General features: G+C 42.3%; 2 protein-coding genes across 2 annotated transcripts; both read right to left on the reverse strand.

Annotated features, from left to right (window-relative positions):
• Nucleotides 1-6,752: 6,752 nt before the first annotated feature.
• LOC124711901 (UDP-glycosyltransferase UGT5-like) lies at nt 6,753-46,904 on the reverse strand. Its single transcript, XM_047242151.1, has 4 exons — nt 46,745-46,904; nt 32,380-32,602; nt 20,730-20,949; nt 6,753-8,681 (listed from the first exon to the last, which is right to left on the reverse strand). Exons 1-4 carry the CDS (start codon nt 46,886-46,888, stop codon nt 8,375-8,377), a joined length of 894 nt encoding a protein of 297 aa, XP_047098107.1. The 5' UTR covers nt 46,889-46,904; the 3' UTR covers nt 6,753-8,374.
• LOC124712147 (UDP-glycosyltransferase UGT4-like) lies at nt 46,896-93,120 on the reverse strand. The gene is made up of 4 exons (XM_047242444.1): nt 93,079-93,120; nt 59,575-59,824; nt 46,957-47,337; nt 46,896-46,906 (listed from the first exon to the last, which is right to left on the reverse strand). The coding sequence occupies exons 1-4, from the start codon at nt 93,100-93,102 to the stop codon at nt 46,896-46,898; spliced, it is 666 nt and encodes a 221-aa protein (XP_047098400.1). The 5' UTR covers nt 93,103-93,120.
• Nucleotides 93,121-144,179: the final 51,059 nt, after the last annotated feature.

Below are 144,179 nucleotides of genomic sequence, written 5' to 3' on the forward strand. Positions count from 1 at the left end.
GTTTTACAAAGAGTACTCTACGTCATTGGCCCCTTACATAGTTTGCAATTATCGCGAATCTCTCTACCAGCGCAAACTGTCAAGCGACTGTAAAAAAGTGCAGGTAACTCCTGCATATAAGAAGGGTAAAAGAACGGGCCCGCAAAATTATCGGCCAGTATCCTTAACATCGATTTGCTGGAGAATACTAGAAAGTATTCTGAATTCCAGAAAAATAAATTTCCTTGAGTCCGATAATCTTATGTTCACTAATCAGTACGGTTTTAGAAACCATCGCTAGTGTGAAACCCAGCTTGCTCTTTTCTCACGTGACATACTATGTACTATGGATTAAGGACAACAGGCAGACTCCATATTTCTAGATTTCCCGAAACCGTTCGATGCGGTACCCCACTGCAGACTGTTAAGGAAGGTGCACACTGAATAGGCTCCCACATATCTGACTGGGTCGAAGACTCCTTACGTAATAGAACCCAGTATGTTGTCCTCGGTTTATTGGGAGAATTTCAGTGAAGTGTAGTCCATCTGTAAAGGAGGTCGCATATAGGACGCTAGTGCGACCTATTCTTGAGTACTGCTCTAGTTTTTGGGATATGGAATGGGTCTGATTAAAGGCAGACATCGAAGCAATTCAGAGACGAACTGTAGGATTTGTTGCTGGTAGGTTCGAACAATACGCAAGTGTTTCGGAAATGTTTTGGGAACTCAAAGGGGAATTCCGGGAGTGGAGGCGACGTTCTTTTCGAGAAACACTACTGACGAAATGTACAGGACCGGCATTTGAAACTGACTGCAGAAAGCTACTACCGCGGCTAACATACGTTTCGCTTAATGACCACGAAGATATGATAAAAGAAATTAGAGGTCATACGGAGGCAAACAGATAGTCGTCTTTCTCTTGCTCTATTTACGAGTGGAACAGCAAAGGATAGGACTAGTTGTAGTACAGTGTACATTTCGCCACCCACTGTACGGTGGCTTCCGGAGTATGTATGCAGATGTAAATGTAGAAGTAGATGTAGATAACACCTATTGTATTCAGATTAAGCTGTTAAGAAAGCTTGTAAAGAACAATTACTATAAATTTATGGATCAAAATAGATATATTTTATGCAAGTGTGAACTATATATATATTTCTTTTTTTTATTGGTATGGATAGTGCCCCCCGTCGGGCAGACCGTTCGCCGGGTGCCGGTCTTTCAATCTGACACCACTTCGCCGACCTGCAGCCGATGAGAATGATGATAGCACAACTCCCAGTCCCTGGGCGGAGAAAATTCCTCGACCCAGCCGGGAGTCGAACCCGGGCCCAGAGGTTTGACAATCCGTCATGCTAACCATTCAGCTACCGGGGCGGACATAAAGTATAATGAAGTTCCTTGATTACATTCCTATACCTAATGCATCAAATATTATTTTACTGGTAGTAAATGCACCAATTATATGCAGTTCTTTAGTTATTTTGTTTCATTGTAATTGGCTGCGTCTGATTGTATTATCTGCAATTAAGGAAAGTAATTAACGGAAACTAGTTCTCTGAACTGGGTCCAAGAAGAAAATGCATCATCAACCAATATAGTTTACCAAAGTGAAGCTAACAAAAGCCTCACTACAGAGTGCGGAGAGAAAAAACATGTGGTCATGAAACATACAGAAAACGGTTAGTGAAAATAAATAAAGCAGGAAAGAATGAACGTAGAGAAGACATCATAAGTGCAACAAATGCAAAGACGATAAAACATGGACAACTAATGAAGTATAAAACTGTAAAATCAAAGCGAATGAGAAATAAAAAGTAATATGTCCAAAATAAAAAAAATTATACGAGGTGTGGCTAGAAAAAAACCGGACTAGTACTGGTGAAACAATAAAACGAATGCAATAAGGCTGAAAGTCGCGTGGCCTGTCACGTGACTCTCGCTCCGCCTACTGCTCGAGTTTCATCTGCCTCCTGCACTCAGTCTGCCCGTGGCGTCTGTTTTAAGTAGTTGACGTTTTGTCTGTGCGTCGGAAAATGTTGAGTGTACAGAAAGAACAGCGTGTTAACATCAAATTTTGTTTCAAACTAGGAAAATCTGCAAATGAAACGGTTGTAATGTTACAACAAGTGTACGGCGATGATTGTTTATCGCGATCACAAGTGTCTGAGTGGTTTAAACGATTTAAAGATGGCCGCGAAGACACCAGTGATGACACTCGCACTGGCAGACCATTGTCAGCAAAAACTGATGCAAACATTGAAAAAATCGGTAAACTTGTTCGACAAGATCGCCGTTTAACAATCAGAGCAGTGTCTGAGTTAACAGGAGTTGACAAGGAAAGTGTTAGGCAGATTCTTCATGAAAGTTTCAACATGAACAAAGTGTGTTCAAAAATGGTTCCAAAGTGTCTCACAATTGAACAGAAGGAACGCCGAAGAATGATTTGTTCTGACATCCTGGAAAACATTGAAAGTGATCCCACCTTCTTACAAAATGTTATTACTTGCGATGAATCGTGGTTTTTTTACTTACGATCCCGAAACTAAACGCCAATCGATGCATTGGAAAACTCCTGGTTCTCCACGACAAAAAAAAGCACGAAAGTCAAAATCGAAATTCAAGGCAATGATGATTGTTTTTTTTTGACATCAGAGGGATTGTGCACATTGATTGGGTACCAGAGGGACAAACAGTGAATCAGCATTACTACATTAGCGTCCTGGCTACCCTACGTGAGCGAGTACGGAGAAAACGGAACGATTTGTGGAGAAAAAAGTCATGGATCCTTCACCAAGACAATGCCTCAGCTCACAGTGCGTTGTCAGTGAAGACGTTTTTGGCAAAACACAACATTCCCATCTTAGATCATCCACCCTACTCACCTGATTTGGCCCCCTGTGACTTTTTTCTTTTCCCTAAAGTCAAGTCAGCTTTGAAAGGAACTAGATTTGAGACTGTTGAAGCAGTAAAAGAAAAAGCGACGGAAGTAATGTATGGACTTACCGAAAATGATCTGCAGCATTGCTATGAACAGTGGAAAATTCGTGGAGCGGTGTAGAGATCGAGGAGGAGAGTACATTGAAGGAGATTACATGAAATTGTAAATAATTGTAAATAAATGTTTTTTCCAGCATCAGTCCGGTTTTTTTCTAGCCGCACCTCGTACAGTGCAAAGGATGAACTGCAATTTTAGGGGCATTATATGATACGGGTGACATAGTTCTCAAACATAAACGAATGGGCATGCAAAGTATTAGTCATAATGCTTTCACACAGTTTTTGTATGGCACACAAAATAAAAACATCTAACCATTCTCATATGCATCTGTATTAACAATAAAAGTTAGAAGTGAGGAATAGGATTATAGCGGAGAATAGTATGATTATTATTAATACTAGGGAACAATCAGAAGAACAATACTGCTGTCTAGGAAGAAACATTCAGCAGTATGTAGGAAATCAGGAACTGACCACCACAGGCGAAGAAATCTTTCTTTTCTTTTTTTTTTAGTAGATCGTGAGCTGTCCCGCACCACAACATTGTAAAAATACAAAATTAATTGTTGCGACGGTATCTTCCTAATCTTCTCATTGTACACTGAATTTAATAAAGAATATAGTTCTCTTGATCACATCTAAGTCCAAAACAACTATTTCTATAGCCCAGAACCAAGCGACTGAACCATTGTAAGATCCGTCGTTTGTCAGTTGTTTTATAAGCAATGACTTGCTAACGTTAATTACATTCTTCATTAATTTTAATAGTAACACTTGCATAATTGCAGTGATTTTTATATACTAATTGTAAGAAAACGGTATGAATAGTGTTTATTCAGTGTTGTGAGTGCCTCAAGTAAGCAGACTGACATTAGAAAACTCTTATAAATGTGTCAAAGACAAAGCATAACTGTGTAGTAACGCAGCAAAAAATATAAAGTGAAAGAAAAACATGAATGTGTCTTACGGTATCGAGGTAATAACGAAAGGTATCTCTCAAATGCTGAGCAAGGTTCTAATGAGTAAACAGAAGTCTGGCAGTTATAAAGGCTATGCCATGCCTCCTTTGCTTTACGTGGAATATAACTAAAATGCGACGTATTCAAAAGAGAAGACCAAGTATCCAGAAATGTTTAACAGTATTAAAAGCTAAAAACAAATTATTAAAAATTAGAGATTATGCTATGTTACTGGTATGACGTTGAGTAAGCATACGAAAACGCCACATTCGTACGTTACTTATATAGCATGCACAATCTAAAGCGGCCCTTAGACGGCCATATTACCATACAAAAGCAGTGTACAATATTACTGAACTTCCCCCTAAACTGCCCAATAAAAGCGTACATTAATATGGTACAGTTCTTAGTAAGGTACGAAATGTTGGCTGAGCAAAACGCTGCTGCTGTGGTAATAACTCGACTTCGTTGCAGGCAGAAGTAACACAGAAGATAAGTGGCATAAGGAGCGCCAAATATTCAGTCTCGACAAATATTACGGCTGTTGAAGCTGAATGAGATAAATGATTGCCAGAACTTATTACTCATTGGTGGTGCAACGTATGAAACATTACTGGAAATGGGATCATAAAGCAAAACCTTACGATGAGAGATGTAATTCCACTATGTCATCACTTATCTAGTACGCAAGATCTGAAATTTACAAGCTTATTTTCACTTTCAAGTATTGTAGCCATACTTATGAAAATTTATCATGCGGTAATAAGTGCTATAAACGATTATTTTTGACTAAATAATATGCATATACACGTACGGTATATAAATATTTATTTGAATACAAAAAAGGGTACATATGAAATTATAAGCTATAAACGCAACACTTTTTTAACGAAGTTGAATGCGTTTTACAAAAATTTTGCGAACTAATCCGCTGTATTCTGAGCGTGCAAACTAATTATCTCATGTGGACTTACAGAAAAAAATGGAAGTGCATGACAATGTACCGCACATAGGTGTTCTTGAGGCAAACAGATTTGTCTCCATACAATTTCGGCGCAAATTTCAGAACTGCTTCGTGCAGAATGATATTAATTGTCTTCTTCATGGGTACCTGTTGCTCTACAGACATGTTGTCAAGCTCCAGCGACAAAGCTCTGGTAATTTGCATGGAGTCTCCCATTTCCGTAGGCGCCGACGAGGTAAATAAAGAATGTCCTCTTGTGCTGATAGTTCTCTCTGCCTCTTGGCAGGAGTAATTAAATTCCCGCATTCTGAGTTTCGTTGTTTTCACTGACCTAATTAGAGATCCTTTACGTAATAACTTTTAACAAAAAAGGATAAAGTATCTTGGCAAGACAATGATTGTTAATATTGCTTGCATGGAGTTTGCTAACCTTGAGTATTTTATAGCTTGACATGTGTTGTCATTAACTAATGTGCGTTTTACGTTGCTATAATAAATCCACTGAAAAAATATTTACGCAAGTAAGTGATCTTCGTACTCTTTTAACGAATTCATTGCGCTGACTGAGCTGACCACATTCTTGCCCAGAAGGAAATTCATCTCCTCGAAACACCACATTGTTGGTTCCAATGTTCCTTTAGTGCCTGCACCCCTTTTCTGTGGATTCATTGAACTTCCGTCCTGATATTTGTTCTTCAAGAATTAAATTCTTTAAAAGCTATAGCATACTGTTTCCTACATTTCGTGAGCTACAGCTCTTGAGAAACATTCTTAGTTTTCCAGCTTTTGTATTATGTTTCTTAACATCTCACAGTGCTGCCCATGATTCTTACACTAACTAATATGATCTTTCTTCTCGTTTTGAGCACATTTTAAACACAACAACGAACAACGTACACAAAGGAACCCAGAGGCTATACTACAACAAAGCGTTTGAGAGACTGGTAAGGATATTGTCAATAGTACACATGGACTGGAAATATATCTCAGGTAGAGCGTAATATATTTCAATAGCTATTGATTTACTGAATGTTATTGCGCAACCTCTCAGCGTTGAACACACACATTCAGCATTGACGAATGTCAGGAAATGTTGAGTCACAGATATCCAGAATCTTGTATACTGGTCATCATGATGACGTCAGTCTAAAGTGGCCTAGGCAAGAAATTTTTGCTGTGTTGGCTTTGGTGAGAATGGACGCCATGGTTTCCACGGATATCGATAGCAGCTGTTTGAGTGGCGAGTACAACGTAAACTGATGCACAAATGTATAAAATGTTGTGTTGTGGTTACCACGGCAAAGTAATCAGCGGTAGTGTCAGCTAAACATCTTCCCTTTGCTGGTCTTAACAAGAATGAAAGCCAATCTCCAATGTGATGTGCATCGACGATAGCTGACTGAAGATGTCTTGAATGAACAGTGTAATTTCCATGGAGATGATTGTAGCTATTGCTAATCGTCGACACCCACGAATTAATTTTTCAGCTACCATGCATCTGATACGTATTCATTTGCTCCACTGATATGCGATCCTCAGACCGCTGGGTGCCACAAGCTTCCACTACGACTCTGTGACGCAGCCATTTTGATGTACTGTATTAATGTCTTCTATAAAAATGGTTCAAATGGCTCTGAGCACTATGGGACTTTACATCTATGGTCATCAGTCCCCTATAACTTAAAACTACTTAAACCTAACTAACCTAAGGACAGCACACTACACCCAGCCATCACGAGGCAGAGAAAATCCCTGACCCCGCCGGGAATCGAACCCGGGAACCCGGGCGTGGGATGCGAGAACGCTACCGCACGACCACGAGATGCGGGCTGTCTTTTATATTCCAACCATCATGGTGACATGAAGAACCTCATAAAAATGTTACAAAATGTGTATGTATGATCTACATACAAAACTGAATTCTATGATAGTCAAGTAGCTATAGCCGCGAGGGCAAAGGGGATGGACAATGAGCAAAACAGTAGTTTGGTATCAGCCCAAAACTGAAAATATTAATTTGAAAGTTGATCAGAAAATAAATCGTAAAAATGTTTTTCTCCCAAGTCTGTTTGTTTGTTATTCTTGCCATCACTGCAGATTTCTATTTCTTGTAAGGTATTCAGCAGTACACTTTTTGGAGCTGCATGTAAAGTTTCCTCAACATCAACAACGAAATGATAGTTATTGAGGACGTGTAAACGAAAAGTAGACTTGGCACATGCTGCCCGTGAGATACATTGTAAGAATCTTATGTTAAATTCGTAACCCCTTTGTCCCACACATTGTTTGTTGCAGCCTCCGCATTTAATGTTGTATGTCGCAGATATACAGTATTTATTTTGATATGAATCCGCTGTCATTTTAGTTTCTGTTGAAATTAGTTATTGGTAATACCGTAAAACTAATCTTTTTCTTCGTGACTTATCAGAAGAATCGAATAAATTTAGGACCAGTTTCACAGGGCTTTGTGACTTATTATTCTAACAGTTAACGAATTTCGCTGATCAATACATCAGTGGCTTGAGAATTTCATTGCTTCCCATCCATTTCTAATACCTTTCTGGTGAAGCACTAGAATGTAGAAATACCAACATTGTCGCTGCAGAATATCGATCAGAGATTAGCCCCGGAAAACGTTCGATGTGACTAGAGGCACCAGTAATGATCTTTTGCAATGCAATCCATGGTGAAGGGAAGGGCGTCAACGAACAGTTTTCGAACCTTCAGGGACAGCGCAGCTACCTTCTCACATCTTTTTCATTCCTTTGTCGTGATTTTCTTTTCGTCTGTTCGTGTGACGGAGAAATCTTCTGCCCTAACAGCCACTAATCGATTATAAGCACTAGAAGCGCTCCAGGAAACAGCAGGAGGAACTGATACCGAGACCGTGCGTCGCACTTTCCACTAAGAGCTCCAAATAAGAATCTAGCACTCTCTAATTAACTTGAGTAATGGCAGAAGGAGAAACCAATTTGACTGAAAGCATAAGACTCAAATATCAATGGAAACCCCAAAGCTTTACATCTGGTATTTTGGCATGATCACTTATCTTAACTACTATAATTTGTGGCACATTATGTATTCCACAGTGAAACGTTGCTACCTCTATATTTATGCTGTATTCACCGTTATCAAGCGGGGTCCTGTATCTTATTTATGCTACAGTTAATGACAGAATAAAGCAGTTAAACGCCCCATTGGCTGGAAAAGTCCATTGCTTCCCATCTGGTAATAGGCACCATTCTCAGGAATGACTAGTAAGTAGAGATATCAGCACTGTAGCTGCAGAATATCGTTCAGACTGTAATACAACTTGTCGGATAGGACAGGACAAAAATCGATGCGATCCGAGGCAACACTAATTATTATATGTCAGGCAATCCGTGGTGAACGTGATGCCATTGCACTGTCAATCACTTGGGTTCAGTTTCAAATCTTTCATGTACAGCGCAGCTAGCTTCTCATATCTTCTTCATTCTTTTTTCGTGGTCTTCTTTCTCTTTTGTTCATGTGGTGGAGACGTCTTTGCTGTGATTAGCCTGTAGAGTGTCCTGACTGCCACGACAGCGATTGTGAGAACTAGGAGCGCTCCAGACAGCAGCAGGGCAGCGACGTCCAGCAGGAGGTACTGGTACCAGCTGAGGTGGAGGGCGGCGCTGCGCAGGTGGGGGGCGCCCCGGTGCCTCAACACGTACTCTGTCCAGTGGACTGCCGTCTCCACAGGGCTCTCTGGGCGGTCCCAGAACAGGCGGGACCGCTGCTCCGCCTTCTCGCGGTATCTGCAAACAGAGACATGTTCTATGCAATAACTACGAAGGCTTACAAAATTTGTTAGGGAGAATCGACATTTACATCGATTCTACAGATTTTACCAAGTTCTATTAGGTATGAATTTTACGACTGATTTTAAACTAACTTCCCCATGTGCTGAACACTTGAAATTATAGACATAGTTCGGAACTGAGTGACAATGCAACGTTAACTCATTTTTTTGTCGGTGCAGGTGGTAGGGGTGGAGGTGGGGGCAAAAAAAAAAAAAAAAAAAAAAAAAAGATTGTAGTGCCTGACAACTTCGCTGTCCTACAGGCCCAGCGTGTTATGCAGGTAGTATAAGAACGCATCCCAGTTGGTATATGAGTGGAGGGTCATGGATGAGTTTACAGAGGGGGAAAGAGGAGATGGATATCATTTTATTTCTGCCTGTATTTTCCGAATAAATTTTGCTGTTGATTTTAAACTAACTTCCTGGTGAGCTGGAGATTTGAAATTTTAAAGACAGCGCCTAACTGGATGGAAATGCAGTATTAAATTCCTTTCTTGTTAGTGTGTTCGGTTATTGGTAGGGGTGAAAAAGTTTTCTTATGCCTGACATTTCGCATGCACCGCGAACTTGTCTATTGTGTTGGTAGTACACTACTGGCCATTAAATTTGCTACACAGAGAAAAAATGCAGATGATAAACAGGTGTTCATCGGACAAATATACTAGAAATGAACTATGATTACATTTTCACGCAATTTGGGTGCATAGATCCTTAGAAATCAGTACCCAGAACAAACACCTCTGGCCGTAATAACGACCTTGATACGCTTGGGCATTGAGTCACACAGAGCTTGGATGGCGTGTACAGGTACAGCTGCCCATGCAGCTTCAACACGATACCACAGTAGTAGCGACTGGCGTATTGTGACGAGCCAGTTGCTCGGCCACCATTGACCAAACGTTTTTAATTGGTGAGAGATCTGGAGAATGTGCTGGCCAGCGCAGCAGTCGAACATCTTCTGTATCCAGAAAGGCCCGTACAGGACCTGCAACATGCGGTCGTGCGTTATCCTGCTGAAATGTAGGGTTTCGCAGGGATTGAATGAAGGGTAACAATCTGAAATGTAACGTCCACTGTTCAAAGTGCCGTCAATGTCGAACAGGAGGTGACCGAGACGTGTAACTAAATGGCATCCCGTACCACCACGTCAGGTGATACGCCAGTATGGCGATGACGAACACACGCTTCCAATGTGCGTTCACCGCGATGTCGCCAAACACGGATGCGACCATCATGATGCTGTAAACAGAACCTGGATTCATCCGAAAAAATGACGTTTCGCCATTTGTGCACCTAGGTTCGTCGTTGAGTACACCATCACAGGCGCTCCTGTCTGTGATGCAGCGTCAAGGGTAACCGCAGCCATGGTCTCCGAGCTGATAGTCCATGCTGCTGTAAACGTCGTCGAACTGTTCTTGCAGATGGCTGTTGTCTTGCAAACGTCCTCATCTGTTGACTCAGGGATCGAGACGTGGCTGCACGATCCGTTACAGCAATGCGGATAAGATGCCTGTCATCTCGACCGCTAGTGATACGAGGCCGTTGGGATCCAGCACGGCGTTCCGTATTACCCTCCTGAATCCACCGATTCCATATTCTGCTAACAGTCATTGGATCTCGACCAACGCGAGCAGCAATGTCACGATACGATAAACCGCAATCGCGATAGGCTAGAATCCGACCTTTATGAAAGTCGGAAACGTGATGGTACGCATTTCTCCTCCTTACACGAGGCATCACAACGATGTTTCACCAGGCAACGCCGGTCAACTTCTGTTTGTATATGAGAAATCGGTTGGAAACTTTCCTCATGTCAGCATGTTGTAGGCGTCGCCACCGGCGCCAACCTTGTGTGAATGCTCTGAAAAGCTAATCATTTGCATATCACAGCATCTTCTTCCTGTCGGTTAAATTTCGCATCTGTAGCACGTCATCTTGGTGGTGTAGCAATTTTAATGGCCAGTAGCGTATTAGAATATGGTTTCGATCATATGAGAGCAGGCCTTCTCATTTGTCTGTCTGTTCGGTTCCAATATTGCAGCCAGTTAAAACTAACTTCCCAATGAGCTATACAATTGAAACTTTCAATATTGGCCAGAACACGATGATAATGGAATACATCCTCGCTTTCTTGTCTGGTGTATGACGGAGGGTACTTTGTGTACCACTGCCAGTCTCCGTTTCCCTGTTCCAGCCGTTAATGGTTCGTCGGAATAACGATTCCTGGTAAGCATCTGTGTCATCACAAATATTTCTAATATTTACCTTTACGACCTTTTCGCGAGCTATGCATAAAACAATAAATTGGTAGAGTCAGACGAAGAAAAACTGAAATAAGCCTTAAATTTACTCCATATCTCTGTCGCAGTCTCATCAAAATGTCTGAAAACGACTGAAAAACTTCATACACACAAGTGTACGACTGAGAAAATAATTATTTAAATAAAAAGCTTTCAAATCAGACTAAAATATTCAAAATATTTGCTCCTTGCCCCATATAGCATTCTAACTCAATATAGACAGTATTGAGAAGTTATGATCGTGAATTTTTAATAGCTTCGAAAATACTCGTAAGATTTAGAATAAAAAACATAGGGCACATGCAATACATAACTGGTGCGTAAGTAGTTCACGTCATTACTACTACATTATTGAATAACTATTGCTACCTCCTTCTGTTATTTATTGCATGCACTCCATGTCTTCCGTTTTAAATCTTCCAAGTGTTTTCATAGCTATTAAAATATCATAATCACCGTTTTTCAGAAGTGTCTGTAAGGGGTTAGAAATCTGTATGGGGCTAGGAGAAATTTTATACTTGTTAGAACGATTTAAATACGTGAACACATTTCTATTTACATAATTGTTTATGACACAGATTCCCATACAAGTAGTATTCAGAGTTGTCGTTTGGTGAAAAATTGGGAAACAAAATACGAACCATTGTTGTCAAAATAAATGTAAATGTGTTATATACTAAACATCTGTGATGACGGTCTGTTTGTTTAAAATTTCACCATCTCATGGACAGCAGTTGTTAGCTACCTACGCACAAGCATGGTGACTTCCATCCGCACTGTTTGCTCTGTTGTCTCATCAGTGCATACAGTCTCTCATATCTCCTCGATTTTAACACTCTTGTTTGAGCGAGACAGTAGAAACACTCCTTCCTACAGGAGCAAATTCCTTTCTATATCTTTTACGCTAGATCAGAGAAATGAATCAGATATTCAACTTCAAAAGACATCTACCAAAACATAATCCAACTGGAAGTTACTGTCTTTCAGTAGACAGAACAACTTTCCGCCTTTCTATTAACTGAGTACAACGTTGTGAAGAAACTGCTCGAAACAGTCCGGATCATAAAATATATAGATTTTTGAGTGCGGGACGATTTAAGGTGGATTGGCTGGATAATAGTTGTTGTAGGTGATGCAAACGTCAAACTGACATTCACTGTAAGAATAATTGAGATATGCAGTTGTTCGTCCAATAAAATTTTAGCTTCCAGAACTCTCACTCTACCGATGTTTAGCAGGTAAGTTAAGAGGGAGGAGTTTTAGGTCAACCTCGAGTTAAATGCAATCAGTAGGATGAAATAGTTAATATCTTTCTTCCTTTCAGCCGGAAAAAACCGTTTAATTGTTATACAGGAATCACACACACTCACAATATAATGTACGTGAAAACCAAAATAGCCTAAGAGCTGTAACGGGCATGTCAACAAAAGGTCACACTATCGATGATAAACTTCGGGTAATATTATTTTAATACACTTACAAAAAACATTCTCTATTCTTAATAGGAGGAAATCAACTACGTTCCTTTTGTGATTAAGCAAATTTGATTCAAATCCACGGTATACACAATATCATACTTCCGTTTCCCAAGAAACGACTGTTCGTTTTATTTGCGTAATGATGAACAAAGTTGACTGTTTTCACATATAACCTGTTCAACTTAGCTCAACATTCTGAAGTTCCATAGCACCATTAATCGGAAAACTGAATTTGAATTGAATGTTACAAAATCAACTGTATAGCTCTGATGTTGACGGTGTTCAAATGCTCAAATGTGTGTGAATTCCTAAGGGACCAAACTGCTTAGGTCATCGGTCCCTAGACTTACACACTACTTAAACTAACTTATGCTAACAACAACACACGCACACACACCCATACCCGAGGGAGGACTCGAACCTCCGGCGGGAGGGGCAGGTAGGTTTTTTAAATTAAAATACAGAACGTAGGTACGTTTGAACATTTTATTTCGGTTGTTCCAATGTGATACATGTACCTTTGTGAACTTATCATTTCTGAGAACGCATGCTGTTACAGCGTGATTACCTGTAAATACCACATTAATGCAATAAATGCTCTAAATGATGTCCGTCAACCTCAATGCATTTGGCATTACGTGTAGCGACATTCCTCTCAACAGCGAGTAGTTCGCCTTCCGTAATGTTCGCACATGGACTGACAATGCGCTGACGCATGTTGTCAGGCGTTGTCGGTGGATCACGATGGCAAATTTCCTTCAACTTTCCGCACAGAAAGAAATCCGAGAATGTCAGATCCGGTGAATGTGCGGGCCATGGTATGGTGCTTCGACGACCGATCCACCTATTATGAAACATGCTATTCAATACCGCTTCAACTGTACGCGAGCTATGTGTCGAACATCCATCTTGTTGGAAGTACATCGTCATTCTGTCATGCAGTGAAACATCTTGTAGTACCATCGGTAGAACATTACGAAGGGAATCAGCATACATTGCACCGTTTGGATTGCCATCGATAAAATGGGGGCCAATTATCCTTCCTCCCATAATGCCGCACCATACATTAACCCGCCAAGGTCGCTGATGTTCCACTTATCGCAGCCATCGTGGATTTTCCGTTGCCCAATAATGCATATTATGTCGGTTTACGTTAGCGCTGTTGGTGAGTGACGCTTCGTCGCTAAATAGAACGCGTGCAAAAACTGTCATCGTCTCGTAATTTCTCCTGCGCCCAGTTACAGAACTGTACACGACGTTCAAAATCGTCGCAATTCAATCCCTGGTGCACAGAAATACGGTACGGGTGCAATCGACGTTGATGTAGCATTCTCAACACCTACGTTTTTGAGATTCCCGATTCTCACGCAATTTGGCTGCAACTGGTGTAGGGATTAGCCGCGACAGCAGCTAAAACACCTACTTGGGCATCATCATTTGTTGCAGGTCGTGGTTGACGTTTCACATGTGGCTGAACACTTCCTGATTCCTTATTTAACGTAACTATCCGACGAACTGTCCGGACACTTGGATGATATCGTCCAGGATAACGAGCAGCATACATAGCACACGCCCGTTGGGCATTTTGATCACAACATCCATACATCAACACGATATCGACGTTTTCAGCAATTGGTAAACGGTCCATTTTAACATGGGTTACGTATCACGAAGCAAAACCGTCAGCACTAACGGGGTTGTTAACGTGATACGACGTACTAATTCGTTTGTGACTATTACAGCGCCGTCTGTCAAAAAGCGAACTACACTAATATGTAATAAAAATGGGGGTTCCTATTTAAAGAAACGCAGTTGATATCCGTTTGTCCTATGGCAGCTCCATCTAGCGGGCCAACCATAGTGCCATCTGGTTTCCCCCTTCAAGTTAGACGAGTTTCGTTCTTTGTAGTTTTTCGTTTGATGGTTATTTCGTGAGATATTTGGCCTGGTCACTATCAATGGACCACCCTGTATAATTGAAGTAAATTTATGAAGAACTTGGCAACATGAGCCCACTTATCAGTATGGCGTTGCACCCCTCTGACCTGGATACACGCACTGATTCAGTTGAGAAGGGTGTTTTAAAGCCGCTGTAACCTCTTCTGAGGCAAGTTTGCCCACAGCTGTTGTGACTACAACTTGATGTCTTGGATACTGGTAGTTGGGCAGAGTTGACGTCCGCGATGATGCCACACATGCTTTGTTGGGCGACGGATCTGGGGGCCCTGCTGGCTGCGGGAAAACCTCAACATTATGCAGACACTTTATAGAGACCCGTGCCATGTGTGGGACAGCATTACCCTGTTGAAAAATGGGACGACAATGCTTTCGCATGAGACGTAAGACATGAGGACGCACGATATTCGCGACGCACCATTGAGCCGTCAGAGTTCCGTAAGCGACTACCGAACGTGACCTAAATAACACAGCTGTGCCTCTCCAAAAACCTGGAAGAAAGCGACCTCACCACAGGTCACCGTCATTCTCGCCAACAGTGGTGATCAGGGGCAGTGCAGAACCACTATTCATCGTTGAATGCGATGCCATTCATCAGGGGTTCATGCTTGCCGGACACGGCTCCACGCCACTCGTAGCCGTTTGTGCTGAGGTTTTAATGGCAGCCCACGCACGAGATGGTAATTCCTTAGCTCAGGTGCTGCTACTTCTGACCAAAGGTACGGATGACAGAGCGGATTACTGCACTGGCTGCGGGCAGGGAGGGTGTGAGATTGCACTGGTAGGGGGGAGCGGATGCGGTGAAGGGCATTCGGTTCAAAACGGCTCTGAGCACTATGGGACTTAACATCTGAGGTCATCAGTTCCCTAGATCTTAGAACTACTTAAACCTAACTAACCTAAGGACATCACACACATCCGTGCCCGATGCAGGATTCGAACCTGCGACCGTAGCGGTCGCGCGGTTCCAGACTGAAGCGCCTAGAACCGCTCGGCCACTCCGGCCGGCGGGCATTCAGGATGCGTCTTGTATGCTGCGTCGGATTACCGCTAGTGAAGGATTGCGTGTCGCACTAATCTGGTATCCTTCGTTTGTAATGACCATATTCTGACGAATCCTTCTTTCTACGGATTCTTTTATGATGCCCACCGGTGGGAGAACGAGCAGCTGCCCGCAGCTAGGCGGAAGCCTTGTCTCCATCGGTTTCTGTCGGGACACCTAAGTGTTTAGGAGTTTGGAAATCAAATCAAATTCTCGGTGATATGAGGTTTCAACAAATCACTTTCTGTATTTCTAGCAAGTATCTATAATTTCAATTTCACTTCCCTAACCTAACATACCATGGCACGGTGTATTACGGAATGCGTTCACACTTTCTATTTCTCGACGCGTTCAAGCTCGAGATCTTCAGTAATACTTGAGCTGAAGTTGGTATTATTGAGTTGGATTTGCTCAGGGATAACCTTAATTATTTTAAATGTATTTTGTTGGCATGAGTATTGTCGGACTTTAGATGCACCAGTACTGAAGGTAGAAGGACAGCATGTTACAGTTTCAGAGGTTGGAGAAGCATTTCATGATTTAACAATGAATATGACATAAAAACGAAAAACCAGATTCATACCATACTTTATAAGAACTGTTATAAGAAGTGCTTTAAGCAAACTTGAATCTGAGGGTGATATAAATGTTATTAAGTTCAGTGAAACCATGTGTGAATTTCACGATAGCAGTGCACGAGATACCGAACAGTGGGCAGACCATTTAATGCCTTTTAAGACAAATGGTTTTTTTTTCTTGCACTCCGTACATTCACGAGATAAGTTATAAATATTCTACGAGTGTCTTAGAAATACGTTAAACTGCAAAATTAATCATAATGAGTTGTTATTTAATGCATGTCAGTTCTCGTGAACACTGCGGACGTTAATGATAGTTGGTGAATGACGCAACCAACCAAAAATACTCTTTCAGTGTTTTAATTTAGTGCCATAACAGGTTTCGGGCTGCTATGCCCATCTTCAGATAGATAATATTTTCAGTTACATCTCTGTCAAGTAGATAATCCTACTACTTGATTCGTACGGTCTTTCATAACGCTTTTCTTCGAATGGCATGTCGCAGGGTACGAGGTGTCCCCTGGCGATTACGTTCCTCTGACCACTTCTCGCCTACGTGGCATTTTGGCCATCACGCCAACAGAGGGCACTGATTGCTTTCTACAGTCTGTTTTCATTTATTAGGCTTCTTTCCCCATTTGTTTCATCATTTTTATATTATTCTGTCAACTCCGAAAGCTTGGTCGTAAGTATGTCAATTACATTTTTATTCAGAATTCGCCTCAGGAGCGCAACAGAATCGCGTCACTTACCTATTTCCTTTTTAACAATCTAACTTTGGCCGTGTTCTTAATTCATTGCATTTTATTACTGTAGTGAGTTAGACACCTGGTAAGCCTCCTACAGACTTACCAATAGTATTGCTCTTTTTATATGTGAGTTAACGAACATTTAGCTCGCATTTAACTATATGTCCGAAAGAGTCAGTCTTCAGGAATTGTGAAACGAACCCGGTCGTCGACGACTGTGTGCCACAAAGAGCACAGATTCGCCACGAGATGGGGAAATTCACAGGCTTCTATTGCGCTGCAGTGTGCGAGTGAGACAGACGGGAACCTACGTCATAGGGAAACCCCGTAGAAGCCGTTTGTGGCCAGGCACGTAGCAGTGTTAAATATGTTGGACCTAAGATTCGCCCTAAAGGGAAACATTTATGAAAACTATTTAATTCTGTAGTAATGCAGGGAATGAAACCACTGTTGAAGAGAAATTCAAAAGTTTTGTAACAAAGACCTGAAAGCTAAAATCTGAACGCTTTAATCGATCTTAATGATCGACATTTCATATAGAAGCGCATCATTGAAATGAGAAATGTTGTAAATATCAACTTTGTTACTTCGATTGTTTAAAATATATAATAAATTTAAATTATCAGTATTTTCAATTAAGCACCACACAAAACACACTAAAAGATGACAGTATGTCACCTTATTAAATCAGTAGGTAATACAGCATTTGTTGTAAAGTTTAGTGCGGAATAGTTACTTTTGTTCTTTCTTTATTTATCAGAAAGCACATTGGTGCAAGGCTACTAGCCATGACATTCTAAGTTAAGAAGGAAATTGTATTGGTTTTATGTAAAAGAATTTAACAATGGATATTACTGTTACTTTATTTAGAACGTGAAAGTGATCAAGCTTTGGTTAATTAAATACGTTAAAATGTAAAATAATGTAGAATAAGCTGCAGCCAATCAGATGGACGACTTCAGAAAAGGGAACTGCCCTAGGCAGTTGAGCGAGTATGTTCGGCGCGTGGGAAGCGCGGCCGGGGACGGGCAGAGGACATTACTGGTGCAGAGGCGAAAGCGGACAGTTCTGGTCTAGACACCAAAGTTCGGATTGAGACGCGAAAGCAGACAGTCGTTCTTTAGGCAGCTAGGAAGTGAAACGACTTAGAAAATTTCGCGTTGTGTGGTATCGCGGGACTTAGTCCCAGAGCTGTGAGCAGCCGCGCGCATGGTGTGAACTCTACCTTTTGGTGTAAATGACGAGGTCGGGTATCGGACTTGTGTTTCGCGATGAGAGTGTGAATGATCGAACAGTGTCAAATGGATATTCGCTCGAGTTTAACAGTAACTGTAAATATGACCACTTTGGCTATTAGTTTGCTTTCTGAATAAACATTCTTCTAAACAAATCGCAACTATGTGGCCTACATCATTTATGGGTAGTTAATTTAGTTCCCGATATCATTATTACTGTAATTATATGTTGTATTCACTTTGTGTTTAGGAAACTTGCCATCAGCCAGACAATTTAACCAAAGGGTCACAAGTGTCTAATTTAGGGCATGTAACGCGGCACTTGCGGTTCAAACCCTAGACGAGTTTGAGCCAAGACATTTCGACGAAGAGATCCGCCTGTGAGTCCGAACATCTGTGTGATGTTAGCTCGCGTGTACCATATCTTACAATTATATGACTCAAGAATAAGTGTACACCTACAGTAGCGACATCTAATGAGCTTGCAGCACAAACATTTTGTGGCTACTGTACAGCAATTTCTTATGGACAGTAGCGTTCTAACGCCATGATTCTAGTATATACCGTATTTTATGTATGTGCGACGATGCTAAGCTGATTTTTATCTTTTGACGATGCCACTATGGCTCCATTTTATTAGGACATTTTTTTAAAAACAGGCCCCGTCAAATTTAATGCGCATAAGTTTCACATGTACGTTAGTATCACTTTTCATTATGGCCCATTTTATTGTTTTAACCTGTAGACAATCCACTAGTTGTATTTGTGTTTTTCCAATGCTTTGTTCCAGACCTGAAGATGGTTAGTGCTGACCAAAATCGGTAGTCTAAGGACCTAACAAGTTTGTGATCACAGACGGAAATAAAGAAGTTTACTCTACACTTTCTGGGTCACTTTTCTGTTCGCGGCCACGTCGCAACTTGGGATATACGCGTACGGCTCTCGTACTTCGCTGCGGGAAGATGTCTGCGTGCACCGAGAATAGAGAATATTTTTGCAATTAGGCGTCTGAAAATACCCTTCGGGGACTCCCAGACATTCAAGACAAACGATTTTACTTTTTAGAAGTAACAAATAGGAGTGTGTATCGTAAATTAATGTTCTGATATTTTCTTCACAAAAACAAGCGATATCGAGCAGAAAAAACCATTGTTCAAGTTGGATGTTTAAGAAGATTTGTGATACCAATGTTTGTACACTGTTTCGTTTCAACACAAATAGCCCGAAACTTTCTACATTCTGTTTCTGCACCTCACATTCTACTTTTCCGGTTCACGTTACATCGTACTGAACACAGTACTGTGTGAACCAATTATAAAGATAAGTGATCGATCAAACTACAAGAGATCCTATCAGTTAGTGCTACGAAAAATTTTATCTCATATTCCTTTTGCTGGTGTTCCACGAGTGAAATTCAATATAACGATACCATGTCGCAATGAAGTATGAATATATAGAAAAGGACAAATTTCTTAGTCGCAGCTTAATATTATGAATGGGATGATTGAAAGTTGATGATTATCTCTCGTATCGAAAAAATACGTAAGTATGAGTTTTTCAGTGCCCCATCACAAGTTTGAAACGCCTCGAGCAATTTTAGCCAAACGCAGTACATGTTTGAGATATGAGCTAAAACAAATACGTGTAGGACAGTGCTTCCACCTCTAGGAGTGGGGGTGGTTGGAAACAATCGACAAAGACTAATACTTCGTATCGTTTCGTGGCCTCTAGTCTGATTGTTGGTAGCGCTGCTGACATATGCACCCAAGGTTGCTACATGATATACACCTACACACTCTGACAGAAGTGTGGACAGTTGGAGAAACGAGCATAACTTTAAAGGACCTTCAACAAGTGCGTCAAAATCTTACTGCAGGTAAAAGTTATGTACTAATATGTTGCTGGACAATATCATTGAAGAGATACTTCTAACACGAGAAAGAAATACTCATTATTCCACGCATGCCATTCAGATTGTTGTCCGTCTTAATTTTAAGAAACTGAAGTTTACAACGACATTTGGTGTTCCATAGAGATAAATGAGTCACAGTCAGAGTCAACTGAGAACTATTAAGTTGAATTTCAGATTACTGTTCTCAAAAATGGCTCTGAGCACTATGGGACTTCTAAGGTCATCAGTCCCCTAGAACTTAGAACTACTTAAACCTAACTAACCTACGGACATCACAAACATCCATGCCCGAGGCAGGATTCGAACCTGCGACCGTAGCAGTCGCGCGGGTCCGGACTGAGCGCCTAGAACCGCTAGACCACCGCGGCCGGCGATTACTGTTCTTCTTTCAGCTTTTTTTCTAGCAACTTTATGCTGTTTAGATTCATCTAGTAATTCATTTTAACTTAATATTGGGAGGGAGATGGGGGGGGGGGGGAAGGGGGATAGGATCCCAAAATAATGCATTATGTTCATAATTATAGGAAATTAGTGGAACACGTAACTTTAAATTTCAGCTTCAGATGGATTCGATTCCTTTCAAAGGTTAAAGAACATTTAGATACGTAACTAAGCAGGAAACGACAGACAAACTGCAGCTGCAGTCATTAACTTAAACTTGTCTCCCTGCCGTGTAGTAATTAAATCACAGTCAGAAAATGTTTCCTTACCCCCTAAAAGTTTTCAGAACACACAAAATTGCAAAATGACTCACTTTGGGTTATTTAAAACTTCGTAAACAGCCCACTCCACAGACTGGGCAGTTACGTTGGTGAGATCCAGTCTGATCCCGTAACCGTGCTTGACGACCCTCTGGACGTTGTAACGTTGCTCAGCCATTACTGGCATCCCGATCAGCGGAACTCCCCGAGCCGTCGCTTCCAGAGTGCTCTGCAGTCCTCCGTGAGACATGAACAGTCTCATGTTCTTGTGGGCTGAAAAAATACAACGCTAACATGAGCGTTAAAGTGATATACAATAATTTTCTGAAGTTTGCATTGCGAAGTGACAACGCCACTTCCACCACATACGTGCACATACAGTTTCTTATCGGAACAACACCTTATCTATCTTCAACTGTTTACAGCAAATAATAAAGTACATGTCACGGTCTCAAATAGGAGCCCCGTTTCAGGTTTTACGGAATGGAGTTGAAGAGGAACGAAACACTAATTCACGTAGATGTTCACAGAATCGATAAAATAAAATAAACAAAAACGTTAAGCTAATTGTGGTGTTGGGTGTTTTACTATTTAATAACACGCTGCCTGACAAAGTACATCACATTTTAACAGGACTACATATGAGGAGTATACAAACATGATGGCATTAAAGATACTAGTTACGCAAAATTAATTACAATTACGACGAAAAAAAATATAATGTTGCCTTTGGAGTGAGTGATTTCTATAATACAAGAAACAAACTTAAAAACCTTGTGATGGAGATGCGATCAACATAGAGTATCGTCGACATAAGAACGTAAGTGGAAACATATCAATGATAAAAAACATCGAGTATGACACGTCTCTTAGAAATGTAGTTCAAAAAGAGTTGTCGCGTGTGACGAGAAAGTAAGTTCAATGCGTGACGAGTGTCGAATGAATTAAGTGGAGTAACTGAATCGAGAAGAATAAAGTGAACGATGTAGATTGAGTGAAGTGGAACGAGGAATGTGGTATGAGAAGTCTGATGTGAGTTAATTTTGTGTGAGTGAAATGGTAAGCGTTAAGATGGTGTACAGTAATACAGAAATGCGCGCGTATGTCTGAGAGTAAGTGTAGTGTATTGTAACAGTATTTGTTACTGGTACATATACTGCTGAAACTCTCTGACAGTTTAAAACTGCGTGCCGGATCGGGACAGGAACCAGAAACCTTTGCCATTAACTGACAAACGCTCTTACCAACTGCCCTCTCCAAGCACGGCTCACGATTGGCCCTCACAGTTTTACTCCCTCCGGTACATCTCCTACCATACAAACTTTCACAAAAGTTCTCCTGCATAATTAGGGAGTCTAGCGCTCCTGAAAAATGAAAACGGTATTATGGAAAACAGCCGCAGCCTAGGGAGTGTTTACAGAACTAATTTTCTATCTAGAACAGAGTGGTGCGCTGATTTGAAAGTTCCTGGTTGAGTAAAACTGCGTGCAGGGCAAGGATTCGAAACATTTGACTTTCTTGGACAAATTCTCTACCGACTGAGGGACCGTTTCTGAGTTCTGAAAGGACTGAATGGTGACACAAATCAAAATAAGTGCGGCAAGCATCATGGCTGTGACTAACCCGTGCACCCGTTGCTGTAGGACAGTTTGATGTCGGACGTGACAAAAAGAAATGCCTTTTACCACTCAGCATTCCAGCAACAATGTGCTCTTTGCAGTGTAAGATGTTTGTAGTTTCTGGTCAACGAAAGACTATACAGTTGCTTGCGTACCACCAGTCCAACTGTCAACTTATTGCGTCAAACCATTGTCGCATTAACATTCAGGCCGCAGTGATCCAACATCGAGTCATCGACCTGTGTGGTCCATTATGGCCATACGTAAGAGAAGGCGGCCATCCCATTCTGTGGCCACATAGCGTGGTTCACTTTCCTCCCATTGTTTTATATGACCTTCTTCTCTCCTCTGCTTCGACATGCTCGTCACTATCAAAGCACAAAGCTATGACATACATACTTCCAGAAGGCCATTCTGCCTCGTTTCTCATATGGTGGTATTGTGTTTTCTGTCGCCAACGACACACACTATTACCTACTTTCACATAATGACTTCGTTTTACTGTTCCTACTCTGTAGGAATCAGCATGGGTTTCGAAAAAGACGGTCGTGTGAAACCCAGCTCGCGCTATCCGTCCACGAGACTCAGAGGGCCATAGACACGGGTTCACAGGTAGACCCCGTGTTTCTTCACTTCCGCAAGGCGTTCGATACAGTTCCCCACAGTCGTTTAATGAACAAAGTAAGAGCATATGGACTATCAGACCAATTGTGTGATTGGATTGAAGAGTTCCTAGATAACAGAACGCACCATGTCATTCTCAATGGAGAGAAGTCTTCCGAAGTAAGAGTGATTTCAGATGTGCCGCAGGGGTCATAGGACCGTTGCTGTTCACAATATACATAAATGATCTTGTGTATGACATCGGAAGTTCACTGAGGCTTTTTGCAGATGATGCTGTGGTGTATCGAGAGGTTGTAACAATGGAAAATTGCACTGAAATGCAGGAGAATCTGCAACGAATTGACGCATGGTGCAGGGAATGGCAATTGAATCTCAATGTAGACAAGTGTAATGTGCTGCGAATACATAGAAAGATAGTTCCCTTATCATTTAGCTACAAAATAGCAGGTCGGCAACTGGAAGCAGTTAATTCCATAAATTATCTGGGAGTACGCATTAAGAGTGATTTAAAATGGAATGATCATATAAAATTGATCGTCGGTAAAGCAGATGCCACACTGAGAAGAATCCTAAGGAAATTGGAAGAATCCTAAGGAAATGCAATCCGAAAACAAAAGAAGTAGGTCACAGTACGCTTGTTCGCCCACTGCTTGAATACTGCTCAGCAGTGTGGAACCCGTACCAGATAGGGTTGATAGAAGAGATAGAGAAGATCCAACGGAGCGCAGCGCGCTTCGTTACAGGATCATTTAGTAATCGCGAAAGCGTTACGGAGATGATAGATAAACTCCAGTGGAAGACTCTGCAGGAGAGACGCTCAGTAGCTCGGTACGGGCTTTTGTTAAAGTTTCGAGAACATACCTTCACCGAAGAGTCAAGCAGTATATTGCTCCCTCCTACGTGTATCTCGCGAAGAGACCATGAGGATAAAATCAGAGAGATTAGAGCCCACACAGAGGCATACCGACAATCCTTCTTTCCACGAACAATACGAGACTGGAATAGAAAGGAGAACCGATAGAGGTACTCAGGGTACCCTCCGTCACACACCGTCGGGTGGCTTCCGGAGTATGGATGTAGATGTCGATGTAGATTAACCTTCGTACAGTACTGATCTTTCCATTTGGAGAACATAAGACATTGTTGGACCAATGTCCATGCCATCTCCTCACAGTCTTAACCGTTTTTGTTCCTACATTACGCTGCATGTGCTTGTTCTGATTCATTTTTAGCGCTCTCTCTGGTTGTTGGAAGTTTCACAGTTGTTAGAATAATCCATGCCAAATAATGATTCATTAGCACTGTAATACCACCTGTGTTCTGAATAGCACAGGATGGCTGCGCGTTTAATGGTACAAAATTCTAGGGTCTGGGTACGAGAAGTTACACCAAAGGCACAAGAATAAAAACTGATGAATAGTACATGGACGCTGAACACATTAGATATAAGATATATCTACAGTACATGCAGTCGGAAAAAATAATCTTAAGTTGGTTCTTCTAGGGTAAACTATAGCCCCGTTCAGATTTCTGGATGAAAATTCGAAGAGGATGAACTTACCAGAGACTGAAGTGTGACAAGAAGTTGGACATTTCCCATTGCTGTACTTTCCGCCTCGGGGATTGCTCGTGAGAAGATTCAGAATAGTTCAAATGGCTCTGAGCACTATGGGACTTAACTTCTGAGGTCATCAGTCCCCTAGAATTTAGAACTACTTAAACCTAACTAACCTAAGGACATCACACACATCCATGCCCGAGGCAGGATTCGAACCTGCGACCGTAGTGATCGCGCGGTTCCAGACTGAAGCGCCTAGAACCGCTCGGCCACTCCGACCGGCTCGTGAGAAGACGTTGTAGTAATATAATACATGTTAAAATGATTTACTATGTAACCAGATGATTTTGTTTGTATATTACAACATTAAGGGAAACATAAATTTCAAAACTATTTATCTACAATACTTGAAAACCTCTCGTGTTTCACGAGCGACGCAACATTCCGACGGCAGAATCGTCGCTGCAACTCCGCGCAGGGTAGCCGCGCGGTCTTAGGCCCCTTGTCACGGTCCGTGCGACTCCCGCGGTCGGACGTTCGCGTCCTCCATCGCGCACGGGTGTGTGTTGTCCATAGCATAAGTTAGTTTAAGTTAGATTAACTAGTGTGTAGGCTTAGGGACCGATGACCTAAGTAGTTTGGTCCCGTAAGACCTTACCCCATATTTCCAAATTTTTCGCTGCAGCAATCATAGACGCTCCACAAACAACGCCGCAAATTACGCGACAGCCAGCGGTCACGAAAAGGTCTCACCGTTCAACGTCTGTCATATATTTCAAAATTCCATCGTAAATTTTTTTTACTGAGCTGCCTAGCTAGACATCTGAACATGTACTTAAATCTCAAAAAATTAACAAGTAATACACATCATACGATACGCCTTGTTGAGATGCATTACTTCTAGTTTAGTCTTGATCAAGTTCACACATACTGACATTACGTGCTATAATATAAATGTGCATCTGTAACTATAATGATAAGAAATTGTATATTATACAGAGTTTTTCTAAATGATGGATCCATTTTCAAAAAATCGTACGTATTAAAGTACAAATCGAAAACGAAGTAGCTTTATACCAATGAAAAGAGGAAGTTTCAAAGCTTATGGTGGGCGGCAGCGGGTGGGCGGTGACGATTTCCGAAGCGGGCGGTAGAGTTCGCGCGGCAACAGGGCCGTCATTCCCTTTCACTGTCAGTTGTGAATGAGATGGCCACTGTGGAGCACAAGGTTTTTTTGCGTTCATGAGTTTGCGAAAAGTGACTCGCAAATTGCAGTGCAGCGGGCATTTCGTACCAAATTCGGTAAACAACCACCCAACTCGCAAAAGCACTAGCCATTAGTTTAAACAATTTAAACAGACTGGAAGTGCGTGCAAAGGAAAAAGGACAGGTCGGCAGCGTGTGTCAGAGGATGTTGTCCGACAGATTCAAAAAAGTTCTGTGCTCAGTCCCAGTAAGTCTATCAATAGAGCCCGTCGAGAACTTGGAACATCCGAACCAACTGTATGGAAAGTTCTGAGACGGCGTTTGCTGTACAAGCCCTACCGATTACAACTTGTGCGGGCTCTCAACTCCAATGACAAAAGAAACGCCTCGCATTTTGTGCTACCAAACATGGACAATGACACATTTCTAGAGTGTGTAGTTTTTAGTGATAAAGCGTCAGTACACGTTAGTGGAAAAGTCGACAGACACAATGTTCACATATGGGGTTTGGAAAATCCACATTCACCTTTGCAACACGAAAGAGACTCACCGAAGATCAATGTGTTCTGTGCCGCATCCCTACAAAGGTTTAGGGATCATTTTTCTTTGCAGAAAGAACTGTAATGGGAATCACGTACCTAGACATGTTGGAACAATGGCTGTTTCCTCGAGTTATGGAAGATTCCCAGGACTACATTTTCCAACAGGATGGAGCTCCGCCCCATTGGGACCGTGATGTACAAGGCTTTTTGAATGACTCCCTTCCTCAGTGCTGGATCGGTCGCAGTGGACTCGAGGACCTGGCTCTGCACTTCTGGCCACCGAGATCTCCTGATCTCACACCCTGCGACTATTTCTGATGGGGCTATGTTTTCATACCGCCTCTACCAACCACTCTCAACGATCTGCGAAACCGTATCACTGCTGCCGTGCACTCAGTAACAGCAGATACGCTTTCACACATGTGAGACGAGCTTGGCTACCGCGTCGATGCTAGTCGTGGAGCCAACGGTGGCCACATTGAACATTTATAACATTTCTCATTATTAAATAACTGTTAAAAACTAATTGATGGCAAATTGTTAAATTGATAGACATTATAAAAAATCTTTGAAACTTTCTCTTTTCATTTGTATAAAGTTTGCTCAGTTTGGATTTGTACTTGAATAAATAACAAGTTTTGAAGTTTAAATCGGGGTCAGGGATTTTCTCTGCCTCGTGATGAGTGGGTGTTGTATGATGTCCTTAGGTTAGTTAGGTTTAAGTAGTTCTAAGATCTAGGGGACTGATGACCATAGATGTTAAGTCCCACAGTGCTCAGAGCCATTTGAACCATTTGAAGTTTAAATATTTAGAATAACCCCATATTGCATTAAAAATTATTATTCATGCAGCAATGATACTTCCTATGAAAATGAAGGTATTTTATATGTTGAATGATAACATCCCACAGGGCATATTTTTTTAACGAATGTATGAAAGATTAGAAAGAACAAAAAGAATATTCACAAGTCACTCTAGTAGCATAAATATTATCTCTGAAGAAGTAGTGAACTATATTTCCTGGGAATAAAGATATTCTTCTGGACGAGAAAACAGAAAATTAAAAGGAATCGGACTGCTTTTATTCTCCCAAGCTAAACAAACCATTGAAAAGATTTATGTATATACTTATTTATTTCCTATTTAGCCCGAACAGTGTCTTAAAAACGTCTTCTCACATCTCTCCAGGAACAATTCCCACAAAACGTTACGTAATAGTCACAGCAATAATAATTTGATTATTAATAAAACTAATAATTGGTAATAACAACAACAGTAACACTAATAATGATGATAAAATAACCAAGACATTAAGAATGCTATTGGTTAGGTATTATAGTCCATAACAAACGCAACAATAATAATTTATGTAGTTAATAAAAGTAAAAATTGTCAATAACATTAAAAATAATGACACTAATAATAATAAAATATTCTAGACATTAAAAATGATACTGATTAGTTTAGAAATTTTGATACCTTGTTCAGTATTAGAAGAAGTGGTAAGAGGAATGAAAGGGAAGAGTATTAAATCGAAAGTGACGATGGCTGTTAGGAAAGGAGATTATTTCAATAACAGCGTAGACAAGAGGAGGGAAGAGTGAGCTGCAGATAAGTTTGTGGAAGAGATTGATATTGTGATATAGGGTGGGCCGTTAACTGTCTTTTGAAGTTTGAAGAGTTTTTAATTTCTCCAATATTTTGAGCCAGATTGTTCCAAAGTCCGGTTCCTGATACAGAAAATTATTTAGCGAGCAAGGCAGCGTTCTGCAGTGGTACATAGTGAAATAGTGAATTTTACTCTGTTGAGAACGAATGTTTCCTCTCTGTTATTCAGATAGTAGTGTAAAGGTAGAAAATAAATAAGAAGGAGTGCAATGATTGAGATGTCGATAGAGCAAACACAAGCTATGATAATCTCTACACTTGTTGGCACGCAGCCACGGCTACTGTCGATAATTGTTCATAGGCAAAAGTGATGAGGTCAAAATAGTAAATGTAACGTGCACAAGCTTTCATCGCCACACCCACACAGTGTGAACTCCCGTACAAAAGACAACGGAGAATAGTATCACCACAATCTAGGATGGGGGAGTACTCGCGACTCTACGAGTTACTCTTTAAGCTCGAGAGGAAATACTTTTTTATATTTCTGTAGTGACTGAAGTGATGCTGACACCTTCTTACAGACTATATTCGTGTGTTTAGTCCAGTCTACACGATGGTGGTCCAGACGTATCTCCATATTCTTTACAGAAGAAACGTTTACTTCTGGCCTGTTAGGGATTAAGGTTAGAAGAAAATCTCTAATCGAGGGGTAATAAGTCTTTTTTTTTTTTTTTTGAGCGAGTAAGACTGCTTATGTCTTAGGTTCAAACCCGTGTTCTTCACTCACTATGATGAAGCAAGTAAGACAGCATTTAAGTGCTAGATGACTGTATGAGGGTTTGTCGGGATTAAAATTATGTGTAGCTGAAGGTCGTCAGGGTATAAATGATATGTGCAACGGGAGATAATAGTCGACACATCATTAACTTATAATGAGAAAAGTAATGGACCAAGTACTGTTCCTTGTGGGATCCCTCCTACTACGTTCCTCCACTGTGACCTCTTCGTTCCGATTATTACACACTGTTGGCGGCATGTAAGGTGCGAGTGGAACCATTGTACAGTACTCAAAGGAAGGTGTTGGCCTTTGAGTTCAGCAAGTAGAATATCAAAGTCGGCAGTATCGAAAGCTTTGCTGTAATCCCAAAAGCACAAAACAGTTGCCTCTTGTTTTTCCATAGATTGTCAGTCACTTTGATAAGAACAGTCACCATGCTGTGATTTTTCCAGGAAGCAGATTGGTATTCATCCAGAAGCTTACTTGAGTGAAGTAATTTGTAAACTGATCGAAAAGGATGTATTCTGAAGTGTTAGATAAAGATGGGGGAATGCAAATGGGCTGTAGTCAGAGGGCTCTTCGGCAGATTCCTTTTTGAGTAGTGGTTTTTTGGGCCCCTCCTTCCAGGCTATTGAGAAGATGCTAGAAGTCAGAGAATGGTTAAAAGTATCCGTTGTTATGGGCAGAAATGGAACGACCAAGAAATTGATCATTTGCATTGCTGTGTTGTCGATTACTGCAACGGCCGAACGAAATAGCGCAACTGGCTCCCGATTCTGTTAAGGCTTGCCGGCTGATGACACTTTTCGTTTGTACTAACCACTGAGAATTGGAGAGAATCGATGGTTTGGATCCTTGTGCATTGGTCAAATAGAGATTCAAACTAAACTCCGTCCGAACAGGCCTAGGAAGGCCCAACGGTACCGACCGGACGCCGTGTCATCCTCAGCCCACAGGCGTCACTGGATGCGAAAATGGAGGGCCTTGTGGTCAGCTCTCCCACCTGTGTGTCAATTTACGAGTCCGGAGCCGCTACTTCTCAATCAAGTTGCTGCTAAGTTTGCCTCACATTGGCTGAGTGCACCCCGCTTGCCAGCAGCGATCGGCAGACCGGATGGTCACTCATCCAAGTGCTAGCTCCCCCCGACAGCGCTTAACAGATGTGATCTGACTGGAACCGGTGTTTCATCACTGCGGCAAGGCCTTTGGCAAATAGAGATGCAGCCGTGGCGAAATACTCATTTAGATGTTCAATAGGAATTAGAGATTCTGCTGCAGTTTTGGGCTGGCTTATGACTAATACTACAATGATAGCCATAAGGCCCGTTGGGCCCTACACAGTACCGGAAGTTATTGTTTCGAGTACGATCAAGCTAGCACGCAAAAGCAGCAGATACCCGACGTACCATCGCAAGAGAAAACGAACAGTGTCACTGCTATATGCATCGCAGCATGCAATTTTGCTGATTGAAATGTAGCAGGGGTACTGGGACATTTCAACAGATGAATGAAGGAGTAATCGAAAAGCTTAATAGGCCTGTTCAAGGTGCGGCTACAAGACAGGAAAGAAAGCATACTGCCAGAATGTAATGCCCCAGGTGAGCTTCCCCAAGTGCCAATATAAACTAATGCGCAAAAACTAAAGGCCGAAGATAACTTTCACATGTAACCTAGCTTGATGAAACTTGGACCATAAATACAAAGAACTGCCCCATTATACACCGAAGAACCAAAGAACTGATACACCTGCCTAATATCGTGTACGGCCCCCGCGATTATCCAACACAACTTGGCACTGACTCGTCTAATGTCTGAAGTAGTGCTGGAGGGAATTGACAACTTCTGTCACGCTGAAGGATTCTCTTCAATCGCCTTTGGTTCAGTTCTTGAACCATCTTCTACCGGCAGCAGCGATGTCGGAGATTTGATGTTTTACAAGATTCCTGACTCTTCCCAGTCTCATAGGATTTTCTTGGGTCAGAAATGGGCGGTTTGGGCAATAAGTAGTATAAGTTTGCGAGCCTCTTGTCGACCCTAGTCCATTATTCTGAGATTGGCCTCTCAATATATGTATATATATTCTAAACTGTTGTTTCTTGTTGACAGTATCAGCTTATTCCCAAGAATCAGCAGTTTTTACTCAGCTAATACTAGGCAGAAATCCAATGTGCATTTGGATCACACTTCCTTGACTCTAGTGCACAAAGGTGTGCAGTATACTGCTGCATTGATTTTCATTAAGCTACCACAAGAACTCAAAAATCTTATCAGTAATCCACGCGCTTTCAGATCGAAACTGAAGAGTTTTCTCATGGGTCACTCCTTCTATTCTGTCGAGTAGTTTCTTGAAAAATTAATGTGACTCCTGTGTTATATTGTTGATTGCGTTAACATAAACTTATGGCTTGTCTTTTTTGGTTTCATAAGCATTTTATTTTATCTGTTATTACTTTTACGTTGTAATATCATGTTCTGACACACTCCATGTCCTTGGAGATTTGCTCCTGAATTTGTTCCTTCACAACTAAACGTGTAAAATAAATAAAAAATACCCTTTCTTGCGACAGTATATGAAAATAAACTATATATTATGACAAAATACCAATAACTGCCGTTCAGAATAAAACTTGCACCTTGAAGAGGGCTACCAAACTTGATCTGGGGCTTGGCCCTCTGCTGTTCTTCTGAGGTCTTGGCTGGTTCAAATGGCTCTGAGCACTATGGGACTTAACATCTCAGGTCATCAGTCCCCTAGAACTTATAACTACTTAAACCTAACTAACCTAAGGACATCACACACATCCATGCCCGAGGCAGGATTCGAACCTGCGACCGTAGTGGTCGCGCGGTTCCAGACTGAAGTGCCTAGAACCGCTCGGCCACAAGCGGCCGGCCTTCTCAGATCTTCTAGAAGCCTATTAAAAATGGAACATGCAACCATGGTGAGTTGGTCTGTTCTCCTGTACGGTGCTTAGCGCAAGTAATTTTTACTGTTGTCATTGGTGACGTAAATGCTGAAGATGGAAATGGAAATGAACGTTTGGCGTCATTGGTCAGGAGGCCCCTTCGGGGCAGGGCCGGCCGCCTTGCTGCAGGTCTTATTACATTCGACGCCACATTGGACAACCGGCGCGCCGGATGGGGATGAAATGATGATGAAGACAACACAACACCAAGTCCCTGAGCTGAGAAAATCCCCGACCTAGCCGGGAATCAAACCCGGGCCCGTAGGACGGCAATCCGTCACGCTGACCACTCAGCTATCGGGGTAGACAATGATGAAGATGTTTTGCCTGAGTGAACTTTTTTAACCCCAAACCCAGCGAGAAAGTGAATGACAGGGGCAGTAGAATTGCGAGATCCTTAAAGAACGGTTTCAGCGGTACTTCCTGCGCTAAATTCTTCGTGAATGCATAGTGTAGCCCAAAGCTGATAGAAATACGTTAAAAATTTAGCGGACAGATAGAGTAGAAAATGGTGAGCGGGTAGATAGAACAGACGAGGAAGAAGTGTATAACTGGTTACGAGAGGGAACAAGGTATACTCATCGCATACTTATTGTTCTATAGATGGACTATTCATTATGTTGGACATGACAAAATATAAAATACGAGTTACAGAAATGATTTATCTATTTACAATGGGTTATTCTAAATTTAACCCAAGACTCATCAAAAACACAACAGACTTACTTATGACCAGTGACAGCTACGTGGAAACATGGACACTAATGAATTTGTTTTAAAGAAAGCTACAGGCACTCTTACCTAACAAATCAGACTGCGGAAACCATTTGCTCAGATGTACATTCGGTGGTTTACCAGGCATCGTGTCATTCTCCCACTTCCAGAGGACGAGTTGTTTCAGCCTGGAGAACGCGCCTATAAAGGCCTGGAGCTTCTCCTCGGGAAAATCTGAGCTCTTTACAGCAGAACCCATACTGAAAAATATGATGCCGTCCTCTGCGGCGTCCATTAGTTTCTTCAGATCCTTCAAAACACAACGAAGCAGTTAAATCAACACCGTGGTAATTAAAGTGCAGATACTCGCAGAGGTCCAGTTTGGACTGTAATTACAGTATGGCAGCGAAACTTCGTATATATGCCAATGCGTTAATAAGAAAAAAACCTAGTTCCAATTTTGGTCACTAGTTGCGATTTGCAACTTGGCACAGTACAGTACCTCGTCGACGTCTCCGGTGCTCGTTTTGAACAAGCTGTGTAGGTGGTAGCTAATAATAAAACTAACGTTATGCCTTTCTCACTTGGTTGACTTTTCCTGACCACGTCCCGTTCCTAATACGTTACAAATTACGGAAAAATTTCTATACGTGAATCTTCCTGGCAGATTAAAGCTACGTGCTGAACCGAGACTCGAACTCGGTACCTTGGCGTATCATTCTGGGTTCCTATACGTCTTTCGTGCATTCAAAGCGCCACTTTGCAACTGGAGGCCAAAAGTCGAATTATATTTTTTAACGTAAATCGGTTCCGCGTTAACGCGTTATAATATCTACCAAGTTCCGCTTCCGTACGATAATCATAGTTCATACTGGACTTCTATGAATACTTGCAATTTAATTATAATCAGCAACTATACAGACATGTAAAAACGTAGATTTAAGTTGAAAAGGAAAGATTTCAATTAGATAAAATGGTTTACATAAAACATTCTGGAATCGAAAGGATATGGTCGAATAAGAAACAAAAATATTCACAATTGTAAGTAAAGAGTCGGGCAATGGTGTCTTCTACGGCGCGGGAATGAATGAAGCAGACATATGAAAAGCACTGTTCTGACGTTCTTGTGTCCACATGCGAGGCGCATGAGAGACTATGGTTAGATTAATGTTGTTTAACTCAGCCAGTACGATATGGTTTTTATAACGAACTTATAAAATGTATGGAACTTGAAATATCTACTGCAGCTAAGATCTTTGGTAACCTAGGAGACAGTTGCTGGGAACTGTACTCTTGACAGTATATAATTTATTATTATTATTCGTTCTCGCGTGCATGGGGTGAGACAGTAAATTTTTGATGGTTACAGAATTTGTGGTACCTGATACGGAAATCAGTGTGAAATATGAGATTAATGGAAACTATGAGCACAGGAAGGCAAATGCATTGAAAAAGAGAATATTCATCGGTTCGTGGATGACCGACATTCTACCAGTGGGTTCCAAAAACACCGCGCGCGAAAATGCGATTTTTTAGAGGGTTATATGTCGGATTCTATTCATCGTAGAGATATGAGATCAAGTGTTTTGGATAGCTCTTGGCGTAACGAACATTTGTATACCTATCGGAAAAAAGGCAAGCTTTATCTATCCTATAGTACTGGGTCAAAATTTAAATATTACACACTTTCTTCAACCCATGCAAGTTCAACAAAACGATTGGTTCTTTAGCATTAGGTGTGGTCCAGGCTGAACCTTAGGCGGCTTATGCAAGCACCGTTTGCTCCTCACAAAACTCCGAAACATCGTAATACCTGGGTGCGCAAGTACCAACCATGGTGATGGTAACTTCTATAATTTCTATTCATGGCAGATTGTGGGAACTTCTACCGTATGTTCTTAACATGATATTCTCGGGAAACTTCGAAAATTTTATAGGTATCATTATTCGTTACCGAAATCCGGAGGTTCGAAGTTACCGTACATGTCCATTTAAAATATGCACTAATTTAAGGATGTCTAAATGTAGTTCCATCTGATGTAGTGAACACATTATAGTGGTTCTAGGGTCATCGCAGGCGATCTGAGGTCAACAAACTGTGTTTTTAGTCAGCATTTTTCCACCAATAAAACTCTACGTGATGTCTCTGTAATACAAATATGCTCGAAGTGGTACTGCAGTAAGAAATGGACAAAAAAAGGTATTAACATGCCTGGAAGGACCTTAAAATGACTATTACAAGTTATTTAAAATTGGAAAGACTGCAAATTCAATAAAGCCGGGAGTTTTGAATGACTTGTGATGTATGAGCATCCAGAAAAAAAGTGTAAAGCAGACGATTTAGCGCTGATCCTCAATTATGCGTGCTTATTTGTTGTTTACATGTGTTAAATGAGTCGAAGTATATAAATGATCTATCTGAAGTCCACTCACCTAAAGTAGAGAAAAGGAGGGAACCAGCGGAAAAATGCTCTTGTTGGAGCAGAAAATGGGCGTTTATGTTCCTCTTTCAAAGACTCTGACAGAAAAGTAGGGAACTAATTGCCTTAGCCCTCATTACGCCTTTCTTAACAAAAATTTTAGCAGGTTAACATATTCCCACTTTTTCGTGTAGTAAGAGCCTAGGAGAGAGACAGTGATGTTGGAAGAGAGAGGAGTCATCTAACTCCGCGAATGCGGGCTGGTTCCCCTTATTCCGCCTCAGTTACACTGTGTCGGCGATTGCGGCGCAAACACCGTTTCCACGTACGCGTACACCATAATTATTCTACCACGCAAACATTTGGAGTTACACTCGTCTGGTATGAGACGTTCTTCAGTGTGTGTGTGGGGGGGTGGGGGGGTGGGGGTTCTACTGGGGGCTGAACCACACAATAACACTGGGTTCGGTTTGGGGCGGCAGTGGGGTGGGTGGACTGCTGTGGCCCGTTGTGGGGTTGTGAATCACTGAGGGCTCTGGCGGGACGAGTGGGAGTGAAAGAGAAAGGAGACAGTTACGTTGGGAGACAGAAAGTGGCAATGAAAGAGAATGAGAGATGGATGAAAGCAGTAGTGAGAGAGGAGACAGTGGCAGTGGGATATAACGTAAATCGTTGGGAGAAGAATGAAACTTTGGGAGAGAGACATAGACAGTAACAGTGAACGGATGACACTAAGTATGAAGGCTTAACTACAAAGACAGGCAGGGTAAAAGGATTTAGACTGTTTCATGTTATAAGAATACGAATATGTTCCCACACCAAATTTTTTGGTGAAGGAGATGGAATAAGGACTGAGGCAGCTGGATCCCCACTTTTCTGTCAAAGTTTTAAAAGAAGAACATGTTCGTCTTTTTTGTGCTCCAACAGGAACATAAATCCGCTGATCAGTAATGAGACCTACATTTAAGAATCACAGGTGAATAATAATAAAACGTAATTGTCATACTCGACGTGTCTACTAAATTTCCACTGTTATCAAGATCAATCTAGAATGACATTAACGAGTTATTCAATACAGATAGTTCTCACATTATTGGCTATAATCACAGGTTGTAACCTTCCTATGTTTATTCGCATATACGTTTTACCCTCCCACCACTATTTACTTATAATGAAATCATTCTAGCACTGAATCGGCTGAAATCGGTACAGGTCGGACTTTGGAGCACAAGTATTTTGTGTCTGGTTGCTGCCAAAACAGTCGTTTTGTGTGTTTTGTGCGATCTATGTATTCTACAGGCATTACGAAGTTATTATAATGCCGTGCTGTGACTAACTAGTAAGCACAAGTGTAGTGTCAGCATTTCGTGAGGAAAGTGCAGCACCCTCTGCCCCCCACTCCCCTCTTCACATCTTCGCCTTTCCCTCGAAACTGTCAGTGTGTTGGGCTTTGGTGGGAGGAGCTTGTTACCTCCACTCTCCCCCCGTCCCGTAAGAAATCGACCATGACATAGTGAACAAACTGTAAATAAAATGCGATTACTCTAATCTTTTGACTGGTAATGCCCTTGAAATATTCTACAAGAGGTTGGATGAAGTTTACAACATTTGAAATAAAAGGGACATGCCGTTTCTGTTTGAATCAGCGTGAATGATTAATATGGTATAGAATACATGGATAAGTTACTTCTCATTACTCGGTATTTTCATTTGTATCGTTAGGAAACCAAACTGGGTAAATTCAATACTGACTCAGCGTTGGTATTTAAAAATATTGATTTATAGCTTAATTCGTTCCAATTTTCTGGTACTGTTAGAGAATTTAAATTTATCTCAGTCCTGTTACTTGAAATCGACACGTATGGAACCAATTTTGTAGAGAAGTGAGACCTAAAATCGAATGTGCATGATATTTCTAACATTAAAGACGTATTAACTGAACGAGGAACTAGATATTACAAAGCACTCTGCGTGCTAAGTGCCACCATTTGCCGAACGTTGACTAAAACTGTACGCAGAAAATATTTCAATGTACATTGCTTAGGAATAATAGCAGGACGTTACATTCACATTCGTGAGGTTTGATGAAACTTGGAGTCAATTTCCTGTCCATGAGTTCAAGAAGTAATCATAAGCGTAAACAAAAGCTTGAGAATTTACCAAAGAGACGAAGACAGTTTTGTCGAAATTCTCAGGTCGTAATCCTGTCAAACTACTCGGACGAAGACAGGATCATAAATGACACATACAGAGTGCAGGGTGAGGCAGCAAAGACACTCTACCCAAAATATGCCCAGAACAATTAAATACTCGCACATTGGAGTGCGGGTTTCACTAAGGTATAGCAAACAACGTAGCGAATTTGTTAACGTACGCTGGTTTAGTTTTAATTTATAGCTCAAAAACTATGAAACAGACTATTTTTAAAGAGGAACAATGTACTTTTCCTCGTGGCATTGGAAAGAGCCTACGAAGAGCACTTCAAAGTACTTCATAAAACTATTGCTAGCATATATCTTGAGGAGAACAGATTACACGTTGTGCAGCTGTTATCGTGGAAGAGTTTAAGTGTAACACCTGCTATGTATAACCACTGCAAAGTTTCTGAAATGTATTATTGATTTACAACTGTACCCCTATGTCATTGAGTGGCAACTCGATTTTTCTAAATGGTGTTTTGAGATAGGTTAGATATAAGCACTAAAGACATAATTTAAATTATAACTATAGGCACATAGTGTTTTTTTGGATCACCAATCTTCTGTTCGATGTGGCCCATCACGAATTTCTCGCTGGCGTCAACCTCTTCATCTCAGAGTTCCTAAGTCCCTCAAGTGCTATGGAAGTTATTCCCTGATGTCTTAATAGATGTTCTATCATCTTGCCCCTTCTTCTTGTCAACGTTTTCCATGAGTTCGTCTCCTTACCGATTCCGAGGAAAAATTCTCATCTTTATCATCAGTACATCATTTTTCACCAAGTTTTATTTAGTACTACATTCTCTTCTTTTCCGGTTTTCAGACAGTCCATAATTTGCTTCCACAAATAGAGGCCGATATCTGAGATCAATAGACTTCATTTAGAAAGGAACTGCTTTTAAGTCCTCCTTCCTTCTGTCACGTTTTATTTTGGTTCCATGTTAGCAGAATTCTTTCAGTTCATCCACCTCGTAGTCACAAATATTGATGTTGAGTTTTTTTACTAATCTCATTTCTACTACTCTTCACTACGTACGTCTCTCCTCGGTTAACTCTCAATCTGAAGAACAGATTCTTACTCGACTGTTTATTCTATTCAACAGATTTCGTTAACTTCTTCATTATCACTCAACATAGTAATGTCATCACTGGTTTTTATCATTTATATCATTCCATCCTGAATTCTAATCCCGTTTCCGAAGCTTTCTGTTATTTCATGATAGCTTCCTCGTTGCAAGGAACTGAACAATAGGGGCGAAAGACTGCCTTACACTGCCAACCACTTCGTTCTAGGCCTTCCATTCTCACTGTTCCCTCTTGGTTTCCCCATCTGTCCCTATGTCTTACACCTGTTTCCCTAGAGTTTTAACCATCCTGCACTATTGTACATTCAACGATTTTTCTAGTTCGGCAAATCCTATAAAGTTCTATCAGTTTTCTTAAATCTTTTTTCTTTTATCAAGGAAACCTTAGAACAGCCTCTGTGGTGCTTTTACCTTTCCTAAAGCCTAAGTAATCGTCTAAGAGGTCCACAATTTTCTTTTTCTTTCTTCTGTGTGTTATTCTTGTAAACAACTTCGACGCAAGTGCTGCTGAGCTGGTTGTATGATTTTTTCCCCACTTATCTGCCCATGTTGTCTTCTCGATTATGTGGATGATATTTTTCCAAAAGTCTGATGACATGCTTCATACATACTGCACACCAATCGTCGTTTGGTTGCCACTTCCACCAACAATTTAAAAAATCTAAGAGGTCCACAATTTTCTTTTTCTTTCTTCTGTGTGTTATTCTTGTAAACAACTTCGACGCAAGTGCTGCTGAGCTGGTTGTATGATTTTTTCCCCACTTATCTGCCCATGTTGTCTTCTCGATTATGTGGATGATATTTTTCCAAAAGTCTGATGACATGCTTCATACATACTGCACACCAATCGTCGTTTGGTTGCCACTTCCACCAACAATTTAAAAAATTCGGAAGGAATGTTATTTATGCCTTTTGCCTTATTTGATATTCCAAAGCTCTGTTAAGTGTTTGTAATAATAGATCGTCGACGTCCTCCAAACTGATTCCAACTTCTCTTCTACCACGACATCAGATAGGTCCTGTCCCTCATAGAGGCCTTAGTTCTACTGTATACCCTGCGTTGAACAGTGGAAATTCACTAGCATGGCATAGGACTTGGTGAGTTGCCTATTCCAAAGTGCGTTCGTCCATGACACATAGGTCCCATCCCAGGGTTCATAGCGCAGGAGACCATCAGTTACAATTCGCGGTCACATTTGGTGTTTCTGCCGAGTAAAGTAGCAGTGCCACTGCCCAGGCTGTTAGTCCAGTGCTAGTGCCATTACTACTGCAGGATGGGGATGTACTTTTTTAGCTGGACGATGCAGGTCCACATACAGCTGCTACCAAGCAACCTGCTAGCCCTGGTGTACAAAAACTGCCCTAGCGAGGTAGAATACCAGATCTCTTACCAACTATAGACATGATGAATCGGGATCCTACTCTTTCTCCAAGGGTTGCAAGAACAATGCCGAATTGCAACAAAAAGCGCAAGATACTTGAGACAGTCTACTATAGGATGCCATTCGGGATCTTTATGATCGTTTTCATGCGAGAATACGTGCCTGCGTTGCGCCATAGGAGGAGGGGAGGGGGGACAGGGTACACTGTGTACTGATGCAACTGTTTGGACGTTCTTAACTGTGGCATGTGGGTTTCATTTGGTCTGAATACACTAATACAATGATGAACTGCATCTCGCCTCTCTTGTCAATAAAGTGATCCTGTCGCTGAGAGTGTTGCATCCTCTGGCAGTGTTGTTGCAGAACCATAACATTTTTGGCTGCTTTTCGGTGGTTCTATGTAAAAATACAACTATATATGCTGACGGGAAAATATTAGTACTCCTGGAAAGACGTCGATTCGCATCCAATGACGACGTATACCACATGGGTGATAATAGATGTACCAATAATGTTGTCAACGTCTTCCACCATTAGATAACGTAGCGAAATCAGAACGCCATCTGTATCTGTCTGTCGATGAGCAATGCTCACAGCCAAGAGTGGTGCAACGAAGGTGGTATCAGTGGTCGCGTGAACATTCTCACACCTGTAGACGAAGTTCTTGACGTCAACATAGCAGAGACGCTCGCAAGGATTGTAGTATTGTAAGGAAATCAGTGGCATATCGTACAGCTACCAAAGTGCGGATAAGAGGGCTTGTGAACCTAGACAACATGAACTGTTGCGAACGGGTTATTACCAGTGGGACTACGGGATCGCACACCTGTCGCCCGTCTTCTACTCACGCCACAGCATCGACGTGAACGGCTCGATCATTATGGAGATGGAATGGCGAGCTGCAATCTTCAGCGATGAAAGCAGATTCTGCCTGCACGCAAGTGACGGTCGTTTGAGCGCACAGCGTACACCTGGTGAGCGCTGTCTCGTAGAGTTCATTCGTCCAACACACGCTGGACCCACCCCAGGCCATTGGGCTTGCGGTGCAATAAGCCACAAGTCTCGTTCACCTTTGGTGTTTCCGGAGGTGACCCTAACCAGCGTTCGGCACGTGCAGAATGTTACTAGACCCTTTCTTTTTCCGTTCTTGCAGCAGGAAGGTGATGTGTTATTTTAATATGATACTGCTCGCACAAACACTGCCTGTGCAACTCTACGTGCTTTGCAACTACTTCACTGGCCAGCACGATCTTCGGACTTGTCTCCAATCGAACACGTGTGAGATAAGAGGGGCGTTTGAAAAGTCCGTGCAAAAATAAAAACTATTTACTTGTTTGGGGTAAACCTTTTTTATTTTTCGACATAGTCTCCTTTTTGAACTATGCAATTCGTCCAACGTTGTTATGATTTGTTGATTCCTTCCGAATAATAGGAATTGCACAAGTCTGCAAAGTAGCTATTACTTGCTGCAATCACTTCCTCGCTTGAATAAAATCTTTGTCCCGCCAGCCATTTTTCAAATTGAGGAACAAAGAGTCGTCCGAGGGAGCCAAGTCTGGATAATAGGGGTAATGTGAAACGAGTTGAAATCCTATTTCCATTAATTTTGCGACCACAATGATGAGGTGTGTGCTGGTAGATTGTCGTGATGGAAAAGGACCTTTTTTTTCGGTCCAAACGCTGGTGTTTTTCTTGCAGCTCTGTTTTCAAACGGTCCAATAACAATGAATAATATGCACCTGTAATAGTTTTAGACTTTTCCAGATAGTAGAATAGGATTATCCCTTGTAAATTCCAAAAAACAGTCGCCATAACCTTTCCAGTCCAAGGAATGGTCTTCGCCTTTTTTGGTGCAGATTCTCCCTTGGTAACCCATTGTTTAGATTGCTGTTTGGTCTCAGGAATATAGTAATGTATCCATGTTTCATCCACAATGACGAAACGACGCTTAAGGTCCTGTGTATTCTTCCTCAACAGCTGCAAAACATCCATGTAACACTTCACACGATTTCGTTTTTGGTCAAACGTGAGCAATCGCGGAACTCATCTTGCGGATAGCTTTCTCATGTCCAAATGTTTATGCAAAATATTATGTACCCGTTCATTCGAGATGCCCACAGCACTGCCAATCTCACACACCTTAACTCTTCTGTCATCCATCACCATATCATGGATTTTATCAATGATTTCTGGAGTCGTAGCTTCCACAGGCAATCAAGAACGTTCAGCATCACTTGTGCCTATATGGCCACTCTAAAAATTTTGAAACCACTTATAAACTATTCTAATCGAAAGTACAGAGTCACCGTAATGTTTATCAAGCTTCTCTTTTGTCTCCTGAGGCGTTTTGCCTTTCATAAAGTAATGTCTAATCACCACACGAAATTCTTTTTCGTCCATTTTTTGCCAATCACTCGACTTCCTTGATTCACACGAATGCCAAAAACATAAAATAGACCATTATGGCTGAAATTTCGTGTGCGTTCTTTCCAAAGATGCTACTAACTAAACATGACCTCGATATGCGCCGATGGTGTCATCTTTCGGACTTTGCACGGACTTTTCAAACGCCCCTCGTATGATGGGGCGAGAAGTGAGTGACTCCTGACGCTCAACAATCAACAACTCTTCCAGAACCGCGTGAACAGGTCGAGCAGCCGTATTCCAGGACAGTATTTGCCAAATGTCAGAGAAATGGGCACATCATTATAACTGATCGGGAACTATGGCATCATGCACGCTGCACCACTTCACCGGAAGCTAGGCAGCTTGAATTTCGAGGCAGCCGTGTCGTTTGAGCGACAGAGGGCGTCTTTGACGCGAGTGTGAGTGTAAGCAGGACGCACGTTGGACAGTGAGTCTCCTGGATCTGGATGTGGCAGTAAACAGTGGACGGACGACGGTCCGATATTGCTGCCGGAGAGAGCAACGGCCTTCCAGAGGGTGATACACTGGAAGTTTCGCCGACTGTGGTGGAGATTATTCTTCTACATGGCCACGTCAAAAGAAGTGCGGAGGACACTGCTAGCTACTAGTGAGGAACCTTATGGGTGTCGTCCTGAAACTGATCTAAAATGTTAATTTTCAATTTATTTATTATTTATTAGTAAAACTCTTTAACAATATGTTCTCAAAGTTTCAATAATGAAATCGCACCCGTAGTGTGGCAAAAAAAAAAAAAAAAAAAAAAAAGACCCTTGTGTAAGTGACTCGACATTCCTGCCACGCCCAATTTTTGAAGCAACAATATAAGCATGGTGAAAAATGACTCCGTGTACTACTTTCAAATAAAATTACCCGGTGTACATTTAGAAGGCTGTGATGTACATTCTTTGGTTTTATAGATCATCTGTGACTCTCTTCCGTACCATAGAACAATAACAAACCAGCTACTTTGTCGATGAAGAAGCAGTTCTGTTTTTGCCTTGTCTTACTGTCGGACTGTAAGCAGAACTACAACTTATGATAGGAAATTGCGCTCAAGACACCTTGAGAAAAATAGATTTACAGTGCCTCTCAGAAGCTGCAAAGCCAGTTGAAGACCTGGTAAAGGAAAGAAGGCAGAGAACAAGAAACCAGAAGAAAAGCCTTGAACGGGAAGAGGATCCTGAGTACAAACATGAAGCTTTATGAAGAGGTAACATAAGAAAAAACATCAGGTTGAACTTTATATTGCATTTCCTAAAAATTATGCTTTTTAAAGTTTATGTACCTTTCTCTCAGAATTTATGACGGCTACAACTATGAAATTTTGTACACTTATACCTATAAACACAATAAATGTTGCCTCAACAGTAAATTTTGAAATTTTGAGTGTAAGCTGAGATATGGAACAGACTTCTTGGAATTCTGTATGAATTTTATATTATACTTACAGAACTATAATTAAAAAATTATTAAAATTTTCATATTGTATATAACCAAATTTCCTCTCGAGAGAAGCTTACCATATGCAAATAGATTACTCGAAGAAAGTTTTGTAGAAATCTCTTGAATAGTTTCTGAGAAAAAGGTACATATATTGTTTTTTGAAAATAAAATTTTTAAATTCCATAAAAAATTAAATGTATATAATCCACAGAACTTAACAGCACATGTGTTAATTTCATGTAAAACATGGTAGAAAATTTCATTGCCATGTCTTAAAAATTGTGGATTTGGCACATGTTTTAAACAGTGTACGTTTTTCATGAACGTCCCCCGTTAAGGAGAACTTTCTGTAAGCAGGTGCTGACGGCACATCTGAGTTTGTATAACAGTACGTTCATTGATCATTTTTGAGGTCAAATTGCATTGATGTAATTTTAGCGTAAGTTTTAAAATTTAGGCCCTTCCTCATAGCCTGTAAAAAACTGTTGTTAAAATTTGACAGTTGTGGACAACCCCGGCGCGAGTTGTTTGCTTAAAGTGGCAGCTGTGCCCAACAGCATTAGTTTTTTTTTTTTAATTGTGACCACTGGATCAAAATTTAGGCAATGAGCCAAGAAGGATCCCGTTAGTTTCTTTGTTCTAATAAATATGGTTACAAAAAACTCGCTTAATCAACCAGCCCTTCCACTCTCCTGTCGCTGTTTTACAGGGACGGCACCCCTAAATACGAGTATATTCTTGTTCCTTCTGGACCGTCTTTGTTACTTTGCCCTGTATTCAGTTCAAGGATGGTCAAAACAAAACAAGAAGAACAATCAGCGTCACTAGTAGCGACTGAGAGCGACAGTGTGTTGTGGTCTCTAATATAAAAGGCAGTGTCACGAGTGCCTGACTCGGTCACAGACTTGTCATTCCCCAGGCCAAACCATTAACGACAGAATTTGACATTTGGATACTTATACTGTAAGCAACGTTTAAGAAGGGAATGTTCGAACTTACATTCCTAAGGGGGGTGAATTAGGGGACGAAAATCTTTTTGAAAATATGTCACTGTTAGGCAAATTTGAAGCTAGAACAACGAAATTTTGGAATTTGGCTTCTCGGTCGATCTAAAATTATAAGTGTTCCAGAATTTTTGGGATTTCAACCAGTACTGGAGTAAAATAGTGGGTGAAATGTTTTTTGAGAATAAGTCATTATTACAAATCTACTACAGCATTTTCAAAACTATCTAGGAACATTGGTACAGGGTGGCGCAGATGGATCGGGTGGTTTTGAAGTGGACTGTACGTCTGGAGGGGGGGAGCCAGGTGTTCGGCGACTTCGTCCTGTGGTGGGGGGGGGGGGGGGGGGGGACGGGAAGTTTCAGTTGCAGGCTGGCAGTCAGTCGCGATGGCTACGTGGTCCGTTGAGCATCGTGTTTTCGCAGTGGAAGAGTTCATACGCAATAACGAGTCAATTGTTGCTGTGACGCGTGCCTTTCGCCGGCGTTTCAACATCCCACCTCGCGGTAGTGTTCCTAAGCGAGATACGATATTGAGTTGGGTGCATAATTTCCGCACTACTGGTTCATGTGCTCCAAAATGGACGCCTAGACCGCCAACAATAACACCGCCTGAGAACGTGGAGCGTGTGAGACGCGATGTCACTGCGAGCCCACGTCGATCAACGAGACGTCGTGCTCAAGCTCTTGGAATGTCACGTCGGAGCCTTCAAAGGATTCTTAACGAAGAACTGAAATTCCACCCCTATAAAATCCTGTTGGTACAGAAGATTCTCCCAACAGACCATCTTCAAAGGATGTTGGAGTTATTGGAAGATGTAAACCTGATTATCATGATGTCTGACGAGGCTCACTTTCACATTAACGGATACGTAAACAAGCAAAATTGCCGTTACTGGGCCGACACTAACCCAAGAGATCTACACCAACGGCCTCTCCATAGTGACAAAGTGACGGTTTGGTGTGGGGTTTCTAAGGTAGGGATAATTGGTCCTTACTTTTTTGAAAATGAAAGGGAGCAGGCGGTTACTGTTAATTCGCAGCGTTATGTGAACATGATTGAAGATTTTCTTCTCCCACAACTTGAAGAGAACAATTACGACATGGGCAATATGTGGTTCCAACAAGACGGGGCAACTGCACATACCGCTAGGATATCAATGCAAGCTGTACGCGCTCTGTTCCCTGGCCGTTTGATTTCCCGTAATGGAGATGTCCATTGGCCCCCTCGCTCGCCGGACCTCACGGTATGTGACTTTTTCTTATGGGGCTATTTAAAAGCAAGGGTCTACATGAACAAACCCCGGACCATTCAGGAGTTGAAGGCAGCAATTCACACCGAAATCACATCAATTCCTGGTGATGTGCTTGAGCGGGCAATGCGGAACGTTAAGGACCGACTCCAAGAATGCGTCGCTCGAGAAGCAGGGCATTTGATGGATGTAATTTTTAAAAACTAACATTACTATTTTTTTGTTAATAAACTTCCATTGTAACTACACGTTTTGCACTTTATTTCAATCCAATACCTTTACAATTGACAGTTTGACAAGTATTTTAAAACCACCCGATCCATCTGCGCCACCCTGTATTTGACTTCTCGGTTAGAAAAAAGTATACGAGTTACAGTGTTTTTGGAAATTCAACCTCCTAAGGAAGTGAAATGAAGGATGAAAAGCTTCATGAATTTATTTTATTATCAAAGCATTTAAAGGCTACAGGAACGAAAATTTGTATTTGACTTCTCTGCTAGAAATAAAAATGCAACCCCTATAGACGTGAAACCGAGGACGAAAATTTGTAAAAAAATATTTCGTAGCATTAAAAAAAAATGTTAAGGCTAAATCTGTGAAAATTGGTATATCACTTCTCGCTTAAACATAAAGAAATATATGTTAGGGGGTGAAAATTTCTATGGAAATATACCTAGACGAACGCAAAGACATGATTTAAAACACCTTGGACTCCAGTTATCAGAACAGCTTTTTGTTCAGAAGTACATTCGGAAAAGACCATGCTTCTATGACCTTAATTAGCAACAAAAATTTATATTGCGCAGCAATTTGTGAACAACATAAAAATGCGATTAAAGAAAAACGAAAAATATCTGTGCAAATCACACAGCAAACGCGAGCCAAACCGCGGGCACTAAGTCAGTCGTAAGTAAACGTCGATAGACTGAATTAACCTGAGGCTACAGTATCAAGTGAACACCTGCAATAACCGTTCGTATTTTGTCCATGGGTACTTTCTTAATAGTGAAGATCGAAACGAGGTTTTTCTCTGATAATGGACGTCGTGAGTTTTTGTCATATATTAGTAAATAGTATTGATCATATGTTCTGAAACAGTATACTGTATTGAAAATCCTGAACAGATTATGACCATTGTTCAGTTACAAGCAATTACTGTTTTTAGTGTACTCTAAAACAATGTACTACAAATTCCGATAACTGTTTAATCCTTCTAATACTTAGGAAAAGCATAAGCTTACCTTTGGTAGCGCCTGTGGTTGTTGGATATGCATTCCTCCGGTCTCAATCACGTTGGGCACATGGGGTCGAGGGTAACTGAAGCTGACGTGACTCTGAAGGATCACCAGAGACGTGTTGGTCAGCAAGGTTGATACACTTGGCATCGTTGGATCATTGAAATACTTGTGAACGATTTTATCAAGTTTCGGATGGTACCAATGACGGTAAATGCATCTTGCGTACGTCACTAACAAAGCGTTCTTTAGTCGTTGCCAGAAGGTCATCTGGTCTGTATACTCAAACATAGTGTCAGGAACATATGATGGCATATATGGGTCGCCAACTACATCGGTTGTCATGGGAAATCCACCAAAAGAAGATAGAGCAACCACAGGAACATTGAATTTGTGAGAGTAGGCTATTAGGCATTCATTCATGAAGAATTCCATGAGAAGGAGGTCGAATTTCCTTCCTTTTGTGTGTATCAGATTTTGGAAGACTTCATGCTGCAAGTATTTCTCACACATCTCTGAACCCATGTAGCTCAAGAAGGTATATATCACCCAACCGTTTATCATGGCACTTTGTGTCTGGAATGCATTTCGATTCCCATCTGAAAAAGAAAAAAAAATTTATCGTGTGAATGGGTACAAGTTTCACAAAGCACAAATGCCTTCATGCAATGCTATTTCACTCAGCAACATACTCTCTATAACTGCAGCTCACATGTCTCACAAACTTACTGGAGAAATTGTTGGAATAAATTAAACTCCTTCAAATATATTGATTTAGAATAGATATTTCAGATACAGAAAAACGCCTAAGGACGTTCGTTTATGTCGCACAACTTCTGCTTGGCGTTGAGATTTTTCCCGTCAGTGTAATTGAATGTGTGTTTGAAGGTACTATGTGTTCGTTTCATTGGCCCAACACTCATGCAAGAGAACTTGTTAGACGTGGTTACCTTTGGTTACTGCCACAGGACCTATCAAAAATTGGTCAAATGGTTCTGAGCACTATGGGACTTAGCATCTGAGGTCATCAGTCCCCTAGAACTTAGAACTACTTAAACCTAACTAATCTAAGGACATCACACACAACCATGCCCGAGGCAGGATTCGAACCTGTGACCGTAGCAGTCACCCGGTTCCGGACTGAAGCTCCTAGAACCGCTCGGCCACCGCGGCCGGCCAGGACCTATCAGGTTTGCTTGAGAATGTACCCCTTCAGCAACGAATGTTTGCTGCTGGTGTATGACGACATTTAATGTGCCAAAACATACCAAGATGGGTAGCTAGAGCAGGCAGTGTACTCTGGCCGCCAAGATCACTTCACCATAGTGTCTTGGATAGCACTCGCGTTGATATGGTAAAAAAACTGGAGAAGTGAATCGTGTAGTATTGTGAAGCTCTGCGAAATGTATTCCTAAGTCAGTCCAGAGACGAGCGCAGTACTGCATCCAACTAAGAAGGCAACACGTGGAACGCATTCTTAAACAGGCGCCAAATTTAAAAGAACGTAAAATCCCAAAGACCGGAGAAGTTTTACGGAAGTTCGAAATTTCGCGCGAACTTCAAGTGGAGATTCTTCTGATAGTTTCCACAATGAAATTCTGTCTCGATATCTGACAGATAATTCACAGACGTTCTGGTCTCATGTAAAGTAAACCTGTGTCAAGACGCAATCAATACCTTCATTGCGCGATAACAATGGTCATGTTATTGATGACAGTGCCACTAAAGCAGAGTTGCGAAATCCGGTTTCCCGAAATTCCTTCACGAAAGAACTCGATGTAAATATTCCATAATTCTAATCAAAATCACCTGCAACTATGTAATTTAGATGTAGATATCCTCGGTCTAGCGAAGCAGCTTCAGACACTTACGAAAGGCAAGGATTCCGGTCTACATTGTAAACCAGTCACGTTCCTTTCGGAGTATATTGATAAAATAGCGCCATACTTAGCAATCACATACAGCTGCTCGCTCGTAGAAATATGTGTGCCCAAAGACTGGAACGTTGCTCAACTGACACCAGTACCCAAGAAAGGAAATAGGAGTAACCTACTGAATTACCCGTTTCACTAAGATCGATCTGCAGTAGGAGTTTGGAACAAATAGTGTGATTGAACATTATGAACCATCTCGAAGAAAACGATATATTGACAAGTAGCCAACACGAATTCAGACAATATAATTCTTGGGAAACTTAACCAGGTCTTTATTCTTACGAAGTAATGAGTGCTACGAGAGGGGATGTCAAGTGATTCCATGTTTTTAGATTTCCAGAAGGGTTTTGACACCGTTACACACAAGCGACATCTAATTAAGTTGCGTACCTGTGGAGTGTCGTCTCACTTGTGTGACTGGATTCGTGATTTCCTGCCAGAAAGGTCACAGTTCGTAACTGTTGACCTAAAGTCATCGAGTAGAACAGAGGTAATATCTGGCGTTCCCCAAGGAAGTGTTGTAGGCCCTCTGCTGCCCCTGATCCACCTAAACAATTTAGGACACAATCTGAGCAGTCCTCTTAGATTGTTTGCAGATAATGCTGCCATTTACCGTCACTTAAAGTCATCCCACCATAAAAACGAACTACAGAATTATTTAGATACCATACCTGTATGGTGCAAAAACTGGCAATAGACTATAAATCATGAAAAGTATGAATTCAGCCACAAGATAACTAAAAAGAATCGGCTAAATATCAGTTTCACGACAAAAGACAAAAATATAAAGGCTGTAAATTCACCTAAATACGTAGGGATAAGGATTACGAATACTTAAATTGCAACAATCACATAGATGTTATGTGGAAAGCAAACCTTAGGCCGTGTTTTATTTGCAGAACACTTAGAAAATGTAACAGGTCTACTACGCTTTTCCGTACTCTTCCGGAGTACTGCTGTGCTGTGTCGGATCCGCATCAGATAGGATTGACGGAGGACATCGAAAAAGAGTTCAAAGAAGGCCAGCTCTTTTGTATTATCGCGACATAAGGAAGAGAGTGCACGGATTAGGGTGATAGCCCTTAAAGAAAGGCGTTTTTCGCAGCGGCAGGACCTTCTCTTGATGTTTCAATCATCAACTTCCTCTTTGTGAAAATATTTTGTTGGCGCCCACAGACATAGAGAGATACGATTGTCATAATAAAATAAGAAAAATCAGAGCTCGCACGGAAAGATTGAAGTGTTCGTTTGTCCATCGCTCTGTCGAGAGACGAACGCTAGAGAAGTAGATGCTTAAAGGTCGTTCGATGAATTCTCTTGCAGGCAATTAATTGTGAACTTCAGAATAATTATGTACATGTAGATGTAGAGTGTACAATAAATTGTACCATGTAACGTGCTGAAGCAGTACTGTATTTATAGTTGAGGTAGGACTTGAGTGAAATTTTAAACTAATCAAATGGCAGCTTAATCGAAAAGTGTATATTTACAATATAACTGTATCACCTATGATAATATTTAATGAAGTGAGGGGAAACTCTTAAGCACACAGTCGAAATTATCTCGCAAACGACCCTTTGCATACACATGTTTATTGGAACGTTGTTGCTTTCGTTACCGTATAATTTCACCTGTCATTCTGCTGCAGAGTGAAAATACATTCTGTTAAAAATTCTCTAAATTGTGCCTAGTCATTTCTCCGCAACATACTTCCTTCCAGGAATGTTAGTCTCAAAAGGTATGCAGATACCCGGTGCTACCCTATATAGTGTGGTAAGAAACAGTCTGAGAAGGTTGTAAGGGTGTTGCAAGGTAGGTTGTGCTGAGAAATACCCGCTAAGAAAAAAATTCGATGCGTTGCGCCGTTTCCGAGCTAATATGCAGAGAAGCTGGTCAAAAAGGCCGTTGGGCCCCCAAATTCGAATGCCCGCCAGATACACACACACACACCAAAAAATTTTGCATCACCCCGGTTCCCAGAACTCCTGAAGATAGACCTAGACTGTGGATACTGTATCACAGACACAGTCCCTTTGACTCTTCACAGATGTCACTAAACCCGCTCAAAGACGTTAACAACCATGCACGAGCAACGTCTATTAGACGGAGGGGGTCCGACAGCTGATCAATTCCAGGCATTCCACCAGGAAGGAGGTACACGGCTCGTGTTGTCTGTAGTTCAACCATGCCTAGACGGTCAGTACCGCGGTTCGATCGCGTCCGCATTGTTACTTCCTGCGAGAAAGGACTCTCAACAAGGAACATGTCCAGGCGTCTCGGAGTGAACCAAACTGATGTTGTTCGGACATGAAGGAGATACAGAGAGACAGGAACTGTTGGTGACATGCCTCGCTCAGGCCGCTGAAGGGCTGCTGCAGTGAATGACCGCTACCTACGGTTTATGGCTTGCAGAAACCCTAACAGCAACGCCACCATGTGGAATAATGCTCTTCGCGCAGCCGCAGGACGTCGTGTTATGACTCAAACTGTGCGTAACAGGCTGCACGATGCGTAACTTCACCCCGACGTCCATGGCGAGGTCCATCTTTGCAATCACGACACCATGCATGCCTTCAACCAGACAATCGTTGCAGACGTGTTTGGAGGCAACCCAGTCAGGCTGAACGCCTTAGACACACTGTCCAGCGAGTGCAGCAAGGTGGAGGTTCGCTGCTGTTTCGGGGTGGCGTTACGTGGGGCCGACATACGCTGCTGGTGGAGGAAGCCGTAACGGTTGTACGATACGTGAATGCCATCCTCCGACCGGTAGTGCAACCACATCGACAGCATTTAGGCGAGGCAGTCGTCTTCATGGACGACAATTCGCGGCCTCATTGTGCTCATCTTGTGAATTACTTCCTTCAGGATAACGACATCGCTTAAGTAGAGTGGCCAGCATGTTCTCCAGAAATGAACTCCATCAAACATGCCTGGGATAGATTGAAAAGAGCTGTTTATGGACAATTTCACTCACCAGCCACCCTGAGGGATCTAGGCCGAATCGCCGTTGAGGAGTGGGACAATCTGGACCAACACTGCCTTAATAAACTTGTGGATAGTATGCCACGACGAATACGGGCAAGCATCATTGCAAGAGGACGTGCTACTGTGTATTAGAGAAACCGGTATGTACTGCAATCTGGACCACCGCCTCTGAAGGTCTCGCTGTATGGGGGTACAACATGCAATTTGTGGTTTTGATGAGCAATAAGAATGCCGGAGATGATGTTTATTTTGATCTCTGTTCCAATTTTCTGTACAGGTTACGGAACTCTCGGCACCGAAGTGATGTAAAACTTTTTTTGATGTGCGTAATTAACATCAGTTGTTCTCATAGCGTGGAAACATAGATAATAGCACACGAGACTGCTCACGCTTTCAGTCCACTACTTCCGTCCCATATCCTATTTTTGTATAGCTCTCTCGTTTCAGTGTTGGGCACCAAACGAAAGGTGCGTTTGGCGACATCGTCTCTGGCGGGACGTTTGAGTTTGCGTGTGCAGCGATCTAATTGGCTAAGTTCAATACTAATCAACTCGGAAGCGGTGCAACTTATCGAATTTTTTCCTTAACATTTATTTTTCAGTACGGCACAAAAGACTGCTACTGACCACCCTCTATGGAGCAATCATAGAAGCGAACATGATCAGGGACACTAATAATCAGATAGGCTTCCGGACGGAATGTTATTAGGGGAAAAATGTACAACACATTACAAATACGTCTAATTTTCGCAATTAGGGATACTCAGAATTAACTGTAGTATCTGCGATAAATTTTACATAGGAAAAAGTTTACGTAACTTTTAAGGTCCGAGAGAGAGAGAACACCCAAAATGCGACGTGAGAACAACACGTGTGTCTTTAACACTCATCTACGCTCTTGTGTTTTACACTCGGGCGTTTCGTATGATTAGTATTTTCCATTTTGTTCACAGCGTGTTACGTTATACTGTTAACACGTTTAAGACTAACGAATGTAGCGTCAGAAACGAACGTGACTGTGTTTTTCTCCCTTTTTATTTTTGTGTAACGTGCTGGATAGTCTTCCCTGCTGAGTACTTTAATGTTGGAAATATTATTTTATGCTTCCTAGTATTACCCCGCCCGTTTTGTTTTATCTTTCACTTTTACACCAGTAATCTGCTACTGTGTTGAACGAATTCATCCCCTCACTCGAATTTATTCCACAGTTGGAGTATTTCTAATGCAATGTACACTGAGGTGACAAAGGTCATGGGATACCTGGAAATATCGTGTCGGACCACCTTTTGCCCGGCATAGCACAGCAGCTCGGCGTAGCATGGACTCAGCGTAGCATGGACTCCCACCAGAAATACTGATCTATAGCCATCCATAATTGCGAAAATCATTCGCTCGAATTGTCAAGAACGTCCTTCAAACCGATCGCCAACGACTGTAGCCTGGTGACATGGCGCAGTTTCATCCATAAAAATTGCATCGTTGTTCGGGAACGTGAAGTCCATAAATGGCTGAAAATGGTGTCCAAGTAGCCGAAGATTATTGTTCTCAGTCAATGATCGCTTAGTTGGGCCAGAGGACCCAGTCCACTCCATGTAAACACAGTCCACGCCATGAAGGACCCAGCACCAGCTTGCATAGTGCCTTTTGACAATTTGGGCCCGTGGTTTGGGGGGTCTGTACCACACTCGAACCCTACCTTCAGCTCTTAGCAAATGAAGCCGGGACTCATCTGATCAGGGCACGGTTTTATAATCGTCTAGGATCCAACCGATATGATTAGGAGCCCATGAGGGGCGCTGCAGGCGATGTCGTGATGTTAGCAAAAGCACTCGCGTCGGTCTGTCTGCTACCATAGCCGATTAATGCCAAATGTCACCGCACTGTCCTAACAGATACGTTCGTCCTACGTCCAACATTTCTGCTGTTATGTCACGCAGTGTTGCTTGTCTGTTAGCACTGACAACTGTACACAAACTCCGCTGCTCTCGGTCGTTAAGTGAATGCCGTCGGTCACTGCGTTGCCCGTGGTGACAGGCAATGCGTGAAATTTGGGCACACTTTTTACACTGTGAATCTCGGAATATTGAATTCCCTAATGATTTCCCTAATGAACTGTCCCATGCGTCAGGCTCAAACTATAATTCCGCTTTCTAAGTCTATTAATTCCCGTCGTGCGGCCGTAATCACATCGGAAACCTTTTCATGTGAATCACCTGAGTACAAATGACAGCTCCATCAATATACTGCCCTTTTATAGCTTACGTACGCGATACTACCGCCATCTGTATACGTGCTTATCGTTATCCAATGACTTTGTCATCTCAGTATATACTTTTATGCTGTTGCGAGAGTTTTCATTTCATATTTTTACAGTTTTACAAAATACACCTGAATTGCATAAAACGGATTTTGATACACTTGTAATGGGCCTATACAGTACACACACACACACACACACACACACACACACCAGAATAGCTCGAAAAATAAGCTTCACACGGGAAAATGTGTACAATCCAAAGTTGATTATTTTCGAAGGGGACATCTGCTGGTGCTAAAATTAGCCCGCCACCCGAGCTCCCTGGTGGTGGGGAGGGAGGCAACTTTAAAATTTGAAATGGGAACTCCCATTTTTTATTGCAGAATCATATTCTACGTACGAAACTACGTACATTTTTTCTTCAGCATTTGTTTCGATTCTTGGTAGTTGGCGCTGTAATTTAAGAAAATCCATGTTCTCATTTTTGCGTGGAAAATGGTTACGGACAAATAAAAAATACTTATTTAGTTCGCAAATTTTGATTCACTAAAACTAGAACTCTCCCTCTCTCCCCGTAGGGTGGGGTTTAAGAGAAAGGAGTTAGAATTTTACAAATGTTGACCCAAATACTGTATCAAATTTTTTCGCAATCAAATTTTTCCGCAGATTCGGACAAGTTTCGTTTGTTTCGTGGTGATGAGGCCACACAACTTTTGATTGTCAAACAAATCGTCTGACTAGCTAACTGACTAACCATACATCCTACTTACTAATGAGTGAACTCATTTTTTATTTATCCATAAACATTTTCCACGCAAAACTGAGAACATGGATTTTCTTGAATTACAGCACCAACTACCAAGAATCAAGAGAAATCCCGGAATGAGATTTTCACTCTGCAGCGGAGTGTGCGCTGATATGAACTTCCTGGCAGATTAAAACTGTGTGCCGGACCGTTGAAAGGTGGCTACACTGAGCCACTGCGCCAGAGATTGCGCCAAAGAGTACTATTAAGCCGCCTCCACAGTGCCTGTTAAGAACTCGTAGTAGTCAGTGCTTGTCCAGAGCTCGTAGTAGTGAGTGCCTGTTAAGAACTCGTAGAAGTGTGTGCGTGGGCAGAGCTCGTTGTAGTCAGTTCGTGCCGAGATGTGCTAGTGGGCACTGCTTGTCGTGAAGTCGGAGTGAGATGTGGTACTAAGGAGTGTTTGTTCCATGTTTTATGCAGTTATTTGATGGGAGAGATAGCAGATGTTATTCTAATGGAAATACTGTAACGATCAGAGTGCATTTCGTCAATATATATGAAGGTAAAATATTGCGTGTTTTTTCATTAATTCCATGTTTTAAATAATGAGTCATTACAGGTTCAGTCAACAAAGCATCTGGCGTGTGTTCTTGTATTAGAGTTTAATTCTGGTTTCCTTACGCAATTGTAGTACTTGTAATTTTCTTTTATCACGTCAGTATAATTGGTATTTAAAAATTCTTGTCTTGTTGAAGAAGAACCGTGCCAGATGTACGTTGAGTCACACTCCCACATACAGAACAGTTATACTTGTGCTTTGGTTTAGTAGGTTTTATAGTTGCTGGGGACTTAATTAATTAACTGTGTTTACGAAAATTTTCTTACATTGTTTGTTGCAGTCAGATTGCGTAATAATACTAGTCAGGGCCAACCGTTTACGAGACACAGCGTAATCGGACATAACAGCTACTAAAAAACTAAAAAAATATTTTCAATCATTTTATATTTAATGAAGCCCCCATGCACCGTCACACAGTTTTAATCTGCCAGGAAGTTTCATCAAAACAAAATATGCTTAAGACAAAATTATGTAGCTTTTTATGTAGAATCTGATTCTGCAATAAAAACGGGGGTTCCCATTTGAAATTTTAAAATTGCCTTCTGCCCCACCTCCACGGGGCTGGGGTGGTGGGCTAATTTTAGCACCAGCAGATGTCCCCGTCGAAAATAATCAACTTTGGATTCTACACATTTTTTCGTGAGAAGCTTATTTTTCGAATTATTCTGGTTTGTCAACCTATAGTTTACACCCTGTGTATTGGTGTCATATGTGATATGTATATTCTACAACACTGCTTACTTACTAAGCCTCTTAGCGTTATTCGTTTCACCCTCGTTCTATTGCCACAATTTTATGTCGGTTGTATTCTGTACTTGTATGCTATCATTTATGATGTCTAAGAAAATATTGTTTTACTCGCACTTAATTACCGATGGTCCTGCTCGGCACAACCATATACTTTAATGTGGCTTTCAGTTTTCTTTTCATGAATTCAAAAACGCTTAGTTTTATACTAAAGACATTGAGTTGTGGCACTACGTATGTCACTTATTACAATTGCAATGAATATGCATTTTAGAAATATTCATGTTCTGTTTATGTATTACGTCCGGAAATTTGAACAATTTGTTTTCCTTGCCGCTGCTTATGTGAGACACCGTATCGAATATATCAGTATGGTATGCTCTCCAATTTTCCATGTTAGTATACAACGAAAGATATATTTCAACTTGTATATCAAAAGCACTGTAAGATCCTTCTCTGTACACTCTTTACAGAGACTTGCAATTTTTGCCGTGTACAACACACGATAGAGTAGCATGGAGATCTGCATCAAACCAATCTTCGGACTGAAGACCACCACAACGCCAACTTGTTTACATATGGCAGTACCATGAACAGCTATGTATGGATGTGATATGTGGCGATGCATGTCGAGGATTGTCCTCTCGCTGGCACCTAGCAATCACCATCATCCCATGCATATTATATTTTAGACCACACACCTTTACGACTGTGGTACGCATGGCACTTGATGGGGATAATGTGTACACATTTGGTATGGTAATCACTGCGGTGGTGGAAACACTACATCCATACAGTTTTATAGGATTTATATTGCAACTTTTATCTAATCTGATGCGTAGCTATGAGTTTAGATGCACTTGAGAATGAGCAGCGCTTGAAACTAGCAGCGCTTAACAAAATAATTTTAAAATACAGTCTTGTCGGGCGATGTCTTCCTTTAGACAAATTAAGAGGAAGGTGAAGTAAAGCTGTGACCACAGCTCGTGGCTCGATAGCTGCTCAGGGAAGACGCAAGAAACATCACAGAAAATACCTACCGAACTTTCCAATCCTTAGATTTAAGGTTGTCGATTTATATCAATTCAGACTGCAAGATTTAAAGATATGCGCCGGCCGAAGTGGCCGTGCGGTTAAAGGCGCTGCAGTCTGGAACCGCAAGACCGCGACGGTCGCAGGTTCGAATCCTGCCTCGGGCATGGATGTTTGTGATATCCTTAGGTTAGTTAGGTTTAACTAGTTCTAAGTTCTAGGGGACTAATGACCTCAGCAGTTGAGTCCCATAGTGCTCAGAGCCATTTGAACCATTTTAAAGATATGCCTTCATATGATACATACAAACAAGTTACAAAGGAGAGGAGACGTTAAGGCAATTCTCAACTTTCTGTCAACTATTATTCCAACGTACTCCTAAGTATCTTATGGCAATCCAATATTTTCACGCAGACTGGTGACAAGTTAGAAACAATCTCCAAGTGAAGAGCTGTCCCATGTATATTAGAGCTGTTTTATTGAATGTCATTACTCTTGCTACAAATGTAAAATTAAACTAATCTTTTCAGTTTGACTTAAAACGTTATCTAAGAAAACGAATATCATATGGAATTGGAAAAAATTAACTGTCATCACTGCCATAAACCAGGAAAATGTCGACCAAATTTTGAGGCCAGGTTGCAGATGTTTCCCGGACGCTAACCAAAAGCATCTGCCTGGCTTATTCATTATTTGACATTTTATCTCATCACACTGATGGACATTGGCATACAGGAATTTACTGACATTTTGCCATTGCAACGCTGCAGCCTCAAAAGTCATCTGGAAGCCAGATTTTAACAGTTAGCTCATAATAACCTGTTGCCACTCTCCAGTAACGTAATCACCAGATGGAAAACAATTTTTTCTGTCGCTTACCACTTCTTATGATTACCTATACAAATACACTCATGCTCATAAATTAGGGATAATGTTGATACAAGGTGAAACAACGCTCTGGTGGTCGGTTTGCGGGTTTAAATCACCTCGGGGTATGACCATGCGATGCGTTTGACCTTGCGGTTGTCGCACGGTGGTGCTGGTAGCAGACCACATACGCAGAGGTGTGTTGGTGCATGTCAGAGTAAGGTGCAGCGAGTAAGTGTGCAGACGTTTGAGACGTGTTAATGGTGACTGTGTGTTGAAAATGGCTCAAAGAAAATATATTGATGACATATGAGGGTAGAATACTAAGGCGACTGGAGGCTGGTGAAACACAGCAGCTCGTAGCACAGGCACTCTGTGTTCCAAAAAGTGTAATCTCGAGATTATGGCAACGATTCCAGCAGACAGGAAACGTATCCAGGCGCTACAGTGAGGGACGTCCACAGTGTATAACACCACAAGAATATCGATATCTCACCATCAGTGCCCGCAGACGGCCACGGTGTACTGCGGGTAGCTTTGCTCGGGACCACACCGCAGCCACTGGAACAATTGTCTCCAAACACACAGTCTACAGACGACTGATAAGACATGGTTTATTCGCCCAGAGACCTGAAAGGTGCATTCCATTTACCCCTAGTCACAGGAGAGCCCGTAAAGCCTGGTGTCAAGAACACAGTACATGGTCATTGAAACAGTGGTCCCAGGTTATGTTCAAGGACGAGTCCAGATATAGTCTGAACAGTGATTCTCTCCGGGTTTTCATCTGGCGTGAACCAGGAACCAGATACCAACCCCTTAATCTCGTTGAAAGTGATCTGTATGGAGGTCGTGGTTTGATGGTTTGGGGTGGGATTATGATTGGTGCACGTACACCCCTGCATGTCTTTGACAGAGGAACTGTAACAGGTCAGGTGTACTGGGACGCCACTTTGCACCAGTATGTCCGCCTTTTCAGGGGTGCAGTGGGTCCCACCTTCCTCCTGATGGATGATAACGCACGGCTCCACCGAGCCGCCATCGTGGAGGAGTACTTTGAAACAGAAGACATCAAGCGAATGGAGTGGCCTGCCTGTTCTCCAGACCTAAACCTCATCGAGTACATCTGGGAATCTCTCGGTCGACGTATCGCTGCACGTCTTAAAACCCCTACGACACTTCAGGAGCTCTGACAGGCACTGGTGCAAGAATGGGAGGCTATACCCCAGCAGCTGCTCGGCCACCTGATCCAGAGTATGCCAACCCGTTGTGGGGCCTGTGTACGTGTGCATGGTAATCATATCCCATATTGATGTCGGGGTACATGCGCAGGAAACAGTGGTGTTTTGTGGAACATGTGTTTCGGGATGATTTTCTCAACTTATCACGCATACCGTGGACTCACAGATCTGTGTCGTGTGTGTTCCCTATGTGGCTATGCTATTAGCGCCAGTTTTGTGTAGTGCCACGTTGTGTGGCACCACATTCTGCAATTATCTTTAATTTATGAGCGTGGGTGTAGATATCCTTTTCACTTATTACCTTGTGAATTACAGAGAAAAACACCTGATCTGGAACACCTTGTATATAATTTGTAAATTTGCTTCTCGTAGTTCGACGTATGGCTAGAAATGTTTGTAAGTTTCTTTACCGGTTGGTGGAAGTATCACTGGAACTCTTATGATTTCCCAGTTGTCAGGGAGGTCCTTCTCCACTTCAGATATCACTAATGTGATGTTGTGGCCTCTGTTGGAAAGCTCTGCGATGAGTGGCCTCAGAGCAAACCAGTGACTTCTGGCTGGGAGCGGGAAGAAAACCAACAGGTTGGCTGCGTCAACATGGCTGGCAAGTGAGGCACACACAGAGACCACCACCAGGATTCGAAGCCAGCGGTTTTTCATCTGCAACAAAACATGTGCATTTTCAGATGTAATTACATTAGTAATATTTCATAAACACAATAATGAGACGGGTAGAAAAAAGTTGTACGATACTGAAAGCACTTACGTTTACCCATACAAAAGTTACGTGACTAATTGGTAAAAACAATCATTAATTTTTCTGCATATAAGTGATGCTCTGTGGTCCTTGCTTTAGCGTGTTAGACAATTAGTCACCTGATTCCGAAATCAGGCTCCGCCGTCGCTCCCATTTAGAATGTATGTCATGCCTATGGTGAACAATGACTCACCCTCATTCAGGCAGTGTTGTTAAACCAGGGTAGAGAATCAGTCAGCAGTTCAAGGCCCCACATCGCCCTACGGATGGGAAAACGGACTGAGCGTATAAAATGCAATGGGAACTACGGATTCAACGACGCAAAACGAGCATCCTCATGGCATGCGGTATTCTGATATTATTAAGTTGACCTTAGTTCTAAAGGATAAACTACTTCACCATTTGTATCTCTGAAAGGTGAGTGCCTAGACAGGTGTCATTAGGATTAGATGCGGTACGGGTGAAAGTTATTTTAATAAATAAAAGAAATTCTGGATTGTCTCTCTCTGAATGTGTAGTCTCTTTATGAACGGAAGCTGTTGCATTTCCAAAAAAATCCATACACAGAAAAGAAATACGTGCATAAGTTAACCGCACATTTACAGTTAACAACTAAATCGGTCGGTATGCGAGAATAAGAAACAAATCCGACTGCGAGAATGCAAATGAAGAAAACGTGTGTGAACTCCTAAGGGACCAAACTGCTGCGGTCATCGGTCCCTAGACTTAGACACTACTTTAACTTTTTCTTAAGAACAACACACACACCCATGCCAGAGGGAGGACTCGAACCTCCGGGGGGAGTGGCCACGCAATACGTGACATGGCGCCTCTAACCACGCGTCCATTCCGCGCGGCGAATGTAAATGAAATATGCTCTGTCTGATCCAACATCGAGTGTTAAAAAGACATAAATTTGAACTTAAATGAAAATAGTTAAAATCAAAGCTGTTAATTGACCCTGTGAAACTGAAAATCCGTATCCGTTCCATTTGGCTTGCCTGTGTGGTAATGGAAAAAGCCGTGCAACTGCTCTCGCAGAAAAAGAAGAAAAAGTGCGTCTCAGTTTTTGAGCTGCTACTACCTACAGAGAATCGGGGTATTGCATAAGTACACGTAACGCAAACGCGGTTTTCAAAAAATTTACCTCTCCTAAAAAAGAAAGTTATTCAGGTAATGGGAGCTACATAATGACGTAGGATAACATGAGTCACTCTCTAGACAAAAATTCTTCTCAAGGAACTGTATTTAAGAAATTCAACTCTAAATATTTCTTGACACTATTCCATCTATAAATTTTCAGCGTTGAAGACATAGCAAGCAATAAAAAAATATTCCATTACAAATTAAATTATGTAAGATCAACACTGGAGAAATACAAAGGGCATTCAAAAAGTTTTGCACAGTCGTTTCTGATTTGTTTATTTTTTGCAGGAGGAGATTGAAATTTTTTGTGAGGATACTTGGAACATTTAGCTATAAGGTGGTGTATAAAAGTATTTTCTTTTATTTACAGGTGAACAACAATGGACCGTGAAATAGATATCAGGTTGCGACAAAGGTCGGTGATAGAGTTCCTCTTCAAGACCGGTGATGAGTCTACCACATCGATTCACAGGAAGTTGCTCCCTGTTTATAGGGAGGACACAGTGGATCGCAGCAGTATCCAGCGGTGGTTGCAGAGGTTTAAAGAAGGTGATTCATTTCTACTGGACAATCCACGACGCGGTAGACCATCGACGGCACTGAGTGATGTGAATAAGGGAACCATTGATCAAATCATCCAAAATGACAGATGTGTGACGACACGACAACTTGCTGAAATGACTCGTTTGTCATTGGGTGGCGTGGTATCACTGGTACAGTCTTTAGAGTACATAAATAACTGTCCATTATAATTATCCGGGCTGTTATGCCGTGGTCGGTTGATGAATTCAGTGGTGATTCCCAACGTTTCTTCTCCGACTGCGGGAGACATCTTCAAGGGGGTCCGTAGCTTGATGGAAGGTCCAACACACACACTGGCTCGCTACTGACTGACAGTGTGTGTGTTGGACCTTCCATCAAGCTACGGACCCCCTTGAAGATGTCTCTCGCAGTCGGAGACGAAACGTTGGGAATCACCACAGAATTCATCAACCGACCACGGCATAACAACCCGGATAATTATAATGGACATGATATTTCCGGCCGTGAAAGTTTACATTTTAGTATCAGAAATAACTGTGCACGTTGCATGCCTAGATTATTGACAAGAGAAATGAAAACGATGAGGAAGAATGTGTGCGAGGGTCTAAAAAAATGCCTCTGAGCACTATGGGACTTAACTTCTGAGGTCATCAGTCCCCCAGCACTTAGAACTACTTAAACCTAACTAACCTAACTACATCACACACATCCATGCCCGAGGCAGGATTCGAACCTGCGACCATAGCGGTCGCGCGGTTCCTGATTGTAGCGCCTAGAACCGCTCGCCCACCCCGGCCGGCTGTGAGAGGGTGTCATGAAGATCGTTACTGAAGAGAGGAAACAGAGTTTTGACGGCGTCATTACCCAGGATGAAACATGGTTGTTTTTGTCCGAACCTGAGTTCCATGCGGCTTTTCGCGGATGATGCTGTAGTATACAGAGAAGTTGCAGCATTAAAAAATTGCAGCAAAATGCAGGAAGATCTGCAGCGGATAGGGACTTGGTGGAGGGAGTGGCAACTGACCCTTTAACATAGACTAATGTAATGTATTGCGAATACATAGAAAGAAGCATCATTTATTGTATGATTATATGATAGCGGAACAAACACTGGTAGCAGATACTTCTGTAAAATACCTGGAAGTATGCGTACGGAACGATTTGAAGTGGAATGATAATATAAAATTAATTGTTGGTAAGGCGGGTGCCAGGTTGAGATTCATTGGGAGAGTCCTTAGAAAATGTAGTCCATCAACAAAGGAGGTGGCTTACAAACCACTCGTTCGACCTATACTTGAGTGTTGCTCATCAGTATGGGATTCGTACCAGGGGGAGGTTACCATGAGAAAAAGATTGAATAATCAACGAAAGGATAACGTTCTACGAGTCGGGGCGTGGAATGTCAGAAGCTGGAACGTGGTAGGGAAACTAGAAAATCTGAAAAGGGAAATGCAAAGGCTCAATCTAGATACAGTAGGGGTCAGTGAAATGAAGTGGAAGGAAGAAAAGGATTTCTGGTCAGATGAGTATCGGGTAATATCAACAGCAGCAGAAAATGGTATAACAGGTGTATGATTCGTTATGAATAGGAAGGTACGACAGAGGGTGTGTTACTGTGAACAGTTCAGTGACCAACACCGACAACGATAGTTCAGGTATACATGCTGACGTCGCAAGCTGAAGATGAACAGATAGAGAAAGTGTATGAGGATATTGAAAGGGTAATGCAGTATGTAAAGGGGGACGAAAATCTAATAGTCATGGGAGACTGGAATGCAGTTGTAGGGGAAGGAGTAGAAGAAAAGGTTACAAGAGAATATGGACTTGGGACAAGGAATGAAAGAGGAGAAAGACTACTTGAGTTCTGTAACAAGTTTCAGCTAGTAATAGCGAATACCCTGTTCAAGAATCACAAGAGGAGGAGGTATACTTGGAAAAGGCCGGGAGATACGGGAAGATTTCAATTAGATTACATCATGGTCAGACAGAGATTCCGAAATCAGATACTAGATTGTAAGGCGTACCCAGGAGCAGATATAGACTCACATCACAATATAGTAGTGATGAAGAGTAGGCTGAAGTTCAAGACATTAGTCAGGAAGAATCAATACGCAAAGAAGTTGGATACGGAAGTACTAAGGAATGACGAGATATGTTTGAAGTTCTCTAACGCTATAGATACAGCAATAAGGAATAGCGCAGTAGGCAGTACAGTTGAAGAGGAATGGACATCTCTAAAAAGGGCCATCACAAAAATTGGGAAGGAAAACATAGGTACAAAGAAGGTAGCTGCGAAGAAACCGTGGGTAACAGAAGAAATACTTCAGTTGAGTGATGAAAGGAGGAAGTACAAACATGTTCCGGAAAAATCAGGAATACAGAAATACAAGTCGCTGAGGAATGAAATAAATAGGAAGTGCAGGGAAGCTAAGACGAAATGGCTGCAGGAAAAATGTATAGACATCGAAAAAGATATGATTGTCGGAAGGACAAACTCAGCGTACAGGAAAGTCAAAACAACCATTGGTGACATTAAAAGCAACGGTGGTAACATTAAGAGTGCAACGGGAATTCCACTGTTAAATGTACAGGAGAGAGCAGATAGGTGGAAAGAATACATTGAAAGCCTCTATGAGGGTGAAGATTTGTCTGATGAGATAGAAGAAGAAACAGGAGTCGATTTAGAAGAGATAGGGGATCCAGTATTAGAATTGGAATTTAAAAGAGCTTTGGAGGACTTACGGTCAAATAAGGCAGAAGGGATAGATAACATTCCATCAGAATTCCTAAAATCATTGGGGGAAGTGGCAACAAAACGACTATTCACGTTGGTGTGTAGAATATATGAGTCTGGCGATATACCATCTGACTTTCGGAAAAGCATCATCCACACAATTCCGAAGACGGCAAGAGCTGACAAGTGCGAGAATTATCGCACAATCAGCTTAACAGCTCATGCATCGAAGCTGCTTACAAGAATAATATACAGAAGAATGGAAAAGAAAATTGAGAATGCGCTAGGGGACGATCAGTTTGGCTTTAGGAAAAGTAAAGGGACGAGAGAGGCAATTCTGACGTTACGGCTAATAATGGAAGCAAGACTAAAGAAAAATCAAGACACCTTCACAGGATTTGTCGATCTGGAAAAAGCGTTCGACAATATAAAATGGTGCAAGCTGTTCGAGATTCTGAAAAAAGTAGGGGTAAGCTATAAGGAGAGACGGGTCATATACAATATGTACAACAACCAAGAGGGAATAATAAGAGTGGACGATCAAGAACGAAGTGCTCGCATTAAGAAGGGTGTAAGACAAGGCTATAGCCTTTCGCCCCTACTCTTCAATCTGTACATCGAGGAAGCAGTGATGGAAATAAAAGAAAGGTTCAAGAGTGGAATTAAAATACAAGGTGAAAGGATATCAATGCTACGATTCACTGATGACATTGCTATCCTGAGTGCAAGTGAAGAAGAATTAAATGATCTGCTGAACGGAATGAACAGTCTAATGAGTACACAGTATGGTCTGAGAGTAAATCGGAGAAAGACGAAGATAATGAGAAGTAGTAGAAATGAGAACAGCGAGAAACTTAACATCAGGATTGATGGTCACGAAGTCAATGAAGTTAAGGAATTCTGCTACCTAGGCAGTAAAATAACCAATTACGGACGGAGCAAGGAGGACACCAAAAGCAGACTCGCTATGGCAAAAAAGGCATTTCTGGTCAAGAGAAGTCTACTAATATCAAATACCGGCCTTAATTTGAGGAAGAAATTTCTGAGGATGTACGTCTGGAGTACAGCATTGTAGGGTAGTGAAACATGGATTGTGGGAAAACCGGAACAGAAGAGAATCGAAGCATTTGAGATGTGGTGCTATAGACGAATGTTGAAAATTAGGTGGACTGATAAGGTAAGGAATGAGGAGGTTCTACGCAGAATCGGAGAGGAAAGGAATATGTGGAAAACACTGATAAGGAGAAGGGACAGGATGATAGGACATCTGCTAAGATATGAGGGAATGACTTCCATGGTACTAGAGGGAGCTGTAGAGGGCAAAAACTGTAGAGGAAGACAGAGATTGGATTACGTCAAGAAAATAATTGAGGACGTAGGTTGCAAGTGCTACTCTGAGATGAAGAGGTTAGCACAGGAAAGGAATTCGTGGTGGGCCGCATCAAACCAGTCAGTAGACTGACGAAAAAAAAAAACAGGTCGGGCTGACGGAGGACATAGAGAAGATCCAAAGGAGAACGGCGCGTTTCATCTCAGGGTTATTCGGTAAGCGTGATAGCGTTACGGAGATGTTTAGCAAATTCAAGTGGCAGACTCTGCATCGCGGTGTAGCTTGCTGTCCAGGTTTCGAGAGGGTCCGTTTCTAGATGAGGTATCGAATATATTGCTTCCCCCTACTTATACCTCCCGAGGAGATCACGAATGTAAAATTAGAGAGATTCGAGCGCGCACGGAGGCTTTCCGGCAGTCGTTCTTCCCGCGAACCATACGCGACTGGACCAGGAAAGGGAGTTAATGACAGTGGCATGTAAAGTGCCCTCCGCCACACACCGTTAGGTGGTTTGCGGAGTATAAATGTTGATGTAGATGTAGATGTAGAAAACTAAATCCATGGAATGGCGTCATCCTGGTTCCACTCGGAAGAAGAACCCATGGCTTTCACGAACAGCAGGCCGAAAGGTCATGGCCTCCTCCTTTTGCGATCAGTCTGGTGTGATTTTCATTGAATTTTTAAACCTGGCTCCACAATTAACCGGGGCCGTGACTGTTTGTCATTGGATAAGCTGCGACGTGCCATCAAGACCCACAGACCACAGCTTCAGGGTCAGCTCATCAGACTACACCATGACAATGCCAAACCCTATACAGCCCTTATGACGCAGGAGAAAATCAGGAAAATGTGTTGGAAAATTGTTCCTTATATTCCATAAAGTCCAGACTTGGTTGCGTCTGATTTTTACCTCTTTACCTGCGCGGTAAAACGTTTGATATTGAGAAAGACCTTATTTCCAGTGTCAAGCGATGGTGTAACAGTCAATCCCCAGAATTTTACAAAAGTGCATTTACATCAAGAACGTTGGGCCAGATGAGTCACAGCTGATGGAGGCTACACTGAGTAGGCTCAATGTATAGCTAAATGTTCCAAGTATGTTCACAAAAAATTTCGTTCTCCTCCTGCAAAAAATAAACAAAATTAGAGACGACTGTGCAAAACTTATTGAACGCCCTTTGTACAAAAATGTAACTCAGCATGGAAATTTGTTCTGGCACAAAAGTCCTCTCACTAATGATTAAATTCTTTTCGCCTTTTCGTTTTTTCATTAACACTAACTGTGACCGACCTTCATAAATTCTTGGTTTGGTTGTGTGTTTTGAACCAAGAATGCCTAACTAAATGCTGCGCCAATAACGTGGACTATGTTCATTCTTTACCTTAAATCCCAACTTCTCAAAATCGTATCTATCTTAGTAAATCCATCTCATTCATTACAAAATGATAATATTCGTTTTGAAATAATAAAATCTTCCTTTAGGTCAATAAAATAAATCTCCAAGAGCACCATGTTCTTTGTCCTTCCTGCACAAGCTCACTGAACTGACATCCCGCTGTTAACTTCGCGGAGCAAAGATCACCTAGCTAATCTCCGGGCAGTGCAGCGTCTCTAATGAGGGTGCACGATCGTAACTAAACAATACAAATATCACATGCGCGTCCGAAGGCATCCAGAAACAATAAAATTACCTGTAAAGTTACATGCACACACCTTCCAAGGGTAACGTTCTTAGTATCAGAACACAGAGAGAAGTAGGAATACAGCTGGCAAATCGGTGAATATGGGAAGACAGGTGAATAGTGAAAAGTTGACTTCGTAGTTATTGTTGAAATGAAATCGGAAGAAATAGAATTATTCTCATCAGATGCTTGGTGGTGAATAACAACATCGGTGAGAAATGAAAAAGTTGTTAGTATAGGCAATGAATAGTATTGGGTTACATGAATTTCTGTGGATGGTCGTGTATTGTCTTTTACATTACCAGCACCTTTCTTAGGTTAGTACATCAATTTTTTCTCTACAATATGCCACAGCCTGTTATCTTACGGGATCAGGTCCTATTGCAACTCATCTGGTAACTGTCTGGTATAACATTAACAAATTAAGTAGTGCATAAGATTTACATCCTAGAAAAGGAAAAAAAAAGTACTTGCTACTGCTCTTTACGGCAGACTAGCGAATCCATCTTCCTACTAGCCTATTACTAGGCATGGTGGTTATCGCTGTGGGATATTCCTACCTCATTCTGTGGCATCTCGTAGTCAGGCCTACTAGATGAATAGCCTGCCAAGGGAGTGCAATTATTATTCGTACATCAGAAATATTTTCATGATTTATGGTACCCACTGCAACTATGCTTGAAATACGAGCCCTAGCGCCTATCAGTTAAGCTATAATTTATTCTCGTCCTTACTTCTTAACGCAACGGAATGGATAATGCATCTTACTAATAGCTTGTGCGCATTTCTGATGGACTTACTCCACCCTGGCAAGACCACATTTCCTTTCTGTTGTATATATTTTAATCGAAGCTTGGACATCCCAGCAAGAAAATGGAGGTTATGGTGAAAGACCTCAACAAAATGGCTACCCACAACTCAATAATTAAGACCACTATTTGTTTCATATATCTCCTCTTTTATTACAATGAATTCTTTCACACTCATGTGGCACAATTTCTTAACTGAAACACAGTAGTTAAACAAAGGATTTCCACCCAATTGGCATGACATGACATAAGCATTTTACTATTCTGTGGTCTCGTAATGTGTCTGTTTATTGTTACTGTGCACTTTCTGGATTTTTTACTCTCTTTACCTCATTCATTAGCAACATAACGAATTTACTGACGTTCGTACTGTACTAGAAAAAATCATACTTGATCCACCGTATTTGAAACTAATCCGCTACTGTCTCACGCAAATCGCACAGATTAAATACACAAAATAAATCACACTGGCAGTATAAAACACACCTCAAAAACAAAATGTTTGGTTATCTACTTGTTATGCTTTCCCCCTTCAAACATCAGTCATCACAGATTCACACGTCACTGACCCACGTAACAATTTTACTACCACAAACTCTGGAGGATATGTGCACATCTCCCTGTGCAATGCAACCCACATGGTGTTGCTGGGTAGATGGATGCACACCTTAATTAAATCTCAGAGTATCTGAATATCAAGCTGGCCTCACACGAATGTACCTGTATCTCATAATGGAAGTTTTGGTATCTTACTTATCTCACACACGGATCCTCAACTGAATGCTAGGACAAGCACTTCTAATTTTTTTTTACTGTCTCATAGTCACGTTGAGAGTCGCACTGTACTCACCACGTGGAAGTGCTTAATTCAAGTTGTGTACACGGAAATGTTAAGTATTTTCAACTTAGATTTACACACACAAGTATTTCAACTTAATACTACCACACGCTACCATTCGTCTCATAATTACAACACGTGGTTTCTTTGTCACTTCCAAAGAATCCTATGTTCCCCATGAATTTTTTTACCTGCCTATCTTTTTCCAAACAATTTACATGAGCCTCCCACCAAAAGTTTCTGAAAAGAGAAATCATTATTTTTATCTTTTCTCAAATATTCGACATGCACACCATTTTCATTTAAATTTGTTTTTATGGAGCACACATAGAGCACATCTTCACACCTCAGGAACCAGCGCCAGAGCGCTGAAACATGGACGTTCATCCTGTCATCCCGCGCTTCCGCAGAAGTGGGGGAGGACCTTGCCACCGTATTGGTCAGCCACATTCCAGGCCCTCTGGTGCTCCGGTAGACTTCCTCTCTTTGGTTTGGCCATAGGTGACCAGAGAACCGTTTCAAAGATGGTTATAGAATCTACCTTCACTATCAGTGGTCAGCAGACGTCCAGCCATTCATTCAATTCACAAACATTACCAAACTGGATTCAGGGATCTATTTTAAGGAAGTGCACATTTGAATAATGAAACATACAAATTGCCCTTTTTCCTACATTGGTATCCGGCTTCGGTGTATTAAATAAAATGGTATTATTACACAAAAAACGCTGTTCTTACAAGAACAACGAAGTGTGTTGGACATCTTTTCTATGTCGGGCAGTTACCCTTTCAGCTGAAGCAACCGGTTTTCTCTTATATCGGTTTTATTTCTACACCAGTTTAACTTGACTGTTAAAACCATTCAAACTAACCGACCTTGGGTTTTTTATTCCTATTATTTCCTGTAACAAATATAGAATTCTAACAAAGATCGAAAAATGTTTACCCTGTCCGTTTAAATATACATAGAATCAAAATATTAAATTAAATAGGTAAATAAAAGGAAACAGCCCGTACACCATTCGCTGCTTTTCTCGAAAAGTGATAAGTTGTTGAATATTACAAAAAAATCACCATTACTCTCCAACTGATTCTTATTTTTTTTAAAGTCAGCTCAAAAATAAGGTTGTATTCATTATGGTATCATGAATAGTCAGTGTTAAGGGTGCAAACTGAAGCTGAAGAAATATGTTTTTCGTGTTCGCTTATCCGTTTTCAAGGGATACGAGAAGATAAAGGCATATTATGTAGACACAGGCAGCATATCATCTACTTTATAGTTTTGTGAACGAATTGTTGTTATGTTTTAATTTACTACAGTATCATAATTTCCTTCCTCTTTTATCATTTCATACAAATGGCAGACAAATCTTTAATCTTTGACGGCTACACCACTTCGTAAGAATATTTCCAGACTATAGTTGGTGGCATTCCGCAATACAACGTATGTCTGGCAACCACAGCGAAAAACTGCTGTGTAGACCATGTGCACTACACCTCAAGCTACGGCAACAGAGACATTAATGTCTCAGCAATACTGTACCAATTCTTATGCCATGTGTTTGGTGCTCGTTTCGGTCGGCATTGTTATTAAAGCAACACTGATCAATTTTTCCATTTTCGATAATAATGCAATATTTTAAACCAATGCAAATTGTACGAACAAAAAATTGCTCTTTTTTTTAAAGAGGTTTATTTAAAAAATGAAAATTTTTAGCGTTGCTGCTATGGCTAATAGGTATTTCGGTTTTTTACTAGGTTATTAGTAAAAAATTAAAAAAGCATCTGTTATAGACCAGACCAAACAAATACCGAAAAATCTATCTATTCAGAACTAAAATACCGGTACGGTTTGAAATGGCCGGTTTTTCCCATCCTTAGCATATACACTGACTGTACAAAAAGTTCCGAGACTGATTTTATTCCTGGTGTACAACCGACGTCAGCGCAGTAACCACGGTAAACGACAGACGTGCATTCGACCATTCGGTTGTGAGTAGCCGTTATTAAGCAGTGTACCCACCTCAGAGTAACGGACACTCTTCCACTGTTGTATGATTCCTCATGTTGGTATCCACAAAGCGAAAGAATGGTTTCAGAACTGCACACACTTCGTCGAATAGAGTTAATGACACAATAAATATCTCAGAACCTGCTCGCTGTGTCCTACGAAGGCAATGGAAAGCTCCGAAACGTAATCTAGAACTAATTCTTGGGTGCCACCATCATTTTCTTTTCTGTATTTTCCGTCCAGCAGCAACGTCGACAACTATTTCCTCTACATGAAATTTTTTGTTACTGACTGGAGCTGCACTTTCAACAATATGCGCTGAAAAGTGCGCCCGGCAGCACTCCGTTGTCACATCTGCCACAGGTCACCGCCTATCCTGCCTTTATAGATGAGGTGAGCCTGAGAGCTTGTGAGGAGCTGACATCCAACAATTTGTGCCTTCTCGTCGTTTCACCGGCCTTCAACCACTTCTCGTAGATACCCACGGCTGTAGCACCGGAACAGCAGACCACATGCGCCGGTTCCGAGGTGCTCGTCTCCAGGACTAGGGCCTTTGACACTCTGTCCTCTGTCAAAGTTGCGTAGGCCTGTGGATTTCTCCATTTGTAGTCCATCGCTAGAATGATTTTCCATTCGTCTCAACTCCGCTTACATTCTTTCTTTATCGCATCCCGTGCCCACAGTGATACCCGCCGGCATTTAATGTCACGGTTGGCCGTGAACATTTATCTTTTTGGAAATTTTCGTGTGCAGGAAACAGCTTCAGACCGGTCACATCATACTTCGAAAACTATTGAACTCAAGAAAATACTTCTTTACCGTTATATGCCGATCTGTTATCCGCGTTCCCGCGTATATGCGATTTCAGTATCCAGTTCAGTGCTGCCACCTGTTAGCAGTACATCGAAGCAGTAATGCGTTAGCGCATCTCAACGCACAGATTCTGTCGTGTCTGTCGAGACGTGATTCGTCAATTCAGATCAGCAGAGCAACGAAGTAGCACTTGAAAAGCACTATGTTTAAAATATAGGCTAAAAGGTAAGAAACTATACCTGTTGAGGGAAAGAATCTTGTAGGAAGGTTCCAGCCACTAAAAACAAAGTTGGATACTTTGGATCGCCATGAAAGAGTACTGATGACTTTCGAATCCATTGTGAAAACTATTCACGGTAATGCGGAATCAGTTCGGAAAACCACTCACTCTTCAACCACTCTTCAAGTATGACTAGAGTAACCGAGTCTCGCTCGGAGGCGATGGAAAGGATTGGACTGAGCATCACAACTAATAGGACACCCCTCTCTCTCTGGATGGGTTATTCGAGCTAAAGGAAATATTTACGCAGAGTTCAAGAAAGAAGAGGACCATCCAGCATCTTTCTAGGCCAGTTCAGGTTGGTTTGGTCGCTTGAGGCATCGTTTTGGCTTTCACGACATTAAAATGATAGGAGAGGCTGCTGCAGCAGATGAAGTGGGAGCCGAGGAATTTAAAAAGTAGTTTAAAGAAATTATTACAGAAAAAGGCTATACTGAGAAGCAGGTTTTCAACTTTGATAAAGTGAGCTTATGGACGAAGTCTACCTAGGACCGATGCAACCGTTTTTTCGAAGGAAATGCTTCAGGTAAATGCATTTAAAAACCCCTTATGATCTACCGATCTCAAAATCCTTGGGCACTAAAGGGTTGTGGCAAGAGCTCACTCGAAATGGAATAGAAAAAGGTGGATGACTCCCTCCATATTCTGTGACTACTTTGTCAATGTACTGAACAGTGAAGTGAAGGCCTACTGTGTAAAAGAAAACAACCCCTTTCAAAATCTCTCCTTTTTGATAACGTCCCCCCCCCCCCCCCCCCCTATGGACCACTAAAGTCCGTCTGCTTAGCTGGTAGCTGGGTGGTAACGTGCCCCCTCCCATGCAAGCGGGCCCAGATTCGATTCCCGGCAGGGTTGGAGTTTTTATCCGTTAGGGGACTGGGTGTTGTGTTGTCCTCATCATCATTTCATCCTCATCATCGGTGCGCAAGTCGCCCAGTGTGGTGTCGATTGAAATAAGACTTGCACCTGGCGGCCGAACTTCCCTGTGTGGTGCCTCCCGGCCAACGATGCCACACGCTCATTTCCATTTCTAATAAAAACATAGAAACCTTGTTTCTGCCACCGAACACTACGGCTATCCTGCAATCCACGGACCAGCGAGCTGCTTCTACGTTCACAGTAACCTATCTGAATAAAATTTTCACCACTCTCACAAAAGAATGATTCGAATGACGATTACCATCAAGAATTTCTGGCGATAGTTTAATGTTAAAATGACGATTGTTTTTTTATATATATGACTGTCAATTTACGCGCATTCGATATGTGCTGTGATTCCGCGTTTAAGTTAACAATTGTATACAACAATATGTACCAGTACCTTGCAGGGTATTGGATTTTCCAAAGTTGCCTGTCGAATTCACGGACTGACATCGCTCCAAAATGTATGAATGATGTATGGAAGAAACTGTGGCCTGGTGCTATGTTAGTGCTAGAAGATGAAGTGATGGGTGATATAACCACTCCAACGAATGGAATTGCGGGCTTGATACACCAGACTGTGAATTCACTGATGTCGATGCCCTCAGACACATTCTCTTCATCGATATCAGTGAGTACCTCTCATTCCGAGGATCACAGCAATGAAGTTTTAATAGCTTCCAGTGAGAAGAGTGATAAATAAGAAAGTGAAGTCGAGGAAATTGAGCCTTTTAGAAAGCTGCCAACGAAGAAAATAGACGAGGTCTTCAGAATGGCCGACGCTGCAGTGACAATTTTTGAAGAACATGGTTGTGCAGAAATAAGGAGTGCAATAGCGAGGAGAGAATTTGAACGTTGTCTTAAATGTTTCAAAGAGTTGTGTAATGAACTGGCAAAGAAGACTTCACACCCAACAATTAAACATTTCTTTGAAAAAAAGTGTGGTACTTTAAATGAATGTCACGCGTATAGAAGGAAAAAATCAGCTACAAAGGATTTGCATGTAAGGAAATCCATCACGGAAGCTGAATGGACTATAGCACCATCAGAATATTCCGAGGTAGTTGATCCACAGGCTATTTAGGACGTAGATGGTCTTAACTAAAGTGACTTTTAGTGCATTATTGTGCGCTTCAGCGTTACATTTTGCATTGAACTGCGTTGCAGAAAGATGATAATGGTTATTTTTGATAAAAACACAGAGAAACTCTCTTATTTTAAAGTTAATAAATGAGAATACGAGAAACTAACCCCATAATTTACGTATAAAATGATTATCGATTCGGTAATGCGCGACGATTCCACGGAACGTTAAATATCGCATATAAAAATATTTACCTGTACCTTGCAGGGTAGTGGAACTTTCCAAAGCTGTGAATCGAATTGATACTTATAAGCTTCGGAAGAGGACGCTTCTTTGCAATTGTGTAATTCATCAAAAGTATTAAGCTTGGATCTCTACCTCACAGAAACAAACAAACCTTTGAAGTTTTGAAATTCTCTAATCTCACTCTTTCGACTACTTTCGTCGCACATTGTAATGCACGTGAAAATTAACGTAACATGAATAACATACTGCAAAGACTCAGTCAGATTTGCCTTGCGCAATGCTTTACGCAAAGGAAATGGCAACACAGATCGGACTATAGCACTGGTGAATGGTAGCCTGACAGAGTCCTGAATGATTTGAGCTACAGATGTTTGTAGGACGGATAAGGACTAAAGTGGTTATCCCACCAGGTGTTAGAAGTACATGAAATTGCTCAATAGTTCGCCATTGCGAGAGTAGTGCACTCTTCCCAATACAGCAACAATGCCAAATTAAGAGAATGTGGACGTGGACTATTTGTGGTAGAATTTATTTGCTATACTTTAAGAATACATTAGTCTTGATCTACAAACCTAGGACGTTCCGGTTTTATTGTAAACAGTCCACAACATCAGGTAAAACAGTATTAGAAATCATATTTATATATGTTTGACGTCTATTTATTATTACAACAATTTGGCTACGAAATGAAATCTGCATCCAAGTTTAGTTACCGGTACCGTTATCTGGAGCATCATGCGTGCAATGACAATCAAACTAACAGACATCTTTCAACGTCCATAGAAGTATGTTATGCCTCACACCTTGTAATTTGTAGCATAAATGAGAAAATAACGATGTATTTTACACAATAATTTTAATTTATTTTGGTAGATCTTCAATCTGCCGATGTCTTGAAATGGTATAATTGCACAGCCAAAAAGCCGTAGTTACAAAAAAGCTACTGAATTTGATCCTCGAGATGGAAAGTAACGTAACCCAGAGCGACGGCTGTAGCGATGTAGAAAGTGACTATTGCGTTACGTATCCCACGTTAAGTAACATAGTCCACGTCACAATGGACTCCCAGAAAATTTGACGCGTTTGATCCTGCCAGTCACGCTTTTCAGTGTTCCGCAACGCATGCAGTCAGTACTAAAACTCATAAATTCTTCGGATTCGCGTTCATACCCGATATGAACACGTTTTACTATGGGATCGACAATCGAATACGTGGTCTGTCTCTCATTTTCTCAAAACCTCGTTTCACAAACCTTTAATATTAATATACGGCCTATGTTCGGCTTGTAAGCCCATTTTCTAGAAGACTACTCATGTTTGCGGAAGGGGATTGTTGTGTTGCTGTGTGTTTTGCGATGTATATTTTACTTATTGCGGCGTCTTCTCTTTTGTGGACGTTGTGAAGGTGTTTTCACAGAAACCAGAGAGATTATTATAACAAACTGAATAAAACGCAATTACGACGAGTCGTCGGTAGACTGTAGGGCCCTTTCACCAGAATACTCAGAAGATTTCCCTGTACAACTGCTGAAAGTTTGTCGCTGGAGTTATGGTTCGCGCTGTATTCGAGTGCGTAAGTGTACATGTGTGTTTGTGGATGTGTGTGTGTGTGTGTGTGTGTGTGTGTGTGTGTGTGTGTGTGTGTTTGCCTATGTTCGATAAGATTGAGTACTTTTATTACTGGGCATACAGAGAATTTCGTGATTGTGGAATAAATTGTTATATTAATTACTGTATTAACAACTGTATTAATTACTGTATTAATAACTGTATTAATAAATATGGTGCAACTAGTCACTCTTCTTTTGCATGACTGGTCTCGTGTCAGTAAACGCTCTTCTGCATGCTTGGGAAACATGAGTTCATAGAGGGCGCCTTCTAATAACTATCCTTTCGCCAAAATATAGAGGGTGGAACTGGTTTGATGAATTTAACAAAGAAACAGCCACGAGACAAAAATTCGTCACTTGCACTTACTTGCCGTTGTTTCCACCAGATGTGCAGATACAACAGGCATAACAACACTTAACGACCTGAATCTTAGCGGAAAACTTCACAGAAAAAATGAAGGACGTTTTACAGACTGTAAGTATGCTCGACAAAAATATGTATGAGCGGTTTTGGGCAGTGCACACCAATCACTGTCACACTATGGTATTCAACACGAACTTAACATACGGTTTACATATGATAGAGATGAAAGTATAAAAGATGCAATGCTTAAGTGTCGAAAACATAAATGTTCTTATACTATTAAATTATTACTATAGTACACAAATTCCGAATTTCATGTAATGTCGTATTACTTCATATTTGTACGTGTCTTTCATAGCACATAACATAACAGTAACTTCCATACGTATCGTTTATTATTTCATGATAACTAAAGATCCTAACCTGATCTCCTATAACCAACAAAAACATATACATATAAACGCTACAATAAAACTTACTGTTGAGTATACTGAGTATAACATACGGAGAAATTTGCGAGAGCAAATAATACAAAGACTGTCCTTGCACAAAATCATCAATGAACTTACCACATTGTTTACAAGGAGATTTTTCGTTCATACTGACGAAAAGACACTTAACATAGCAATTAGCAGAGCAGCCAAAATCTTCCTATTGGTGGGCAGAGTAAGCTGTTCGAGAAATTTTGGCTTGCAACAAATTATTACTATAGGAAAAATGTGTCTGCTCACGTAGAAGTGACAATTAGGGACAGAACTCGTTCGGTAAAGTTTTGTTGATGTACTGGTGCTTTAGAAACAGTTGAGTCTAATGAATGGAGAATGGATAATTGAAGAGGGATGTTTCCTCAGAGACCAAGTTGTTAAAGATGACTCACATTTTGAACTGGAATTCGGAGGAATTCTACCGTAGCATTTTCAAAGATACTATGCCGGTATAATGGCGACATTAACCTCCAACTTTTCGGGTATGTTACGGAAAAAGGCAATTTGAATGACGGGATAGAGTCATGAGCCCCACTGGTCTCAGGTAAGAGTCTAGAGCTCTTACCACTGGGTTCTGTGAGAGTGAAAACGTAGCGATCTTTTAATATAGTAACTGTCCAAAGTCTGTGTCATTTCGAGCAATTTATTAAATTTATTGTACTTGTTTAATTCTGTTTTTCAAGTTCTCTGGGATTACCTAAGTCAAAGAAACTCGGTATTAAGACGTGTCATTGGATATATAACTCGCAAAAAAGAATAGCAAAACTAGATAATTGCTGTTGCATACTTATACAAGCACCACAGTATAAATAGTATCTGTGTGTTCATCTTTTCAGAGATGGTTGCGGGACTCGGCTGTTCAGTACAGAATGTCAAATCAAACACCTTTCAGCCGTCTAATTTACAAGTTGTTACTTTATTGGGCTACCAGTTCCAGCGATTTGCTACGCCCTCTTTAGGCCCCCTGATCAACGTGAGTCGGCAGATGATGTTTGAATGGATCGCTGCATCTAGCAGAAATCTACAGATACCAATCTTTGCATACTGGCCCCTATTTTCACTAGAACCGAGGTTGGAATCTTCCTACACGTCGGTCAGGGACAAGAAGGCGGCGCAACATATCGCCGAAACTGGCAGCCCAATAAAGTAACAATTTGGAAATTAAACTGCGGAAAGGTGTTTGATTTGACATTCTCTACAACAAAAATCTTTCCAGCCTACTATGAATATCTCTTGTGAAAAAAAAATTCAGTTGGTGTGCTAAGATGAAGGCCATCATTTCTACGAGATAATCCAGCATTTATGAGTAACATTTTTTTTTCACTTCTGACAGAAATATACTAAAGTAGAAGTTGCTGAAAAGTGTACACCTTTCCGTACAAAGGTTAAGGTAGTGTTATCCAAATTCTGCTCGTTTTTCAGTCTGCAGTTATAAAGAATGAACCATATTATTAACCACAATTCAGATGAATGAGTCTGTGTACAAGGACGGCACAGTTATTATTCCGAGAGACTTGAAGAACGACGTCCGTAAACTTTGCGAACTGACAACACAGAAAGCTATGACCTCCCTTTTCAGAACTAAGAACATTCTACATCTACATCTACATTTATACTCCGCAAGCCACCCAACGGTGTGTGGCGGAGGTCACTTTACGTGCCACTGTCATTACCTCCCTTTCCTGTTCCAGTCGCGTATGGTTCGCGGGAAGAACGACTGTCTGAAAGCCTCCGTGCGCGCTCTAATCTCTCTAATTTTACATTCGTGATCTCCTCGGGAGGTATAAGTAGGGGGAAGCAATATATTCGATACCTCATCCAGAAACGCACCCTCTCGAAACCTGGCGAGCAAGCTACACCGCGATGCAGAGCGCCTCTTGCAGAGTCTGCCACTTGAGTTTGTTAAACATCTCCGTAACGCTATCACGGTTACCAAATAACCCTGTGACGAAACGCGCCGCTCTTCTTTGGATCTTCTCTATCTCCTCCGTCAACCCGATCTGGTACGGATCCCACACTGATGAGCAATACTCAAGTATAGGTCGAACGAGTGTTTTGTAAGCCACCTCATTTGTTGATGGACTACATTTTCTAAGGACTCTCCCAATGAATCTCAACCTGGTACCCGGCTTACCAACAATTAATTTTATATGATCGTTCCACTTCAAATCGTTCCGCACGCATACACCCAGATATTTTACAGAAGTAACTGCTACCAGTGTTTGTTCCGCTATCATATAATCATACAATAAAGGATCCTTCTTTCTATGTATTCGCAATACATTACATTTGTCTATGTTAAGGGTCAGTTGTCACTCCCTGCACCAAGTGCCTATCCGCTGCAGATCTACCTGCATTTCGCTACAATTTTCTAATGCTGCAACGTCTCTGTATACTACAGCATCATCCGCGAAAAGCCGCATGGGACTTCCGACACTATCTACTAGGTCATTTACATATATTGTGAAAAGCAATGGTCCCATAACAATCCCCTGTGGCACGCCAGAGGTTACTTTAACGTCTGTAGACGTCTCTCCATTGATAACAACATGCTGTGTTCTGTTTGCTAAAACCTCTGGTCTGATATTCCGTAGGCTCTTACTTTGTTTATCAGGCGACAGTGCGGAACTGTATCGAACGCCTTCCGGAAGTCAAGAAAAATAGCATCTACCTGGGAGCCTGTATCTAATATTTTCTGGGTCTCATGAACAAATAAAGCGAGTTGGGTCTCACACGATCGCTGTTTCCGGAATCCATGTTGATTCCTACATAGTAGATTCTGGGTTTCCAAAAACGACATGATACTCGAGCAAAAAAACATGTTCTAAAATTCTACAACAGATCGACGTCAGAGATATAGGTCTATAGTTTTGCGCATCTGCCCTTCTTGAAGACTGGGACTACCTGCGTTCTTTGCAATCATTTGGAACCTTCCGTTCCTCTAGAGACTTGCGGTACACGGCTGTTAGAAGGGGGGCAAGTTCTTTCGCGTACTCTGTGTAGAATCGAATTGGTATCCCGTCAGGTCCAGTGGACTTTCCTCTGTTGAGTGATTCCAGTTGCTTTTCTATTCCTTGGACACTTATTTTGATGTCAGCCATTTTTTCGTTTGTGCGAGGATTTAGAGAAGGAACTGCAGTGCGGTCTTCCTCTGTGAAACAGCTTTGGAAAAAGGTGTTTAGTATTTCAGCTTTACGCGTGTCATCCTCTGTTTCAATGCCATAATCATCCCGGAGTGTCTGGATATGCTGTTTCGAGCCACTTACTGATTTAACGTAAGACCAGAACTTCCTAGGATTTTCTGTCAAGTCGGTACATAGAATTTTACTTTCGAATTCACTGAACGCTTCACGCATAGCCCTCCTTACGCTAACTTTGACATCGTTTAGCTTCTGTTTGTCTGAGAGATTTTGGCTGCGTTTAAACTTAGAGTGAAGCTCTCTTTGCTTTCGCAGTAGTTTCCTAACTTTGTTGTTGTACCACGGTGGGTTTTTCCCGTCCCTCACAGTTTTACTCGGCACGTACCTGTCTAAAACGCATTTTACGATTGCCTTGAACTTTTTCCATAAACACTCAACATTGTCAGTGTCGGAACAGAAATTTTCGTTTTGATCTGTTAGGTAGTCTGAAATCTGCCTTCTATTACTCTTGCTAAACAGATAAACCTTCCTCCCTTTTTTTATATTCCTACTAACTTCCACATTCAGGGATGCTGCAACGGCCTTATGATCACTGATTCCCTGTTCTGTACATACAGAGTCGAAAAGTTCGGGTCTGTTTGTTATCAGTAGGTCCAAGATGTTATCTCCACGAGTCGGTTCTCTGTTTAATTGCTCGAGGTAATTTTCGGATACTGCACTCAGTATAATGTCACTCGATGCTCTGTCCCTACCACCCGTCCTAAACATCTGAGTGTCCCAGTCTATATCTGGTAAATTGAAATCTCCACCTAAGACTATAACATGCTGAGAAAATTTATGTGAAATGTATTCCAAATTTTCTCTCAGTTGTTCTGCCACTAATGCTGCTGAGTCGGGAGGTCGGTAAAAGGAGCCAATTATTAACCTAGCTCGGTTGTTGAGTGTAACCTCCACCCATAATAATTCACAGGAACTATCTACTTCTATTTCACTACAGGATAAACTACTACAAACAGCGACGAACACTCCACCACCGGTTGCATGCAATCTATCCTTTCTAAACACCGTCTGTACCTTTGTAAATGCAGAGAATAACTTCGTAATGAATTAAAAGGGTGTAATACAAGAATCAAGTGTTTCTCCCCTACTGTTCAACCTATATGTTGAAGCAACAATGACAAGTTTCAAGAGTGGTATGAAAACTCAATGAAGAGATTTGCTGATGTAATTGCTGAGCTAAGTAAAAGTGGGAAAGAATTATAGGAACTGTTGAATGCAATAAAAAGCCCAATGGGTACAGTATATGGATTGAGAATAACTGACAGGGCCCATTTGTCGCTAAAAGAAGTTAACAAGTTTCAAACAAAGGCTATAATTTGAGAACGAAATGTCTGACAATGTACTTCTTAAGCGCAGCATTGTATGAGGGTGAACCATTGACTGTGGAAAAGCTGGAAAAGGAGAGAAATGAAGTGTGTGAGCTATGTTGTTACTAAAGCAAGCTGCAAATAAAATGACTTGATAAGAAATGTGGAGGTAATCCGTAAAGAAGACGAAGAAAGATAAATGTAGAAAATACATACGAGGAGACGGCGGTAGATAAAAGGACAACTATTGAGATAGCAGGCATTAACTATCGTGGTGCTAAAGGGAGCCGTAGAGTGTAGAAACTGCAGGCAGAGACTGATGTAGATCCACCAGTAGTCGAGGACATTGGGTGTGCGACTTGCAGATGAAGAGCAAGTTGTGGTGGGCCACATCAAACTGCCAGAAGACCGATGGAAGAAAAGGCTAGAGAATATAAAGTAAAAAAACTTCTGTGTTTCATATTCAGTGTCATTAGAAACCGAACCACTTAGATTCTTCACAAGATACTGAAAGTGATACCTCAAAAAAGTCTTTACTTGTATTTAACAGGTGTCTATTGTGTAGTGGCAACTTCTGCCACCGAATGTATCAGGATGAGCAAATGTAGCGGGAAGAGGTAGAAGGCACCATATTAAGGCTCGTCTGAGGTTTCCAAGTGATTTATTGTTCCCAACTACCGTGCTCCCATTCTTCTTGGTCTGCATCACAGAGCCCCGTAATGCTGAGGAAGCACCCCAGCGGCCCGTGAAATGCAATGCTGTGTCGAGCTGGCATTGTATGCCAGTGGAGTTGCATCATCATCAAGATGCCGGCAGTTGGTTCAGTGGTCTGCGTCCCTGCTGACTCACCGCCGATTGGTGTGAGCTGCAGGTGGCCAGCTGCGTCCCTCTCGCTAGCATGGCTAAGAATGCAGTGACAATGAGCTCCTGCGATCCAGCATCTGAATCTGCGGCCCTAGCCTCAGGATGCCCCGGCGTGTGTTGGAAGCCAGGACGACTGCCCACGAGGGCCTCAGGGGGTCGAACCAACGACCCACCATGGACTGGGATGCTCGCGCCCCATCTGCTGCTGTGTGTAGCCAGTGGTGTGACACGCCCTGCCATCCAGGAGAGCTGCCCACCTTCAATGAATCTCGTTAGAAAACGGCACCTATTTATATTCGGCTGTGCGCCTCTGTTTTGCCAATCGCGCCGCTTCATGTCACATATGCGTAACACTTAACCCTCTCTGGCAGTTCTACGCCCCTGTGGCCTCTGTATGCCTTCGCAACTGCTGGTATGCATGACTCACTGCAGTCCAGCTCGCACCTGGCTGTAACTTGTGCTTAGAATATCGCACAAAACTAACTTTCCCTATCCTACACGGTGGTGCCGCTACAATTGGTTTAAGTACATATTTTTGCATACCAGTTGTGGGAGAGGCGTTGGCATACATTCCGACCACTCACTGGTCGATTTCTGTATTACTCTGGTACGTTTGGAGTATTTAGGTCTCACTGGCGATCTTTGGGGGTGAGTATCTCAGTCAATGAAAGCCTAGGGCGTGGTGATGCCACGTGAGGGCGTTGTATGCGCAGGAAGGAAGGGAGGCAATTGTATGGAAGCAGTTGTACTGAGACAGTCAGCCTGTAGTCAGATGTGCGCAGTTCTAAGTGGGGTAGGAATATATTGCAGTAAATGTTATAACGAGTTTGTTGGCACTGAGCGGTTTTTCATATGAACTGCATATTATTATGAGTTGATGCGAACAGGTAGTGCTGAGTTGGGAGAGGCCGGTTGGAAACTGTTTGTATGAGACAAGCTGTGGTCTGATAATATTCTGTTGCTAGTCAGTCGAAGAGAAGGTATTGGTATTGATGCTGAGAGTGACTGCAATATGAGTTCTGAGAGAGCAAGTTACGTTTTTCGAATTGGTTTTGACAAGAACATGTTGCTTCTCTCTACTCATTTTGCTCAGCGATCCGAGATAGGGTGTTACTATCTTTTATTACAGCTTGGCGTGTATCTAGTGACAGTGTGAATTATTAGGTTTTCTGACGAACCACGAGGCAGTGAGACGATAACTGTGAGCTCAATATTGAGCACGGATTATGTTCGCGTCCAATATTGAACCAGTTATGGAGAGATAGTATACCACTGTTTTGAATCAACAAATATTTCCGTATTTTTCTTAATGTTACCGATTCAGGAACAGAGAAATGTAACTGTATTAAGTATAACAGATGATATGTGTTGTATTAATTTGTGCGAAGTTTTGTTCTAGTAATTATTCCAATATATCAGAAGTTAATTTGAATTTTCCATTTTTATACCTTGCGCCCGTCTCATGCTTCTTCTAAAGTAATCTTCAGTAAATATTTTGTGATTGATGTGTGAACCATTAACATTTGCTGCCACAGCACGGTGTCTATGATGAATCACAATTGCATGTTAGCGTCAATTTTATAAATAAATAAGATAACTCACGCTGCTGAACGACAAATCTGAGTCTGCCAAGTTCTTAGCTTATTCTTTTCTTGCCAGTTCATGTGCGAGTAATGGTATCTGTATTTAATTTTTTATTCTGATAAATAAGGGTAGTAACTGGCCGTTAATAGCCTACAGAGGTTGTTTTTTAGTCGAGCTACACCAGAACATGTAAAAAATACTGATAGATTGTACCGTTGCGCTATACATGTATTGATGTCTGTCGAACCGTGCTTGGATTTAGTCAGATGCTGACCATCGATATAGATATCTCCTTTTAACAGTCGCGAATACATATTTTAGACCAAAAATTTTAAATTATTCGCCTTGATGATATACAAATTGGGTGGTCAGGGCGAGAGGTAGCAAATGCTACTGGAGTGTCACAAAATGACGTTCAGAACTGATGGTTCGTTGTCAAAGACAGAAATTTAATCTACCCGCCAGATATAGAAATGGACCAAGTCTGTATGGTTAAGATGACGGCATGACTGCGAAAGCCACGACCACGCTACCTGGAGCAGCCAGTAGAGAGTCTCCCCGAGCAGACTTGCTGATCACCAAGCGGTGTTGTAAGTCCACCAGGCTTCTGGGCACCTCTGCAGCGGTTCACTCTGCACTGTATACTGTATACGTCGAGCCAATCATCTGCCTCACTGTTACACATTCTGGTACGAATACACATGTTAGGAACTGTTGTAACTGACTGGCGTCTCCAATAAAACCGTCTAGATCGCTGCCTTCATTTATTACGTTTCGCCACCTGCCTTCATCAGCTGTTAAAAACTTTGAACTTGCGAAACAAGGCTCAGTCTCAATATTAACGAAAATTTGGTTGTCACTGCTATTAAAACGTTTTATTCTGGCATATTTTTAGTACTTTATAGAATGTAAACAGCTTTTGTTGGAATCAACATGGATACCGCAAACAGCGAAATTGTGGAAGTGTTATGGCACTGTGCGTCCATTGACCCCCAGGGAGTCATTATATAGAATTCCATACTATTGCCTAGTGAACTAAATACGAGCCTGTGGAACATCAGACCACCTTTGTGAGTGGATTCAGCTTCCTAGATGATAACGAACAGAACGTCGTTCGTAACGCAGCAAAATCGTCGGATTTGAAGACATTTCGGGTGTACCTCATATGAATATTATACACTGCCTGATAACAAACGTGAAACATCCAGAAGATATGGCCGGATGGCAGTGAAGTTTCATAAATATGCACACATCGGCGATTATGTATATGATTAGAGTTGCAATTTTTCGTGACAAAACGACCAGCGGAATACATTATGATTGTTCTCGTTTTGTGTTGTTGCCAGGCCTGGTAGGGAATCTGTGTCATGAACAGCGTCCGATGTTGAGCGATCACTGTGAAGGATACAGAGATGCCGAGTACTCGTGTGGGAGAGCGTTATCACCACCTGACAGAGTTTGAAAGAGGCCTCATTGTGGGTCTCCACTTGGCCAGCTGGTCGAGCCGTGCAATATACAGGTTTATGGGGCAGTCGGATGTCACTATTTGGACTGGCGGCCACAACAACCAGATGGACAAAAGCTGGAAAGCCCATGGGGCGTAACTTCCTCACAGGAACCATCTAGCCGTGAGTGATTGATGGAAACGATGAGAAAACTGAACCTGTATGACTAGACGGGAATCTGACTGGCTTTACCTCTAAATGAGAATACCAGTGTCACAACCACTGTAGCGACGAGCTATAGAAGCAATGAAGAGGCTGCCTCATCACTTCGCTTAGTCTGTGAATGTTTGAAAGTTGCCAGGGAAAATATTTCGCCAGTCAAAACCCTTATAAATAATTTTCAGTGCGATGGGGTCTGCAGCTAAGATCAATTTTTTGAATGATTTCACGATGTCCTCAGCTCTTTATTTCATGTACGATTGTATAATTTCGGCAACAGGCCATTTTCAAGTATTTTATGGATGATTCTTTAGTAGTATATTATGCAACTTATGCGTCCTTTCTCATGTAATGCTCATAAAATACACTACTGGCCATTAAAATTGCTACACCAAGAGGAAATGCAGATGATAAACGGGTATCATTGGACAAACATATCATACTAGAACTGACATGTGATTACATTTTCACGCAATTTGGGTGCATAGATCCTGAGAAATCAGTACCCAGAACAACCACCTCTGGCCGTAATAACGACCTTGATACGGAGCTTGGATGGCGTGTACAGGTACAGCTGCCCATGCAGCTTCAACACGATACCACAGTTCATCAAGAGTAGTGACTGGCGTATTGTGACGAGCCAGTTGCTCGGCCACCATTGACCAGACGTTTTAAAATGCTGAGAGACCTGGAGAATGTGCTGGCCAGGGCAGCAGTCGAGCATTTTCTGTATCCAGAAAGGCCCGTACTGGACCTGCAACATGCGGTCGTGCATTATCCTGCTGAAATGTAGGATTTCGCAGGGATCGAATGAAGGGTAGAGCCACGGGTGGTAACAAATCTGAAATGTAACGTCCACTGTTCAAAGTGCCGTCAATACGAATAAGAGGTGACCGAGACGTGTAACCAATGGCACCCCATACCATCACGCCGGGTGATACTCCAGTATGGCGCTGACGAATACACGCGTGCAATGTGCTTTCACCGCGATGTCGCCAAACACGGATGCGACCAACATGATGTTGTAAACAGAACGTGGATCCATCCGAAAAAATGATGTTTTGCGATTCGTGCCCCCAGGTTCGTCGTTGTGTACACCATCACAGGCGCTCCTGTCGGTGATGAAGCGTCAAGGGTAACCGCAGACATGGTCTCCGAGCTGATAGTCCATGCTGCTGCAAACGTCGTCGAACTGTCCGTGCAGATGGTTGTTGTCCCCATCTGTTGACTCAGGGATCGAGACGTGGTTGCACGATCCGTTACAGCCATGCAGATAACAAGCCTGTCATCTCGACTGCTAGTGATACGAGGCCGTTGGGATCCAGCATGGCGTTCCGTATTGCCCTCCTGAAACCACCGATTCCATGTTCTGCTAACTATCATTGGATCTCGACCAACGCGAGCAGCAATGTCGCGATACGATGAACCTCAATCGCAATAGGCTACAATCCGACCTTTATCAAAGTCGGAAACGTGATGGTGCGCATTTCTCCTCGTTACACGAGGCATCACAACAACGTTTCACCAGGCAACGCCGGTCAGCTGCTGTTTGTGTATGAGAAATGGGTTGGAAACTTTCTTCATGTCAGCTCGTTGTAGTTGTCGCCACCGGCGCCAACCTTTTGTGAATGCTCTGAAAAGCTAATCATTTGCATATTACAGCATCTTCTTCCTGTCGGTTATATTTCGCGTCAGTAGAACGTCATCTTCGTGGTGTAGCAATTTTAATGGCCAGTAGTGTAAATTGGAGAGGTTTTTCGCTATTTTAGGAGCAAGGCACTTTCCAGCAGTTATTTTAAAGCTCTTATATCTCTTGTAAATATATCTGTTACCAATAATTTAGTTTCATTTTAAGGTGTTTATGAACAACGTAGTAATATCAGTTGCTTGTGAAATGCGACAATAATAGCTTTTACTTAAGCTACATTCGTTTATTTAAAAGTATTACACGCGATCGATATTAAAAATAACACGCTTTATCATTTGGCAGTTTTGCCTGATTAATGCGAAACACGCAGTCATATCAATGCAGACGTACAGGGGCACGCATTTTAATCCTATTTGCGCCACTAACTGGCGAATCGCATCGCGACACATTAACTGACTGGTTGACCTTGACTGACATATCAGTTAATATGACGTGATAAAGTTAGTCGGCTGGGAACGCAAATAGGATTAGAGTGCGTGCGCTTGTACATCTGGATTTGTTTCAGTGCGTGGAAGGATTTGGTCAAACAAAGGTGCGTGATGATGAACCGTATTAGCTTCGAAATCGATCACATATAAATTTTTTCCATAAGAAATACCGGAGAAGGCAAAATTACCATTTTTTGTTTTCTACAGGATGAGGCAGCTAAAATTGTTTACGCAAAACGAGTAAATACGGTATACCGAAGTGCGTTATTCGCAAGGCTACAGCGGACAATGCGAAGAATTTTCTGACGTTTGAAAGCAAATTTTTCCTTTATAGCTACTGTATTATAAAAACAACTTTTTTTAATCGAAATGTGTAACTGTTTCTCTAGCACTGGAAACGGCCTTTGAATACAAACTCGTCGATATAGCATGTGTGGACCTCCCTGAAACAGAAACAGAATTACATCGCCAAAAACCACTGCCCCTCAGTCAGGACAGGAGGTCACAGAAACGTGCGGTCTACTGTACCAAAGGTATAGTGACAGATTCATGGTGAACTATTGGCTGATACCGAAAAACGTGTCTGACCTCAGATATTTGTTTTACCAGTGAACAATAAGCAGACCTCTACTAACCTGCTTGTTACTTGGTTCCTGGATCGAGAGCCAGAATCTTACACAAAACTTAACATGATATTAACACTTTCTTCTTTCGCGTTCTTAACTTCAAACCGCCGAACACGTGAGACAGCGTTTAGTAAAGCAAACCTTCTGAACTAACTGATGTTTCTCCATTTCTCCATAAATCACAGGCAATCGATTCAATCAAAACAGGCTATTACTTTTGAGATCGCTCCAGAACAATTTCTTGTTTGTTTTTCACGATTACCGATTAAGTGTTTGATGAATTTACTGTAGAATTTGAATAGGTATGAAGAAACGACGAATGGGTTCGCATTCGAAATTCTTGTATTTCTTTGACGCTAATCTTTCTTTAGGAGACAGTGAGATATCGCCTTATTTTTATACCTCTGGCCCATTCCCTGCCTTACAGTCGCTCCATTCTAAGGTGGGGAGTAAAGTTTGTGACGTAGTGCGAATCTGCTGTGAAATGTGTGGCCGCCGGGTTTGGCTAAACAGCAATGTCAGTACCGTTTTCGAATACGATAGTCACCCTCGATCAAAAATCAGTTTGCTCAACTGCAATTTTTCTTTCGCTGTCCACTTAAAAAATGTTCAGATGTGTGTGAAATCTTATGGGACTTAACTGCTAAGGTCATCAGTCCCTAAGCTTACACACTACTCCCTAAGCTTACACACTACTTAACCTAAATTATCCTAAGGACAAACACACACACCCATGCCCGAGGGAGGACTCGAACCTACACCGGGATCAGCCGCACAGTGTTGTCCATAAAAACACAACTTTAACTAACCTGTCATTTACCTCTCACTTTAAGAATTTCGGTCGTCCCCGTATAAGAAAGGATAGAAGATCGACACTGTCCGGAGTTCAAAAGATTTGTATCCAGCCAGGAGAAGGGGGCGGATATGCAACACCCTCAGGGACAAGGTCATTCCATTGTCAATTAAGGTGGCAGATAGTTCGTGATTGAAGGACTATACCATAACAAATACAGACCACGTAAAACACACAGGTCACCGTAAAGGGTGCCCAGACAGTCGCGGCCATAATAGTTCGTGATTGAAGGACTATACCATAACAAATATAGACCACATAAAACTCACAGGTCACCGTAAAGGGTGCCCAGTCAGTCGCGGCCATAGCCCAGTGTACCCCCACTGGTGGCAACGCAGGCGCGTACTCTAGCATGTAAACGATCTTAAAGGTGCCAAATTGAATCCTGCGATAGACTGTCCAGATTGCGAATGGCGAAGGAGTAAATTCCCGTTTCATCACGTCCAATACACGTTAAATTGGTGAGAGATTTGATACTGTTGCTGACCAAGGCAGCTGCGGTGGCCGAGCGGTTCTAGGCGCTGCAGTCCGGGACCGCGCGACTGCTACGTTCGCAGGTTCAAATCCTGCCTCGGGCATGGATGTGTGTGATGTCCTTATGTTAGTTAGGTTTAAGTAGTTCTAAGTTCTAGGGGACTGATGACCTCAGAAGTTAAGTCCCATAGTGCTCAGAGCCATTTGAACCATTTTTGACCAAGGCATTTGTTGCACACAATGAAAAGCACGTTGCTATGCAGCAGCCGCATACGGACGTGCATTGTCCTGCTGAAAAAGCACGTCAACTTCCCTCGAAGAAACGGCAGTAACACGGGGATAACAGTCTGCACGATCTTGCAGGCACTGTTTACTTGGCCCGGCAAAAACACCACATGTGAGAGCGAGTCCTAAATATTGGCCATCTACACCATGAAACCCTGGTTGGACCTTTGTGTCGTGAGGGAATGCACTCTGGAACAGACAGCTCACCAGGTCTACGTCACATAGGTATACATTCATCAGTTGCGTGCAGACAGAACCAACAGTCATCGCTGAAGACCACGGAGCACCACCCACTCTCCAGTAAATTCTTTTAGCAGCCCAGAGTAGCCATGTTCGGCGGTGTCGTGGTGTCGGCTGTTGCCCGGTAAGAAGCGCAAGTGATATTAATCCTGCTGCAAGCAGACGTTTCCCAATTATTTCCTTTGTGCTAGGATTTCGTCCCTGGTTGATTTTCGGGCGGTCACCGTTGCTCGCACAGTGCGTCGATACTTACGTGCGTCGACATTATGCGGTTTCCGAGAGACTGCTCTACAGGTGTGAGAACGTTCTACTGGCCATTGTTGAAACCAAAGAGAAGCAATCCATATATTTTGCCTCCATGGGCAGCAATCTGTCGATATATCCATCCAACTTCTTGCAGGCCCACAATGCGAATCTATTCAGATAGCTGAAACTGTTCTAGAGGAATACTCACCCGTTGGTTGTGTCCTGGGATGAATATTGGTAACACTAATCACCTCTGAACTCAACACAGTTACTGCCTGAAGAGTAAAAACCGAGAGCGCACAGACAAACCTACTGAGCACCACCTGATCCCCTCAGTGAGCACATGTCAGACCCTGGTCCTGCTGAACACAGTCCTCGAAGGTGTTGCATTTGTTTTCGGCAATGTACGAGGCCTGTTCAGAAAGTAAGCTCCGATTGATTGCCAAATTGAAACCACAGTGAACATCAGAAATGTTTTACTTCTAACAATTAGCTACACCTTTCAGCTACTTCTCTACGTAGTCGTCGTTCTGACTTAGACTTTTGTCATAGCGTTGTACCAACTTTTCAATAGCCTCATCATAGAAGGCAGCCGCCAGTGCTTTCCGCCAGTTCTCCACGCTGGCCTACACCTCGTTGTCTGTGTCAAAATGTTGTCTTCAAAGACAGCGGTTCATATGACCAGAGATGAAACTCAGGGGGAGACAATTGCGGACTGTATTGTGGGTAATCTAACATTTCCATTTGAAAACGATGCAGGAGCATCTTCATTGCCCCTGCAGAATGCGGCTGAGAATTGTCTTGAAGAAGAAACAGCACGACAGTTATGTAATGTTAGCTGCATAGCTTCAGGCGAAATTTCTCACCAGGCCCTCGTACTTGGCGGCAGACACTATTTTCTAGACATCTTTACGCACTCACTGCGAGCTCAGAAATGAGAAGAGCGACGTGATGCTAACTGGGGTTATACTAGAGACACTACCCAACACATCTGTGCAAAGCTTTATCGGATTTTCATAGTCGTTTCCATTTCGCGACCGATCGGAGCTTACTTTCTGAACGCCCCTCGTATATATTCCAAAATTACAGATACGTTATTAGAGGAGCACTCCGTTTCATTCTACACTACCTTTCTCGCACAGTGCATATAACCGGGCCGCTGAAACTCCCACAAGCGGCTTAATTTGACAGTATGACTGACAAACAAACGAGGAACGCGAGGCGCTGCGCTACTGAACTAATTACAGCACAGCAACAAAAGCCGGTTCCGGCGTCCAATCCTTTACATCGTGGAGTGTCAGGTTTTGGAATAGCAACAAAGGACGCGTGAATTTTATGAGCAAGAAAAATTATCTTTTGTTTCTGCTCAGTGGAATACGTCGATTCCTGCTGGTAAAGTTTTAGAACGTAGCTCGAAAACTCTAGGACTCAAGTCAGATGTTAAGAAGAAAAGGGGTGCTACTTCAAGGCTGGCAAGATACTGTGCTTCAAGACATGCAAGATACTGAAGTAAACCGTGTAGACTAACACCTCGCCCTGTAACAGATCTTGATTCTTTCCAAAGCGATGCAGTTTGTTTTCACATTTATAGATATTATAGCGGGAAAGAATACCGCACAATAGCGAAGCTGACAATTTCTTTAAAAGAATGTGTTTCTCAGGGAACAAACGTTACTTAAAATGAGGTTAAAAAGTATGGGTCTTAGCTTCAAAAACTTAGACGGACGAAAACTATTGCTCCAAATAGCTCATGTCGTTGCGACTCGTGGTATTTTTTTACACAAAATTATATGAAACGATATACTTTCAATTATATGGTTATATGAAACCTGGATCAACGCTGGAGAATAATTTGATAAATACTGGACAAATGGTACTGCGAACAGAAGCAGTCAACAGCCAACGGAAAGATAAGGCAGATTAATTGTGGCCTATACAGGTTATTCAGGTTAGACAAGCACAGACTGTAGACGGAATTATAAATGCGAATAAACAGTTCATGATTTTCTGGTGATAATGATGACGGGAACGATGGTTTTGGCGCCGATTGCAACGGTATTGGAAGAGAACTGGATGCAATTACGCGACTGACACGTAAAATGATGAGTGTAAATGTATACAGAACTAATTCTTTCTGTTCGCAAACGAGTAAGCTATGCAACCTTTTTTTTATTTCGTGCTACGACTATGGATAGCATGTTCTTTGGTACGCTTACGTCTACATTATTACACGACGTTTCCTATGCAGCTATTACGGCAACAATTGGAAACGGCTTTTCAGCAACATTATTATTAACTTCGTGTGTCGTTTACTTCCAGGTTTCATATAAAATCAAACGCTTTTTGTCCGTAGTTGTTCTCTCCATTGTTAGAAAGGAGTTCTTTGCTGTACTTACGTATGCGTTATCATGCGACACGTGCATAGTAGCCGACGTTTAGAAAACAAACTTCGGGACTGTCAACAGTGGGCGTGTGTGGCGGCGGCTATTGCAACAGCCGGCCGGCCAGAGTGGGCGAGCGGTTCTAGGCGCTGCAGTCTGGAACCGCGCGACCGCTACGGTAGCAGGTTCGAATCCTGCCTCGGGTATGGATGTGTATTATGTCCTTAGGTTAGTTAGATTTAAGTAGTTTTAAGTTGTAGGGGACTGATGACCTCAGAAGTTAAGTCCCATAGTGCTCAAAGCCATTCGAACCAACCAGCTATTGCAACATCGCATCCCAGTATAGCCACTGACATGTTTCAGCCATACGGGTATAGACGAACTTTCGGCGTATATCGTACCTTAACACACCGCATATCCCCCATCCGTCCGTCAACCTCCAGCGCTCGCCACACACTGCCTGGGCCCTGGAGAGCGCCACTACGTCAGGGGGGAAGGACGGGTGGGTGGTGGTGGGGGGGGGGGGGGACGGCACTGACTCACACCTGACTGTAACCGGACAAGTTTCACGTAGTGTAGACATAAGAGTGCAATATACTGCAATATATTTTTTCTTCCTCTTCCATTTCTTCGACGCTTGTGAACGCAGGTGGCTAACTTCAAACTGACGACAAAGCAAAAGCGAAGAATGGTGCGGCTGAATGGCGTAGCAGATTTTCGCTGCTTCTTCTCAGGTGTGGAATATAACGCAAGCGAGAGTGCACAGAACCTCTGCTCTTCGTGCCGGCCAACTGTTGATGATTTCAGATTATTAAGTCTCCTGGAATCCAAATAAGCTGTGCGTCGAATGTTAGCTGGCGCTGGTCATCTCGAACAAGCGAGCAGATTGTAATGCACTGCATGAAGCAATTGTACAATACTATTTCTAATAAAACACCGAAACGAGGCATCAGATTTCATGAGGACAGAACTCCTAGTATTTCATTTCGTGACACTGGTCTCCTCAGATTCAAAACTAATAAATCCTTGTAAAATCAGAGCCGGTCACCAGCAATAAAATTATGTAGCACGCACTGTGGGCGACTAAACCACAAATAAGGTACCCGAGGAACAGAAATAATCTCTGCTGATGCTTCAGACTACCGAATCTCCTACATGGATGTACGAAGATCTCTTATGTACATCGATGGCGCTCTAGTGAACGTTTACGTGCTGAAAATGGGCTACTTACATATTTTTTCAAAATGTGGGTCGTTTTGGAAAGCTACCTTATGGAAACACTATACAGAGTGGCCCATTGATCGTGACCGGGCCAAATATCTCCCGAAGTAAGCGTCTAACGAAAAAACTAAAAAGAACAAAACTTGTCAAGCTTGAAGGGGGAAACCAGATGGTGCTATGATTGTCCCGCTACATGCGCTGCCATAGGTGAAACGGATATCAACTGCGTTTTTTAAATAGGAACTCCATTTTTTATTACGTATTCGTGTAGTTCGTAAAGAAACATGAATGTTTTAGTTGGACCACTTTTTTTTCTTTGTGATAGATGGCGCTGTAATAGTCACAAACATATGGCTCACCATTTTAGACGAACAGCTAGTTGGTAAGATGTAGGTTTTTTAAATTAAAATACCGACCGTAGGTACGTTTGAACATTTTATTTCGGTTGTTCCAATTTGATACATGTACCTTTGTGAACTTATCATTTCTGAGAACGCATGCTTTCACAGCGTGATTACCTGTAAATACCACATTAATGCAATAAATGCTCAAAATGATGTCCGTCAACCTCAATGCATTTGGCAATACGCGTAACGACAGTCCTCTCAACAGCGAGTAGTTCGCCTTCCGTAATGTTCGCACATGCACTGACAATGCGCTGACGCATGTTGTCAGGCGTTGTCGGTGGATCATGATAGCAAATATTCTTCAACCTTCCCCACAGAAAGAAATCCGGGGACGTCAGGTCCGGAGAACGTGCGGGACATGGTATGGTGCTTCGACGACCAATCCACCTGTCATGAAATATGCTATTCAATACCGCTTCAACCGCACGCGAGCTGTGTGCTGGACATCCATCATGTTCGAAGTATATCGCTATTATGTCATGCAGTGAAACATCTTGTAGTAACATCGGTAGAACATTACGTAGGAAATCAGCATACGATGCACCATTTAGACTGCCATCGATAAAATGGTGGCCAATTATCCTTCCACCCATAATGGCCGCACCATACATTAACCCGCCAATGTCGTTGATGTTCCACTTGTCGCAGCCATCGTGGATTTTCTGTTGCCCAATAGTGCATATTATGCCGGTTTACTTTACCGCTGTTGGTGAATGACGCTTCGTCGCTAAATATAACGCTTGCAAAAAATCTATCATCGTCCCGTAATTTCTCTTGTGCCCAGTGGCAGAACTGTACACGACGTTCAAAGTCGTCGCCATGCAATTGCTGGTGCACAGAAATATGGTATGGGTGCAATCGATGTTGATGTAACATTCTCGACACCGACGTTTTTGAGATTCCCGATTCTCACGCAATTTGGCTGCAACTGGTGTAGGGATTAGCCGCGACAGCAGCTAAAACACCTACTTGGGCATCATCATTTGTTGCAGGTCGTGGTTGACGTTTCACATGTGGCTGAACACTTCCTGATTCCTTATTTAACGTAACTATCCGACGAACTGTCCGGACACTTGGATGATATCGTCCAGGATAACGAGCAGCATACATAGCACACGCCCGTTGGGCATTTTGATCACAACATCCATACATCAACACGATATCGACATTTTCAGCAATTGGTAAACGGTCCATTTTAACACGGGTAATGTATCACGAGGCAAATACCGTCTGCACTGGCCGAATGTTACGTGATACCACGTACTTATACGTTTGTGACTATTACAGCGCCATCTATCACAAAGCGAAAAAAGTGGAACTAAAACATTCATATTTCTTTACGTACTACACGAATATGTATAAAAATGGGGGTTCCTAATTAAAAAAACGCAGTTGATATACGTCTGACCTATGGCAGAGCCATCTAGCGGGCCAACCATAGCGCCACCTGGTTTCCCCCTTCAAGCAAGACAAGTTTCGTTCTTTGTAGTTTTTGTGGTTGATGCTTATTTCGTGAGATATTTGGCCCGGTCACGATCAATGGACCACGCTGCATATTTCTTTTTATTCACTTGGACATGTTTCAACACCCAAGCGTCATCTTTTGTAGATCAATATTTATTCATGAAAATTACGTTGCTAGTGAAACTGCATTGCTGTAGATGCGTTTTTGTACCCTTTTTGTCGTTTTTGACAGCATGTTATATTTTCTGTTCTGTTGCGTGTCTCTGGTGGATATCTCTTTCTACTCCTATTGAGTACACTGATTCCACACTGTTATTTACAAAAATGTCGATCACAACTTACACGTGTTTTCCACAAAACGTGATAAAACATTACTTGAGCAGACACTTCTGTCCCCATACTCGTGTGTATGCCAGTGATTTCGGTAGCAGTAGAAAGAGATACTCGTGAGTATGGAGACAGAAGTGTCTGCTCAAATCGTGTTTTGTCACGTTTTCTGGAAAATATATGTGAAGTAACGTTGTGAACGAAATTTTACAAACAATAGCGCTGAAATATTGAACTTAATGGCAGTAGCAAGAAATATCCATCACAGACACACAGTAGGATGGAAAATATGACATACAGTCAAAAACGAAGAAAAGTGTGTGAAAACCCATCTACAATAACTCTCTTTCACTAACTATGTAATTTTTCAGAAATAAAATGTGACCCACAGAAGATGACACATAGAAAAATGTCTGGGTGATTAAAAAGACCTACATAGTGTCAGTATAAGGTGGTTTTTCCAAACTACCAAAATTTATCGCCACACAGAGTGTCACAGATTCACATATTCAGTTGTATCTCACCTTGCAGACGCGAGGTATCGCACACGTCAGCGGTCGCACTTGGCGCAATACTGTAGAGGGATAACACCTCCATAAGTTTATATCGGCGAGCCGCGTCCGTTATCATTGCGTGCTTTATCGATCTAGTCACGAGGTGGATGTTACAGTTCAAAGGTTATTTCGCACGTGAGTGTTATACGTTTTGTTGGCGCTTGATTTATGGAGAAATCTTCCCTGCCAATGAATGTGTTAACAGAGTATATGCAAAATAGAAAACGATCTTCTACAACGCACAACTACAAAGAGAAGCAGCACGCCTCTCAGGTAGACTGCCTCAGGGAGAACAGCGGAGAGCGAATAGCTAACTACTCCTTCCCGACCATCCACATGCGTGGGAGGCGAATTCGATATTGCAAATGATTTTTTGATTTAAACAACGTCACCTAAAGTATAGAGTCATTTTCCTATTACTTTAGACGACCCACGTAATGGAAAGTAAGTAACTGCTCTTTCTTGGTCTTACATATTTTCGGCAGTAAGGAAGCCAGGTTCACTGACGGCGCAATTTGCCTCCACTCTTCCCTGGTAGCGGTGACTAATGTTTGCCGGAATTCGATGGAAATTTATCTAGTACATAATCGTCATCGTGTTTCATCGCAGAAAAGTTATTTTCGATTTAGACTGAAGTTTTGTGCAGCTCAATCAAGTAAATCCACCAGATTTTCCTCGCAGAAGTGAGTAATCGTTCATGCGTTATGGGTAGGAGGCACAGACATGAATAGGTTCCAGTAACAACTGATATCACAGTGTGAGGCATATTTTACCATTTACATCTAGACTGAAGCGCCAAACAAACTGGTATAGGCAAGCGCATTCCAATACAAAGATAGGTAAACAGGCAGAATACAGTGCTACGGTTGACAACGCCTGTAGAAGACAATTCTCTGGCGCAGTTGTTAGATCAGTTATTGATGCTACAGTGACAGGTTATCGAGATTTAAGTGACTTTGAACGTGGTCTTGGAGTCGGCTCACGAGCGATAGGACACAGCATCTCCTACGTAGCGGTGAAGTGGGAATTTTCCCCCTACGACCATTTCACGAGTGTACCGTGAATATCAGGAATCCGGTAAAACATCAGATCTCCGACATTGCGGCGGCCGGGAAAAGATCCTACAGGAACGGGACCAATGACGACTGAGCGGAATCGTTCAACATGGCAGAAATGTACACCTTCCGTTAATTGCTGCAGGTTTCAATACTGGACCATCAACAACTGTCAGCATGTGAGCCATTCAACGAAACATCATCGATATGGGCTTTCGCAGGCGGAGGCTCACTTGCGTGCCCTTGATGACTGCACGATGCAAAGCTTTAAGCCTAGCCTGAACCCATCAACAGCGACACTGGACTGTCGAAGACTAGAAACATGTTGTCTGGTGGGACAAGTCTCGTTTCAGATTGTATCGAGTGGATGCACGTGTACGGGTATGAAGACAACCTCATGAATCCATGGACCCTGCATGTCAGCAGTGGACTGTTCAAGCTGGTGCAGGCTCTGTAATGGTGTGGGGCGTGTGCAGTTGGAGGGATATGAGATACCTGATGTGTCAGGATGCGACTTTGACAGGTCACACGTACGTACGCATCCTGTCTGAGCACCTGCATCCTTTCATGTTCATTGTGCATTTCGACGGGCTTGGGCAATTCCAGCAGGGCAATGCGACACACCAACGTCCAGAATTCCTACAGAGTGGGCTCCAGGAACACTCTTCTGGGTTTAAACCGTTCTGCTGGCCACCAGACTCCCGAGACATGAACGCCATTGAGCGTATCTGGGATGCGTTGCAACGTGCTGTTCAGAAGATATCTCCACCCTCTTGTACTCTTGCGGACTGATGGACAGCCCTGCAGGATTTATGGTGTCAGTTCCCCCCAGTACAAAATCAGACATTAGTCGAGTCCATGCCACGTCATGTTGTGGCATTTATGCGTGTTCGTGGGGGCTCTACACGATATTAGGCAGGTGTACCAGTTTCTCTGGCTCTTCAGTGTATATTCTGTATGCGAAATTACGGTGTGCGAAGATTTTATTAAGGTGATATAACGCCACATTTTATATACTTATAGCATCTTTCTCAATTTTCTCATGCATACACTTCACCTCCAGGCGCACAATAAAACGTGTTTCTGTCTCAATCTGGGGTAGCACTTAAATCCATAACATATCAACAGATCAGGCTCTCCTAACGATATACTACGCCTTCCACATTGCGGACAACGGGTTCTACACAATGCTGGTGACTACTTTGAAGGACAGTAACAGTTGCAAACATGTAACTCTTTCGTATCGGTTGTGAATAAATACACTCCCGGAAATTGAAATAAGAACACCGTGAATTCATTGTCCCAGGAAGGGGAAACTTTATTGACACATTCCTGGGGTCAGATACATCACATGATCACACTGACAGAGCCACAGGCACATAGACACAGGCAACAGAGCATGCACAATGTCGGCACTAGTACAGTATATATCCACCTTTCGCAGCAATGCAGGCTGCTATTCTCCCATGGAGACGATCGTAGAGATGCTGGATGTAGTCCTGTGGAACGGCTTGCCATGCCATTTCCACCTGGCGCCTCAGTTGGACCAGCGTTCGTGCTGGACGTGCAGACCGCGTGAGACGACGCTTCATCCAGTCCCAAACATGCTCAATGGGGAGATCTTGCTGGCCAGGGTAGTTGACTTACACCTTCTAGAGCACGTTGGGTGGCACGGGATACATGCGGACGTGCATTGTTCTGTTGGAACAGCAAGTTCCCTTGCCGGTCTAGGAATGGTAGAACGATGGGTTCGATGACGGTTTGGATGTACCGTGCACTATTCAGTGTCCCCTCGACGATCACCAGTAGTGTACGGCCAGCGTAGGAGATCGCTCCCCACACCATGATGCCGGGTGTTGGCCCTGTGTGCCTCGGTCGTATGCAGTCCTGATTGTGGCGCTCACCTGCACGGCGCCAAACACGCATACGACCATCATTGGCACCAAGGCAGAAGCGACTCTCATCGCTGAAGACGACACGTCTCCATTCGTCCCTCCATTCACGCCTGTCGCGACACCACTGGAGGCGGGCTGCACGATGTTGGGGCGTGAGCGGAAGACGGCCTAACGGTGTGCGGGACCGTAGCCCAGCTTCATGGAGACGGTTGCGAAAGGTCCTCGCCGATACCCCAGGAGCAACAGTGTCCCTAATTTGCTGGGAAATGGCGGTGCGGTCCCCTACGGCACTGCGTAGGATCCTACGGTCTTGGCGTGCATCCGTGCGTCGCTGCGATCCGGTCCCAGGTCGACGGGCACGTGCACCTTCCGCCGACCACTGGCGACAACATCGATATACGTGGAGACCTCACGCCCCACGTGTTGAGCAATTCGGCGGTACGTCCACCCGGCCTCCCGCATGCCCACTATACGCCCTTGCTCAAAGTCTGTCAACTGCACATACGGTTCACGTCCACGCTGTCGCGGCATGCTACCAGTGTTAAAGACTGCGATGGAGCTCCGTATGCCACGGCAAACTGGCTGACACTGACGGCGGCGGTGCACAAATGCTGCGCAGCTAGCGCCATTCGACGGCCAACACCGCGGTTCCTGGTGTGTCCGCTGTGCCGTGCGTGTGATCATTGCTTGTACAGCCCTCTCGCAGTGTCCGGAGCAAGTATGGTGGGTCTGACACACCTGTGTCAATGTGTTCTTTTTTCCATTTCCAGGAGTGTAGTTGCCACTACTTAAGTTCTAACCCTCGTATATAGAATCATACTGGTGTAACGGGGTGATGACTACTGATGGAATGTGATGGCACCCAACCTAAATGCGAAACAGTCTGTCCTGGAGCTTATCGTGAAACTGGCTATCGTTTAAGCCGTCTAAAACCGCATACATCTAGATGAAAACTGTGCTTGGTTAGTAAGCTAACAAATTGAATAATCTCTTTTAATTGGGATACATATGTTTTATGTCATTCCAGACCTGATGTTTTTCAGCTTATTAGATACTTATGCCTAGAACTGTGTTCTTGATTGCTAGGTTTCTGAAGTATATCTTGGATCGAAGTTTACCAGTATTCTGAAATCCAGTATATATGTACCCTGCACACCTTTAATTAATATAAAACTTTCACGGACGCATTTTAGACAGAGGCGTCATCTGTTCTGAAGTGACAAGATGCGAGGACGCTGCCGGTCACGTAACATCCTCCGTGTGACGTACGCAGCGCGGCCTGTCTTTCTCATTGGCCTTGCCGCGCGGTGCGGTGACGAGCGTGACTAAGCGAGTAGATGGTTGAGGTACTGCTGGCTGACTTTGTAGTGGCGGGGGGAGGGGGGGGGGGAGAGCCCCGGGCAGGCCTAGGGGCATCTGCGAGCACCCGAGGTCGAGAAACTACACTACTGGCCATTAAAATTGCCACACCAAGGAGAAATGAAGATGATAAACGAGTATTCATTCGACAAATGTATTATACTAGAACTGACATGTGATTACATTTTCACGCAATTTGGGTGCATGGATCCTGAGAAATCAGTACCCAGAACAACTACCTCTGGCCGTAATAACGGCCTTGATACCCCTGGGCATTGAGTCAAACAGAGCTTGGATGGCGTGTACAGGTACAGCTGCCCATGCAGCTTCAACACGATACCACAGTTCATCAAGAGTAGTGACTGGCGTATTGTGACGAGCCAGTTGCTCGGCCTCCATTGACCAGACGTTTTCAATTGGTGGGAGATCTGGAGAATGTTCTGGCCAGGGCGGCAGTCGAACATTTTCTGTATCCAGAAAGACCCGTACAGGACCTACAACATGCGGTCGTGCATTATCCTACTGAAATATAGGGTTTCGCAGTGATCGAATGACGGATAGAGCCACGGGTCGTAACACATCTGAAATGTAACGTCCACTGTTCAAAGTGCCGTCAATGCGAACAAGAAGTGACTGAGACGTGTAACCAATGGCATCCCATACCATCATGCCGGGTGATACGCCAGTATGGCGATGACGAATACACGCTTTCAATGTGCGTTCACCGCGATGTCGCCAAACACGGATGCGACCATCATGATGCTGTAAACAGAGCCTGGATTCATCCGAAAAAATGACGTTTTGCAATCGTGCACCCAGGTTCGTCGCCGGCCGAAGTGGCCGTGCGGTTTTAGGCGCTGCAGTCTGGAACCACGAGGCCGCTATGGTCGCAGGTTCGAATCCTGCCTCGGGCATGGATATGTGTGCTGTCCTTAGGTTAGTTAGGTTTAACTAGTTCTAAGTTCTAGGGGACTAATGACCTCAGAAGTTGAGTCCCATAGTGCTCAGAGCCATTCGAACCATTTGAACCAGGTTCGTCGTTGAGTACACTATCGCAGGCGCTCCTGTCTGTGATGCAGCCTCAAGGGTAACAGCATCCATGGTCTCCGAGCCGATAGTCCATGCTGCTGCAAACGTCGTCGAATCACGCAGATGGTTGTTGTCTTGCAAACGTCCCCATCTGTTGACACAGGGATCGAGACGTGGTTGCACGATCCGTTACAGCCATGCGGATAAGATGCCTGTCGTCTCGACTGCTAGTGATACGAGGCCGTTGGGATCCAGCACGGCGTTCCGTATTACTCTCCTGAACCCACCATTTCCATATTCTGCTAACAATCATTGGATCTCGACCAACGCGAGCAGCAATGTCGTGACAGGATAAATCGCAATCGCGATAGGCTACAATCCGACCTACATCAAAGACGGAAACGCTATGGTACGCATTTCTCCTCCTTACACGAGGCATCGCAACAACGTTTCACCAGGCAACGCCGGTCAACTGCTGTTTGTGTATGAGAAATCGGTTGGAAACTTTCCTCATGTCAGCACGTTGTAGGTGTCGCCACCGGCGCCAACCTTGTGTGAATGCTCTGAAAAGCTAATCATTTGCATATCACAGCATCTTCTTCCTGGCGGTTAAATTTCGCGTCTGTAGCACGTTATCTTCGTGGTGTAGCAATTTTAATGGCCAGTAGTATATTTACCCAGCGCTGCTGAAGAGGATTTCTAGCATGAATTTTCGCTCTTCAGCGTAGAGTGCGCTGATTGGAAGGTGGTAGATGAATTACTGGCGGAAGTAAAACTTGCCTGCTAACGGTAAATGGCCTGGGTTTGAGTCACAGTCCGTCGCACAGTTTTAATCTGCCAGGAAGTTTCAGCAGACAATTTGTTGAGAATCTTGTTGTTCTACAGAAAGCCAGTCCCAGGAGCTGCTATATAATGTTTATTTGCTTGTGTCTAGATACAGGTCGTCCCACTCGAAAGAGACCCCACAAACGAACATTTGCTTAATTTATGCTTAAAGACCTTGCATGAAAATCAGAAAATGAAAATAAATGAACTGTCATACCTCGTGCAACTGGAAATAACGGCGAATCACAAAAGGTGCTGCAAGTGACCACCCTCGACTTGCAAACGACGTTGCAAATGATCGAATGTTGCTGCCAGAACCTCTATTGTCACTGCTTGGATTTCACGGGCGATGTTCTCTTGCTAATCTCCCAAGCTGTGTGGCTTGTTTCTGTAGACCGTACCTCCTAGGCCACACTAGAGGAAAAACTTAGGTGACTTTGGGGGCCACAGTCCTTTTGAAATAAACTCTACCAGGGAAATATGATTCGACCTCAGCCATGGTCGCTCGAGACACATGGAGCCATTCTGTTGGTACCAGTCGAGGGGAAGTTCTTCATCGTCCGACTGGCTCACATGTTCCCGAAACATTTCGATGTCATAACAGATACGAAAAATGTTGCTCCGATTATGTGACGCTGTGGTATTGTACAGAACACACCAGTCTTTTGTGAACGCAAGGGTTGCTCGAACAGTGTTTGTGGATTTTCATTACACCACAAATTTGTAATCTGAGAGTTTACATAGCCAGAAAGGTGGACCACACCTCGTCACTGAACCATGTGTACTGCAATATTCCTGGCCTCTGAGCAATAATTTGCTGAAACCAACTGCTAAATGTAATGTGTTTTTCTTTGTCATTGACATTCAGTTCCAGAACAACTGCAAACCTGTATGGATACATGCCTGCTTTCTTCGCAGCTGTGTGACATGTGCTCTGTGACACTCCACATTCCTGAGATAAATGTCCAACAGACTTTGCAGGAGAGAGCAGCAATCGTAGTTTCATGTCAGTCACTTTTTATTTCGATAATGGCTGCCGTCCCTCGCCATGGAGGTCCAACACCATTCCTCTGCTCATCTTGTTCACTAATTTTTGTATGGAGCATTAGACAGTGTATGCTGATCACCAAACCGTTCAACAACCATTCCTGAATTGTTTTAATGGAACCAGTAACCCAATATTGCTTCACAAGAAACACGCGTTCTTCGACAGAATAGCGATACATTTTCACTAAACGCTAAACACTGAGCTGCAGCCACAGCGATGCACGGAAAAACACCGTTACGTCAAACGATGTTGCAGAGTGCAGTGTTGCCACGTGAAACATCTCAAATTACACGGTGCAGTTTCAGCGAAATTACTTCACATGTTCGTCGGGCTTCTTTCGAGTGGGACAGCCTGTATTTCTGCACAACAAGTTTGCGTGTTTCGTCTTACAACTCTATTTTCAAACGCAACTGTGAGTCTTGTGAATAAAAAATCTCATTTACATCTTACTTATGATCAAGAACTTATTTTTATAGATTAAATTTCTACTTACATCTGTTGGAGTTAACGGTAGTATGGGTGCCATGGACCAACTGTGAGCTTTCGTGATAATAATTGTTCAACAGCTGACAGTTGACTCTTAGATGCCGTAAGATCGTCAACTCCACCTAGACGTAAGTAGTAAACAGAGCATGCGTTGCTGTCACTTGTGATTACACACCTTATTAAGCGCCACGTCTCGCCTTTTGTAATGTCCAGGGAACCGTCATATATCGCGGTGACCTCAGTGTACGCATTGTCTGTGAAGTGTCATCTCTGCTCATCCCAGTGAGTGTATTTCTTTCAGTTACAATCGGTATTATTTACTTCATGTAATACTGATAGCTGAAATGGGACGTTAACCCTAAACGTGTGCTACCCTCAGAATAGTAATTACATATGTACTTTCTTGAGGAGCATAAATTTATTGTACGATCTCAGCCAATTCCCTTAAAAAGGGAGAATCTATAAGCGATGTGTACCACTAGGTATCGACTATGTGAGCGAAAGTATCCGGACATCTGGCTGAAAATGGCGTACAAGTTCGTGGCGCCCTCCATCGGTAATGCTGGAATTCAATATGGTGTTGGCCCACCCTTAGTCTTGATGACAGTTTCCACTCTCGCAGGCATACGTTCAGTCAGGTGCTGGAAGGTTCCTTCGGGAATGTCAGCCCATTCTTCACGGAGTTCTGCGCTGAGGAGAGGTATCGATAACGGCCGGTGAAGCCTGGCACGAAGTCGGCGTTCCTAAACATGCCAAAGGTATTCTGTAGGATTCAAGTCAGGACTCTGTGCAGGCCAGTCCACTACAGGTATGCTATTGTCGTGTAATCGTTCCGCCACAGGCAGTGCATTATGAACAGGTGCTCGATCGTGTTGAAAGTTGCAATCGCCATCCCCAAATTGCTCTCCAACAGTGGGAAGCAAGAAGGCTCTCAAAACATCAATGTAGGCCTGTGTTGTCATAGTGTCACGCAAAACAACAAGGGATGCAAGCCCCCTCCGTGAAAAACACGACAGCACCACAACACCACCACCTCCGAACTTTACTGTTGGCACTACACACGTTAGCAGATGACGTTCACCGGGCATTCGCCATACCCACACCCTGCCATCGGATCGCCACATTGTGTACCGTGATTCATAACCCCACACAAATTTTTTCCACTGTTCAGTCGTCCAGTGTTTACGCTCCTAACACCAAGCGAGGCGACGTGTGGCATTTACCAGCGTGATTTGTAGCATATGAGCAGCCGCTCGACCATGAAATCCAAGTTTTCTCACGTCCCGCCTATCTGTCATAGTTCTTGCAGTGTAACCTGATGCAGTCTGGAATTTCTGTGTGATGGTCTGGATAGATGTCTGCCTATTACACATTACGACCCTCTTCAACTGTTGGCAGTCTCTGTCAGTCAAGAGGCGCGGTCGGCCTGTACGATTTTGTGCTGTACGTGCCCATTCACGTTTCCACTTCACTGTCACATCGGAAACAATGGACCTAGGGATGTTTAGGAGTGTGTCACTCCCGCGTACAGACGTATGACACAAGTGACACCCAACCACCTGACCACGTTCGAAGTTCGTGAGTTCCGCGGAGCGCCACATTCTGCTCTCTCACGATGTCTAATGACTACTGAGGTCACTGATATTGAGTACCTGGCAGTAGGTGGCAGCACAATGCACCTAATATGAGAAACGTATGTTTTTCGGGGTGTCCGCATATTTTTGATCACATAGTGTAGCTTATGGTAACGAGTTACAAACTGTAAAACAGTAAGAAATGACTAACAAGCCATAGTGGCAAGTATCGTGGGAATATAACAACCAAATGAGAGAAAGATATGACAACAGTCGATGATGTAAACTAATCTGGTGAAAATCAGTTACATTCCGTCACTACAGCCATGGCTAGTCCCTTTCCTACACTCTCTCTCACAAAAAAAAGGAGCATCCAGTAGAGGAAGGGGAAACGAAATATAACTTCAGAAGTCCGGAAGGTATAAGGTGTTATTATAAATAGGGCCACATTTGATAAGAACTTGGTAGTGCCGGCACCCTTCTCTGTACGATGTTGTGCTCCCTCGAGTCTGGATGCTTCCATGTATTCGACTGAGTGTTACAAACCATATGTATTCTCCCATGATGCAAGTTTGCCAACAACTATTGTAACTGTTCCTTGAGATACTGACACTGGGACAAAGCTCATGTAAGAGTTTATCCCCCATATGTTTCATCAAGGACTGATCTGGAACTTTTACAGGTGACTGCAGCACCTCAATAGCCCACAGATGGTTCATTGAGATATTTGGCTTGTGTGGATGAGCAATTTCCTGTGGAAAAATGATATTACAATAGTGTCGCACGAGACGCAGGATGTCCGTGACATGCCGTTACATTCTTGGAGTTTCTTCAGTCACTGCCAGCCACGATCTGAAGACATCATTATAAAAATAAGGGAACTGTGATCTTGCACGGAAAGATATAGGAGTTAATTTTCTCAACATGCTGTTCGAGATTCAAATAATAGAGAACTATTGTGAAGGTTGCTCGATAAACCCTCTGCGAGGGACTTAAGTGTGATTTGTAGAGTATCCATGGAGATGTTGATGTACGTTCTATGCCATTTACACAGCTGAACGTCAATACGTTTGGGCATGATACCAGACGACTTGGTACGCGTTGTCTTAATTACTACACTGCTGTTGCAAATCTCTGGTCCTCCGATCTGAAGAAAAGACGATAATAATCTGCTACTTAATAAGTCGACAAACTGAGTACTTAGAAAAGCATCTAGAAAGACAAGGGGGGGGGGGGGAGGGGAAAGCATCTTACCACTTTGAGAAGCATTTCCTTAATTAGCGTGACATGCTACTGAAGGAGACACTGCTACCTTCAATGTGGTTGCACCTCTAGAAGAAGCATGATGCAGCAGGTACAGAAATCGTTTCAGAAGGTAAATTACGTCCTGCAAAATTCGTCTAATTATTTTTGCGTGAACGTTTACAGTGTAGGAATTATCGGAATGGTACAACATATTGACGATAATTATTGGTGAAACTAATTAACGCAACGAGAAGCAAGACAGGCACATCCAAGCAGAGAAATTTTGGTACTATGTATTCTGCTAACATGAAAAAATATGGTTTTTTGTTTTGTTTCAAATCCCATTTCTGTTTGCCTGCTTGTCGTTAAAATTCAATAAAACGTAATGGATCTTCTACTAACCTTACTCTCGATATGTACCTTGGTAGGGAGTATTTCTCTTGAATTGTTTGGCTGTATCCTTCCAGCACTATCCACAACTGCTTTCAAACCATAATCCCGTACTTTCATTTACTACTGTGCGTGACGGCAGTTCTTACATTAACAAAGAGAAACAAAATGCCTGCACACGAATCGTCGCTCCTACCACATAATAAAAACTGAAAGGACGGTTTCTATTAAAAACAGGTTTAAGAAAGGAAGAGAACAAACAGTCTTGGACAACAGAACCGATAAAGAAATGAGAAACATTTGGAATTGTGTAAAATGAGCCCTAACAATGTAAACTATGCATAAATGAAAGTAGCTGGAAATGTGAAAGAGCTAAGGAAGTATGGATATATGAAAGGTTCTGAAACAGACACAAAATTGAAAGCGAGCAATGCAAGTTGTGCACACCAACTAATAAATGATGACTTCAGGGAGCAATCCGTGGTGTCACCGCCAGACACCACACTTGCTAGGTGGTAGCCTTTCAATCGGCCGCGGTCCGGTAGTATACGTCGGACCCGCGTGTCGCCACTATCAGTGATTGCAGACCGAGCGCCGCCACACGGCAGGTCTAGAGTGACTTCCTAGCACTCGCCCCAGCTGTACAGCCGACTTTGCTAGCAATGGTTCATTGACAAATTACGCTCTCATTTGCCGAGACGATAGTTAGCATAGCCTTCAGCTACGTCATTTGCTACGACCTAGCAAGGCGCCATTATCATTTGCTATTTATCTTGTGATGCATGTACCGTCAGACCGATGTTTACCAATTATGGATTAAAGTTAAGTATTCCAGAAGCTACGTACTTTTTTTTACTAGACTCAACTCCTTTAACTGTTCCAGACCTCACGCCAGCCTGCGTGAGCTTAAACGCGTGCCTTTCGGCTACCTCATAGTGGCTGGGCTGTCTTGCCAAGTCACAACACAATCAAGAGAGTATAAACTTGATGTAGTAGGGATTCACAGTCATAAAATTTTTTTTGAAGGACTGTTATAAGTTTTTGTGACACTATTACAATTTCGACTTCAGGCCATAATCAAGTGCTGATATTATGGCTTTAAGCCATGTCAAAGTAGTGTAAGCTGACACATTTGTATGTCGTTGTCAATATTATTAAATACATTCGTGACGTTGTTACACAGTTGTGACATATTATAAGTTCCTTATGATGGACAAATTATTTGGTTTCACCTGAGTGCTTCGGTAGTTAGGTTCTTGAATATCTGCGTATTACTAGACACAGTTCGTGTGTTTTCGTCAGGGTCTACATTAGAGTTGCGCAGCACCTGCCGATAGTCCGTTTATCTGCATAGTTTAGCTTTCCACGATCTTTGGTATGGGCAGGGACTGCGATTGTTGTGTGCGGATGCGAGCCGAGTTGGTGACACTTCGGTCTCAGCTTCAGGCTGTGATAGCTTCGGTTACACAGCTTGAGGCTGCGGTGGATGGGCACCACTGTTGTGGGCCAGCCGTGGGGATCCAGCGGACGTCCAGCGCGTCAGAACCCTCCGACCGGTCCTCACCGGTGACCAACCCAGTTACTGCACGCACTGAGGCTTACCCCTCACCCGTGGTCGAGTGGGAGGTCGCCCGGGGCGAAGCAGGTGGCGAAAGACTTCCCAGGCGGCCGCATGTAAGGCCTCCACGGTTTCTCTGACAAACAGGTTCCAGTTGCTGTCTGTGGCTGACACTGTCGCTGAGCCACGTGCTGTCGCCTGTCCTGTTTCAGAGGAAACCACTCAGCCTGCAAGATCCGGGCAGTCACAGAGGGTGGAACTGTTGGTAGTTGGGAGCTCCAACGTTAGGCGCGTTATGGGGCGCCTTACGGACTTGGCTGACAAGGAGGGTAAGAAAACCAATGTGCACTCCGTGTATGCACATGGAAAGGGTCCTCCCGGATCCCATGAGGAGCACAGGGTGCAGCCAACTGCAGGTGGTTGCTCACATTGGTACCAATGATGTGCCGGCCGCGGTGGCCGTGCGGTTCTGGCGCTGCAGTCCGGAACCGCGGGACTGCTACGGTCGCAGGTTCGAATCCTGCCTCGGGCATGGGTGTGTGTTATGTCCTTAGGTTAGTTAGGTTTAAGTAGTTCTAATTTCTAGGGGACTTATGACCTAAGCTGTTGAGTCCCATAGTGCTCAGAGCCATTTGAACCAATGATGTGTGTCACTTTGGGTCAGAAAAGATTCTCTCTGGTTTCGAGCGGCTAGCAGAGGTGGTAAAGGCTGCCAGTCTTGCTTGCAAGATGAAAGCAGAGCTGACCATTTGCAGCATAGTCCACAGGACCAAATGCTGACCTCTGGTACAGAGCCGAGTGGAGGGTCTGAATCAGAGGCTCAGACGGTTCTGCGACCGTGTAGGCTGCAGATTCCTCGACTTGCGCCAAAGGGTGATTGGGTTTCGTGTTCCTCTGAATAGGTCAGGTGTCCACTATACGCAGGAGGCGGCTACGTGGGTAGCAGGGGCTGTGTGGCGTGAACTGGGCGGTTTTTTAAATTAGAGGGTCTCGGGAATACACAAGATGGGCTTCAGTCACAAAGGGTGCAGGCTGAACACAGGAAGAATATAGATACAGGAACCATTGGCATAACAGTTGTAATTGTCGTAGTTGTGTTGGGAAAGTACAAGAGCTCCAAGCGCTAATAGAATGCACTGATGTTCAAATTGTTATAGGCACTGAAAGCTGGCTAAAGCCGGATATAAGTTCAGCCGAAATTTTTCCGAAGAACCTAACGGTGTTCCGAAAAGATAGGCTAAACACGATTGGCGGTGGCGTGTTTGTTGCTGTTAGAAGTAGTTTAAGTTGTCGCGAAATTGAAGTACACTCCTGGAAATTGAAATAAGAACACCGTGAATTCATTGTCCCAGGAAGGGGAAACTTTATTGACACATTCCTGGAGTCAGATACATCACATGATCACACTGACAGAATCACAGGCACATAGACACAGGCAACAGAGCATGCACAATGTCGGCACTAGTACAGTGTATATCCACCTTTCGCAGCAATGCAGGCTGCTATTCTCCCATGGAGACGATCGTAGAGATGCTGGATGTAGTCCTGTGGAACGGCTTGCCATGCCATTTCCACCTGGCGCCTCAGTTGGACCAGCGTTCGTGTTGGACGTGCAGACCGCGTGAGACGACGCTTCATCCAGTCCCAAACATGCTCAATGGGGGACAGATCCGGAGATCTTGCTGGCCAGGGTAGTTGACTTACACCTTCTAGAGCACGTTGGGTGGCACGGGATACATGCGGACGTGCATTGTCCTGTTGGAACAGCAAGTTCCCTTGCCGGTCTAGGAATGGTAGAACGATGGGTTCGATGACGGTTTGGATGTACCGTGCACTATTCAGTGTCCCCTCGACGATCACCAGTAGTGTACGGCCAGCGTAGGAGATCGCTCCCCACACCATGATGCCGGGTGTTGGCCCTGTGTGCCTCGGTCGTATGCAGTCCTGATTGTGGCGCTCACCTGCACGGCGCCAAACACGCATACGACCATCATTGGCACCAAGGCAGAAGCGACTCTCATCGCTGAAGACGACACGTCTCCATTCGTCCCTCCATTCACGCCTGTCGCGACACCACTGGAGGCGGGCTGCACGATGTTGGGGCGTGAGCGGAAGACGGCCTAACGGTGTGCGGGACCGTAGCCCAGCTTCATGGAGACGGTTGCGAATGGTCCTCGCCGATACCCCAGGAGCAACAGTGTCCCTAATTTGCTGGGAAATGGCGGTGCGGTCCCCTACGGCACTGCGTAGGATCCTACGGTCTTGGCGTGCATCCGTGCGTCGCTGCGGTCCGGTCCCAGGTCGACGGGCACGTGCACCTTCCGCTGACCACTGGCGACAACATCGATGTACTGTGGAGACCTCACGCCCCACGTGTTGAGCAATTCGGCGGTACGTCCACCCGGCCTCCCGCATGCCCACTATACGCCCTCGCTCAAAGTCCGTCAACTGCACATACGGTTCACGTCCACGCTGTCGCGGCATGCTACCAGTGTTAAAGACTGCGATGGTGCTCCGTATGCCACGGCAAACTGGCTGACACTGACGGCGGCGGTGCATAAATGCTGCGCAGCTAGTGCCATTCGACGGCCAACACCGCGGTTCCTGGTGTGTCCGCTGTGCCGTGCGTGTGATCATTGCTTGTACAGCCCTCTCGCAGTGTCCGGAGCAAGTATGGTGGGTCTGACACACCGGTGTCAATGTGTTCTTTTTTCCATTTCCAGGAGTGTAGATACTTCCTGTGAGTTAGTATGTGCAGAGATCATTGTTGGCAACCGGAATAAAACAATAATTGGATCCTTTTATCGACCTCCCAGTTTAGATGATACAGTTGCTGAAAGGTTGAAAGAACACTTGACTTTGATTTCAAACACGTACCCGACTCATACGATAATAGTTAGTGGTGACCTTAATTTACCCTCGTTATGCTGGCGAAAATACATGTTTAATTCCGGAAGTGCGCATAAAATATCATCCGAAATTGTGCTAAACGCGTTCTCTGAAACTTATTTCGAGCAGTTAGTTCATGAGCCCATGCGAATAGTAAACGGTTATGAAAACACACTTGACGTCTTAGCAACAAATAATCCTGAGTTAATAACCAGCATCAAAACCGTTATAGGGGTTAGTGAACACAGGGTTGTCGTAGCGAGATTGAATATTGCAGTCACCAAATCTTCGAAAAATAAGCGAAAAATATACCTGTTCAAAAAAGCAGATAAAAATTCACTTGACGCCTTCCTGAGAGACAATCTCCACTCATTCCAAATTAATAATATAAGTGTAGACCAGATGTGACTTAGATTCAAAGAAATAGTATCGATAGCTATTGAGTGGCTTATACCAAATAAATTAACAAACGACGGAGCTGATCCTCCTTCGTACACAAAACGGGTGAGAATACCGTTGCAGAAACAACGAAACAAACATGCCAAATTTAAACAGACGCAAAATCCCCAAGATTGGCGATCTTTTACAGAAGCTCGAAACTTATCTCGGAGTTCAATGCGAGACGCCTGTAACAGTTCCCACAACGAAACTTTGTCTCGAAACCTGGCAGAAAATCCAAAGAGATTTTGGCCGAATGTGAAGTATGTTAGCGGACAGAAATAATCAATCCTTTCTCTGCGCGATAGCATTGGAGATACTGTCGAAGACAGTGATGCCAAAGCAGATTAACTAAACACAGCCTTTCAAAATGCCTTCACAAAAGAAGACGAAGTAAATATTCCAAAATTCGAATCGAGAACAGCTGCCAACATGAGTAACGTAGTAGTAAATATCCTCGAAGTACTGAAGCAACTCAAATCACTTAATAAAAGCGAGCCTTCTGGTCCAGAGTGTATACCAATTAGGGTCCTTTCGGAGTATGCTGATGCATTAGCTCCATACTTAACAGCCGGCCAGTGTGGCCGAGCGGTTCTAGGCGCTTCAGTCTGGAACTGCGCGACCGCTACGGTCATAGGTTCGAATCCTGCCTCGGGCATGGATGTGTGTGATGTCCTTAGGTTAGTTAAACCTAACTAACCTAAGGACATCTAAGTTCTAGGGGACTGATGACCTTAGATGCTAAGTCCCATAGTGCTCAGAGCCATTTTTTGCCATACCTAACAATCATATACAACCGTTCGCTCGACGAAAGATCAGTACCCAAAGTCTGGACAGTTGCACAGGTCACACCAATATTCAAGAAAGGTAGTAGGAGTAATCCACTAAATTACAGGCCCATATCGTTAACGTCGATATTCAGTAGGATTTTAGAACATATATTGTGTTCTAATATTAAGAATTAACTCGAAAGAAACGATCTATTGACACACAGTCAACATGGGTCTAGAAAACATCGTTCTCGTAAAACACAACTAGCTCTGTATTCACATGAAGTGCTGAGTGCTATTGACAAGGGATTTCCGATCGATTCCGTATTCCTGGATTTCCGGAAGGCTTTTCACACTGTACTACACAAGCGGTTCGTAGTAAAATTGCGTGCTTATGGAATATCGTCTCAATTATGTGCGATTTCCTGCCAGAGAGGTCACGATTCGTAGCAATTGACGGAAAGTCATCGAGTAAAACAGGTGTGATTTCAGGCGTTCCCCAAGGTAGTGTCATAGGCCCTTTGCTGTTCCTTATCTATATAAACGATTTGGGAGACAATCTTAGCAGCCGTCTTAGGTTGTTTGCAGATGACGCTGTCGTTTATCGACTAATAAAGTCATCAGAAGATCAAAACAAACTGCAAAACGATTTACAAAAAATATCTGAATGGTGCGAAAAGTGGTAGTTGACTCTAAATAACGAAAAGTGTGAGGTCATCCACATGAGTGCGAAAAGGAACTCGTTAAACTTCGGTTACACGATAAATCAGTCTAATCTAAAAGCCGTAAATTAAACTAAATACTTAGGCATTACAATTACGAACAACCTAAATTGGAAAGAACACACAGAAAATGTTGTGGAGAAGGCTAACCAAAGGCTGTGTTTTACTGGCGGGACACTTAGAAAATGTAACAGACCTACTAAGGAGAGTGCCTACACTACGCTTGTCCGTCGTCTTTTAGAATACTGCTGCGGGATGTGGGATCCTTACCAGGTAGGACTGACGGAGTACGTCGAAAAAGTTCAAAGAAAGGCAGAACATTTTGTATTATCGCGAAATATGGGAGAGAGTATCATAGAAATGATACAAGATTTGGACTGGAAATCATTAAAAGAAAGGCGTTTTTCATTGCGACGGAATCTTCTCACGAAATTCCGATCACCAACTTTCTCCTCCGAATGCGAAAATATTTTGTTGACAGCGATCTGCATAGGGCGGATGATCACCGCGATAAAATAAGGGAAATCAGAGCTCATACGGAATATAGGTTGTAACGTTGTAGCATTGATTTGTTCTGCAAGCGGTGCTGCTATTCACGACCATAAAAGTGGGTTAAAAGCTGTGAGCTGTCTGGGGAAGTTAACCTTGCATTACTGAGCAACTGTTTCACCAGGTATCCAGTCTAGCTTACCAAATTCCCAACCAGACTAACATTAATTATAATCTTTTAATAGTCATACGACAACCAGTGAGATATATATATATATATATATATAAAGAGAATTAAAAAAACAAATAAATCACTTTATATTTGGAAATTTATTTTAACATTGATCATTGAAATTTCAGCATATTAAACTTGATTCATAACTAAACTGGTGCCTTAGTCAGGATTGTGAAAATGTGAGTTTGTAATCTTACAGAGCACATCAAATATGGAGCCAAGATTGGGAGACTGCATACAACACTGCATTCATAAAATAACACACAATGAACGTTGAAACATATACAAGAGGAAATTAACCACAACCAACCGATTCAATTTTCACTCAAAGAAGTTACGTTCGTAGCACAATCGTGTCCGTCATGTAATTACCACACACTGGTATACTAAATTCATACTAACTCTCTGTGCAATCTTCCCGAAAAGAATAGCTGAGGGCTACTTTGATGATTACACCACATGCTTCACGTGGTCAACTTGGTTTACACAAAGAGTGTAACTCCACAATAATTTTGATAATTAAAATAAATTAGGTCGAAAAGCAATTTACAAAAGAAAACCCTCCAACTGGTTACTATCGTCTTACTATTAACCTGATGGGTCAAACAATTGTATAAGCACGTGGTACTGGTCTCACAAAGTACACCCCACGTGGGTTGAACATAAAGAAAAGTTGCTATATTGAAAAATATTGTCAAGACGAGACGTTATAATCTCACGTACATTCGCATTTAAGATTGATGATCTTAGTTAGAGTTACTTTTCATCACGTGGTTCCACTTTACTCACAAAGTAGTGACAAAGCAACTACTGGAATGTTCTGAACTGTACACTCGAATCACACCGCGTTGTAATTTAAGATAACATTTGATATTTTATAGCTAAACCTAAAATAAAGGTGATTAAATTTTCAGTTATGCTGAACTTAAGAAATCCATTGTCCTACGGACTTAGCAGACACGCGCTTAGCCGGAGATCTTACCACTTCAGACGCTCGCCGCGGATCGACTGCCGTGGTCCCTTCCTGAGGGTTGGCTCACAAATACAAACGGAAGTGGCCAGAGGGGCAGCTTCCTATACCAACATGACAAGGGACGGACAGGACCATACTAAGGATAGAAACCTCTTTGCTTTTAGAAAGCGTAGCTACCTGTTCCGACGTTGGTCCTACTGTTCTCTAGCAGACAGGATTGTCTGCTACAATCCAGCATGCAACTAGAAATACATTTGCTCATTCATCCTCTCACACAGAAGGGAAGGGGGATGACAGTATCTTATCATATACAGTATATAAAAGAAAGCGGATGTAGGTTCCGTATGAGACTGTGTGACATGAATTACATATAAACTGTGTTTTAAAGTGTAGTAGTGTGACAGATCGTTCTTATTTATGTGTAAAAGTAACACGTTCCACTACTGAGTCTCCTCCCAGATAGAAACGCCACAGTAAATTTAGAAGAGGAATTTATGCCATAAATGACAACAGATTTAAGAAATTAACATGAAAGGAATCCAACAGAGACCTTTCAAGGTGTTCATTCTTTCCACGCACTATACGTCATTGGAGTAATAGAGAATTGTGAAGGTGGTTCGATGAACCCTCTGCCAGGCACTTAAATGAGATTTGCTCACTGCGCATCGACCACCATACCCCGCGCGACCAATGCTTGCTCTGGATAGAGGTCATTCCATTGTGTGTCGCTTGTGGCGTACAGACCACAGTGTGCCACGTTTTAGTAGACTTTGTTATTTTCGGACCAAAGGATGACGGCTCATTTGCTGACAGATTTGCCCTCTACTGCCACTGACAATCAAACGATGTGGTACGTCTTGTAAATTTTCGTGAATTGTCGGATTTGTTCCCTAAAATTTTAGGGCGATGTTTCTAATGCGTTAGCAGGGTGGCAGGCTTATCTGTATTTTTGGTATGTGATCAACCAGCCACGTATTCCTGTGAACCTCTTTAACTTTTCCTCTTGTCTTCCTTAGTTCTACTTAACAATTTTAGAACATCTAAGCACATTTAGCGATATTTTCCTTGTAGTGAGCTAGTGTGACATGTGCAGATGATAATGGATTAGATTGGGTGATAGTAGTGCGATTTTATCTCAGATTACTTTTTGATCTCTTTTCTCCATTGTAACCACCTTCGTTTCTTCTGATTTCACCAGACACAATCATTCCAATGAATATCGTGACTACAGGGGGGTGCCGCTTCTGTCCCCACAAATGAACCGTTTTTCGTTATAACAGGACGCCCTACTTTCAGTTACAGTGCAGTATTTACCTCTTTGCCTCGAAAACGAAGTTTTACATGGATCTGTGCCAACGCCATTGAGGAGGCACCACTTGTAATCATTGATTGGGAGAGCTTTTAAGGCCACAGCGTGCACGCCTTTAGCCCAGCTCTGGTTGCCACATGCATCTAAGCAATATGCGTACATCTGAGATCTGAGCCCCACAAATTCCATGTGCTATTCATTTGCCTCATTTCAGATCAGGCTGATAATCCTTTTGTTTTGAGATGTTAGTCGAAAAGGATTATCAGCCACATATCCAGATGTGTCGAACCCTTGCCGGCCAAAGTGGGCGTGCGGTTAAAGGCGCTGCAGTCTGGAACCGCAAGACCGCTACGGCCGCAGGTTCGAATCCTGCCTCGGGCATGGATGTTTGTGATGTCCTTAGGTTAGTTAGGTTTAACTAGTTCTAAGTTCTAGGGGACTAATGACCTCACCAGTTGAGTCCCATAGTGCTCAGAGCCATTTGAACCATTTGAACCATTTGTCGAACCCTTCGTGATTGTACCAAATTATTTCATATGGATTGCAGTCTTTCGCCTGGTAGATCGAACTATCTGTATCAGTACAAAGTAACTTAGGATCGACGAACTTTGGCTTAGCAAAGTCATAGTTAAAGTGGTACATGTGAATTCTAGAGTGGTCTGGAACACACATATCGATATATAGAGGTTTCGTGAACTGCACTGAAACATTGTCCATCTCCACAGCAACTAGTCCTTAATTGAAGATGGTGACTCATTTGAAATTTCGCCTGGCGACATACTCTGTTGCGCCAAATGCCCATTACACTTGTAAACTAAATGAATTTTGCGGTGTTGTGTAACATCCTCCATTATTTTAGCGAAAACTGAATTATTCATTAATCTGTACAATTTCTTCTTCGAAATGACACGTCATGAGGGAACTCTTCTCGGTATTTAAACCAATGTACTCCTTCAACCGTGGACGATGGTCTGATGAGATACCATGAGCGATACAAGCAAGTTTCATCCCCAATCTGAAACACTGCTCGAGGTGTCTGCAATGAACTATGTTAACGTTGTTTCTTACCCAGCGTGGTCAACAGCTTTGTGATGGAACTATTTCGAAGGACTATATGCTTCGGACATAATGGTATGTCGCTGTGCTCATTGTGGAGCTGGGAGGGATATTCCAGCTCTACCTCCAGAACATATCCCACACCAGCATCAGCAGCCACATCATGCTTTGTTCCGTCAAAATGGTCGATTTCCCTTTGTATATCCATCGGAATCCTCCAAATTGTAGACTTCGTTGCATGTCTTGCCCATGGATGTTATTTAATCCAGGTAAAGGATTTAATTTAAATCGTTAGACGTGCTCCCCCTCAGTTACTCACGGGTTACTGACCTTGATGTCTTGCCCATGGAGGTTATTTAATCCAGGTAAAGGATGTAATTTAAATCGTTGGACGTCATCCCCCTCAGTTACTCATGGGTTACTGACCTTAGTGTAACTGTGCCTGCACTGACTATGTCTGCTGTTAATCCTACACTTGAAGAAGAGTGACAAATCATCACAGTCAACAGTTTGATGCTGACTCATGTTGTCTGTAAATTTGTGTCTCATGAAAGCCCAGGCACAATGAAATAGAAGGCAGGATGCAGAACGTATGAATGAGGCATACACTCCAGCATTTCTTGAAGATGTCCATGAGCAGGTGTACATCAGTATTCATGTATAATTCTATGTATTCGCCTACATCTGGGATACCAAACTCCTGCTAAAAGTTCACCTTGTGTTCATACTTCACATCTGTTATGGCAGTGCCTTTTAGTTTACTGGAGGCTGGAGTTATGCATCATTCTCCTCCAAGTCGGTCAAGGAGACATCGTTGCGATTAATCTCAACTTCCCATACTTGTTTATCGTGCTCGCTGAGCAACCATCACATAGGATTATCCCCAACATAAGATTCGAATATGTAGCATCTGGAGTTGTACAGGCATACAACTTTATATGACGCTGCGTATGTTAAATGCTGTTCCGTGAAGGTGATATGGGGGGCAGAGTAGTTCACATTGACAGTGCATCACAGGAGCTAGAAGGGACTCGAATTCGGCATACGTGACATTGCTCCCGGTGGTGGGCATTCTTTTAACCTCAGTAGGCATTTCCTCACGCACACGTTCCTGGCTGGAACAGTCAGCGACATACACACTCTCATTTCATTACATAGCTGACGTCCATTTTCACAACTGCAAATACAATTCATGTATCTCATGATGGCTACAGTTGCCACACATCTTCCTTTGGACATACATGCACATCTGAAGGAACTTTACATGGTACTTCGGAATAACACAGGCACTGAAATATCGTACTTACTAAAAGAGTTGAGCCATCAATGACAAAAAATCGTTTTTGTTCTTTTTAACTCATTTTTGTGGAAACTAAGAAGGACATGTTTTGATCCACACATACCGCTGCTCCTCATCCACGGAGAATATCAATGAGTCTGTGTGTTTGAGGCACTGACTAATTTGGAAAAATAGGAGATCCAACTACTTTAGGCGACTTCCTTGCTCTGTACAGCATGCTCCTGGTCATCACCTTATTCTAACTTATCAACATCCAGGGGTACTTATGAATTAAATAATCAGCGTTGTTCCCTCGACTTTTGCAGTAATTTTATGGAGAATGAGATGTCTTGGAAATCACAATGCCCATAAACATGGGATGTTTTGTATTTGCTTGCACATCCCAGGCCAACACTATATATTTTTTTTTTTTTTTTTTTTTTTTTTTTTTTTGCTAGCTGGAAGTGACCATATGAAACAACATATATCCTACTCATTTACATTCTGGACGTTTAGAAGCAATATTCTTCAGAAGAGAGAAGAAACTGGACCAGCACCTTAAGTAGATTGTACACATACAGGTGTATATTGAGTACATGGCTGAGTGCCTTAGCCAGTACTCTTTCCTGCATCTTGGAAAAAATGGTCCAATACTATCCTCTTGACAAAAGTTCCAAACCATTCTACGATTGAACAGTCCTTCAATATCACGCCAGTTCTCTCCAAGATTTGAACAATGCTTTTCTCATCACCGGCAGCACTGCCCCCTTAGGGGAGGGGTGTGATGGTGCATGAGCTCATACCACAAAATTGTGTTACAGAAAAAATGGGTCACTGACAGTTTCAGGGAGCATCCTTTCCAAAACCCCTTGGCAGGCATTGAGAAAAGTGGCCAGGTCTCTGTAGCCTGCATTCAAAGTTGGCGCATGAGAGCCTGTCCGCAAAATAGCCAGCAACTACAGAGTAGTCCAATGTGGCTGTGGGAAATACTTGATGATTCCTAATACAGAGGAAAGGGGTATTGCTGCCGCTAGGTCCAGAGTGATGTCAAAGTGTTGTCAGATGATGTGCAGGTCCGTGACGATGATGGTGATATGGTCCAGATTATGGCGGCATTGGCATGCGAGCTGGTGTCATCAGCGCACGCCGCATTGATGATGAGGATGGACCGTGCTGCAGCAGTGTCTGTGGGCACAATGAATACTTTACCAACGAACCTCTCTTCAGCATACATCTCCACTTGATCCATATCACCTCCACAGATGGAGGAGGAAAAAAATGTTAACTATCATGCATAATTTTTAAAACTGAAATGTGTGATGCCATCTGTAGTAGTTTACTCATCTTTTAAATCAGAGATGTCTGAATAAGTCCATGAGCACCTCGCCACACCACTAATTGCAGTGACATATTGTAATATCATATCCTGCAGACTCATGGCAATATTAGTATCGAGTACATTTAGAAACACCAAATCAGGGCACAGCTGCATTGGCAGATGAGCAGGTGTCATCAGCCCATACCAAGGTGGTGTTTGTAAGTGCAGTGCATACCTCATAGATGAACCAGTCTGAAGCCCCAATGCATCATCATTTTGTCAGGTCGTCGAGTAGTTACAGGTGCATCGCTGAGTCTGCATACATCAATCATGTAAACATGTCAAAAACAAAAAAGAATCATCGTACCTGAACCATCACTCGAATGACATCCCACATTGAAATGACTCGTATTTATAGTCAAAAACCATACTCATTTGCTCGTTTCAGCTGGCGAGAAACGAGTATTAGTCACGTGATTTTAGTCACGATGGAGCCTGCTTGCTGCTATGTGTAGGTGCTGATATTGCTTGGCGCTTCATCTGGTGTTTTAGATATGGGATTGTGTAACAGTGCAGGTATGCACACTAGTCCATCTCATAGCATCCATTTCCTCTGTTCAAACAATAAGAAGAATTTACCAACGCTTGCAGGCCCCCTGCACACCGCAACTGGCATCTGCAGCTCACCAGCCGACATATCAGAAGTCACTATCAAAGAATACCATACATATTTTGTAGTAACACGCCATTTCCACACGTCCACTAGCGAGGAAGCCACAGATGTAAGCATCAGGTGTTGCTAAGAGTTTGCTACACATGGATTCCATAGTAATTTTAGTAACAATAAAGGTAGGTACTGTGAGTAATTTTTAATCATCCAGTGAGGGCCTTGGATAACGCTGAGTAGTTTAGGGAGCCACTATGACCTGCGTGCCTGCTACCATTATCAGGCAATAAAGGAGTTAGTCTGTATCGAAACACTACCATTTTCTGATGTGTTAGGATTATGCGAGGTGGATTTAGACGCTCATGAGTTTTTGTGCATTACACCCCCGCAGGTGAACAGTTTAGTGAAGATTCACATAACACATTCAGGTAAAGGCTCATGATGACAACATTTTCCAGTCATACCTTCTAAAGGTGGATGTAATAATATTATTTTACAAACATGCTGCAATGTGAATGCTTCATGGCCATTGGGGCTATGGCAATGTGATTTCTTTTCTGTATGCATGACTTTACCCAAAACTTCTAATAAGGGAGAAAATAGACCCAGACCACTTTACTGCAAGAGAGTAATTGATTCTTTATAAGATAACAACATATGCTGGTAAAATGTTCAATAGAGAATGGACACAGAAGAATACAGGCTGGCACATGTAGCTATCTCGGCGAGCCTGACGATTCACTTCAGACTTAACGTATTGCTCAGCACAGTATTGAGGGTATATGAAACAGCATTATCGCTGATAGCGCCTTACACCATCTGTCGCCAATGTGTGACCACTCTCCACCAAACCAGTCAATGTTATGTGCGTCGAAAGCAGTAAATTTCCCACAACTGATACTGCCACAAAAAACAAGCGAGAAAAAAGGTTAACTGCGCAATAAATTGGTTTAAAACTTAGGCAAACGTCAAACAATAGTATTAGCAGATAATCTAAGTCATTTAGATTAAAATTATGCTATCTCTTATGTCCACAGAGGCTCACTTAAGTCTTTATCAGGAAACTTCTCATGATTTCATCTGTAGTAAAGTCGATGTACAATCAGTGTGTTTCACTTCTTTCGATTGTGAAATGATAGCACCTTATACTGCATCGAAGAATTTTTTTATGATTACATTGATACACGACTTTCAATTATCATGTATTGGGTGGAGAATGCCATATCATTCAGAATATCATTACTGTTTCCTCATACACACAAGAACTAATAGGAATCTGACAAATTCGTCTTGTCTCTCTACAATGTGCCGTCATCCCACTATTAAAGCACATGTCGTGTCACTCTCCCTGTTACATTTACTCATTACAATCTCACTTTACTAGATACACTATCTGTATAATGATTCCGTTTTTCATGTATATCTGTGTGATGCCATGTCAGTCCATCCCTTTGTATAGATAACAAAACCCATATATTTTTTCCAAGAAATTTATGATGAGCTCCATCTCTATCTCAAACTTTAGTCCAGATCACTATCTATTTGGAGGCAAATGGTACAGTAATTCTAAGACAGCACTCACCCTCATAGTTCTCTAGGCAAGTATCCAGGTCATCTCTCCAGGCAGTTTTAGCCAATCCTTATGTCACATTTTGGCAACACTGTAAGTATAAAGGCAGTTATCCTGACGACATCATATCCAGTTTTTATACTAATATCTATACATTTTCCACATATTTAGAGATTTATCTATTTTTTGTATATTCCATATGTGAATGTACAAGTGTACATATACCCTAATTCTTTAGGTATTCAGGTGTGGATTACTATTTACGTCATTCAACTTTGATACACAGTCTCAATGCAGTCAGGGTATTTACTTATACCTGAAAATGTGAAATACATGTGCCAAAACTAACACTGAAACACATCTTACTTTTAGATTAGTGTTGGGGGTAGAGAATCGCGAGCAAGCAGTGGTCATGAGTTGGTTAACGATCACTGGCTCTGCTGCCACCGCTGTTGTCTTCAGAGTACTACCCACCCACGTCCGATAACACTGCATGTGTAGTCTCGCCTGGCCCTACTTCTGATGCTCAGCTACTGGGCCGGGTACTGTCTGAAGAGTACTGCACACGCACACACTACCGCAATACCACCAGTGGCCATTGCAGAGCTGCCTGCTGCTGCTGCAGGCCAGTTAGACAGGACAGCTGTTGCTGCTGCCAAGCCACCACAGCCAACTGCTATTGCTATTGCACCAGTTGGCCCAGGCACTGTGTGCAACATAGCTGCCACATCTAAGCCTGCCTGTACAAACTCCAGGGTAGCAGATGGGATGGATCCATCCAGAGGACCCTGTATATGGAAAAGCCATATAGCATGATAGTAAAGTATGAGAGTACAGACAACAAAAATCACAGTTTGTGACTAAAACAAGGATAAATCACATCATAAAATTACATAATAAAAATATACTACTGTTACCCATACAAAACAAAGTTCAGCATCTAATTTTTTTTCTTTTTTTTATCTTTTTTTAAATCCAACAATGACACACTCCAGTGACGTAATTTACCCAAGGGGAATCCCCTCATACAGCGATTTACACCAGTAAAGCAACCGAAGTTACACATGTCTGAAACAGAACTCCTATGAATATGTGGTATACCAGTTACAAATCGAGACAACCTAATAACATAACACTAAATAACTATAGTAACGAAATGAAACAAAAACCTAATGAACAAACATTCATTCGATACTCAAAATCCACCAAAATAAAAACATATACCCAAGGGGAACCCACACATACAACCATTTACACCAGTAAAGCAACCGAAGTTGCACATGTCCGAAACAGGACTCCTATGAATATGCTGCTCACTAAATTACAAAATCCGATCTTCGCCGAGGATGTAGAGCATATATTATTACCACCAACTTTCAAATCGGGCAATGATCACCATTCAAAGATAAGGGAAATTAGAGTTCGTACTGAGGCGTTCATACAGTCGTTTTTCCCTTGCACGATCTGCGAGTGGAACAGATTGGAGGGGGGGGGGTATATGACTTTAACGCGAATTGTACCCTCTGCCACACGTGGTTTGGTGGCTAGCGGTGTATATATGTAAATGTAGAACACCCACAATACTTAAAAAACGTAAATCACTGTCTAAAACATAGTATACAAATAGCTTTGAACTAAAACAAAACTATAAACACATGCTCCATTGATATCACTACATAGCAACGCAGTCATATCTATAAGGTCCACGATCACAGTAGCATAGCAAATGTGTAACTTGTGTAAGTAAAACACCCTAAATGAAATATCTCCAAAGTAAGAACTAAACAAGTCAACAATGTCTCTACTCATTCCAGGAAATGATCTGGACATAGAATTATGTCCCCAAAATTAGTAATATTCTCCATCAATATGAACACACAGGGTTAAAAGTAACACATATGTTACATACCGCTGAACAGTAGCTGAAGAACAACTCGTGACCATTTCTCTATTTATACGTAACAGTAGCCTGTAAAGTAACCTAGGAGAAGTCAATCAGTAAAACGAGTAGCCCAATACGTGTAACATACACATAATTGACCATGAACTTAGAAACAGCCATATGGAAATCCAATGGAATAAAACCAAGAAACACATATGTATTAACATACAAGAGCATGACAACCAACTTCAAAAAGTCGATAAGAGGAGGAATCTAGACAAAGAGTTACAAAAATGTGACAAAGGCGAGAACATCGTCTCATCTCCTTGCTAACCTAGAAAAATATGCTGACATCATTCCATACTCAATCACAATCTGTGTTAGACACTCTATATAGGACAATATACATAATTCATATGTTAAAGCTCCACACACCTAAACTAAACTGTGACAGCAGACCATCAATGTAAAACAAAATAGTGCACCCAAAAGGCACTTCGAGCAGAGAAAATCAACACTGAACCCACTCCCTGTAACTAATGAACCAGACTGAACCACAGGTTTAAAGCAAACATAAAAGTAAGAGTTGAAGTCATTCATCATACAGCATAGCATCAACCACAACAAAGTCGCAACAAAACACTGAAGAAACACACAGAAAGTAGTAAAATGGCGAACTAATGTACGAATGAAACGGTGGAAGTGGTCGTTAAATATGCATAATAAATGTTCCAAACAACCACTCCGACACAACACAGTGGAAACTTGTACGCAACACACCCAGTAACCATAAGTGACAAACGACCACAGTAAGGGGTTTGAAATAACCGCAACCACTGTGCTTATGTTAATTCTAAAATAAACATTTTTAGACAAGCAACGCAGGAAACCCTAAAAACATGAGAAAACTCTAAAACCCAGAGATAGGTTGAGGAGGGTGAAGGGTGGTGGGGATTGGAAACTGGTAGTCGGCTAGAAGACAGCTAGGAAGAGGAGGTATTCAGACAGTTTTACTTTGGGTACATGCAATAGATTTGATCAACTGTCAGAGTTGAGTGGAGAGTAGCCTCGTGTAGCTGTAGATGTAGGGAACATGCAGCAGACCTCAGCAATTAAGAGGCCTAGGTTAGTTGCAAAGTCTAGCAGAAAGAAGAAGGTTCTGCTGCTAGGTAGTTCCCATGGTAGAGGTGTGGGCCAGCACTTGCAGGAGGTGATGGGGAGTGTGTACCAGGTCGCCAGCGTTGTGAAGCCTAGTGCAGGGCTGGCTCAAATGACTGACATCATAGGGGAGTTACGTAAGAATTTTATGAAGGAGGATCAGGTAGTGATAGTGGGTGGAGCAGGAAACAGTCTTGATAGAGATGGGGAATATGATGTAGCGGGTGACCTGGTAAAGATAGCTACTCAAACTGGTGGCACTAATGTGCATTTCGTGCAACTGTTTCAGCGTCATGATCGGCCTCACCTTGAGGCGGCTGTTAGGCACATTAACATGGGGCTTGGGAGGGTGTGGTGGCAGAGGGTTCAAAATGGTTCAAATGACTCTGATCACTATGGGACTTAGCTTCTAAGGTCATCAGTTGAAAGGTGGCTACACTGAGTCACAGTGCCAGAGATTGCGCCAAAGAGTATTATTCAGCCGCCTCCACTGGAGCAGTAGTAGTTCAGAGGTTGCCGTGGGCAGTGCTTGTTGAGAGGATGTCGATAGCAGTACTAGTTGAGGGCATGTAGTGTCACTTGTTCTGTTGGTCGAGACAGCAGATGCTGTTTGATTGGGGATGTTGCAATGATCACAGTATATTTTTCGTCAATATATATGAAGGTAACAAAAAAAATTTTTTATTTCAAATTTCCTAACTAACAATGCCTCTTGGTCACAGGTTCAGTCAACAAAGCATCTGGCTTGTGTTCATGTATTAGACTGTAATTCTGGTTTCTATGTGCAATTATACACTGCTGGCCACCGTAAATGCAACACTAAGAAAGACAAGAGGTAGCACAACAAAATTTATTTTGTAGATAACATGCTGACCAAGTATCAAATGATTACGTTTACAGACGTCTGTGACATGTGGTTCCTGCCAGAATCAGTAGCCAGAGTAGCCGCCATTGTTGGAGATCACCGCTGCCACACGTCTCGGCATTGAGTCAAAGAGACGTTGGATGTGTTCCTGGGGTACAGCAGCCCAAGCAGCTTCCACACGTTGCCAAAGATCATCTGGTGTGGCAGCTGGGGATGTAATCTGGGTCACTCGTTGAGCAACCATGGACCACATGTTTTCTATTGGCGAAAGATCCGGAGAGCGAGCCGGCCAGGGAAGCACTTCAATCTGGTTATTGACGAAGAACCTTTGGACAATGCGTGCCACGTGTGGTCGCGCATTATCCTGTTGAAATATGGCTGTGGCCGAGCCCTGAAGGTAAGGAAGGACAACTGGCTCCAGCACCTCGGATATGTAGCGCCGGCTATTTAAAGTACCGGCAATGCGTACTAGAGGCGTGCGAGAGTAATATTCAATACCGCCCCATACCATAATACCCGGTGCAAGACCAGTGTGGCGGTGCATAATGCAGCTGTCCAGCAGCCTCTCTCCACGGTGTCTCCACACTCGAATCCGACCATCGTGGTGCTGCAGACAGAAGCGTGCCTCGTCAGTAAAGACAACGTCATTCCATTCTGCCGTCCACATCCGTCTGCCATCACACCATTGGCGACAGAGACGTCTGTGGTTCTGCGTCAATGGCAGACGAAGCAATGGACGTCTTGCGGACAGACCACTCTGCTGTAAACGGCGTCGAATGGTACGCGCAGACACTGGATGATGCGTTACAGACGCAATGTGCTGTTCTATGGTTCGGGACGTCACTGAGCGATCCGTCACTGCCATGCGCACAATTTGCCTATCAGCACGTGCAGTGGTGCACCGAGGTGAATGCGATCGACCACGTCGGTCCGTCGTACCCTCCTGCATCCAACGGTCACACATGTCACATATCCGCATTACAGTTGTTTGGTTTCGTCCAACACGACTAGCGATTTCTCTGTATGATAATCCACAATCTCGGAAAGCCGCTATCCTTCCTCTGTCGAACTCGGATACTTGATCAAACGATGCTCGCTGTTGTCTACGAGGCATAACTGATCGTCTTGTGAAACAACCACAAGGTAAACACACGTGCCGAACGTACACTCGTCGAAACCGCCAAGCCTTAAATGGCGCTATGAGGTGGCGCCACAGGCGCGCGTGATGTGCGTCTGCGCTGAAATTCTAATCAGTTGCATATCTCATCGCTGCAAACCCATGGTGTAAATTTCACTTGATTCGGATGCTTCCTTCAGGGTGTTGCATTTACGGTGGCCAGCAGTGTAGTATTTCTGGTTTTTTAATTACTTTATGGTAAATGGTGTTTAAAATATCTTGTCGTATTGAGGAAGATCCGTGCCAGATGGGTACGTTGAATCACACTTCCACACACAGAACAGTTACACTTGTGCTTTGTTGTTTCGTAGCTTGTATAGTTGCTGGGGACTTAATTAATCATTTGTGTTAACGGAAATTTTCTTTCATTGTTTATTTTTATTCTATGCAGTCAGATTGCGTACTAATACTACTCAGGGCCAACCGGTTACGAGACTTCGTAGCCGGACAGACAGCTACTAAAATTATTAGCATTTCTATTTAATTAAGCCCCCATGCACAGTCCCCTACAACTTAGAACTACTTAAATCTAACTAACCTAAGGACATCACACACATCCATGCCCGAGGCAGGATTCAAACCTGCGACCGTAGCGGTCGCGAGCTTCCAGACTGCAGCGCCTAGAACCGCTCGGCCACTCCGGCCGGCGTGGCAGAAGGCATCGGTCACACCTCAGTGGTGCCAGTTGGGTCCATAAGTAGATCGGGTTTCACTAGGCATGGCATTCACCTCAATAGGTATGGGAAGGGGAGGCTGGCTAAGCTTATAGGTGACAGTGTAGTGGGTGGTGGTGGTGGTAGTGTCACTCATGGAAAAATTCCTGTTGGTATTAGAGCTACACCTTTTTTAGACTAGCGGTACTAGTAAAAAAAGCCAGCTGACCTCACACACAACTTTACTTCAGCAATGAACACGAATTGGACTGATCTTAACAAACATCTTGTACATAGTAATGATTGTTCAGCAACATCGCTCTGTAGCTAACAAAGGTGACGTCACCAAAACAGCGTCCGCAGCTCGTGGTCGTGCGGTAGCGTTCTCGCTTCCCGCGCCCGGGTTCCCAGGTTCGATTCCCGGCGGGGTCAGGGATTTTCTCTGCCTCGTGGGTGTTGTGTGATGTCCTTAGGTTAGCTAGGTTTAAGTAGTTCCAAGTTCTAGGGTGCTGATGACCATAGATGTTAAGTCCCATAGCGCTCAGAGCCATTTGAACCATTTGAACCAAAACAGCATGTGACCTTGAAAGTAGCTGTCCAGTTCAGAACTGGAACCAGACATAGTAGAGCAATCTATTAGCTAACTCACTTTAAACACTGAACCCACATGGCTTGCAACCGGCTAGCGACTGTTTTTGGCTGAGAGTAAAGCGACTCGTCAATGACGTAATATTGATGAAATGACTTAGCAAAGAACTTTCGATAAATCTTGTATCGGTGTACATTTGAAATAGTTAGTGCAATATCTTACAGATAAATCACAAAAAAGATAAATTATGGCGTGGCAACAAAAATATAATATCATTAAATGAAGGGTACCTTACTTGTTCTTGAGGGAGAACAAGTAATATAACAAGTGAACGTTTATCTGAATAGAGAGCGTCGACTGGGCATTGCAAGCATAAAATACGCTTTAATCACACGAGATATTTTCATAGATATCCAGAGAGTACGGACGTGTATCTCATATCAGCTGGTGAATTTATTTCGAAGGTGTGATCAATGTAACGGGATTTACAGTCACAAGGGCTACCTCTAGGCAAACGATAAGTTGAACTGATTAATAAGCACGCGCCTTTTGAGTCACTCTGATAATACACGTAAGAAGCACAAAACACTTGTCAGAAGCACTTGTCAGGCGCATGTCAACTGCATAAGAGAAATGAGAGAGCCACCTCACATTGAGGCAACTGAATTTCTGAACAGTATGGAACAAGGTCGTGTTTATTTTAAACAAGAACTTCGTTGTCTGTCTCTGGAATTATTATATTCTTCTTGACGCCCGAGGGTATTTCGCCTGTCTCATACACTTTGCATACCAGAGACAAGAGTTTTGTCATGGCTGGCTCCCCCTAGGATGTCAGTAGCACTGACATTCATACATGTGCTTCGCTTTTCTTCAAAGGCCTCTTTAATTTTCTTGTAGGTCGTAACTATGTTTCCCCTTATGAAATATGCTTCTAAGTCCCTACATTTGTCCTGTAGCCATTCCTGCTTAGCCGTTTTGCACTTCCTGTCAGTCTCATTTTGTAGATTTTTGTATTACCTTTAGCCTGCGTCATTAACTACATTTTTATGTTTTCTCCTTTCATCAGTTAAATCCAGTATCTCCTGTATTAACCTAAGATTTCTACTAGACAAATACATTGTGGTCCACATCTGCACCTGGGGACCGCCTACAATTTATCATCCGGTTCTGAAATATCTGCCTCACTATTATATAATCAATGTGAGACATTCCGATGTCTCCAGGTATCTTCCACGTATACGACCTTCTGTCATTATTCTTAAACCAAGTGTTGGCGGTCATTAAAATATATTTCGTGTAAAATTCTTTGAGGCAATTTATTCTTTGATTCCTTTCTCCCAGTCCATATTCACCTACTACTTTCCTCCTCTTCCTTTTCCTACAGTCGAATTCCAGTCCCCCATCATTAATAAATTTTCGTGTCCTGTAGCTATCTGAATCATTTCTTTTATATCACCATACGTTCCTTTAATCTCTTTCTCATTTGTGGAGCTAGTTGGCATTCCTTCCTTATGCCATTTTGAATCGTGTCATTCCTGTCTTTGTCTACAATTGTTACTGTTCCACCTTAATTCTTGTATATCTCGCATCTTATCCTATATTGCTAACTCAAATAAATATGTACTGCGACGAAGAGAAATGACACTTTTATTCAAAGACAATCATTACACTGAAGCCACCGCAATTTTGATGGTCCCCTGGACATTATAAAAGGTACACACAGTGTCTAAACACTTAGGTCAAACATATTTAAGTGGTTGAACATCACATCCAAAACTAGTGAACTCTTTTGAGTTGACTAAAACACTATAGCTGACGATGATAGAGAAGTCTTTTCGTTGACCAGTGCAATGATGAAGGATTTTTGTTGTCATGTATCTGGTACACTAGAACAGTAGATGGATTCACGTCTCCTTCTTGATTGCATGTATCATGTAATGGTGGTGTTACTTTAAGAAGTTATGTATTTATCTTGAGGCTGTGGAACTGACGGCGCACAAATACCCACATTCCGTACTTTATTCATCCGATGTCTGACTACGAGAGCACTTAGTGATTTCCAACGAACTTTACGCATAATTTCAAACCTTTACGAAACGTTTCCTCGCTGAGAACTCCCACAAAATGATGAAAAGAAAGAAGTTTATCGCCTATTACGTTTCCTCTGTTCATGCAGTAAAATTTCAGCAAAAAACATGACTTTTAATTTATTACTTCTTTACTATTGACTCTATTCGCAACACAGTTTGCAGACAGTATCTAAGTACAGCACTAACTGTACTTGCAAAATTATGTTACTGTACGACACGTTGTTCAGGAGTACGTCACAGATGTTTATATGCGTGAAAAACTGGCATTTATTTTAAAATGGCACACAGTTAAGCTTCATCATCAGGCATCACGTTTTAATTTACTACTTCTTTGCTACTAACTCTATTCGAAGTACACCTTGCACTACAATTAGCACTACACGTACCTGTAAAATCAGTTCCTTTTATGACACATAGTTCAGGACATGTGACGTCATAAACTTTGAGATGCGTGAAAAAGTTGCTTTTGCTTAGAATGGAGCGCAAATTAACCAGACTGTATTCATCCACTGTTTCATAAGGGGACCACTTTGCGTCTTCCAACAAACTTTAAGCAGAATTACAAAGCCTTTCTAAACTTTTCAGCTCTTACATGCTTAACGTAAAATATTTAACACATTAACTCATTTGTAAAGTAATAAGACATTTGAAGCTGTTTTCTGGATTACACCTTGTTTGGAAATTCAACCCCTAAGGGGATGAATATTTTTAAGAAAATATATCGTTACGGTATTCTAAAAACTTTTAAGCTTCTCGGTTACATATAAAAAAGCTGCATTAGGGAATAAAGTTTCTAAGCAAATATCTCCACAAGAAAGCAAAAGACATTATTAACAAAATCTCTGATTCCAGCTACCAGAATCGCTTTTTGATCAGAAGTACATTCATAAAAGACCATACTTTCATGACCTTAATTAGCGTGAAAAGTTTATAAAGTATTGCAATTTATGAACACCATAAAAATTCGATTAAAGAAAAGACAAAAACCGGAGCAAACTGTACAGTCTACATAACAGCGGGCGCTGAAGTGGTGACTGATAATTTAAGGAAGCGGATAATGACGTATTTGCTGTTGGCAGATTACGAACTTTACAATTATTACTGAAAAATTTACTCATATCAAATACTTTTAAATGTGCACAGTTTAGCCATATTCCGCATGCTACCATAGGCCATCGATTTTTTTCACACTGAAACTCTAAAGTGAACAAACGCGACGTGCGTAACCATATTCCAAACGAATTAGCATTTTAATCCAAACAATGCCGGCCCACGTATCGTCTCAACCCAGCTGGTAGGCTCAGTCCCTTCGACAGTAATCAGCTAGACTGCCACGCATGGTGCTCGGACCCAGCAATGTTCTAAAACAAATTACCTTTCCTGTAAGACAGCTAACGACTTTGGCATCTGTGGCATCTGTAGGTCTACACCACTGTAATGGCGCTTGCTAAATGTTTCCAAAGAGGGATACGTAAGATAAAAGAGGAAGCAATGCGTTGCAGCAGAGATGCTGTTACATGAGAGAGATGTGACTGTCATTTTTTTTTAATTCTGCAGAAAGAGGGGATTCTGTGGTATGCCTTGATGAAGAGAGGACGCGAACATTTTTATCGTCTTCCTGTTGTAGCAGACTGTATTTTGTGTTAGTAAAATGTGAAGGGAAACACAATGTCTGCCTATTTATTTGACAAACAGTTCATCTCACCGTATCGTTTCTTTCGTTAGTCGACACGGTCACCAATAGCAACTTGTACGGCGGCTGCATTCGAGAGGACCATCACAGTAGAAAGAAGAGGTAAAGTTTCCCATTGAGGAGAAAGTACAATTAAGAACATTATTACATTTTCTAGAAAGTTTCTTTGACATATATTTGATGGTGTCTATTCGGGAGCCTGCATAACTTCCGTTTATGACTTCACGATTAAAAGTCAGAAAACGTTTCCAGTTCAAAAGCTCTAATTCATTATCCAGCCAGCAAGTAGTACAAAAAATGGAACAGAATACACTGGCGACCGAACAGAGACCAGATTCCACAATCTTCGGATCGCAAGTAAAAAGTAATGTAATTACACCAGCTGGAAAGTTTGGAAAGCTATGGTAAGGTCTTATGCGACCAATCTGCGGAGGTCATCGGTCCCTAAACCTACACATTACTTAATCTGACTTAAACTAACTTACGCTAAGGACAACACACACACACACACACACACACACACACACACACACACACACACACACACATGCCCGAGGGAGGACTCGAACCTCAGACGGTGGGGAGACGCACGGACCGTTACAAGACGCCTCAGAACGCGCGGCTACCTCGCGCTGCATTACATCGGTGATTGTTGAACTATTGAGTATATTCTGTCTTTGTTCCATGTATTTGACAATGAGGATACAATGAGAAAAAGTAAATGTTACCATTCAAAACGGATTAAAATTATGGAAACTGAAGAAAATTTTCTGCAGAGAACTTTACGAAACGTGAACAAAAGGACGTCAACCAAAGGTAGGATCAAGAATATACTATTGATTATAGCACGCAATAGCAATTTCGCTACAGTATCCTCATTCTTAACCTGCTTAAAACCTTTTTGCTAACAACAGTATTTGTGGTAAAGTTAGTTTTCATTCCAATAGTAAATGATTTTCATGTATGTAACAGTGAGAATAATGAGAAGTCATCTCTTTGCAAACGGATATCACGAGTAAAATTTCCACAACTATTGAACTTCTGTTACACTTTAATAAATTAATTACAACTTTTACCCTTTATGGTCAGTAAAAATGGAATCAAATGCCAATGAGAAAATTAATACTAACGGTAGTGATCATTAAAATAATGAATCAGAATCCAATGTATTAGTACACTTAAGAAATGATTGCTCTCTCTCTGGATCAAAGATTACTCTGCAGAGACTGTGACCCAAAAAGTGACTCGATCTCTGTACAAACTGAAACGGCAGAGAGTGGGCTGGGAAGTGCTTTTGAGGTGAATCCAATGAAAATTACAGAAAAGAAATCCCATCAAATAGCACATATTTACCAATTTTTCAGATGCACTGTGCGGCTTGTACACAGGCGAAAGAAAAATCCACGGTAAGCGACTTGCATCACAAACTTCCCCTCGCTGTTTGGGTGACAGCCGGTCACTCAATACTCAATGACGGTCCACTTGATTTATTTACACACTCTGACCCGCCGCACCCATTTTCAGCGCAGTGTATGGGCTCCAGTTACATCACCTTGCTTTACTGCAACCAGTTGAACAGTGACAGTTGTTAAGAATCAGTTTAGGTGTAACGATCTCTTGAACTTCGGTGGCAGCTGCTTCGTGTCCTTGTTGACAGTCAGAAGTAATTCGCACGTCCGGTCTAATTTCCACCATATTGCCTATTCTATACCTTAAATACCCGCTCCTCAGTGGGCACCACTGCTTAGGCACTCAGAAGTTCGTTCCGATAGAAGGGGCCTAAGAACACAAGATACGAGGGATTTAGACTACAGATTTTCTGGCGCCCAGAATCTTGTTTAACCGCCAACACAGCACGATGTGATCTATCGAAGACTTGATTCAAATGTTCCCAATGTTCCTCCATAATCCCATTATACACAGTCAGATCATCAAGATAGTGGCTCGCAAACTCAAACTTTATATTTGAAAAAAATGAAATCCATGAGTTGTGACAAGACTGCCGCTCCAGTGGCTAAACCAAAAAGCATCGTTAAAAATCCAAATGAATTCCAGTCAGTAATGAACGCGGTGACCTCGGTAATGAATGCAGTGACTTTTCTAGTGGCCTTGTGTATGGGGACCTGTTTATAAGCATAGTTCAAATCAAGTACTGTAAACACCACTGCACACTTAAACCAGACTTAAAACGAGTAGAGATCAGGAAGTGGAATGAGATCTTGGAAGCAGAATAGTTCCCTATAATCTACAACAGGTTTGGGGCCTCCCTCTGTTTTATGACTAAAAATATCGGCGACGCATAAGGTAATTTTGACGGGATAATGACTACCTGCCCTAACATCCTCCGAATGTACCTTTTTAGCACTTCTACTCGAGATGGTGATAGTCGATATGGGACTTTCCAAGCGGGAACATGATCTGTGAGCGCTGTTTTGTATTCCAGAAGAGAAGTGATTCCCAGTTCTGCAGTCAAGACATCGCTAAAGCGTGTTTACCGGGTGCAAACCTCCAGCCTCTGACGATTACTCAAACGTTCCAAATCTTTCCGTGACACCTCACTTTATTGGTGTTACCTTCCCGTTACGATGCTGCACGAATACATTAACCCACAAACTGGCATAGGTATGGAGGTTGTTTATTGAGAATATCTCCGCTTCATGGTTGTAACTGACCCAACCCATACTTCTCCCATAGTTGCCACGCGGAATGTACCTTTCAACTGTAATTCTTGTCCTTCCCTGCCTTAACCTACAGGACGGCACTAGGCTAGGTGGTCAAGTTCCACAACAAACAAAACACGTCAAGTTATCTTGGGCTGCTTACGTGGTATTCTCAACAGTTAGGTTTCTGTTTTTTCTTATCTTTCCTTCGCTCATTGACATAAGCGACCGCCTGCATGTGACAACATTGTTGGGCTTTCTCCAAAACACCGCTCTCTGTCAGTCCTGTGGCCGCATAACATCGAGAATATGGCGAACAACTACAAACAGATTGAATTCCGGGCGCAAGGCGCTTGCATTATGTGTAACTCTATCTACATAGCATGTAAATTTCTCTTGAAGGCCTTCCTCACGCACGTAGTGCAAATGAATTTGCTCCTGCACGGCCATGTGGGGTATGGCTTACTTGCATATCCATTTATGAAATTGGTGCAAGGTTTCACCCTGGATAACGGCGTCTTGGGCCTTCCACAACAAGCCACCATTAACGTCCATGGGTCCTGTTTGTAACAATTCTTCTCATCTTACATTTAAGGCTATACCCTTCACTTCCAGCTTACCCAAAAAATAAAAGATTTAACTGCTATACCTTTCATTCCCAATTTACCCAAAAAACACAAGATCTTAACTGCCTGTGGACATGAACTAACTGGAAACTCATCCACTTCTAGCAGAAAAGCTGTTTGAAGACTCAACAACTTACTACGAAAGGCGGTAAGCTTTTGGCTGGTCTCTTTTCATTCAGTACGATCATCAGCTTGAACTAGAGGATAGTGAGGAGAGAGTATCTAACAATAATAGCTTTGAAGAGTTAATACGGCAGCAGTGGATGTATGTGGTGACTTCTTAATAACCTCCTGCTTTAATTAGTATTATTACGTTTAACCTGGCGTGAGAATGTTCTTTGCCTTTATGAGAGAGTTTGGGAATTACACAGACAATGAACTCTCGACAGGCAATGCAGCTTCTGGCAGAAAAACTATATTTGGTATGGAGCAGGGCACAGGCGTTCATGGAAGCAAGACAGGGCGAGGCCGCAAGAAAGCAAGAGTGTGTTGGCCAGATGAAAATTACGTCGCCAGACAGCCCACTATTGGGCAGCAGCTCTTGTTTAGCCTTATAGCATATTTCCACTTTGATCTGGCGAGAAGAACTGTGGGATGAGAAAAAGAATTTGTATCGGCAAGAGGCTGGCGCTCTGCCATGTTCTCAATCGTGCTTTCAGCAGATATGAATCTCCAAAAAACACAAAGGGCCTGCAGATTTAGTTGCTAGCCTTGGGCACAGTTTTTATAACGTTCCAGGACCTAGAAAGTGAGGGTAGTATTTCAATTATCTGTTGTACATCAGTGCAGTAGTAGATGCAAGCGTCTTTTCAGTTTAACATTGAGCCAAGCAGTCACTGTAATAGATCAATCTTCTGTTCTTTCAGAATTTCAGTTGCGTTTACAGCTGTCATTTTTAACTTTCTAAGTAAATTTGTCAACAGGAAGATTCACTTTGATTGGAGTTCTTGGTACTTTTTATGTTTCTACTTTGCTTATCATCAGATAATCAGATGCATTTCTACATATGTGCTTTGTTTCAATACATTAGTATGTTCATTCATATTTGATAGACATATTTGTTAACACCGTAAGTATTTTCATTTTGGTACTAGGCAGGTCCCCCTTTAGGGTCCCCAGATAGGGCATTCACAGTTCATTGTTTTTATTAATCCTTTTGCACACAGTAATTTAGGTCGGGTCTTAAGGGATTGTGTCTGTCTCATAATTAACTTTCTAATTTAGATTTTTACATCCATCACACAATGGGTTTTGCATGAATTGGCGACCACGCCAGGATCTTACCAACGTAGGATATTCCGTGATGCAGTTACTCATTACTTTTGTGTTTATTGTAAATGACTTGGCAATGGTAAATACTTAGAATCATGATAATTTATAGTACATTTACTGGTGCATATAACTAGTAGATGAATTTTGACCTTCATGTTTATGGCTTCATGGATTCTGTTCTGCCGGTCGGGGTGACCGAGCGGTTCCAGGTGCTACAGTCTGGAACCGCGCGACCGCTACGGTAGCAGGTTCGAATCCTGCCTCGGGCACGGGTGTGTGTGATGTCCTTAGGTTAGTTAGGTTTAAGTAGTTCTAAGTTCTAGGGGACTGATGACCTCAGAAGTTAAGTCCCATAGTGCTCAGAGCCATTTGAACCATTTGATTGTGTCCCACATATGACTGATTATCAGTGCCGTTAAATCAGTATTGTGAAGTATTTTTTTGGAAGGGTTTGATGTATGTATAAAATTTTTTGTTGTGATGTAACGTATGTGTTGAGATGTAATAGGATGATTAAAGTTTGTGTCCAGGTTAAACAGCTGAGAGTGAATACAGAATTAGGGAGATTATACATGAAACTTAAGTTGTGGGAGAGTAGTGATGTTCAACAAAATAGTTGCGAAATGAGATAACAAAAAAGGACAGAAGCGAATGGGTCCGGAAAAGCTAGAGAACATATGAAAGAGAAAGACAGTGATTTACATGAAATCAGATGTTGGCCACGCTCTGTCCAGAATAATTTGTTACAAAGCGATTTCACAACCAAATAATGGTTGTGAAGGGTAAACGGTGAATGTAAATTTAATGAGTGAATAAAAAACAGATTTGCGACGGTCTAAAATTCTAGGGGGCCTGAAAACTCTTTTTCTGGTTTTGAACCAAGGTGAAGTAAATTGAAATAAGAAACATGAGGGTCATAGAACCCATAAATGAGATCCAGTGCAGTGAGTCACTCTTGTCCTACATCTCATATTATGTTGCGTTCAAACGTGGAATGAGTATCTCTCTATAAGATTATTTAATTATAATGTTTGGATATCTTATTTCCAAGGTTTTCGTATAGGCAATACGATTCAATCTTAGGCAAGAACCTAACGACCTTGTGATAACAAACACTTACCGTTCGTATGAGAAGGGCCCTCAATGCGTGAAAGGTGAGAGAATTCAAATGAATAATAACAGTACCGTAAGAAAACGCAGAGGACAGTTTATTGTCAAGACTAACGAGCCATGACGCGAAAGAGGGTAGTGTTGGGGATGGGGAATATATTCTGGGAGTGGTGACCGTGAATTTTGCAGTCAGTGCTGGTCAATGCGAACATAAAAATTCAATTGGCTTGTTGAGTTTTCCGAATCACACCAATCAAGAAGCAGATGTCGACCTTCTTTAGCGAAGGGAAGAGGACGATACGGCTTCACCACACGTAAAAGCGGCATTAACGACTCGCAGACGTGAAGAGTAAGAGAAGCTGAACACGCCAGTGAGAAATGACACCCCACTGGATTCACGTGCATCTTCACCAGATAGTAACATAGGAGGTTATAGTTTTTGCGTCATAGAATTTTTTACGGAAATGAAGAAAAAAGCCAAGGATACGGGAGAGAAGATACGAAAGCGATAGAAGTGAAAGAAGAAAGCAGGAGAGGATAAATGAAAATCGTGATGAGATAGAGAACTAACGAGTAGGCTTGAAGTCATAGAACGTACACAAGAACAAATCTCCGGTTTGCAAAAGGATCCAGTGCAATTGAGAGTGAAACAGGAAAAGACAGAGACACGTGCTGTCATGACGGAGGAGCTTGTCATCAAACTCGAAGACTATATTAATGTGAAATTAGAAGAGGTCATGAATGAATTAAAGAGCCAGAACCCTGAATTTCTACCACAAGAGATACAGCAGGCATATGCGAGTCCAAATAGCACACACACATACATATAAAGACACACACACACACACACACAGTGTGAATAGCAGAATCCATGGAAAGGCAGTTGCTGGGTACACTCAAACAACAGTAAGTCAAAATCGATCATGCATCTCATGTTGACAGTGTGAAACCAGCAGATAGTGACGCAGGGGTTAGCCTTTCCGGCGTTCGTGAGCTGGGAAAAGAAGGAAATTGTAAGTGAGACAGAAACAATAAGTTGCGAAGGAAGGGCGAAATGGACAGTGTCCTATATATCTTATACGTTCGAAGACTCAAGGCAAAGGCACATTGATGCATCCTGTGGGACGCTCCATAGAATTCAAACCCTTCGATAGCGAGGTCATATCTGTTGACGCTCCTTCACAACGATCACTGTTCAGCTCAATGAAGAGGTTACCAATTCACATCATGTATAGTCGAGCTGACAGTATGAATGACCAACACCATCAAAACCATACTGATCTTTAGACAAGACCACAGACAGCTTATTTCTGGCCACGCGCACATATTGCCATGAAGTCGACACGACGGACAATTGAAGCCACAGCTCCGTCAGCACTGATGAAGTGAGACCCCTCTTCGAACCATGCCTGGGTGGTGTTGAAGATGATCCACTTGGCGTCTCTCCAGATACTGAACCTGCTAGGTGCGTCATGGCCAAACAGCAAACCACAATTCGCTTTTGCGCCAGTTGAACCTACATATTTTTTTGTTATTCAGCTGTGTCAATCTGTTCTCCATAACGGACAACCACACTTTCGTCATCTGCGTATGATTAAGTAGTAAGGGTATGCCGAGTCTGGGACCCTTTGTTTACATGATATATTCTGTCCCGCTTCGTTTACATAATGTGACCAAGGCCATTGACCTTGAAATGAGATCATTATCTGCACCTCCTTGTGTGTGATATCATTTTGATATCACAAGCCATGACCCTTATTCCATGACATCAAGATTTAGAGAAATTCACATTTTTAAGAAATTTGGAAAATTTACAAGGAATTAAAAGAAATTAAAATTAACAGGAATCACACACACACACACACACACACACACACACACACACACACACTGCATTATGTACCATTTGCCTCTCTCTCCTCCAATTAGAACCCAGTATTATAATGAGCATTAAAATGGGAGAGCCAGTTACATTTAAGAGTCATCTCGGCTGTCTCAAAAGTAACTGAAAGACCTGAATTATTTACCGTAAAAACGTCACACGTCACACAAAAATAAGTATCTGAATTGCATAAAATGATGAAAGTAGTGTTAACTATGATTTCAGTAGTGATTTCAAAAGATCGTATATGGACTGGCTCACCAGTCACATTAGCAAATTTCGCTGAGAGCTATATATAATTCTCTATGAAACGTTAAAACGTATATAAAACATATTCTCCGTACGCAGTTAAAAACCGATGTTTGCTTATGCCATGTAACTGACGAATAATTAGCCTTTAGTAGTTGAACATGAGTTTTACTTTAAAAATTATAGTGTAAAACTTCAGAAACGTTAGAAACCGCCAACTACTGGTTTAAGTTCCTTTTGCTTTTCTTAGTACCATTCACCGGTTTATGATAGAATAGAGACTTTAATTAATTATTTTCCACATCTGTGATGCTAATCAAATGTCGCAGTGTTGTTTCTAACTGTAAAATATCTGCAAAAATACGTTAGCAACAGAAAACAGTGTAATATTATGTCAAAAAGTCAATGTTATTTTCCTAAACAAGTATTTTTAACAAATTTGTGCATAAAACATTATTGTCAGCCCCAGTGCTATTTCCGCTCCCAAAAATAATTACAGATAACGCGATAAATTGGCAAATGACATTAGTAGTCACGCCTGAGGGGACTATGTCGTAAAAATTACTGTCTGATTTACTGGTGGAATGTAATTAATTAGGGCTTATCTTGATGTAAGTCACAACAGACCTTAAAATTAGTTTCCGCAACTAAATTGTTCTCAAGAAGCACTTTAGAAGCCATATTGTTAATGCATCATGTTATACACTAGAAAAATGTAATTGATTGTGTTGATTGGCAGTTATTGCGTTTACTACAAGTGACTCAGGCTTACTAGAAACTGCAGTATTTAGCAAATGAAAACTATTGTGTCGAGGCACTCTAAACGTTTATAGACTATTTCCTGTAATCAACTAATAAATAATACCAGCATCTAATAAAAAACTTGATGTGGAAACACACACTCTAGCACACAAGACACAGGCAAAAGACAAATTGAGAATGAAACAAGGAGGAAAGGAAGAAGATGGTAGCACTTAAATAAGATTGTTGTTATATGGAACTGTAATTACAATATAAAATTGTAGTTTCTCTCCAAATTTGTAGTATTTTGCACACATTGCAAGCATTGTGGGCATTCGGCTGATATATTTATACATCTAAATTGCTTGTATTACTTATCAAAACACATATGAGTACAGTTTGCCTGCTTATCGTAATATGCAAGTGTAATTAAGATCCTTACAGAAATTCAAGCTAAAGAAAATTGTGTTATTTACGGAATACGTAAGATTTCAAAGGATAACAAGCCCCACGGGCTCTCAAATTACATATTTCCGCATCGAAGTTGTCTGTACTACTTATTACACGACACAGCTGATTTATGGTACTACATTAAAAATTACAAAATTTTAAACAGCTGTAGTTCTTCGTACTACACATAAAATTCACCTAAATTTATAAAAATCTATTGCAAACGCATGCACTGAAGCACCATTGAAGATGTAAACTTACAACTTAAATTGCTCAAGAATCACTAATGCTATGCACATGTAAGACTCCTCTGTAAAACTGAAAGTACGATATTCATACCACTCTTTGCAAGCACAACAAACCTTAAAATTAAGCACTTCGGCACCTAAAATGTGTGTATAACGTATTAAAAGACACACAGCTCGATTGTTGACAACATAAAATTCATCTAGAAAACTACCGCAGATCTACCTTACAGCTTAAAGTACACTGAGAATTAACGATGTAAACACCGACAACATCACAAAAAGCATTTCACCATACATCTTGGAATGCATTCAGCATAACAATATGATAAGAATGCCTACCACTAGCACAGTACAAATGGTGTCGTCTTACTCTATTACATGTGGAAAACTGTATTTTCTCTGTAATACATATATTATAACTGTTGTCTTATTAAAGTAAACGTTACAGAGAGAAAAAACTACTGTATAACTTACCCAAAGCAATACGTATCTGCAGTGAGTGATGTGTACAGACTGCGTCATTTAGTGGGGGAGGTGTTAGCTGCTGGAAGCTGTAAACTACCGGTGTGTTAGTTACTGGGTGCGTCAGTTTCTTACGATTTACTGTATCCCTTAACCTGTAACCCATAACGTATGACTTGTAACATGTATCATGTAACTCATAACCTGTAACCGACAACCCATAACTGGTAACCGTAGTCCTTAACTGACAATCTATAACCCATAACATGTAACTGATAACCTGTGACCTGTGACGTATAATTCATTACTAACCACACTCCTTAACACAGAACCTGTATTCCATAACCTGTACCCATAATGCATAACCTGTGGTGTCACCGCCAGACACCACACTTGCTAGGTGGTAGCCTTTAAATCGGCCGCGGTCCGTTAGTATACGTCGGACCCGCGTGTCGCCACTGTCAGTGATTCCAGACCGAGCGCCGCCACACGGCAGGTCTAGAGAGACTTCCTAGCACTCGCCCCAGTTGTACAGCCGACTTTGCTAGCGATGGCTCACTGACAAATTACGCTCACATTTGCCGAGACGATAGTTAGCATAGCCTTCAGCTACGTCATTTGCTACGACCCAGCAAGGCGCCATTATCATTTGCTATTTATCTTGTGATGCATGTACCGTCAGGCCGATGTTCACCAATTATGGATTAAAGTTAAGTATTCCAGAAGCTACGTACTTTTTTTACTAGACTCAACTCCTTTAACTGTTCCAGACCTCACGCCAGCCTGCGTGAGCTTAAACGCGTGCCTTTCGGCTTCCTGTCATAGTGGCTTGGCTGTCTTGCCAAGTCACAGCATAACCCGTAACAAACTAACCTGTAACCCTGTAACCCATAACATTGAGATGCTTTATGTAAATATTGCACTGTTTTCCACTGTTGATGTAACAACAGACGTTTTGGTCTTAGATGGACTTTGTGCCACTTGACAAGCCTCACAATATAGAAAATAATTAATATGAGGCTCTGTTGTGTCTTAAACCAAGCATGGTACTCAGACCAAATGTAGACTGTTTTACTAGTCCAGCTGTTTTTTGATTCAGACTATCAACAGAAGATCAGGCAAGTAGTTGATTTTATTTCGCGTTTTTGAAGTTTCCAGAATATATTGAAAGTAAATCGCAAGTTCAACAACTATATATTACCATTTCATTAACTACATTGCATAAGAAAACGTTGGTTTTTAACAATGTTTTATGCTTGTTCTGCTATTCTGTGGCGAATTATTTATAACTTACAATAAAAACTACCGCTGTGACTGGTGAGCCAGGTCATCTTCGTCGTTTTATGCACACAGATACTTTTTAAGAGCGTAATGTATTTTTCGATAAATAATTCAGGTCGTTCGGATACTTTTGAGCACAGCGTAAATGGGGATAGGTTACAACTGGCACTTTCATTTTGACGGTGGTTAAAATACTAGGCTCCACTAGGAAGAGAGGAGATGGTGTTGGTGATACGCGTATGGCACTCAACAGCGAGGTCAT

Source organism: Schistocerca piceifrons, chromosome 8 (assembly GCF_021461385.2).
Source record: "Schistocerca piceifrons isolate TAMUIC-IGC-003096 chromosome 8, iqSchPice1.1, whole genome shotgun sequence".
NCBI classification, from domain to species: Eukaryota; Metazoa; Arthropoda; class Insecta; order Orthoptera; family Acrididae; genus Schistocerca; species Schistocerca piceifrons.

Bases quoted from the DNA above. Each gene is read 5' to 3' on its own strand.
- LOC124711901 (XM_047242151.1), bottom strand. From the start codon at position 46,888: ATGCCAAGTGTATCAACCTTGCTGACCAACACGTCTCTGGTGATCCTT. The intron at 20,950-32,379 runs GTAAGAGTGCCT...GTATTTTTTCAG, and splicing joins TCCGCAGTCTGATTTGTTAG to CCCACAAGAACATGAGACTG. The intron at 8,682-20,729 runs GTGAGTCATTTT...CTCTGTTTGCAG, and splicing joins GAAGTTTTAAATAACCCAAA to ATACCGCGAGAAGGCGGAGC.
- LOC124712147 (XM_047242444.1), bottom strand. From the start codon at position 93,102: ATGGGGGATATGCGGTGTGTTAAG. The intron at 59,825-93,078 runs GTACGATATACG...GTTTTGTTGCAG, and splicing joins GGGATATGCGGTGTGTTAAG to ATGAAAAACCGCTGGCTTCG. The intron at 47,338-59,574 runs GTAAAGAAACTT...TTTCTTTTTCAG, and splicing joins AGTGATACTTCCACCAACCG to ATGGGAATCGAAATGCATTC.